A 144,179-nucleotide genomic window follows, 5' to 3' on the forward strand; every position below is an offset into this window, starting at 1 on the left:
CTAGGAGAAATTTTGGTTGGGATGTCCCAGACCTGTCCGATTATTGTTGGTTATAACAGTTATGGGATGTTTGATGCCTTGTCCCGACTTTCCAAGCCCCTGTCCTGGGACAAAGCCTTGGTTGAGCATTTGTTGTGTGACTACTTCATTGGGGCTACACATGATAAGCTTTAACTGGGAAAGTATATCGTGTCCCCAGAGGTTAACGGGCAGCCCTGGGATGATATAAGGTTGGACGTGGCCGGTATTACCTTCACTGTCTGCCCAAGTGAGAAGTTTTGTACTCTGTCTAGGGTTAGTAGACTGACCGATGCCCTTTAGATGGGTGGAGGCAACAGTGGTAGGCCACGAGGCAGGCCAGAAGTGAGAGGCGATGACCGTAGCGTCAGCCCCAGTGTCAATGAGTCCTTCAAAGGGTTTATTGTCTAATTTTAGAGTGAGTAGGGGTCTGTCAGGGGTAATTTGTTGTATCCAGTAGGTATCCGAGGCCCCAAAGGCAGAGTGTAGTCTGGGGTGAGGGAGGTTAGACTTAGTGGAGGAATCTAAGGGAAGTAAAATAAGTTGAGCTATTCTCTGGCCTTGTTGAATAGTAACCGGCCCGTTAGGCGCTGAGGCCAGGAGAGTAATGATCCCCGTGTAATCTTGGTCAATTACTCCCGGGATAATATTAATCCCCGCTAGAGCTGAACTACCGCGCCCAAGGACTAGCCCGAAGGTATTGGGTGGTAGAGGCCCATGGGCATTGGTAGGGAGGAGTTGTATACCTTGATCAGGGGTTAATAATGCCGGGGTGGGGGACAAGAGGTCCAATCCTGCACTGCCTGGGGTGGCTCTGCAGAGAGAGGTAATGGAGACTGGGACTGAGGAACAAACCGTATTGCCCCTGGTTTGTTCTGGGGGCTTGGGGCCAGGGGCTGGCCCCGTTGGGGGTTTCCCGACCTGGGGGGAATTGGGTTACCCATAGCATCTACCTTGGAGTGACAGTCTCTAGCCCAATGTTTGTCACGTTTACAGCGAGGACAGATAGTGGAAGGTGGCTGACGGGGCTGTTTGTCTATAGGGCATTCCCGGACAAAATGACCAGGCTGTTTACAATTGTAACAGGATTTTTGATTGTCCTGTGTGAAGCTTTTTAGTGCGGCTCCAATGGCTAGACCGATGGCGTGAGACGCCCCGACACCAGAACAAAGTTTAATATAGTCTGAGAGGGAGCCATTGCGATGGGGGCGGATGGCGTTTTGGCATGTGGCATTGGCATTTTCAAATGCAAGATGTTTAATAAAGGCGCTATCTGACTCTTCTTTTCCAATTAAGCGCTCGGCAGCCTCAGTTAGGCGGCTGATGAAATCGCAATAGGATTCGTCAGGCCCTTGATGGATTTTGGCCAAGGAGGTGCTGGCGGGCCCTTTGGGTGGGAGTTTACGCCAGGCCTTGAGGCCGGCATTTTGGACCTGAGCTAACAAGCCTGGGGGGAAGGCGGCCTGAGTCTCATTGGTGTTATAGGGCGGTCGGCCGAGAAGGCGATCTCTAGTCCAGGAGCGGGAGGACTGGCTCTGAGTATTTCGTTCAGCCATTTTTCGTGCGTTTTCTGCATACTCTGTGCGCCATAAAACAAAATCACCGCCAGACAGGGCAGCGTGAGCTAAAGTGAACCAATCATTTGGCGTTAGCCAACGGTCGGTGAGGCTTTCCAGCAAGGCTACCGTGAAGGGAGCTACAGGGCCATATGTGTGGACCGCAGCCTTTAAGTCTTTTAAATATTTAATGTTTAAAGGGCGGTAGCGCTGTCTGTCTCTTGGGGGTTCCGTTTCTTCCTCTGAGAGGGGGTTATCTTGTTCCTCAGCCTCATTATCAGACTCCTCCGCGGTATCCTCCTCTTGGGGGTCCTCAGGGGTCTGAGTATCGGGACCTACCTCTGCAGCCTGTCTGCGAGTGACCGGAAAGGCGAGGACAGGTTTTTGTTTAGGAGCTCGTTTTAGGGGTAGACGGGGGGAAAAGGGCAGCCCAGAGAGTGCAGCGAGTTCAGCCTCAAGGGCACGGAGTTCTTTGAGAAGACTAATGTGTTGGCGTTTTTCCTGGAGGGCCTCTCGAAGAGAGGCAATCTGTTGTGTTAGGGAAGCGGCTGTTTGAGTAGGGGGATTGGAGTGAGGAATAGTAGAAGGGGGACCGTGGACGATGGGAGCGAGGAATGGAGGGTGTTGAGGGATGATATAAGGAGGTGGCGGAAGGGTGGAGGAGACGATACAGAGGGGTCCTCCTGATGGTAATGAAGGGCCGCATCCTCAAGGGTAGCCTGGTCCTCGGGAGGGAGGGTTGTGTCTGAATCTTGGGGAAGGTTTTTAAGGCAGGGATAAAGTCTTAATGAGGGATGACTAGGGGGTTCAGCCGAATTTTGGGTAGGGCCTTCCTCGAGACAGGGCTTGGGCTTAGGGTCAGTAATAGGGATATCTATAGACACGGAGTCATTTTCTGACGGGGGACGGGACGATTCCTTTAAGAGGCTCTCCCCCTTTTTTATAACTTCTCTAACATCCGGGTCATGGGAGTGAACCCTGAGGACGTCATTTATGAGATTCCAGTAAGTAAAAGTAGAAACGGGGACCTTTTCAGGCCCAAAGGCTTTATAAAAATCTTGGAACGCATCGCCAGCTTCCAAATCCTAATATCAATCGTTCCTTCTTGGGGGAACCAGGGACAAATATCTGTCAGAAACTCGAAAAATTCACGGAGATCCTTTTTTCTAGCCTTAATTCCACGCACCTTGAGGGAACTCTTTAACCCAGAAATGAACAGTTCATGAGAACTTAATGTCTGACCCATGGTCCCCTTCTCGGCCCTTCAATCAACAAGCGAAACAATCAGATGCCCATCTGGCCGTGACCCTCGGGACTAAATCTGTCTTAGCTAAGGCGCTTCGGTATAAACCCCGAACTGGTGGACCGGAGTCCAGTCGCCGTTATGCCGTATAACAGAAACAGAACCGCAGATTAGGGCCCAAGCAAGCTCCGCGACAAGAAGTCGTGGAACTATCACTCATTCACACATTCATTCGACCGAAGGTAATATTACATCTAAATTTATCCCAAAACATCTATTTTCATCTGTCTGCTTACCTCTATCAGATCAGGCTCACGGATCGGCTTGTACCCGCAGATATCAGGAAACAAGTCAGGCTCACGCGGTAAAATCGCGCGGAGACTCAGCATCGCGTCCGGCCGGACTTAAGGCAGACAGTTTTTCAAAGGGTCTGGGATATTCGGGCCCCACGTTGGGCTCCAGAAATGCCCGACCAGCGGGCATTCAACAGGGACGAAGGAGACACCCTGAAAAGAGAAAATAGGAGGCGCGAAGAAATGGAGGCAAGACAAAGTTCTGATCAAGCCTCAAATTTTTTATTGCAGCTACAAGATTATATGGGTTAGGGTAAACTGGGCGGGGAGTGAATGAGGAAGGAGAGAGCGGAATGAGGAAGGGGCTTTACTTATCAGAGACGTGACCTTCTAAGGGCAAACTGACGGTTCCAGGAATTAGGTCATGTGCTGCCGGATAGCATAGTTTCTCTGAGTCAGGCTCCTACATAACAGAGTTTAAATTTAGTTTTAAATCTTAATGGTTATCCATACTTCATTTGTGAAATTCAAAGTGAAGTTTGTCTTTAAAGATTTTATAAAACTACTCTATTTTAACAGAGATCAAAGAAAATTAGGCTAGTCAAGATACGACTTTTTTTTCAAAAAAGTACTATTTCTTAAGTCTAAGGAGCTCTCAAATATATGCTTATATGTTAATTAATATTAAAAACTGCAGCTTACTCCAATTTAATGTTCATTAGGTTGGCAGTAACACTTCGGATGTGCTTTGTCTATCCAATATAACAATTCTTTTTTCTTTTTCATAATTTTACATGAAATGTGTTTCATTGAATTATTTTGTTATTTTATTATAAATATGAAAATAATTTTGAAAGAATGCCTGAAAGAGGGGAGCAGTAAGTTGTACAACCTGTAAAAACATAACATTAAAACTATAATATATAAATACTTGAGTTGGTGACTAAATGACGAAAATATTGTTTGAAATCATTACAATTGTATACCTGCAAATAAGCAAGACTATCAAAGAAAAATTCTCTTAGTATGAGCAAGCTATGAAGAGACACTAATGAGACATCTGTAAGAGACCTAGAAAAAGAATAAAATGGTGCCCATAATTTTGAAAGAAGATGTGAGTAAATGGAGAGGCCAGCTAGTGTTGCTTAGAGTGGATATGGGGTTTACTGGCCTGTAGAGGAGCCACTAAAAGATTTGTAACAAATTCCTAGGTCCCAGCCACATCACAGTTTCTACTTCCCAAGTACAAGACTGGGTTCCCTTGTCTCAACAGGAGTGTCCTTTGGAGGATATGTAATCATGACTCTGTCATATTGTGTCCACCAAGTGCCTTTGCTTGGCCAAGTATGAGTGGATACCGAACATAATGAACCACAGCAGGTGAAGGGCAATTATGCCACAGGCCAGCCACAGACCCCTCTAAAGGCGATTGGCAAAGACAAACCCTGGGTTTGAATCAGAAGATCCATCATTTACTAATACATTTCCCTCATTATAAAGTGGCTGTCTCCTCCCAAACTACTCCTGAGAGAATATAAACTCCTCAGGGGTGGGTGTCTTTGAAGATTTTGTTCACTGTTGTGTCCCAAGCACCAAAAATAGTGACCGGTGCAAGGTACAAACTTAAAAAATAACTGTGTATTGAGTGAATAAGTCGCCCTTCCCCAGGAGGCTCTAGACCCTTGGGAGCAAGAAACACATGCAATTGGGCTTTGTACATCCAGCACCCAGTTCACTGATCTCTCTTGATTCTATAGAATGTCCCTTAAATTGGGTATGTCTATTGTGTCGTGATTAGATTAGGGTTATAGATGTGGGGAAAGAACATCACAGAAGTATATTGTACTTGCCCATTAATTTTTAGTATTTCCAATGATATTGATATTTTATAATGCAATGTGAACATTTTACATCACATGCAACACACATCAAAACTGATGCCAGTTTTTTATTGTGCTATGCCTAGAAATCCTGGTAGATAATTCTTTTGTTTACCGGAACAATTTAATATATATTCTAGATATATAGGTAGGCTGGAAGCTTAGTCTGGAGGGGGGGTCAAGGCCTAAATTAAATGGTTAGATGAAAACATCTGCTTCTGTTTGAGTCCTTCTGGTTACTAATCCCAGCTACTGCTGGAGAAGAGAAAATGAAAAAGACTCTTTAGAAGACATCTACCCAAGTTTCTTATATCGATGTCATGGGGGATGACACACAGTATAATACTTAGTACATAGTAACTATCATAAATATTTATTGAATGAATGAATAAATAAATTACTAAATGGCCAGGCCACAAAAGCACATTTCCTGGTACCAATGACAGAATATTGGGTTTTGGGGACAAAGGATCTGACCCCTTACATGTGGCAATTTTTCACTTCTAATGCAGGAGTAACCTGCAAAATTACCTTTATAATAGATAGTTGAAAATAAATCACCAGCAAGATCTCATCAAAGATTACATTAGGTATAAAACCTAGCAATTAAGTTTGAGCCACACATAGTTTCTTTTTGCTTTTTTTTGGAACCAAAACGAAGACCCTAGAAAATAATATTTTTATTTCCCTTATTGTGATTAGATCTATGTATCTAACAACCTTAAGTCAAGGCATTTATATTTTTTACAAAATTAAAATGAAGTATATTGTATACAGTGCTGACAAGAATTTTCTTTCACTTGCCAAACTTAACTGTAGTATAAATTCCTGTCAGTATTTTACTTTCATTATTTTTAAGGGTTTCACTTGAAGGAATCTAAGAATGCACATATTACTGAAAAGGCAGTTTTTCTATTTCTGAAATAATTCCTCCTTAAAGAATTCACTGACTTAAAGAAAATTTGGAAAAGGTTTTCTCTTTGAAAAAACTCATATGATTGAAGAGATTTCACCTTCAAAGAGTTTAACTCCAGAGGGAGCCCCCTTTGAGAATTTTAAGCATTGCATGGGAAATGTATTCTTTGAAGATTTTCATGTTAAAAAACAGTTGCATGACTTGGGTATCCTCTTTGAAGTTTTTTTTTTTTAAAAAAAAAACAATATTTAAAGGATTTCCCCCTTTGAATGTTTTCGAGCTACTCAGACTGCTTTTCTGAAAAATGTTACTCTCTTCAAGTGGTTTGCTTTTCTTTTTCTTTTTTTCCCATTATTACCATACTTTTAATCATTTTGTTCTAATAAGAGGAATTGAAGATGTTACTATACCAGGACTCCTCCTACATACTATAAAACTAGGATTGGATTTCCCAGCCTCACCCTGTGTCAGATCAGATTCAGAAGTACTATAAAAATTACTACTATGAAAGCTACCAACATGGACCTGTGACCTAATAGGTTTTATAAGAACTGGTGGTGTCTGGATGAATTACTCAAAAGTGTCGTAAATTGGTTATAGATAATACAGAATACCTCAATGAATAATTTCATCATTGTATGCCTAAATCAGATACAGCTAAAAGAAGAGACAAAGAAACCTTTTGAGATAGACTAAATGAGGTACATCATGACTAATATCAAAGTTGTGTTTGTTTTTTTTCATTTGACTAACTTCTAGTAAGACTCCACTACATGCTAGATGCAAAAGAAGACACAGAACAAATATCAGCCCTACTCTCATGAAGCTTACGGTCTTACAAGGAGGCATAAAATGCCCACAATTAGCTTTAACACAAGGTCTTGTGTTAATAAATGCATTAGTAATAAAAAGCCCTTATTAGAGTTCCAAGCAAGGAAAGGCTGTTTCTGATTAAGGGGATAAAATTGTTCCTCCAGGAAGGAACAACTTAGATAAGCATTACAGCAATGTTTTCAATTGGAGAATAGTAACCCATAATTGAGTGAAGAAATCAGTTTGATGAGACGAGACTAGTGTTTCTTTCAATGAAATAGAATGGTACAGAGTAGAATATAGTACAGTTAAAAATATGAATTTACATCACACAAAATAAGGAAATGTGGAGAGACGTCATCAAAATGGCAGCATGAGGTGAGCCTCTGTTAAGCTCCCCTGAAATTTACAACTAGTCGAACAGCAGTGACTCCACAGCGGACAGGAAATACAAAGAGGCCCACTACTGAATTCACCTAGAGGTGGGCGAATTGAGCGAGCAGGGGAGGAGGGAAGGGAGAAGTGCGGAGATGGAGTCACGTGGGCACGGGACGCAACCTAGCTCAGTGCTCAAAGCTCGCTGCTTCCCGGAACTGTCTCAGCTGTGGGAGAGGGAGGAGCTAGGACAGCTAGGGCTCCGCCTGTGGCCCACGTTGCTGAGGGGGCAGCATATAACACAGCTGAACCCAACGCTCATGGTAGAGACCTCGGAGAGAAGACTGAGGGAGGAGGGCTGAAGACGGTGGTTAAGCCCTCACTGCCGAGCAGACAACAGAAGTCTTAGGCACTGAGACTAGCCGCCCCCTTCCTACCCTCCCAGAGCTCACCCCGCCCCCACCTGCCTAGTGCTAGAAGCGGAGCAGTCGCAGTGTCAGATCAAAGGAACAGAATATTTGCTGTTCTGAGAACTGTGGACCACAGACACGGATTCGCAGCCCAACTGGTTCCGGCAAGGAGGAGGGAGCTGTGGAGGCAGGACAGGCTGTGGTGGTGGTCACCGCCATTGCTCTGGGCCACCTCTCACAACTCACATCGCCCCTGGCCCCACCTATCTGGGCGGATCCCTGCAGGAGTAAACAGAACTGCTGAAACATACAGACTCTGAATCTGGTGCAGGAAGAGCTTTGGAACTCTCAAAAGCATACCCACACGGACACTGTACCCTGTGACCCAAGCGAACTATTAACAGAGGAGAAGCTCGTCTCCCAGGGAATCCCCCCATTGTGTGAGAAACTGGAATAGTGCACAGAAGACATAGCACTACCATGTGAGAGAGAAAAAAAAAGGCTGCAGTTGGAGAGAAAATAAAACATTCTACCAACAAGTACTAGAAAACAAAAGAAAGACCTTTCCTATCAACCTGTTGCAGAAGCCACTCCTGTAGATGTCCAGGAAGAGAAATAATAAATCAATAATTGCCATGAATAACCAAGGCAACAAGACAGCTCAGAAAGAAAGTGAAAAGTCTCCAGAAAAGGAACTTAAAGATATGGAAATATGTGACTTAAATGACAGAGAATTCAAGATTGCAGTTCTGAAAAAACTCAACAACATGCAAGAAAACACAGAAAGGCAGTTTAATGAACTCAGAAACACAATCAAAGAACAACATGAGCATTCTACGAAAGAGATTGAAATTTTAAAAAAAGAACCAAATAGAATTTCTGGAGATTAAGAACTCAATACAAGAAATTAAGAATGAAATAACCAGCTTAGGTAGTAGAGTTGACCAGATGGAGGAAAGAATCAGTGACATAGAAGATAGAAACCTGGATATTACACAGATGGAGGAAGAAAGAGACTTGAGACACAAAAGAAATGAAAGAACACTGCAAGATCTTTCTGACTCCATCAGAAAGAGCAATATAAGAATAATAGGTATACCAGAAGGAGAAGAAAGAGAGAAGGGAACAGAGAATATATTCAAACAAATTGTTGATGAGAACTTCCCAAACTTGTGGACAGAACTGGATCCTCGAATCCAAGAAGCAAATAGAACACCTAATTACCTCAATCCCAACAGGCCTTCTCCAAGGCACATTGTATTGAAGCTGTCTAAAATCAACGACAAAGAAAGAATCCTCAAGGCAGCCAGGGAAAAGAAGATGGTAACCTACAAAGGAAAGCCCATTAGATTATCATCAGATTTTTCAGCAGAAACTCTACAAGCCAGGAGGGAGTGGAACCAAATATTCAAACTGTTGAAAGAGAGAAATTATGAGCCAAGAATAATATATCCAGCAAAGATATCCTTTAGATATGAAGGAGGAATAAAGACCTTTCCAGACATACAGAAGCTGAGGGAATTTTCTAATACACGACCTGCACTACAAGAAATACTAAAGGAGGCTATTCGACCACCATCAACAGGGACTATTGTGGCAACCAAAACATAAAAAAGGGGGAGAGTAAAGGCCTGAAACGGAATATGGGAATGGAGAAAGTAAGTGTGCTGAAAAAAATGGAATATGCTAAATATCAAACTTTCCTTTCCATAAATTTAAGGGTAACCACTCAAAAAAAATTCAAAACTGAAATATATACTGTAATAAAAGAAGAAACAGTAGGAAACATCATAGAATACCACCACACAGAAACAATAGACAACAACAAAATGGCAAAGAAACAATGGAGACACAGCCTTACCAGAAAACTAAAAATAAAACGACAGGAAATCCTCACATAACAATAATCACCGTAAATGTACATCGAATGAACTCACCAATAAAAAGAAACAGAGTAGCAAAATCGATCAAAAAACTAAACCCAACCATATTTTGTCTCCAAGAGACACTTCTCAGCTACAAGGATAAGCATAGACTCAAAGTGAAAGGTTGGAAATTGACACTTCAAGCAAAGGGTATCCAGAAAAATCAGGAGTAGCAATAATGATATCAGATGAAACAGACTTCAGGGTGAAAAAGGTAACTAGAGACAAAGATGGACATTTCGTAATGGTAAAGGGGACTATACAACAAGAAGACATAACAGTCATCAATATTTATGCCCCCAATCAGGGAGCACCGAAATATACCAAACAACTACTAACAGAATTAAAGGGAGAAATTGACCAAAACACAATTATACTAGGGGACTTAAATACATCATTGACAGCTATGGATAGATCATCCAAACAGAAAATAAATAACGAAATAGCAGCCCTAAATGACACATTAGATGAAATGGACATAATTGACATATATAGAGCACTTCATCCTAAAACATCAGACTATGCATTCTTTTCTAGTGTACATGGAACATTCTCAATGATAGACCATATATTGGGACATAAAATCAGCCTCAGCAAATTTAAGAAGATTGAAATCATACCAAGCATATTCTCTGATCACAAGGCTTTGAAATTGGATATCAACTGCAAAAAGAAAGCAGGAAAAACACAAATACATGGAGATTAAACAACATACTTTTAAAGAACGACCGGGTGAAAGAAGAAATTAGAGGACAGAACAAAAGATACATAGAACCAAATGACAATGAAAATATATCCTACCAAAATTTTTGGGATACAGAGAAAGCAGTTTTAACAGGGAAATTTATATCATTACAGGCCTATCTCAAGAAACAAGAAAAATTCCAAATAAATAACCTCATGTTGCACCTTAAAGAAATAGGAAAAGAAGAACAAGTGAAACCCAAGGTCAGCAGAAGAAAGGAAATAAAAAAAATCAGAGCGGAACTCAATGAAATACAGAACAAAAACACAATAGAAAACATTGATGTGACAAAGAGCTTGGTCTTTGAAAAGATTAACAAAAGTGACAAACCCTTGGCTAGACTCACTAAGATAAAAAGAGAGAAGAGACTAATTAACAAAATCAGAAATGAAAAAGGGAAGTTATCACGGACACCACAGAAATACAAAGGATCATCCAAGAATACTATGAAGGACTATATGCCACCAATTCAATAACCTAGAAGAAATGGACAAGTTCTTAGAAACATATAATCTTCCAAGGCTGAATCATGAAGAACTGGAAAATCTAAATAGACTGATCACCAGTAACAAAATTGAATCAGTCATTCAAAACCTTCCCAAAAGCAAAAGTCTGGGACCAGATGGCTTCACTAGTGAATTCTACCAAACCTTCAAAGAGGATCTAATACCAATTTTGCTCAAACTCTTCCAAAAAATTGAAGAAGAGACAGTACTCCCTAACTCATTTTATGAGGCCAACATTACCCTGATACCAAAACCTGGTAAGGACAACACAAAAAAAGAAAACTACAGACCAATATCTCTGATGAATACAGATGCAAAAATCCTAAACAAAATTCTAGCAAATCGACTACAACAATGCATTAAAAAGATTATTCATCACGACCAAGTGGGGTTCATCCCCGGGGTACAAGGATCGTTCAACATCTGCAAATCCATCAATGTGATGCATCATATAAAATAAAGGACAAAAATCATATGATTATATCAATTGATGCAGAAAAAGCATTTGACAAGATACAACATCCATTTATGATTAAAACACTTAATAAAATAGGTATAGAAGGAAAATACCTTAACATAATAAAGGCCATCTATGAGAAGCCCTCAACTAATCTCATAATTAATGGTGGAAAACTGAAGCCCTTTGCTCTATGTTCAGGAACACGACAGGGCTGTCCCCTATCACTTCTGCTTTTCAACATAGTGTTGGAAGTCCTCACCAGAGCAACCAGGCAAGAGAAAGAAATAAAAGGCATCCAAATTGGGAATGAAGAAGTTAAATTATCACTCTTTGCAGATGACATGATGCTATATATAGAAAACCCTAAAGACTCCACCAAAAAGCTATTAGAAACAATCAACGAATACAGTAAAGTTGCTGGCTACAAAATCAACGTACAAAAGTCCATTGCATTCCTATATACTAACAATGAAATCTCAGAAAAAGAAATACAAAAAACAATTCCTTTTGCAATTGCAGCAAAAAGAATAAAATACCTAGGAATAAACTTAACCAAGGATGTGAAGGACCTATATGCTGAAAACTATAAGACATTTTTGAAAGAAATTGAAGAAGACACAAAGAAATGGAAAGACATTCCGTGCTCATGGATTGGAAGAATCAACATAGTTAAAATGGCCATATTACCCAAAGCAATATACAGATTTAATGCAATCCCCATCAAAATCCCAATGGCATTTTTAAAAGAAATAGAACAAAAAATCATCAGATTTGTTTGTAACCACAAAAGACCCTGAATAGCCAAAGCAATCTTAAGAAAAAAGAACAATACTAGAGGTATCACACTCCCTGACTTTAGCTTGTACTACAGGGCAACAATAATAAAAATAGCATGGTATTGGCAGAAAAACAGACACATAGACCAATGGAATAGAATTGAGAACCCAGAAATAGAGCCACATAATATGGACAGACAATTTTTGACAAAGGCACTAGAAATATGCAATGGAGGAAAGACAGCCTCTTCAATAAATGGTGCTGGGAGAATTGCATAGCCATGTCCAAAAGAATGAAACTGGACTGCTATCTGTCACCATGTACCAAAATTAATTCAAAATGGATCAAAGACTTAAGCATAAGACCTGACACAATAAACTGCATAGAAGAAAACATAGGTACTAAATTTATGGACCTTGGGTTCAAAGAGCACAAAGGCAATGGAAGTAAAAGCTAAAATAAACGAATGGGACTATATGAAACTTAAAAGCTGGGGGGTGGGGTGGGAGATGAGGGTAAGGGGGATCAAATATATGGTGATGGAAGGAGAACTGACTCTGGGTGATGAACACACAATGGGATTTATAGATGATGTAATACAGAATTGTACACCTGAAATCTATGTAATTTTACTAACAATTGTCACCCCAATAAATTTAATAAAAAAAAAAAAAAGAAAAGAAACTTAAAAGCTTCTGCACAGCAAAAGAAACCATCAACAAAATAAAGAGGCAACCAACTGAATGGGAGAAGTTTTTTGCATACAGTGCCTCCGATAAGGGGCTAATATCCAAAATATACAAGGAACTCATGCAACTCAACAACAAAAAAACAAACAACCCATTTGAAAAATGGGCAGAGGACCTTAAGAGATATTTTTGTTTGTTTGTTTGTTTTAGTGATTTAATTCCTTAAATTTCTGCACTAATTTTCACATTACAAACATACATAGCAACAGAATACATATATTGACTTTTTTTCCCCCTCCTTCCCATCCAACTCTTGGAATAGTTTCCTTTTTTTCTGTAAGAATTCTTACTTTTTTTTTTTATTAAATTTATTGAGGTGACAATTGTTAGTAAAATTACATAGATTTCAGGTGTACAATTCTGTATTACATCATCTATAAATCCCATTGTGTGTTCATCACCCAGAGTCAGTTCTCCTTCCATCACCCTATATTCGATCCCCCTTACCCTCATCTCCCACCCCCTACCCCCCACCCCCCTTATATGAAAAAATGCTCAACATCACTAATCATCAGAGAAATGCAAATAAAAACCACAATGAGATATCACCTTACCCCAGTCAGAATGGCGATCATCAACAAGACAAATAGTAACAAATGTTGGAGAGGCTGTGGAGAAAAAGGAACCCTCATACACTGTTGGTGGGAATGCAGACTGGTGCAGCCACTATGGAAGGCAGTGTGGAGGTTCCTCAAAAAATTACGAATAGAATTGCCATATGACCCAGCAATCTCTCTACTGGGTATCTACCCAAAAAAATCTGAAAACATTTAGAGATAAAGACACGTATGCTCCAATGTTCATTGCAGCTTTGTTTACGGTGGCCAAGACATGGAAACAACCAAAATGTCCTTCGATAGATGAATGGACATTTCTCCAAAGAGGACATACAAATGGCAAATAGACGTATGAAAAAATGCTCAACATCACTAATCATCAGAGAAATGCAAATAAAAACCACAATGAGATATCACCTCACCCCAGTCAGAATGTCTGTCATCAACAAGACAAATAGTAACAAGTGTTGGAGAGGCTGTGGAGAAAAAGGAACCCTCATACACTGCTGGTGGGAATGCAGACTGGTGCAGCTTTATGGAAGGCAGTGTGGAGGTTCCTCAAAAAATTTCAAATAGAATTACCATATGACCCAGCAATCCCTCTCCTGGGTATCTACCCAAAAAATTTGAAGATATTTATCCATATAGACATGTGTGCTCCAATGTTCATTGCAGCTTTGTTTATGGTGGTCAAGACATGGAAACAACCAAAATGTCCTTCGAATGATGAATGGATAAAGAAGTTGTGGTATATATACACAATGGAATACTATTCGGCGGTAAGAAAAGATGATATGGGAATATTTGTGACAATATGGATGGATTTTGAGATTCTAATGCTAAGCGAAATAAGTCAGACAGAAAAAGCAGAGAACCATATGATTTCACTGATATGTGGTATATAAACCAAAAACAACAAAAGAACAAGACAAACAAATGAGAAACAAAAACTCATAGACACAGATAATAGTGTGGTGGTTACCAGAGGGTAAGGGGGGTGGGGGGTGGGAGATGAGGGTAAGGGGGATCAAATATATGGTGATGGAAGGAGAACTGACTCTGGGTGGTGAACACACAATGGGATTTATAGATGATGTAATACAGAATTGTACACCTGAAATTTATGTAATTTTACTAACAATTGTCACTCCAACAAATTAAAGAAAAATAAGGAAAATTGCTTTCATGAAAATTTTGTTCCATTTAATTTTTATACACACTCGCATGTGTGCACACATATGTGTGTATATTGGGTTAAAATGTAAAATACATTTATTATAGTTGTTCTCAGTAAAACAAGATGAACAAAAACAAAAACCACTTGAAATCCAGTACATTTAAAGATGGAAGAGATTTCGAGGATGACATATTTTTCGCAGAGTTCAAATGTCGGAAACATTGAAGGACAAAGTAGTTCACTCTCTGGAGGACAGAGTTCACTAGAGAAGTGAGATAAGGCTGGAAAAGTAAAAGAGGTGAAGAAAAGAATGAATTTTGGAGGATTTGAAATCCAAGCCAACAACTTCAGATATTGTTCTAAAGTAGATGGGAGCTACTGAAAATTTTTGGACAGGAAAGCAATATCAGGATATACACGAGGAAGATTAATCCATCAGTGATAGATGGCAGGAAGTAGAAATTATAAGTGAGAGATTAGTGTATATTACAATACTGACTGAAAAAGAATGGTGGTCATTATTTCCAAAATAATAAATACATGCACATGAAAATACAAATTTTTAAATATTAACATATAGTAAAGCATCATTACTATAGTCTCAAATAGAGATTTTTTTAGAAAGATATAAGGTTCAAAAAAACTTTCCCTTTGTGTTCCTTCAAATAATAAGAAAAAAATTATAGAATAACAACATCTGCCAATACTATAAAACACTATAAAATTGGGAATAAATTCGTAGACATTTTCTTGTTTTCTTATTATTAGCATTAGGGTTTCTTTTTCCTAATCATTCAAAAATTGTAACTCAAACATTTCTTTTCAAGTTAGATCACTCTTATGTGTAGTGACGCATTTAAAAAGGTAGAATTAATACTACTAAGATGTTTAAAAATGACTATAACTTTTAAAAAAACCCTCAAAGACCAGTATCATATCTTATGCCTCATTATGTGTCAGTCCCTAGCACACTGTCTGATGAATGGTACGTAATTTTGCTATATTTGGTAAATAAAATCAGAGGATTTCCAGTAATATTTGAATTTCAGATAAACAATGAATAATATTTGGTATAAATATGTTCCATTTCAGATAAACAACAAACAATTTTTAGTATAAGTATGCCCCAAATATTGCATGGCATGTATTTTCACTAAAAAAATATTCATTGTTTTTCTGAAATTCAGATTTCACTGAGTGTCCTATATTTTATCTGGTAACCCTAATAGCAGGTGTTCACTAATATTAAATGAATGAATGAGTGCTTATATGTGGGGTTTTTATTATGGTAAGATGTACATGACAGATAATTAAGCATTTAACCACTTTTAAGTGTACAATACAGTGACATTTAGTGCATTCACATTGTTATGCAACTTTTACCACCATCTGTGTTCAGACATGTTTATCATCCCAAACTGAAACTGAATTCCCGTTAAGCAGTAACTCCCCATTCCCCAGTTACCTCAGCCCCTGGTAACCACTATTCTGCTTTCTATTTCTATGAATTTGTGTATTCTAGGTCCCTCATATTAGTGGAATCATACAATAGTTGCCCTTTTGTATCTGGCTCGTTTCACTTAGCATAATGTTTTCAAGGTTCGTCAATGTTTGTAGCATGTTTCAGAATTTCCTTCCTTTTTAAGGCTGAATGTGTGTTTTCTTATTATTAGAGTGCTGGCATACAGACGACTCTGTAATCCTAATATAGCTTTTCAAGCTTTGCTCCAATTCTGCACTTTGCAAAACAGAACTGTGACTCTTTCTGTTGCCCCTCCACAGCCCAATAGCTTTCCATTCCCTGCAAGAAGTATAAGGGCGGGTCAGAAGGCAATAGGACCTGCAGTAGACTCACTCAACAAATGCATTTCCTTCTTCTGTTGCTGATTGCTGCTGCCTTCAGCCATCATCGCTTCCCCACTTTCTGGACTCTGGAGCTTATCAGCCCAAGCTTTCCAGAACCAGCCATCTGTGTCTTCTAGTTTGGCTGAATTTCCTAAACTACTGACACATTGTATGACCATAGATCCCCATCAAAACCTTCTTCCCAACTCTACATGTGCTGGGTGATAGCCCATACAACATGGTTCAGTGAGCAATTACATTAAGTATTTCCTAGCATGAGTTGAATTATTTTTTATTGTTTTGAAAAATTTACAACCACTGACACATTGTTAGCTATTTTGAAAGGATGTTTGGTAAATATATACTTAATTTTATGGTAAAAGTTTTAAAAATCTTTTGAAATATGTTCATATAATAATATTTTGATATATTTAATTTTCAGCTCTATTAAAGCAATTTTTTAACATTTTCTATATATATGAGTTTGTTATTAAGGAACAGTGTAAATATCAAATAATTTAGCTTTGGGCTTCAAAGGGCAAAGAACTAAATTTGAGAGATCAGAGAAAGATAGTGGTTTCCTTTCTTTTTCTATTTGAAAATGCAGTGACATATCCTAAAGTCCCATTTTGTTCTTGGGCAGGATGCATCAACCGTGACACCCCATGCCTTGCCTATCATGATATTCATGGCAGCTTGTAGTAATTTGTTAACAGCTCTCCTCTGTGCTAGGTGATATGCTACATGAGGACTGCCTTTGTTCCCTCTTGTTCCCTTCTCAATTCCCTGGACTTAATACAAATCTATAAATTTGTATTAATACAAATCATATATATATATATATATATATATATATATATATATATATAGCATATATAATAATTGTATTTGTAATAATGTTTATATCTTTTCTTTCTGTCCTCATTATATTTATTTTTCTGAAATCCTTGAGCATATCTATTATAGCTGTTTTAAAGTATCTGCTAAACCCATCATCTCTAGAACTTTTGTTAATTTTCTCTTAATTGATCTCTCTCTTGAATATGAGTCTTGTTTGCATGTCTTGTAATTTTGTATTGAGTTCTGAAATTGCAAATTTTATGTTATGTATTTGTGTTTTGTTGTCTTTCAGTGTTGAATCTTCATTGGTAGGCATTTAAGTTACTTTTGGATCAGTTTGACTCTAACATGATTTGTTTTGTAGGTTGGTCAGGGATGGCCAAGAGAAATCTGAACACTAGTGCAAGTTTAGCCCTACCATTAAGGTGTGACCTTGCTGGGGTCTCTATTGAGTATCTAGAAAGTTCAACAAGGACTCTCCACTATGGATCTTCATGAGCCCTATGTGAACGATGGGCATTGCTCAGCTCACAGCTCCTCATTCTTTGACGAGCTTGAAGAAGTTTCACCCTATGCAAGTGCATCTCCATATTTGCTAATGGACTCTATGGTAACTCTTCCAGATTTCTGGAGCTTTTTTCCTGCTCTTCTTCCTCTTAATTCTCAGCATTCCAAAGTTTAGGGGATTTAGCTTCTCTTAAATCTGATATCTGTCACCTCACTTAATAAGACTGTCATGTTCTGCTTTGCTTAACTCTCTCCTCATGATATTCCAGAAAGTGCCTTCAAGCACAAAGCTGGAGAAATCAATGCTCACTCACCTCATTTTTTTTTCCTTTTCTCAGTCCTGTGCTACTTGTTGTCTAATGTACAAAACCCATTGGTTCTTTATATTTTTTCAAGTTTTCTAGTGTTTTCTATGTTAATGGTAAGAAGGCAAGTCAGGTCCCAATTACTCTTTAATGGCTAAGGACTCTAATGAACAGAACCCAAATTCTTGCCTATGGTTTACTCATCTTGACTATCACTAGTGAAATTTCTGTTTTCCCCTCCATGCACTGCTGCTGTACAATAGTCACCCCTTATCTGCAGTTTCACTTTCCACAGTTTCAATATTCATTGAAAAATTCCAGAAAGAAACAATTCATAAATTTTATATTGTGTGCTGTTCTGAGTAGTGTGATGAACTCTCTCCCTCTCCCTCTCCATCCTGCCCAGGACATGGTTCATCCCTTTGTCCAGCATCTCGATGCTGTACACACTACCCACCTGTTTGTCCCTTAGCAGCCTTCTTGGTTATCAGATCGACTGTTGAGGTATCACAGTGCTTGTGTTCAAGGAACCCTTATAGTAGCCTAATGCTATGTCACCATGCCTATGTCATTCACCTCACATCATCGAACATCATCACAAGAAAAAGGGTGAGGACAGTACAATAACATTTTGAGAGAGAAAGTAATACCGTGTTCACATAACCTTTACTATAGTACATTGTTATAATTATTTTATTATTAGTTATTGTTGTTAATCACTTACTGTGCCTAATTTATAAACTAAAATTTATTGTAAATATGTACATATAGGAAAAAACCTAGTATATACACATTTGGTCTTACTTACGGTTTTGGGCATCTACTGGGGGTTTTGGAACTTATCCTCCTAGGTAAGGGGGGACCACTGTACTGCTGAGAACCCTGATTTCACTGCATAGAAGTATTTAGTTTGATTCACTCCTGAGAGATGGAGATAAAATAGAGCAATCTTAGAAGAAAAAAAGAGAGTGGCCTACTTCCTTTGGCCATTTTTTCTGCTGTAGCTCAAGGACCTTGTCCAACTTCAGCTGGGCCAGATGCTTACTCAGGATCTTATTTCATTAACCATTATTTCCTAACCCAGATGTTATCAATTTCATTCATATTCTTTAAGCTGTTCCTGAACATTTGTATATTTGTGTATTTTCACAATAAAAATTAAGAGTTTTGCTTACATAAGTTTAAGACTTTGGAAGAATGAAGTTCACATTTTATATTTTAGCCATTGTGAACTAACCTTATTCCTATGGGCACATTGTTACCAAAAAAACTATAAGGAAGCACACAAACAAACCAATAAATAAAAACCCACTTACCAATGGATCATCAACTCTGAAGACAAGAAAGGAAGGGCCCCCACCGTAGCTTTTCAAGGAGAGGATGCAAACTGATCCCTCCGTATCTCCTGACTGCCTGGCATATGGAGCATTTAATACATAAACTCTATCCTAAGTCATACCTCTCAGGGATGCATGTTACCTTTTATAAGAGGAACAGGAGAGAAAAGAGTGACTGGATCGCTGACCTTTCACTGTCTTTGAATAAACAACTCAAAGCACAGCTCAGCACTGTCATTTACATATAACAAGGGCACGACATTTTCAAACACCAGAGTACTGTGATAGCACATGTAAATTTTTTGAGAGAGACTGAATAACCAGAAACATATGTGCTTTCAGTGACTGTCGTAAATTCCTGTGGCTGGACTACAAATAAAGCCACCCTTATAACAACTCTGTACCACAAACCATAGGCATCTATTCCTAAAGTTAAGTGCTGACTCTCACATCCTCTTTGGCTGGTCTAGAACATTGTTGGAAAAAAGCTTGTCAGGTTGATCACTGATGGCTAATGCTGAATTAAACAATATCAGGATAATTTTGTGCTTAGGATGCCCCAAAGCTGGGGCACCATAGTGTTTTTTCAATTAAAGTTTTCCAAATGGTCACTATAAAAAGTGTGTTGGGCCAGGTTTAGTAATTTTTTTTGATTTTGCATTATATTGTGATCTGGAGAGATGTGTACGGGAGGGAAAAGTTTTTCTCGAACATCTTAGGGTCCCTGTCTGGGTCTGAAAATTAAACTGATAAAGATGGAGTAATAGGAGAAAAGCATACAAATTGCATTGAAGTTTTACATGTACATGAGAGCCTTCACAAGAGAATGAGGACCTGAAGAAGTGACCAGAGCAGGAAGCCGTTATACATTTTAGACAAAGAAACAACAAATTTGTGAAGAATTGACAAGACAGAGGGGTTTGAGCTGTGGGTAGTAAGTGGTGAAGAAGGAACTAGGAAGATAAAGGAGAGTTTAACAAGATTAGTTTATTTGGTTTCTCAAACCCCAATTCCTGTCTCTCATGGTAAGAATGCTGTCCTTCCACATGGTATAGAGAGTATCTTTTACACAGGAGTTTTATGATCTGTTTCAGGGAAGAAGGGCGAGGAGGTTCGAATGATCTTCCTGCTTCTGCCCTTTTCTCAAAAGCTTTCAGCTTAAGATAGTCAATATGCCAATGTCCCATATTTTGGGATAGCATGTCCTGAACTCCATGAGATAGAAAACATACTTTTGTTAGTAATTATGCATTCAAAAATTGTTCTATGGCCTATGTAGGTGGATATTTTCAGCAGACATAATGGTGTTAGGTTCTAAATAAAGAGGTATTAAACAAGTTGGTACTAAACAGGGATAGTCACTGAGGAAAGGGGGAATGTCCAAATTCATTTGACAAAACTAAAAAGAAAAGATTTCACAATTTGACCTTACTCATTCAGCTATCATGTCTGAAGCTACTCAGACTCTTACAGCTAACAGTATGTTAAATGATAAAAATGCTTAGGGGGCTGAGGAGAAGATATTTGCATATGATATATCTGATAAGAAGTTAATATCCAAAATATATAAAGAACTCATACAACTAAATATCAAAATAATCATAATCATAATAATAGCCCACATAATCCAATTAAAAATGTGCCGAGGACCTAAATAAACATTTCTACAAAGAAGTTTTACAAATGGCAAACAGACACATGAAACGATGTTCAACATCATTAATCGTTATGGAAAATCAAATCAAAACTACAATGACATATCATCTCACACCCGTCAGAATAGCTGTATTATCAATAAATCAAAAAACAGTGCTGGCGACAATGTGGAGAAAAGGGAACCCTTGTGCAGTGTTGGTAGGAATGTAAATTAGTGCAGCCACTATGGAACACAGTGTGGAGTTCCCTCAAAACATTAAAAATAAAACTATCATATGACCCAGGAACTCGACTCTGGATATTTATCCAAAGAAATCTGAAACACTAATTCAAAAAGATGTATGCACTCCTACGTTCACTACAGCATTATTTACGATAGCCAACATATGGAAGCAACCTAACTGTCCATTGACAGATAAATGGATAGCGAAGATATGGTACATGAGGTCTGCCAATTGAGTTCACGAACTTGTTGCAATGATGTTGCTAACCTTTTTTGATGTCAGAGGGATTACTCATTATGATTTTGTACCAATTGGACAAACAGTTAACCAAGTTTACTATTTGGAAGTGCTGAAAAGGCTGTGTGAAAAAATTAGATGACCTGAACTTTTTGCCAACGATTCATGGCTTTTGCATCATGACAATGCACCAGCTCACATGGCACTGTCGGTGAGGGAGTTTTTAGCCAGTCAACAAATAACTGTATTGGAACACCCTCCCTACTCACCTGATCTGGCCTCCAGTGACTTCTTTCTTTACCCGAAGATAAAGGAAATATTGAAAGGAAGACATTTTGATGACATTCAGGACCTCAAGGGTAATAAGACGACAACTCTGATGGCCATTCCAGAAAAAGAGTTCCAAAATTGCTTTGAAGGGTGGACTAGGTGCTGGCTTCAGTGCATAGTTTCCTAAGGGGAGTACTTTGAAGGTGACCGTAGTGATATTCAGCAATAAGGTATGAGGTTGAGGTCAGACAATTAAGTTCACGAACTCATCCTAGAAAAAGTGCTGCATTCCTCATTGCTAAATGAGGTCTGCACCAACGTCATGTGCCACTCTTGCTTTTTAAAAATGTTTAGTCCATGATACCTGTTTTGTCATGTTCACAATTCCACCACCAACTAAACCTGAAAGAACAAAAGATATAAGTAGAGGACAGGAACAGAAAATACTGATACCACCCAAAGTGGTAGGACATAATAATGGCTTTAAGGTACCCGAATAGAAACATATAATACCTTGTAAAATCCCAAATACTCAACATTTTAGAACTATTATCACATTTTTTAGAACTTCATATCAAATATTTACATGATGGTGATAATGGTAAAGCAACCAATGCATTACAAGAAATATCATATGACATTATTTCAATTAATTGAGAGTGTATGCAGTTCCAATTGATGTGCAGAATCTTATTTTTACCCTATTTACATAAATGATAGATGATTTAGTTTATTAACCCAGATCCTATACAGATAAACAGTGGTTAAAAGCTAAATAAAATGGTGATTAATTGTGACTCTTTAGTTGCAAATAACAGAAATAACTTGACCAACTTAAGGAAAAGAAAGAGATAAAGAAATAGACTCAGAAAGAGAGAGACTCAGGGGTAAGACTACCAACGGGTCTTAGGAAGGACTAGAACTAGGAACTGGGAAGCCTAACAATAGCAGGCAGCATAGTCTCTGTCACTAAGTTTAGCTCTCTCTTTGCATCAGCTTCATTCTTTTATCCCTTATTCAAACCAGTTATCTCCACTCTTTAGCTCACGTGGTAGAATATGGTTATTCGTTATTTCTGAGTTAAGATGTTACTTTTCTAATTGCATAAAAAGACTAGCAGAGAGTCTTTTATCTCTAAATTTCTATGTGGGAGAATCTGACTGTCACGCTTTGAGAAGCTACCCATTTCTGGTCTAATCAGTTGTGGCCAAAGGGACTGCACACTCACAGTGCAAATATAGCACCTGAAGCCCATCCATGTGAAGAGAGCTAAGGCGTGAGGGAAGAGGTAGTTCACAGAGAAAGAGGATTTATTTATAGACTAAGCAAATATCCTATAAGTGCCCACGTCAAAATACTTCATACCAGATTCTAGAGTAGAAAGGGGCTCAAAATGTCACCCAAGTCAATCCGCTGCCCAGTGCAGTGATCCATTCTATCTTCTCTCTAATGAATGGATCCAGTCTCTGCTTGAACACTCATAATAGAGAACTGACTAAAGTATGAGGCAACTCATTCCAGTATGAGGCAGTTTTATTGTTAGAAGGTTCATTCTTGGGCTGCTTCTCTATAACTTTAATTAACTTTACTTTGTGGAACGATAAATAATATGCCTAATTCCTCTTTTCAGATGACAGCCCTGTTCTTTTTTTTGGAAGATTACTAACGTGGTTTTCACTGGTTTTCCCCAGGGTAATCATCTCCAGCTCCCTCACATATTTCTTCTCTGATACGGATCCGTCATCCTTCACTGTTTTAATGGTTAGTGTGCTTTCAATTGTCTAAAAAAGATCTTAAGGGAAGGCCCTACGATGAGACAGTATCTGACATTTAGGAGCAGCAATGAAGGCCAGTACATTGGGAAAGAATGAGTGAAGGGGAGAGTCATCAGGGATAAGGACAGAGAAAGGGCAGGGGTCAAGATCACACAGGACTTGTAAGCTTTTGTAAGGACCTTGGCTTTTACTGAGAACGAAATCAGATTCCATTTCAGGATTCTGAGTAGAGGAGTGACTCCCCGGATCCTATGAAAAACAGATGATTGGATAGCAAGAGATGCTGTTTTTCTGTAGGCTTAATGTTTAGGTAGGCTCCTTTTGTGAATTTAGTGGGGCTGCCAGCATCGATCAGAGCTCCGTGCTTCATTTGTGTCCATCGAGAAGGAGAGGATGATTCCTACCATCATCAAATGATGGCAAATTTCACACTGATTGACCCACCCCTGTACCAACCCCTGGGTTCAAGGGAAAGCCTTAGGTCTGGATTACCTGAACCTATCACTGTGAAAGGGGGATGATTACTTTGATTGACTTACCCCTGGAGCTGGGCATGAGGGTCAAACTCAGCCAAATTACATGGCTACTCCACAAAGAGAGAATAGAATGACTGTTGAGCTGCCCACCATAATATTGTCCTTAATTATCTGGTGTAACTATTGTTGTTTTCTTAACTTTTATTCTAACTCAACATAATCTATGGGCAAAATTTGAGTAGAACACAATGAGACTATTACATCCTTTATTGAGTACCTTCATTAAGAATCCTAAGATTTAATTGCTTTGAGTCAGTGCTTCATGATTTCTTTAAAGGATCTATCATCAAACCCTTATATGTATTTATTGCAACTGATTTTTTTTAACCTAAATAAGAAAGTATGCATTTCTTTTCTTGTTGTATTCCTTCTAATATCATTTTGAATGCTGATTCTATCTTCCTAATATATCAGTCATTTGCAAATTCAGTACACATACTTCATTGTAAATATTAAACAAGAACAAAATCATATTCCCTTCCCCTTTCTTAAAAAGATACTTTATTTCTATAATAGAAAATGGATGTACAGATTGAGGGGATCATAGATGGAGGGGACAATGTTCCAACATAGACATCTATTACAAAATAATTAAGAGAATTAACCAAATCTGAACTATTTTCAGCTCTCATTTCTCAGTTTCATTGTCAGTGTTAAGGAACAAATATATTCAAACTACTTTGAAAACTTTAGAAATATTAAAAGATTTTGAAAAGGCTGATGGTTTGTATTTGTTATTTGCTTCCTTTCTTTGTGAAGGTATCAAAAAGAATTTAGGCTGGAAGAGTTACTCTTTCCAGGAATGAGCTTAAAACCTGTATTTTTATTGGCAAATCACTTATCCTCAGTTATCATTTATGTGGCTATTTGCAGAGAGCCACATAAGCTATAATATGGGTTTATAACATATTTATAATATTTCATAGTTTATATGAGGCAAAATGATGTTTTTTGTTTTCCAATTTTTTTTATCTTTTACTTTTCTGTGTATTTTTCTTTACTTTTCTCATTCTCTTCTCTAGTTTAGTTCTTTATGCATGATCATTTTAAAAACTGCTGATCCACTCAAACTATTGTATTCTCTTCCAAGAATAATCCTTATTATATGTACACCATAGGAAGGACAGCCAGGTATGCTGAGCTTTTTTCAGTGAACACGTAGATAAGCAGTCACTTCTGCTGAATACAAAAGAGGTGGTATTTGTGCTAAGACAGTCCTTTCCTCACTGTCATCTAATCCTTTCTTTTTTAAATGTAAAATTTATTTTTATCAAAGTAACCCACGCACAAGCTTAAAAAGTAAATAGCTCTGGAAGATTTATCACAAAATAAACAAAAGCCAAAACCATACTTTTCTGTCTTACTTTTCTTATCCCAAGTACCATGCCCCAGAAACAAGCACTTCTGACTCTTCTCCCTGATTCTCCTGGTATTTACCTCCATGCTTCTGAATACTATGCTCATCTGGGATTTTCTCATGTATCAATTCTACATTTTATCTATTGACTTCCCACTTTGGAATATGAGAATTTGTATTCACACACACACACACACACACACACACACACACGCACATGTCCCTACTTCTCTTCCATCCTCCCACAAAATTGTTTCACAATCTTAATTTTATAAATATTCAGTGCTCACATTATTATGAAGATGTATTTTTTTTTTTTTTTTATAGCTGAGCCACGGAGAGTACTATGATATTTCTCTACAACTTTTTATTTATCTCAGGGTTAATTGAAAAAAATATTTCCATGTACCTTTTATTTTTTTTCCTAAGCACTAAAACTTTGCTATATACTTAGAGGTCCATGTTTTTTCTTGGAGACATCTTTCCTGGAGCCTTGCAATCTCATATTGCAGTGGACCTGAAGGACTGCTGCACAGCCGCATAGTTTCATAACAGTTGGCCGCAGCCTTCTCCTCTTCTTACATGTTGGATCTCGCGTCTCCTGGATCCTGTTTTCTTCTTTACTGATGTATTCCCTCATTGGGAAATACAGCTTCCAGAAGATTTCAAAGAAAAAATGCATAAGAAACAAATTTTTTGACATTTAGTGTATCTAGAAGTATTTTTATTCTATTTTCACACATTATTGATAGTTTGGAAATGAATCCTTTTTCTCAGGAAGCTTTGTGCTATGTCCACCTGGGGAGAGGTAGGCATTGATGATGGAGGTGATGTTGGATCTGCCGGCAGTTTCTGGGTATGGGCCGGGATCATGTCTCGTGAAGCCAAAGAATGGAAACACGGACCAGGGAGAGGCAAAAAGTTTTAAAAAGAGGATAGTTTATTAGAGGCAGGAGAAGAGGTTGCAGCTCCCGAGCGGGAGGGGGTCCCGAATGGGGGTGCCCCATGACTGAGGCAAAAGCTCTTACTTTTATACCTTCCCTTGCCTGCTTGGGGAAGGGGAGCTATTTGAAGAAGAGAACTTGTTTGAAGAAGGGAACTGGCGCCTTCTAATGAAATTCGTCTACCAGGTTTGTTCTGCTTGCCCATCCTAAAGGAATTAGCAAAGTAACCCACTCTTTATTTATCAGATCTGCTCCATTTGTCAGGCCAAAATGAATTTTATGATTAACCTCAAGGCCTTGTTACATTATGTCTTGGAGCGAAGGAGTGATTTCAAAACCTGAAGTTTTAGGATATGATTGTCTTTGTTTATTCCACCAGCTACCTCCCTGTCTACCTAGGGACATGCTAACTCTCCTGTATCATTAACAGGTGAAAAAGAGTATCTTAGGACAGTTTTACCTTGAATTTCTCGTATTATAAGTGTGGCGGAACATTTTTGTTTTTACTTTTCTGTAATGTTTGTTCATATTCTATTAACATGCTTTATCTATTTTTCTATTTGGTTGTTGGCCTTTGACTTTCTATTTGTTGGAACTCTTTATATATTAAAGAAATCAGCTCCTTTTTAATGACAATTGCTAATATTATCCCACAGGATTCAAGGACCTAGAGGGCAATTAGATAGCATCTTTTAACATTAAAAATGCATTTTACCCACAAATTTATAGTATTTATCCAGCAGCTATATTCACACATGTGAAAAGTGACTTAGAAACAAGGATATTCATTGCAGAATTGTTTGTAAATAGCAGATTAGAGGTTACCAAAAGTCCCTCCATGAGATCTAGTTAAATAAATCATGATTTACTTATTTGACAGGATATCATACAGCCATAAGCGTATATAAGAATGAGGCAGCTCTAAACGTACTGGTAAGGAAAGGTCTCTAAGATGTATGTTTTTAAGTTAAGGAATAAGTTGCAGAACGTTGTGTACTATAATTACTACTTTGGAATCAAAAGAAAAACTATATAGTTATACATTAGAACATCTCTGGAAGGATATGCAACAAACTAATAGGATGGGTTGCCTCTGGAACAGAGGACAGTAGCTGGGGAACAGGAGTAAAAAGGATATGAGTTTTCTTTCCGTAACAGCTTTATTGCTATATAATTTACATATTATGAGTTTCACCAGTATTAAGTATATAATTCAATGAATTTTAGTATATTTAGTATATAGTACAACTATCACCACAATCTAGTTTTAGAACATTGCCATCATCCTAAAAAGAAACTGTTCATTTACAGTTCCCCATTGCTACTACCAGCCCTAGGCAAACACTAATCTACTTTTTTCTCTGGGTATTTGCCCTTCCAGTGCATTTTGTATATACTTTTATACCTTTTGAATTTGTTTCTCTATTTTGAATTTAAATCACCTATTCAAAAATACATACTAAAAAATCATCTAATTAATCCTATTATTATTCCCTCTTCTCAAAAGAAGAAACTGCAGAATGAAAAAGTTAAAGTCTTCACTACTATAAGCGGATGAGAGGTGGGGCTAGAAACAAAGTTAGAGTATTATGAACAAGATCCTATTTTGTCTTTTTATTGCATCAGTATTAGATCTCATTTTAGTTTCCCATACACTAAAATTTAGATTTAATCATTGTCCACATAAGTGTAAATCTCTGTAAAAGGTTAAAACATTTACTATGCAGAAAGGAAAGAATAAATCATTATGCTGATAAGAGATATGTGTTTGAAAATAATACTGTATAGGCATTTCACTTTTTATTGCCTTATTTTGTTAGAAATTCATAAATACTAATATATTCTTGTCATATATTACAAAGGTTGGCAATCTGCTAATGTTGAGATTAATAATCTAGCCCATGGTTAACTCATAAACTCATACAAATTTAGATTGGATGGGGATTTAGAAATTTATCTATGACATTTCCCTAGATTTATTCCACTGGATGCCTGCCAATCTAATTACTGTACTGACATGTTTAGCCTTTGTGAAAACCTCTATATAGATTTATTTATTAGAATATTGTTGGTTGTTAAAAATCCAAGAGCCAAATTTGTGATCAACTCCTTTTCAGGTAAATAATAGTTAATAACAAAAATAATAAGGACGATGCTAGCACCCTTTATTGAGTACTGTAGCCTGTCACTGAGCTAGGGAGTTGCTTTACATACATTAAAGCATTTAGACCTCACAAACATCTATGATGAAGGCCCTATTTTTAATTCAGCTTTGATTGTCAGTAAAGGAATTCCCATCATTTTCAGTAAAGGAAATTTTTTCCTAGAGAGGTTAATGAGCATGCCTAATGTCACACAGCTACTACATGAAATAGCTAAATTTGAACCCAGTCTTTAATCAACATGTTTTTGTGATATACATTGTTGCATTAGTTTCATTCTTGACTTCATATTATATTTTTCTGTTTTTTTCCTTATTTCATCTACTACTTTCTGTCTTGACTTATAAACAACCTTAAATCTTTTCTAGAAAGTGATGGGTTTAAATAAGCAAGCATATTGACTATTGTTTGTAGTGTTGTACTTTATCAAGAGAAAAATAAGAGAAATGTGTTTTTGTGAATACTATAATTTCTTTTGCCACCTAAGAACAGGCTTCCCCTCATGGAACAGTTTCTCTTTGCCAAGAGCCAATCAATCGATATTGATTGAATCAGTGTGGGAAATACAGGGAATTATGCTTGAGTTCCTGCCCTTTGGGAGCTTACATATTTAATTGCTGAGTGAAAATAACATGTACGAAACCACAAATATGTGAAAAGTGATTATTAATGGCACTGATAATGGGTCCTTTATGTATTATAAGTCAATGGTTAAAGCAAAGGGAAGGCGTTGTAGAAAATGATATTTTTCAAGGATTGTCAGTTCCTGAGGCAAATCAGGAATTAATAGTTGAGTGCTTTGAAGAGTTCTATAACAAAATATTTGGACAAGATGCTCTTTAAGTTTCGTTCAACTTAAAAATAAGATAATTAAATGAATTATACAGAAACTACCACTTAGTACAGTGAAATTACAATTAGTAAAGGGGTAAGAGGTTTGCCTGAAGGAAAACCCAGAGTGGACACTGAGAATAACTGGAGAGACATAGGGAATATTTTTCATTTCTCAGGATTAGAAGTGGATTTGTGTGTGTGTCAAGATAGGGGGTGAAGTGTGAATGAGAGGAAAGGGAGCCGCTACCCACTGCTTTTCCATAGTGGCTGCCTTTTCAAATTTTGTGTAGAACCTCTGATAAAACACATTAAAGGATAATGTCCAAAATGCTATTAAAATTAAAACTGAGACTGAGTGTCGTGCAGGAGACCCTGCTCGCTGCGCCATTTGTCGTGCGGGGGACCTTGCTCGCTGCGCCATTTGTCGTGCGGGGAGGCCTGCGGAGTCTCTGCTCCTCCTCCCCACATAACGCAGGATATGGTGAGGCCAAAAAGGAACACCCACGGAGCCATAGGTAGGGGAGTCATACCACTATATTCTCTCTGGCGGCACTATACTCTCACTGGAGGCTGGATCCACACTGTCCGCAAACTGCCAACCACACTTGCCAGCCCAGCCGCCATCTTCTTGCTAGGCCCCATTCTTTCTCTCTCTCCTCTCTGCTAGCACAGCCACAGCAGTTATATTAGTGGCCAATGGCTCACTGGTTGCAGCTGACGGCCAACTAGCCACAGCTGATGGCCATCCAATCACATTGATGGCCATTTACTACCTGAGCCAGCACCTGTCTATGTGAGGCCGAGAGCCTGGAAACTGCTTTCTGGGGCTCTGCCCCCACACTGAGACAAAAAGGAAATCGATTTGTGTAGTCCATTTTAATGGTTCTTCCCTCTCTAAACAATGGTGAAGATTCAGTGACCACTCGCATCCCCTTTTCCTTTTGTGCTCCCACATGGCAGATTGTAATCATTGGTAGCATTTGTCTTACCAACTCTTTAAAACATCTCACCTGTGCCCTTTTCAAACCGGGGTATTGTGACTATTTCCTACAGGTGCCCACGAATCTTTAACTGAGGTGAGAATCAGCTTTTCCTCCAATTGGTATGAGCTACACAGGTGGCTGGAAGCAAAGACGTATGTTTCAGTCTGGTGAGATCTACTTGCTTGGGAAAGGGTTGCTTTCAGGAGGCAGTGGTCGTGTTTCATGAGGCAAAGTTGTTTTGTTTTGTTTTGTTTTGTCTTAGAGGATGGGGAGGGTCTGCAAATACAAGATAGCATAGGAGGAAGGTTGTATCTCTTTTCCTTGATCCACGTAGTCGAGGGTAGCCAAGCTGGAACTTGAGACGAAAAGTGGGGCCGCCCTGCAGTCCGCCGCCCACCCTCCGAAGTCCGGGGCAGGGGTGTGGAGCTGTACCCCCCCCCTCCCCCCCCCCGCCCCAGGAGGGCCACCCGGGCTCCCTCAGGTGACCGTACAAAACGAACCCGGGCGCGTGCCCCGCAGGTGCAGGCCCGACCCCGGAGGCGGGGCGCCCCACGCGCCGCAGCACAGAGGCCGCGGCGGAGGAGGCGCCCACTCCCCCTCGTCCTCGCGGCCGCCGCGCGCCTCCCGCACTGGGGCGCCGGCGCGCTCGGCTCTTTCCGCCGAGCGCAGCCCCGTTCGCTCTGGCACCTTCGGCAATTTCCGTCGAGCCCTGGCCGCCATTTTCTCGCCGCTTGTGTGTCTGGCTGGCTGCGTGGCTCGGTTCCTGTGAGCGAAGCTTTGTCCGGTTCGGCGATGGACGGGTAGGTAGCGGGGCTGGCCAGGAGGTGTGTGAGAGGGGAGTGGGCCCCCTGCGGCCCGCGCCGGGGCCGGGCGGCGGTTCCCCAGCCGCCCCTCCCAGGGCCGCGCTGCCGTTACCCACCCCCGCCCCATCGCACACACCCCTCCCGCCGCTCCTCCGGCGGCTCTGCTGGCGAAAACGGGGAGCAAGGGGCTCTGAAGCTGGGGAGGCCCTGGGGGACGGCGGGGGGCGACTCCAGGGGGCAGGGGCGGCGGCGGGGGATGGGGCGAGCGCCCAGAGCGGCTCGCCGGCCCTGCCCCCTCCCGGAGCCATTTCGATCAGTAACCTGGGACCCGGACCCGGGAGAGCGGCGAGTGTGGTGGCCGGAGCGGGAGGCCTCGGGGAAGCCTGCGGGCGAAGGGAACAGGCCGCTTGTGCCCACTGGCTGCCCCTGGCCGCTCGGCCCGCCCAGGGTGGGGATATGCGGGTGGCGGGAGCGGCCGCTGAAGCGAGTGGGAGCCGCCGAGGAGGGGGCGGGGAGGCGTGCGGTGAAGGGAGGGGGAGGGCGATGTCACTCTCCTTTGTTTTCACTGGAGTCTGGTGGTGGGGGCGGGAGGCCGGAAAAACGCCTTTTTGTGGGGCCTGAGAATAGTCAAGGTTCGGCACGAGGGCCCAGAGATTAAATGATCTAAAACACGAAGTGTTTGCGGTCGGCATCAGTCACATGGGCAAAGGCCAACAGTCATGGCAGAAACGAGCACATAGTCAACACAGGGCCATCTTTTTAGATACTTTGACCAGTTTTTGGAAAAACAAAACCGCTACAAAAAACCAGACCCTGCTGCATCTTTGAAAGGCCGAATGGAGATAGAGTGATGCTGAGTGAGGTGAGGCAAATGATGTGGCCCAGGGTCTCCCAAGTACTTGAATGCTCCACATCTGAAGACAGTAATAATTTAACTGTCAGAAAGGAGGCCCCCCCTAGGGCCAAAATCTGGCTTATTCAGCCCGTTTGGGATATTAAGTGTCATTTAAAAAATACATTTATAATCAACAGTATTTGACTAGACAGAAGTGAAAAAGGAGTTTACTTTGATTAAGTATCTGGAGTTTGGTGTTTTTGAAAGATACTGAGTGAAGATCACATAAAAGTTAACAGTAACAAAACTTAAAAATTTATCCTAGAGGTTACCTAAGGGGTTATTTTCCTGAGGAAACAAAAATCCAGAGAAGTGCAGATCCCCCCAGATCAACATGGAAATATTGATGGCAAAACGTAGTAAAATTCATGTTTCTTGATTTCTTTACAGATTGCTAGAGTTGATTTAAGTTTTAAATTATTAACCTAATTGTAGTAGCTTTGTAGAAATGGCATAATGTTTGGGGTTCTGTTCTTTTTGCTATTTAAAGTGTTTCAAAATACTGTAAGTATAGTGAATTTTGTTTCACCTTTGAAAGTCTAGAAAACCAAGTTGACAATAGTACAAAGAAGTGTCACTGACCTGCTGTGTATTTTTTTTTATCTGCATTATGAGTGGAAGATTTATGAATGATGAACTACCCTAAAAAGTTTCGAACAATAACCATTATAATAACAGGAGGTTGAAACTTTTTTTTTCTTCTTCTTCTTCACAGAATTGTCACCGAGGTTGCAGTTGGTGTGAAGGTAGGAAAAGATTGAAATGAATGGAAACTGGATTGGTGAATCTCTTATTAACATCATTAATGGAACTTTTCATATAGCTTTTGAAAACTGTAATACACCTAACAAAACGCAAGTGTAAAGTGTTTTCATTTTTAAAGTTGAATTATATACGGTAGTTTAGAACTTAAATAGACAACCATATGTTTTTCTAGAAAGGTAGTCTGTGAGAATAACATTTTAAAGCAGGGGTGAATAGTGTTCAAGGAATTAAAAATACTCTTAGGTGTGGCTTCTTGTGAATATAAAACAATACCCCAGTTGTCTGAGGGGAAATTAAGGTTTTAAATGGGCAGATAAGTGATTTGATGTAAATCATAAAATTTTACTTCTAAGCTAAGCTTTTCATTTTTTTGTCTTATGAAAACTAAGATAGTTTTGCCAATATTAAGCCACTTTTGAAATCAGTTACCCTGATCCTTAAAACAATAAACAAACTTGTTCAGGCAATTAGCTTCAAATTTTAGTCAGCAGACTGGTTTGTCGTTCTATTAAAGGAAGATAGGCCTTAAGATAGAGATCGTTTGGAATCTTTCCTCATAATCACTTTTTGGCCAGGAGAACTACTCATTCTTTAAACCTTAGTTCAAATGAGTAGGCCTTTCATTTCCTTGAATTCTAGAACATTTTAACATCATGATGTATTACAATTTTGTGTTTGTAAGCCTATCTGCCCTGTTAGGGCATGATTTTTGCCTTATATATTTTCCAAGCTTGGCACAACATCTTCCAAGCCTAGTACATCAGGTCCTCAAATAACGTTGTTTTGTTATAACTCTTGTTTATATCAGTTAGTCTTTGGCAAAATTGGTTTCGTTATGTATGTTGTTTTGCTTAAAGTTGCAGACCTGTCAATGATGTTAAATGAGGGCTTACTGTACTCAGATAACCTGTGGGATGCAATGATACTTTTCCCCTTTCAAGTGTGTAAGTAGTCTTGAGAGGCTGTGTGCTTTGTCCAGTGATGCTGACTGTTCAGAACATATTTTAGAATTTTAAAATTTCATCTATAGTGGTGTGATAGTCTTTAGAATACTTTTGGAGATATTTTGTGTTTTCTGTCCTCTGCCTTACAGTGAACCAAATACTTGTCCATGCTTTAATACATAAACTTACTTGTCAAGTTCATATTACGTAGATTGGGGGTAAGTTAATATTATTTGGCAGTGATGTTTTCTAAGTTGATTTGAAATGAGGAATAGCTCAAGAGTGCAAGATGTAGATATTGTAGTTACTATCCAAACAAATATCCTCTGAAAGTGAATTTTGTACAAGAATAAATGATACATATCTGAGTTGTCCCCTACTAATGGATGAGGAGAGAAAGAACTAGACAAGACCCAGAATGAGAAGGCAGAGAGAAATGAGACTCTTCTAGAAGAGTGTGTAAATAGGGTTTATTGGTTTCACCAGTTTTCTGTATTAGTAGTTTGAGGAGAAAATGATATAAAAATAATTGCGAACCATTTTTACCCCATTGTTTAATATAAAAGAAGAACGTTATATTTTATATAATTTTCTAGGATGGTGGTTAAGAATTTTTGTTTTGCTGTCAGACCTATGTACAAGTAAAGATTTCATACATTTTTAAAAAATCAAAGTAATATGCGTGGTTAAAAATTCAGTGCGAAGTATTTCTCACTGATTCCCAGTCCTATTTCTTAGGTGTAGGTAGGTAATTATGTTAAAATATGTCTGGTGCATTTATTCCTGAAATTATTAGTTTACATTTACCACACAGAAGTGTCCTTGTTTATTTACTCAAATGGACTCATGCCATGTGTGCTGGCCCATACCTTGCCTTGGGGAAAAAAAAAACAGCTTTATTAAGATATTTGATATAAGCTACAGGTATTTAAGTATACAGTGTTTCACATATGCATACACTTTGAAACCATTACCAAAATCAGTATAATGAACATCTATCACCCTCAAAAGTATCATTTTTTCCTTTTGTAATCCCTCCCATCTGCCTTCTTTCTCCAAGCAACCACTGATCTGCTTTCTGTCACTATAGATTAGTTTGCATTTTTTTTAGAGTTTTAAATAAATGGAATTATACAATATGTACCCTTTTTTGGTCTGGTTTATTTCATTCCACTTAATTATTTTGAGATTCACCTATGTTGTATATCAGTCCATTTTTGTTACTTACATTGTATGGGTAAACAACACCTTGTTTACTCATTCAACTCTTGATGGACATTTGGGATGTTTCCAGTTTTGGGCTCTTATAAATAAAGCTGCTGTGAACATTCTTGTGCAAGTCTTTGTGTGAACATATGCTTTCAAGTCTCTTGGGGAAATACCTATGATTGGAATGGCTGGAACATATGGTAGGCATATCTTTAGCTTTTTAAGGAACTGCAAACTGTTTTCCAAAGTGGTTGTACCATATTACATAGCCACCAGCAGGGTATGAGATTTCCAGTCCACCCACATCCTCTCCAATGCATGTTGTTACCTGTCTTTTTTGACATTCTTGTGAGTATGAGGTGGTAATCTTAAATGGTTTTAATTTGCGTTTCTCTAATGTCTGACGTAGAACGTCTTCATTTGCTTCTTGGCAGATATATATTTTCTTGGGTGAATTGTCTGTTTAAATCTCTTGCCCACTTTTTTAATTGGGTTATTTATTACCAAGTTTTGAGAAGTCTTCAATCTGGTTACAAGTCTTTTATCAGAATATTTTCTGTCACTTTTGTTTTCATTCTCAACAGTGTCGAAGAGCCGCAGTTTTAAAATCTGAAGTTCAGTTTACCAGTTTTCTTGTATGGATCACCTTTTTGGTGTCATTTCTAAACCATCTTTGCCTAACCCAGGGTCACAAAGATTTTCTCCCTTTTTTCTAATAAAAATGGAAAGTTTTTGGTTTTGCATTTGAGTTTTTGAGTTAATTTTTAAAATACGGTACAAAGTATGAATCAACTTTTTGATTTTGGTTGTGGACATCTACTTTTCCAGCACGATGTGTTGAAAAGATTATTCTTTTCTCCATTGAATTGCCTTAGCACCTTTGTCAAAAATCAATTATGTATGTATGTATGTATGATTCTATTTCTGTACTGTATTCTTTTCCACTAACCCATTTTTATTTGTTTATTATTTTGTTTATCTCAAAGCCAAAAACATACTGTTTTAATTACTGATGTTTTATGTTAAGTCGTGAAATCAAGTAGAACTTTGTTCTTTTTCAAAGTTGTTTTGACTCTTCTGGGTTCTTTACATTTTCATGACCCAGTTTCTATTAAAAAAGCCTGCTGGGATTTTATTGGAATTAATTTGAATCTATAGAGCAATTGGTGGAAAATTGATAAATTAACAGCGTCAAGTTTTCTCACCCAGGAACACATATCTCTCCAGTTACTTAGATCTCTAATTTCTCTCAGCAATGTTTTGAGTTTTCAATGTACAGATTTTGTATATTTTTTGTCAGATTTATCCCTATTTAGTTATTTTTTGTGCTGTTAAATATTTACAAAATTCAATTTCTAGTTATATTAGAAATACAAATTATTTTTGCATATTGCTCTTGCATTGCACATCTTTGCCAAACTCACTTTATTAGATCTAATAGCATTTTTTGTAGACACCATTAGATTTTTACATAGACCGTTTATCTTTTTCTTATCTGTATGGCATTTTTTCTTGCCTGTGGTATCTAGTTACAATGTTGAATAAAAATAATGAGAACAGGTGTCCTTACTTTGTTGTTAATATTAGCGTGAGCAACCTAAATGATACTATTTCTTAAATGTTTGGTACAGTTCACCTGTGAAGCTGTGTGGTGTTTGTTTTCTTTGGGAGGGTTTAAACTACATGTTTCAATTTATTTAATAGATACAGGACTATTCAGGTTATCTATTTCTTCTTGAGTGAGCTTTGGTAATTTTTCTTTTCTAGAATTAGTCCATTTCAACTAAGTTGCTGAATTTAGTTGTGTAGAGTTGTTCATGATAGTACTTTCTAATCCTTTTGATATGTGTAGAATTTGTAGTGATGTCACCTCTCTCGTTCTTGATATTGGTAATTTGTGTCTTCTCTTTTTCCTTATCAGTGTGCTAGAGGTTTATTAATCTTATTAATGTAAATCCCAAAATCAGCCTTTGGTTTTATTAAGTCTTCTCTGGTTTTTTGTTTCCTGTTGATTTCTGCTGTTTTTTCCTTCTGCTTTGTATTTAGTTTGCTTTTTTTTGTACTTAGTTTGACATTGAAGCTGATATTGACATACCTTTTCTAATAGAGGTTTAGTGCTGTGTATTTCTATTTTAAGGCATCCCTCAAATTTTGACATATTTCCATTCAGTTCAAAATACATTCTAATATTTTTTATTTCTTTGACCTATGGGTCATTCAGAAGTATGTTATTTAATTTCCAAATATTTGGGTTTTCCCGTATATCTTCCTGTTATTTCTAATTTAATTCCATGTGATTAGAGGACATATTTGTAAGACTTCAGTCTTTGTAAACTTGTTGAGACTTATTTTATGGTCCAAATATATATTCTGTTAGTTTTAATTGCACTTAATATGGATGCAAATTCTGCTGTTGAGTGGTATATTCTATAAATGTCGATTAATTCATGTTTACTGATAGTATTGTTCAAGTGATCTCTACCCTTCCTGATTTTCTGTCTATTCTATCACTTAGAAAATTCTGTCTATTTTATCACTTAGAAAATTCTGTCTATTCTATCACTTTGTTTCAAGAGAGTAAGCTTGGGGTGATCATGGACGCGACCTTATTTGTTTTCTAACTCTTGGGAATCACTGAAATCTATACTGTGCATTTGTCTATTTTTCCTTTAGAGTTCTACCACTTTTTGCTTTGTGTTTTTCAAGTTTTATTATTAGTACACAAATGTTTAGGATTACTATATCCTCTTGATACATTCATTGGCCCTTTTATTCTTATGCAGTGACCATTTTTATGTCTGGTAATATTCTTTTTTTTTAAAATGCTTTTTCTGATATCAGTACAGCTATCTTAGCTTTCTTTCAAATACAGTTCACATGGTATATCTTTTTCCATTTTTTTACTTTCAACCTTTTTGTGTCCTTAAAGTGTGTTTCTTATAGACAGTATAAAGTGGTGAGTTGATTTTTAAATCCAGTCTTGCACCATCTTCTTTTGGTTAAGCCTGTACACATTTAATATTATTACTGATATGGTTAATTTAAAAACTACCACTTTGCTGCTTGTTTTCTATTTGTCCCTTGTGTTTTTTGTTCCTTTTTTTCTTTCTGCTTTATTTTGGATTTTTAAATTTCATTTTATCTCGTTAGCTGATTAGCTTTTAACTCTGTTTTGTTATGTTGGTGGCTGTTTTAGGATTTATAGCATACAGTTCTAACTTACCACAGCCTTTTCTCAAGGAGTGTTTGTGCCTCTTTACATGTAATATGTGAATATTAGAATACTACTGCCCTTTTGGTGTTTGTGCTATTGTTATCTTAACATTTTACTCCTACATATCTTTTAAATCCTACTACATTCTTTTTGTTTGTTTAGACAACCAATTATCTTTTTAAAAGTTTAAAATAAAAATATCTTCTACATTACCCATATTCTAGTTATATACATGTATGTGCATTGAATACTGGTGGGATTCTCTGCAGATTCTGGAGTTCTCTCTGTGCAGTTCTTTCTTCTCTGGTACTCGGCCATACAAACTTTAGTTGCTTTGGTTTCTGGACTCTGGCTCTTTCTCAACTCAGGGAGTTTTTGAAGTTTGAAGTTTTGAAGTTTTTGAAGTTTGGCCCGGTTTTCCCATCTGAGCTGTGCCATGGCCTGGACTTTGTTTCAAGAGAGTAAGCTGGGGTGATCATGGACTCGACCTCATTTGTTTTCTGACTCTTGGGAATCATTGTTTATCATTGTCTGGTGTCCAGCAGTCTTGAAAACCATTGTTCTATATATTTTATGTGATTTCTCTTCTCTTCTCTTCTCTTCTCTTCTCTTCTCTTCTCTTCTCTTCTCTCTTCTCTCTTCTCTCTTCTCTCTTCTTCCTTCCTTCCTTCTTCTGTTAACAGTCCACATAATACCATCTTGGCTGGAAGCAGAACTCCACTTTTTTTCTTTAAATTACATAATATGCTGCAGTTAAAGATTTAACTCATTCTTTGTTATATGGATGCACCACAATTTAGTTCCTACACTGATGGACATTTTGGTTTGACTCTGTTAGCACTTTAAAAGTGTGGAAATATTTAAAATAGAAGTAATGCTGTGTCATTGAAGTTTACAGTTAAAAATTTATGAAAACCACAATGCCAAAAGGCATTTGTTTTCCACAACTGTGTTTGGGAGTGTCTGTTTTTCCATACCCTTGCCAGTTCGGGTTTTATAAAAATGGAATATCAGCTAATTTTATGCTTAAGGTGGTTTTTTTATATTTTGAAGGGTGAGATTTTAAAAATCTGACTTTATTTTCCTGTGAACTGCATCTTTGTATATGTGACCTATTTTAATGATCTTAATTTCTTGTGTTATAACTGTATGAAAAGAAAATTGATTCATGTGTGTTGTAGTTACTTTTTTTAGAGTATTATTTTTTGACTTTCGTATAGTTTTGGGCATATTAATATATTAAGTGCTATAATTTCATTTTGCCTATAGGATATGTTTAAATCTCACTTTTCATTGCCTTTATAAATTTGCTGTAGTTGATTCTCATTGATTTTTGTGTAGTTCAATGAGACTGTAAAACAAGAAAGGAATTTTATGAATTTTTAATTTTGAAGTTTGTTGCATTTCTTTAAAATTTTTTTACATCCTTTGTAATTTGTAATTGATTTCAGGGGTTTCATTTCTATACTCTTAACCATTTTGCCAGTGTGAAATCCTTGCAAAATAATGGGCCTATTGTTTGGGAAAACAGAAATGTATGAAATGAATGCAGAATAATAAATGATGGTACGCAATATGGTAAAATGTTAACTTCTTGGATGCAGATTTTAAGTATGGGGAAATTTGTAGCCATTCTCTTTTTAGTTAGTTAACTAAATGAAGCCTTTATGTAATTGGACAATTAATAAAGGACCTATTTGTTAAAATAAGTTGTTAGCTTTTCTTCAAGTTGGGTTTCAATAGTACTGTGAAAGCACTAGTTATAAAAATGCTAAATGTATAGTTTATGTTGTGATAATGGCTGTTGAATTCACCATCATTGGCTTTCTTAGATCATTACAATGAAATAATGCTAAAACTAACTTTTTTGTAATAGTTGAAGGTAACTGGATGTGCTAGTTACTAAAAACTTGGGTTTTTAGATTTAGATTTTTCTTAAAATGCTACATAATGCTTGCTATGGTATTTATATTAGGGTTTCAAATTACACACATTTATAGTGTGTCCACTTAATGACAGAACTTTCTTAGAAACTGGTGATTCAAAAACACTGAGACAATAGATGCTCCTTGAGGGCACAGACTTTGTTTTATTGTTCCTCTGTCACCAACTGTACAAGATGTGATCAAACAATATGGTGAATGTTTAAATAAAAAAACATTGCAGTAAAAGACACATTGCCATTAATCCGCCTCAAAATACCCCGCCTCGCTTTGAACACACTTATCCCATTGTTGCCACTTTCTGAAGCAGTTCTGGAAGTCCTCTTTCATGAGTGTCTTTAGTTGTGCTTTCATGGCTGCCTCGATGTCCAGAATCAATTCGAAACATTTACCTTTCATGGTCATTTTGACTTTGGGGAAGAGCCAAAAGTTGCACAGTACCAGATCCAGTGAATAAGGTGGATGAGGACATACCATAATGTTTTTATTTGACAGAAATTGCCATGTACGGGAAGGGATGTGTGACATGGAGCCTTTCCATTGTGATGACAAAATACGGTGAATGCTGCTGCCGAGTGCCATCCAATGGAAAGGCAGGGATCTTCAATACAGAAAGCGACACATGAACCTTAGTAACAGTGTGTGACAAGTTTCAGCTTTTTCGATGCAGTCGGGTGTGAGCTAGGGTTGAGAGAAGGTGTGTTTTAAAGTGTGCGGTAAATCCTCCATAATGACAACACTCCATGTCACACATTGCTTCTGGTATACGGCAGTTTCTGTCAAATAAAAACATTATGGTATGTCTTCACCACCTTGTTCATCAGATCTGGTACTGTGCGACTTCTGGCTCTTCCCCAGATTCAAAATGATTCAGGACATCAAGGCAGCCACGACAGTGCAACTAAAGACATGAAAGAGGACTTCCAGAACTGTTTCATTAGAAAGTGGCAAGAACAATGGGTAAGTGTGTTTGAAGTGAGGGAGAGTATTTTGAGGGGGATTAATGGCAATGTGTCTTTTACTGTCATACATTTTTTAATTTATTTAAACATTCACTATGTTTGATCACCTCATATGTCAAGATTTGAGTTTAGAAGCAGAATTGTTGGGTTATAGGTTGTGTCTATTTTCATGTGGATTGGGTATTGGCATGTTGCTTTCCTAAGTGGTTGTGCTAATTTATACTCCATTCTTAGTGTATGAGAATTCCTGTTTCTCCACATTTTCTCTGATAATTGGCATTGTTGGAACTTTTTAATGGTTGTACACATGTTGTACGTGTGAGTGGTATCTTGTTTTAATTTGAATTCCTTGAGTATTAACGATGTGTTTTCTTAGTTGGCCATTCATGTTTCTTCTTTTAAATTTCTGTTCATATAGTCTGTCCACTTTCTTCGTAATGTAATTTTTATCTTTTTCTTATTGGTTTCTAGAAGTTTTTATATACTGTAGATACTAAAGCTTTGTTAGTTATGCATGCTGCATATAACTTCTTCCTGTCTTAGACTTTTTTTTACATTGATGAATAGAAGTTGGAAATTTTAACATCACATTTAGGTCTCCGTTTTTAAGAAATCTTTTTTTTTTAACTGAAGAGGTTTTATAGTCTTGTGGATTTTATTTTGAAAGTTTAAAATTTTGATTTTCACATTTAGAGCCTAAGTTAATTTGGAACTTAATTTTTGTGTAGTGTATGATAAAGGTTTAATGATTTTCCCCTATGCATAACAAATTTAGTACCAGCTCCATTGAATAGTTAATGTCTTTTCCATTGATCTGCAGTGTCACCTGTCAGGTTTTCCTATATATTTCTGGGCTATCTTTTCTGTTTCATTGTTTAATTCCTGTATGAGTACCACATTGTCTTAATTTAGTGTAACATCACAGTAAGTCTTCTTGTGTGAATTTCACAACTTTGTTGTTCAGTATTGTCTTGACATTTACTGTATGCTGTATGTCTTTTAAGATCAGTTGCTTAAGTTCCTTGAAGACTGGGTTTTGATTATAATTGCACTAAATTTCTAAGTTAATTGAGGGAACATTATATTTGCATTATTATTAATAAGATAACATTTGAACTCAGGCAGCGAACTATAATATTTCTTTGGAGAATTTTCCCTTTTCTTCCCCTTGATATATTTTCTAATTATAAAAGAAATGCTTAATGCAGAAAACTGAACGCTTAATGCAAAAAGAAAAATAAATCACCAGTATTTTAGCAAAGCTAATCAGGGTGAATGTGCCTCCCATCATTCTGCCATGTGTATATATATGTAGATATATATGTAGGGGAGTGAAAGAGGGATACTTCTTTGACAAATAGTTCTTCCAAAGTTACTGGTTTATTCCGTTATTCAGTATTTTTCTAGAAAATTACCTGTTTTACATAGTTTCAGATGTCTCAAAGTTAGTACAGCATTTAACAAATTTTTTTATTAATATGGACCATTTGTATTTTCCTTTTCTTTCTCTTTTCAGAGACGTTATTTTAATGGTGTTTTTAAAGAAACAGACTGCATTTTTTTGTTACATAATTTACCAGTTTCTGTTTTTATCTTTGTGCCCACACTAGATTTTTTGTTTCTTGTCCACTTTTAAATTAGATCCTGAACTCGTTTATTTTCTTGTTAAAAATGCATTCAAGATAAAGAAAGATCAATTGGTACCTTTGGCAACAGGTTTTAACTTTTAAGAGTTCTCTTTCTTTTTATTGAGGTAAATAGTGTTAATTTCAGGTGCACAACATAATGATTTGAGGTGTGTGTGTGTGTGTGTGTGTGTGTGTGTGTGTGTGATTACCAGAGCAGGTTTAGTTAACATCCATCACTATACATAATTAGAATTCTTATTTAGGACTTTTCAGATATACTCTCTTAACTTTCAAACATACAGTACAGTATTATTAACTCATAGTCACTATGCTGTATGTTACATTCCCCAAGACTCATTTAACTTATAATGGCAAGTTTGTACCTTTCAACTACCTTCACCCATTTTGCCCATCCTGCCTTCCCCTCCATCCCCTGTCTCTGGCCACTACCAATCTGTCCTGTTTTTATGAATTCTGTTTTTTAAAATATCCACATAAAAGTTACATAACAGTATTTGTCTTTTTCGTTCTGACTTATTTTGCTTTGTGTAATGCCCTCAAGGCCCATCCCTGTTGTCACAATGGCAGAATTTCCTTTTTGTGGCTGAGTAATATTCCATTGTATTTGTGTACTGCGTTTTCTTTATTCATTTTCTGTCGAAGGACACAGGTTATCTTCATATCTTGGCTATTGTAAATAATGCTGTAGTGAACCTGGGGGTGCAGATATCTTTTTGAGATAGTGTTTTTATTTTCTTCAGATAAATACCCAGAAATGGGATTGCTGGATCATAAAATTGTACTTAAAAAGTTTTTTTTTGTTGTGTTTTTTTTCTTTGAAGCAACCACCTACTGTTTTCCATTGTGGATACATCAATTTACATTTCTACCAACAGCACACAAGGCTTCCCTTTTCTCCACATCCTTACCAACACTTAATTTCTTCACTTTGTGATAGTAGTCATCCTAATAACCATTCTAACAGGTGTGAAGTGATACCTCATTAAGGTTTTGATTGGCATTTCTCTAATGATTAGCGACGTACACTCTAATGAACATACGTGTTCATTAGCGATGAACACTTTTTTTTTTTTTTTTACTTATTGGCCATCTGTATGTCTTTGTAAAAATGTCTATTCACGTCCTTTGTCCTTTTTTTTAAAGTCAGATTGTTTTTTTCCTTTGTTGTATGAGTTCTTTATATATTTTGGGTATTAGTTTCTTACCAAATGTATGATTTGCAAATATTTTCTTCTTTTCCTTAGGTTGCTTTTCATCTTATTTATGGTTTCCTTTGCCATACAGGAGTTTTTTAGTTTGATGTAGTCCTAATTGTTTATATTTGCTTTTGTTGCCTTTGCTTTTGGTGTCAAATCCAAAAAATTCAGTACCAACATCAATGCCAAGGAGCTTACCACCTACTTTTTTCTTAGGAGTTTTATGGATTCAGGTCTTAATTTAAATCTTTAATCCACTGTGAGTTGGTTTTTGTGTATGGTATAAGATAGCAGTCTAGTTTCGTTCTTTTTGCATGTGGCTGTCTAGTTTTCTCAACACCATTTATTGAAGTTACTGTCTATTGTATTTTCTTAACCTTCTTTGTTGTAAATTAATTGACCGTAGAGGCATGGGTTTATTTCTGAACTCTATTCTGTTCCATTGACCTATGTGTCTGTTTTAATGCCAGTACCATGCTATTTTGATTATTGTAACTTTGCACTATATTTTATTTTATTATTGTTTTTAAGGAGGGCACAGCTCACAGAGGCCCATGCGGGGCTCGAACTGGCAACCTTGGTGTTATTAGCATCACGTTCTAACCAACTGAGCTAACCAGCCACCCCTGTACTATATTTTAAACGGAATGTAGTGCCTCCATCTTTGTTCTTTCTCAAGATTGCATTGGCTATTTGGATTTTTTTATGGTTCCATACAAATTTTAGGATTGTTTTTTTCTGTTTTTATGAAAAATGCGATTGGAATTTTGATAGGGATTGCATTGAATCAGTCGATCACTTTGGGTAGTGTGGATGTTTTAACGGTATTCTTCTAATCCATGAGCATGGAACATATTTACGTTTATTTGTGTCTTCAATTTTTTTAATCAATGTCTTTCATTTTTAAAACTATTGTAAAGCTTTCAAGGCATACGGTAGTGTGTGAATGGTATAATAATACAGTTGACCTTTGAACTAGTGGATTTGAACTGTGCAAGTCCACTTGTATGCGAAATTTTTTTCTGTAAATACCTGCACTGTTTTTGGTCCATGGTTGGGAGTCTGCAAATATAAAGGGCTGACTGTATACATTGATCTACACCATTTTATATAGGGAACTAGAGACTCTGCAGATGTTGGTATTGGTGGAGGATCCTGGAACCAACCCTCTGTGGATACTGAGGGACAACTTACGTGTTTGAGGTGTCAAAAGTTTTACATGGATTTTTGGCTGCGTAGGGGGTTCGTGTCCCAACCCCTGATTGTTCACACGTCAACTGTACAAGTGTCAACTGTACACTTCTTTTTCTTTCCTGGTGGAGAATATGAAAGGAAATTTCAGAGATCATAATCATTCCCAAATAACCTCAGTATGTATAATATCTCTAACAGATACAGTCTCTCGAAGATAACACTGATACCATTTTATTAAACCTAATAAAATTTAAAATAATTTCTTCATGTTATCTAATCTCCAGCAGCGGTCAAAATTTCCCAGTTCCCTAAAAAATGTCTTACTTTTTTCCCTTTTGAATCAGGAACCAAGGAAAGGGAATATGTTGATTAATGTCTTTTGAGTCTCTATATCTATACATCAACTTACCTTCTCCCCCTTTCTTGATTTTCTTTGTTAGGGAAACTGGGTCATCTAGCTTTTAGTTTTCAGAAAAATTGCACTTTCTTGTTTTTGCTGATTATACCTCTGTGTTGTCATTTCAAATGTTCCTCGTATCCTCTGTATTTCCTGTAAACTTGCAGTTTGATGAGTCTTGATCAGATTCTGGCTTAATTTTTAGCAAGAATATTTTGTAGATGTATGTTTTGTATGAATATTAAAGATAAAGACTCGTAAATATTTGGAAAGAATTGTATGAAATTTAAGGATAATAAATTTTGGACTGGGGAGAACTTCGCTTTTACATTTTCTATTTTTGGGGGGGCTGAGTTTTTTAAATTTATATTTGGAATTGATAATAGTGAATGTTATCAATATTGTTGCGTATGCTTATATGCTCCATTTTCTCCTCCTGCTACCCTGCTGTGTAGTGACTGCCATGAATATGTTTTTTTCTTTATGATTTTGTCGTCTATGTGACAAAAATATGTTCTATAGGTGGGTTTTTTTGTTTTGTTTTATGAAAATAGTATACCCATATGTTTAACTTGACTTCTGTTTTAATTTGGTAGTATTTCTAATAGCCATATTTTTGTGTATAGTTGTATAATACTCATTTCTATGTAGTATTCTGTAAAAATACCCTGATCTGGGTTGTGTAGTTTTTGATTTTAAAAACATGCTACTCTGAACACATTTGTTCTTATTTCTTTGTGCATTGTATGCAAGAGTTTTGGAAAGTATATATCAAAAGAGGGTATGTTAAACTTTACAAAGTGTGATACATAGGATATTGTTTGAATTTATGTTCTTACTAATAGTGCACAAGTGTTCTTGCTATTTCAGATCCTCATCAGCACTTGTTAAATTTCTTAATTTTGTCAGTCTAGTGTGTAGTATCTTCTTTGGTTTTTCTATTTCTCCTATTATTAATTAGGTGTTACATCTTTTTTTTTTCCCCTGTACAACGTGTTTGTGGCCATTAGTGTTTCTTCTTTTGTGAAATTCTATGAAAAGCCTATTTGTATTTTTGACTAATAAAAATTTGGATTAAACTGATTTTGCAGTTATTATATAATTACTGATTCTCTGTTGGTTGTGTTGCTAATATTCTCTCCTAGTTTGTAGCTTGCTTTATCACTTCTTTGTGCTGTCTTTTGATGAATAAAAGTTGTTAGTATTAACATGTAGGGTTTTAATATGGCCACAAGTTCCCTTTGCCAGTCTAGTGAAAAGTATGTGTTCCCATTCTTTATCCACCCATTTTAACTTTTCCCTTGTTCTTCTGGATGTCTTTCATAGTAATTTTTGCAAATCAGTGCTTAATAATGGATTTTAAGTTCTCATCTGTTGTTGGGATACAGTTTTTCTTTGTAGAGATTTTTGTGGCCACTTTGTAGTAGAATTTATCATTACTTTTCTTCTATGGTTATATTTCTTGTGTTTTAATTTAAAAAGTCCTTACTCAGGTCATAAAGATGTTTCTTCTAAAAATGTTTAAAGTTTTGCCTTTTGCATTTGTAATACATGAGGAAATTATTTTTTGTATGTGTATTGGGTGGGGATTCAATTTCATTTATTTGTTCTTCTAGAAATAACCAATTAAATTAAAATTTGCAGTGCCATTTTTGCATATTACAGGTATGTATTTTAGGGTAAAGGCTAAGCTATAACAAAATGCAGAATGTAGTGGCATAAATAGACCAGAAGTTTATTTCTCATAAACAAAAAGTCCTGCTGATGTAAGGAAGTGGTGTCAGTCTGCTCCATGAGGTTTTTCACTGGGCCAAGTTTCTTAAATCTGTTGCTTCATTATTCCCTAAGTTTTTGCTTTGGTCTGTATGGTCTGATGAGGTATAGCAGAGCTGTACAGTTTTTTCCTTGATTATTTTTTCCTTGATTGTTCTTACCTGACGGTTGTCTATTTTGTTGTCTTGTTTACAAAAATGAACTTTTGGTTTTGTTGATCCTCTTCAGTGTATCATTGCTACCTGTGCTCTGTATTTTTATGGGTTTCTGAGTTAGTGAACTCACAACTTCTAGTATGTAGGTAGCACTCGGGCCACTTGTTTAGCTCCTTGGCAGCACCTCTGTTCAGTGACACCAGAAATACTCACATGAGTGAGTACCTCCCTTTTTCTCTGATAGTCTAATTTTCCTCAGGAAGTTGATATTTACATCCTTGACCCATGTTTTTCTGTCATGGTTCTCTGTTCTCCAGAGGAGAAAATCTTTGGGCAGCCCTCAGTCTTGAATCATAGCACAGCCCAGGGATTCTGGTCAGTGTTAGCCTTTAGTTTTTGTTTGCCTTTCTGGTACATCCAGCAGCTCTTCCACCTGGGAGTGATAGATGGTAGTTGTATTGGACTAATGTACATTAGTGAGTAGAAAAAAATTAGAAATTTCTATCACTGGAATGAATGCCAGATGTCGTTTAAACCGTACTTTTTATTTTAAACACCTCTCTCTGATTGACATATAGATTGTATTTTCCTATATTACCATTTTCCTAAATTTTTTTTTTTTTTTTGACTGGTACTACCAACCAGATTTATTCTTTTTTCCCTTTAAATTTTTTTTTTCATTTTAATTTTATTGGGGAATATTGGGGACCAGTGTGTTTCTCCAGGGCCCATCAGCTCCAAGTTGTTGTGGAGGGTGCAGCTCAGCTCCAAGTCCAATTGCCATTTCAATCTTTAGTTGCAGGGAAAAGTCCATGTGGGAATTGAACCGGCAACTTTGTTGTTAAGAGCTTGCACTCTAACCAACTGAGCCATCTGGCCGCCCCTCCTGAGCCCCTCCTGAAGCTTAGCGGCAACTCATTTTCTTCAGTGTAGTTGTGGAGGGCGCAGCTCACTGGCCCATGTGGGAATCGAACCAGCAATCCTCTTGTGCAGAGCTCCTGCTCTAACCAACTGAGTCATCAGGCTGACCCCCTAATTGTTTTTGTGGCATGCTAGTTTCTGGTGAATGGTCATTGTTATTATACAGGAAGAAAGGTTTCTGTGGTCAAATTGACCAGGGACATTAGTGCCCATCTTAGCACTTAATTTTTCCCTTAATTGAATCTAAGATCAATTGACATTTATCTTAGATGAATTAAATTAAAAAGTACATACTTAGTAGAGACTGTGATTCCAAGTTTAAGTGCTACTAATTTAATTTGTTACAACAACCATTACTGCAGAATAGCCACCAATCACTGTTCCAGTGAGTCATTTGATTTTATACCTGTTCCAAGTTAGGCAGCTATGGTATGTTGAGGTATTTCAAATAAAATTGTTTCATCAGTTAACATGGAAATATTAACATTATCAGTACTGCAAAATCACTTCTGGACATAATAGTGATAAGCTTTGTACTCAGTGGAAAGGCAAATATAATTGCTTTTTTATAAAAAATAATGTAATAACATTTATAAAAATATTCAGTAATTTTTGTGAAAACATCTCTGAATTGTAAATAACCTGTTATTCTTCTGACTGTTATAAAGGCTGTTAAACCTACTCTCCTAGCAGCAGGTCATTTGAGGTGAAAAGACCATTGATACAAAATTAAATGAATTAACAAAATTTTGCCATTCCTAAAGATGACGTTGCAGGAAGGAGGAAGCAAGTGTCCTGCTTACCCACATCAGAATTACAGGCTTTCTTTTAAGCTTCAGTAGACCTAATATTCCCCACCCCTCATTTCCAGAATTACTTTTGAATCCACTGAGGTGGAAGGATTTTGATTAACAAGTAAGCAAACATCTGAAGAGTAAACGACAAATGTATATTTGAAAAGAGGTCAAATATACTTTTGAAAACTAGAGAAGTCGAAGTGTTATTTTGAGAACCAAAGGGAGTTAATAGTTATCAGCATTTATTCACTTAGTCAACAATTATTCATGGACCCTATGCTGGTTTACACTTGGGAATATTACAGTGAACACTACTGATGTGAGCCAGGCTCTTTGCCTGCTAATCACAGTCCATGTATAGCCACACCTCACTTTATTATGCTTTGCAGGTACTGCATTTATTACAAATTAAAGGTTTGTAACAACCCTGAGTTTAGCAGGTTTTTCTGCACTATTTTTCCAACATTTGTTCACTTCATGTGTTCGTGTCACATTCTGGTAATTTCTCACAGTTTCAGACCTTTTTATTATATTTGTTATGGTAATCTGTGAACAGTGATTTTTGATGTTATTATTTTAATTGTATTGGAGTGCCACTAACTGCACCCATATAAGGTGGCGAACTTAATTGATAAATGTGTGTGTTCTGACTGCTCCACCAACCTGCTGTGCCCCCATCTCTCTTCTCTTCTTGGGCCTCCCTATTCCCTGAGATACAGCAACATTGAAATTAGGCCAGTTCATAACCTTACCGGGTCCTCTAAGTGTTTCAGTGAAAGGAAGAGTCAATTGATGTGGCAAACTTCATTGTCTTATATTGAGAAATTGCCACAGCACCGCAGCCTTCAAACCATCACCCGGTTCCTTTAGCAGCCATCAACATTGAGGCAAGACCCTCACCAGCAATAAGAGTGACTTTCTGAAGGCTCATATGATGGTTAGCATTTTTTAGCAATAAAATATTTTTAAATTAAAGGTATGTACGTTGTGTTTTTTTAGACATTATGCTATTGCACACTTAATAGACTACAGTATAGCATAAACATTTATATGCACTGGGAAATGAAAAAAAAATTTGTGTGACTCATTTTATTGCCATAGTCCTTTACTGTGATGGTCTGGAACTGAATCACAATGCCTTTGAGGGATGCCTGCATTACCTCGTTTAATTCCAAGGACTGATATAGAAGTTACCCTATTTTACAAATGAGGAAGTTAAGGCTTAGAATAGATAAGTACTTTACCAGTTACATAGTTAGTAGGTGGAAGCTAAACTACAGAACCTTTTTTCTTAATTTTCTAATGCCATACCTGTCATAAAAATGAAGAAATATAGGTTAATCCATCATATCAACAGAGTACAAATGAAAAAAGTCACATTATATTGCTAGATGAAGGAAAAAAGCATTTGACAGAATACAACACCCATTCATGATAAAACTCTTAGTAAACTAGGAATAGAGGGGAATTTCTTAGTAAAGAACATCTACAACAAAAACTATAGCTATTATAAAAGCGTACTTAATGTTTGAGAAACTCAAGTTTGTCACTAAGATCAGGTAGAAGGCAAGGACGTCTCCTCATCACTTCTTTTTAGCATCCTCCTGGCAGTCGTTGCTAGTACAGTAAGGCAAGAAAAGGAAGTAGTGGGTGTGTAGACTGAGAAGGAAGGCATAAAACCATTCACAGATGACATGAGAGACTGTAGAAAAGCTGCAACAAGTGACAAAATCTGGATTTAATAAGTGATTACTGCAAGGTTGCGGGATACAAGGTTAACGTACAAAGACCAGTTGCTTTCCTATACTGTAACAGTAAGCAAGTGTGATTTGAAATTAAAAATATACCATTTATATTAGACCCAAAATATCGAAATACTTAGGTATAAATCTCACATAATATGTACAAGATCTACATGAGGAAAACTACAAAACCCCGATGAATGAAAGTTCCCAGCTTGATCTACAGGTTCAGTGCAATCCCAATCAAAATTTCAGCAAGTTACTTTCAACAAAGTGATTCTAAATTTATATGGCAAAAGACCCAGAATAGTCAACACAGTATGAAGGAGAATAAAATTGGAGGACTACCAAACTTACTGTGACTTCCGATGAAGTTATAGTAATCAAACAGTGTGGTCTTGGTGAAAGAATAGACAAATAGACCAACAAAACAGAATAGAGGACCCAGACTAGAGCCCCCGGTAAATGGTAAATATAGTCAGTCAACTTATCTTTGACAAAGGAGCAAAGACAATACAATGAAGCAGAGATAGTGTCTTCAACAGATGGTGTTAGAATGACTGGATATCCACATGCAAAAGAATGAAATGAGACACAGACATTGCATCTGTCACAAAAATTAACTCAAAATGGATCATAGACCTACATAAATGTAAATGCAAAACTGTAAAACTCTTAGAACATAACAGGAGAAAGTGTAGATGACCTTGGGTGTGATAATGGCTTCTAGATAAGACACCAAACAATCCATGACGGAAATAATTGGTAAGCTGGATTTCATTAAACTCAGAAAGTTCTGTTCTGTGAAAGACAATATCGAGAGAATTGGAAGACAAGTCAGACTGGGAGATAACCAAAGTATACAAAGAACTCCAATAGAGTGGGACATTATCCAAAATTCACAAAGAACTCTAAAAACTCATCAATAAGAAAACCTTATTTAAAATGGGCCAAAGATCTTAACAGACACCTAACCAAAGAAGATATACAGATGGCAAATAAGCATATATAAAGATGTTTCACATCATGTGTCATCAAGAAAATCCAAATTAAAACAATGTGATACCACTATACACCTTTCAAAATAGCCAAAACCTGGAACACTGGCAACCATAAATGCTGACTAGAATGTGGAGCAATAGGAATTCTCATATTACTGGTAGGAATGCAAAATGGTACAGCCATTTTGGAAAACAGTTTAAGCATTTCTTACAAAACTTAACTCTTCCATACTACCCATCATTTGTGTTCTTTGGTATTCACCCAGAGGAGTTGAAAACTTATATACACACAAAACCTGCACATGGATGTTTTTATAGGAGCTTTATTCACAACTGGCAAAAACAAGAAAGGAATCAAGATGTCTTTTAGTAGGTGAATGGTTAAATACTGTGGTACATCCATACAGTGGAAGATTTTCCAGCGTTGAAACAAAATGAGCTATGCACGGGGAACCTAAATGCATATTACTAGGTAAAAGAAGCCAATCTGCGAAGGCTACCTACTGTATGATTCCAGCTATAACATTCTGGAAAGGACAAAACTATTGCGGCGTTGAAAAGATCAATGGTTGCCAGGGGTTTGGGTGGGGGGCATGTATAGGCAGAGCACAGGATTTTTTTTAGGGTAGTGAAAAACTGATATAGTGATGGATACATGTCATTGTACGTTTGTCCAAAACTATTGAATGTACATCGAGAGTGAACCCTTAGATAGACTATGGATTTTGAGTGATTATGTGTCAATGTAGGTTTACCTTCATAATAAATATATCACTCTAGTGGGGGAGTTTGGTAGTGGGGGAGGCTATGCATGTGTGGAGGGTACAGGGTTTATAGGAAATCTGTTTCAATTTTATTTTAAACCTAAAACTGATTAAGAAAAGTGAAAAAAAACAACTAGGAAACATTGATTGTAAACCAACAATGTATATCATTGGTTCTTAAACTTCTTGTATCAGAAACATCTGGAGGGCTTACTAAAACTGGATCCTATCCTCAGTTTTTTGTTCAGTAGGTGTGGGGTAAATCTGAGAACATGGATTGCTCACAAATTTCCAGGTCTAATGCTGGTCTAGGGACCATACTTTGAGAATTTCAGGGTTTAGTTCTGTTCATCATGTTCTTATAAAACTACGCCATGCTGAATCTTCCATACCTTGACAAGAAATTAGACATGCATACGTAGTATTAATGTGGCTTAATACTATATTTTAATTTTTCTCATGCATTTCTCTGAGCCTTTGATGAGTAGAAAGCTTGTAAAACAATTATGGAGATGATTTATGAATATTTGTTTACAATTTTGATATTTGTTACAATACAACTCATGAGTTTAATAAACACATATATCGTTTGTGGTTAACTTGAGTTGTTTTGGACTTTCTCAAATGCTTTGATAAATTATCTCCTTTATACACTTTTTCATTTTGATGGTTGCATTCAACTCCATTGTACTTTTAGTTGTTTAAGTCAGCTATCATTGATTTAGCTATTTTAAATATTAATACGTACTCTCATATGTAAAACGAGCTACTTAAAATAGGCAAAACAGTTTAATTAATCTACTCATATTTTTGTAAGTACACACATTTTAAAAATAGCTAAGACAACACTGGCTTGTTTGAACAGCTGTGCAATTCTGAAAATATACGAATTTATGTTTATGATTCAGTCTCTGTTTATATTGGAAGGAAAAAAAATGATTACATAGATTTTGCTTTGCTTTCAGTGTTCTAGTCACTGAAGTATATACTTAATACATTTTAATGATGATGATGATGATGAGTTGTCCAACTCACCATTGTGGAGTTCTGATTTTCCAAAGACTTTCACAGGATGTGAGAAAGTCCAGCATGCTATGGCGTTAGAGTGTTTATAAAAAATTGATGTAGTTCTCCAAAGCTTTTGATTATGGAACCAAGTCATTTTTTATTTATTTATTGTCTCTTGGACTTGGGTGAAAGGAAGAAAGGAAACTGTTGGCTTTGTGGAAAGGGGAGTGAGATTCATACTAAAATTTTTATTTTAGAGATTAAAATTTTTAACTATTCTCAGTAGTGAAACACCTGACATTTTTGTTTTTCAATGGTTATTTGAAAAGTTATAGGTAAGTGACAGATTTTCAGATTAATATTTTAAAATCAAAGATGTCTTATGTTAATTTTTTTTTTTTATAGAGAGGATCTGACGAACTACTCTCAGGTAGTGTTCTCAGTAGTCCAAATTCTAATATGAGCAGCGTGGTGGTTACAGGTAAGTGTTATCATTCTGGAGTTATTTGCCATTTTATGGGACAGCATGTTAGAAGACTATAATCTAGTCTCTTTTACCAGAATAGCCTTTATTTTTAAAAGCTTTCTGTTTAAACATTTTATGTTGTGGCTGCTTGCTCACTGATCTTGAAGGCATTCACAAGGCAGGTAGAAATAGAGAACGAAGATTTACTAAAGTAAGAGAAAGGTCTGCTGGAAACTACTGCAATCTACGGCATCCAGTGTTTGGTCTTAAGGTCTATATTTTCTAACCAGGATATAAATCAGTTTGGCCTGTAGTGGAATTTTCTGTTGAGTTGGGCTTTGTTCTTTGGGGGCGGGGGGGGGGGGGGGGACAGTTCAGCTGGTTATCACAACCTTTGCATGTGTTATGTAGATTTAAGTTTGGAGCTAAGAGTGGATCCTATGCAGATGCAAAACCTCTCCCAAGTCACAGGGCCAGCACTGGGCTGAAGTAAATAGAAACATTGAAACTGGCCTGCATAGTAAATGTACAGCAAGCAGAATCATCAAGGCCTGGTGGAAAGGAAGCAGATAAAGAAAGGCTTTCAAAAAGTCTCAAGCTAAATTACACTTGTTAAATCAGATTACACCAGAGATCCAAATCTCAAAATAGAAGATTTAGTGCCACCATTACAATCCCCTGTCTTAACATTTTAGAGGAAATTTAACTACTAGAGTATATTATGTCAAGTGAAAAAACCTGAAAATGGTGACTTCTGTGGGCAAGTAACTACTGTGTTTCCCCGAAAATAAGACCTACCCCAAAAATAAGCCCAGTTAAGATCTTCAGCCAGATGGACACATTTAGTACATTATGATAATGTTCCAGAAGAAGATGACATAACTGTATTTGAATAAATGCAGATTGTTGCACATGGAAAAAATAAGACATCCCCTGAAAATATGCCCTAAATGCGTCTTTTGGAGCAAAAATTAAGGCCCAGTCTTATTTTCAGGGAAGTACGGTAAGTCTGCTTTTTTTAAATCACAAAAATAAAAGCCTTGTTTTTATCTCACCTTTTTTTCACTTTTGATTTTAGTTTTTGTTTGCGTGTTAAAAAACAGTTTTAATTCTCTATTTCACAAACCCAAAAGCCCAAACTGTAAATAGAAACCAAAAGATTCAGTTACATAGTTGTTTTTATTGTATGCTTTCAACCCTTTTTCTTTGCTGTAACAATATTTTAAATCTTTGAGTTGATTTCCTTTATATTATCTGCTTGGAAATTTAAGATGATTTATTTAATCTTCATAATTACTTTTTTTCTTAAGTTATGTCTGAAATAATAATGTTGGTTGTAATATTTGTAAACAAATATACTGTTTTTAGACCTTAGTTTTATGGCTGATGGATCAAAATTTGAATCTGATGATGATCGAATGAGTTTGCCTTACAACCTTACATTTTATATTTTTAACCTAATAACCAAAGTTCTTCTTTTCTAAAACCTTCACTAAATTATTTGCTTTAGGAGTTAAATGTATTGGGCAATAAAAGGATTGTCAAAGACTGAAAGCATATTAATTTCCTTCAGGTATCCATTGCTTGTTTATGTAGGCATTCCTCATTTCATTGCACATTGCTTTATTGTGCTTCACAGATGTTGTGTATTTTTATAAATTGAAGGCAAGACCCTCCACCAGCAAAAAGATTATGATTCATTTTATTGTGATACTTACGTTATTGTGATACTCGCTTTATTGTGTTGGTCTCTAAACCCACATTATCTCTGAGGTATGCTTGTATGTATACCTCACTGTATACATACTACACATCCCTGACAGTACAGTTAAGTAAAAATTGTAATGAAGTACTTACCAAATATAGTCACAATAATGTAAAGATAAATTTTCCACACAAATCACTTTGTCCACACAGTATAACTCTTTAAGTGTACATAAATATTCATCATGACAAACCATATATGAGAACGTAAAGTGATTCTCAATGAATTTCAAATAATTGAAAGCTCATATAGTTTCTGATCATAGTGGGATTTACTAGGAATTAAAAACAGTAAGAAATCTAGGAAATTACCAAATATTGAGAAATTGAACTACATGGTTCTGAACAACACATGGCTGAAGGTATAAAGGCATATTTCTGACTGAATGAAAATGAAAAATACATAGCAAAATTTTTTGGATGCAGTCCAGGAAATGCATAGGGGGAAAATAGGTCTATATTTATATTAGATAACTATCTATATTAGAAAATACCTGTATTAGAAGGTTTAAAATCTTATCAAGAAAAGAAATAAAACATAAATTACCAACATTGGGAATGAAAGTGGAGATATCACTACAGTGTAATAAGAAAATAAGGCACTGTTATAAACAGTAGTAATGCCAAAAAATTCAACAAATGAGATGAAATAGACAAATTTCTTTACAAATCAGATTTACTAAAACTGCTATAATTGGTTATTCCATAATATAGATTAGCTCTGTATCTATGATAAAAGTTGAATTTTTAATAAAAAAATATTTCCAGAAAGATTACTCTAGACATAGGTGGTTTCACTGTTGTAATTTTGTGAAACTTCAAAGTAAGAAGTAACTGCCATCTTCAGGGTATGTTTTTAGAAAATAGTTTATAAAGCTACTTTACTTTATAAAGCTACTATAACTGATAATGCCTAACATATACGAAATCAAGATTTCAGACTAATATTTTTCATTAACCTAAATGCTGACATCCTTAACAAATGTTAGCAAATCACATCCAGGAGTATAGAAAAGATAATTTATGATGACTAATTGAGACATACCCCAGGATTGTAAGGGTTAAAATTAGAAAATGAACTCCGTGTTATTTATCGCAATAATAGAATAGAGGAAAAACAAACCCATCATGTTAATAGAAGCAGAAAAAGCATTTGAGAAAAACTACATGATGAAAATGATTTTCATGATGAAAATCAGAATAATATCAAAAGAAGGGAAGTTGCACAAGGTAGGTAAGGAACATGTTCTGAGAATCTACAACAAATTCCATTTTAATGGTAAAATACTGAATGTTTTCTTATTAACAAGAATGAAGTAAGGGTATCTGTTTTCATAATTTTTCCAGCTTTTTTGCTTATATTAAGGCAAGTAAAATAAAAACCATAAAGATTGGAAAGGAAGAAGTAAAATTGTCTTACAGATAATCAACATGACTTAAAAATTTTATTTTTAGTTTTTCAGTTACAGTTGACAGTCAATATTATATTACTTTTAGGTGTACAACACAGTGGTTAGACATTTATTTATAACTTACGTGGTGAACCCCCGATCAGTCTTGTACCCATCTGACATCATATATAGTTATTACAATACTATTGACTATATTCCCTGAGCTGTACTTTGCATCCCTGTGACTATTTTGTAACTGCCAATTTGTACTTCTTAACCCCTACATTTGTATCACCTAGCTCCTCAACCTGCCACCCATCTGGCAACCAGTTTGTACTCTGTGTCTATGAGTGTTTCTGTTTTGTTAGTTTATTTTGTCTTTTTGATTCCAGATATAAGTGAAATCATATGGTATTGTTCTCTACATGACCTATTTCACTTAGCATAATATCCTCTAGGTCCACCCATGTTGTCACAAATACCGTGTTTCCCCGAAAATAAGACCTAGCCGGACAATCAGCTCTAATGCGTCTTTTGGAGCAAAAATTAATATAAGAACCCAGTGTTATATGGTATTATATTACATTATTTTATATCCGGTCTTATAGTAAAAGTAGACCGGGTCTTATATTAATTTTTGCTCTAAAAGACACATTAGAGCAGATTGTCCTGTTGAATCTTATTTTCGGGGAAACAGGATAATGATCGAAAACTTCTCTAACCAGACGAAGCAAATTGATACACAAGCCTAGAAAGTGCAGAGTCCTAAAGAAGATGAACCCAAAGAAGCCCACACCACGATACATCATAATTAAAATGCCAAAGGTTAAAGACAAGGAATCTTAAAAGCAGCAAGAGAAAGTCAACTAGTTACCTACAGGGGTGCTCTCATAAAACTGTCAGCTGGATTCCTCAACAGAAATTTTGAAGGCCAGGAGGAATTGGCATGAAATATTAAAAATGATGAAAAGCAAGGACCTACGATCAAGATTATTCTACCCAGCAAAACTATCATTTAGCATTGAAGGGTAAAGAGCCTCCTAGACAAGAAAAGGCTAAAGGAGTTCATGAGCACCAAACCAGTATCACATTTAAAAAAAAATTTTTTTTTAACGGGACTTTATTGGGGAACAGTATGTACTTCCAGGACTTTTTTTCCAAGTCAAGTTGTTGTCCTTTCAGTCTTAGTTGTGGAGGGCGCAGCTCAGCTCCAGGTCCAGCTGCCATTGCTAGTTGCAGGGGGTACAGCCCACCCTCCCTTGCGGGAGTCGAACCAGCATCCTTGTGGTTGGGAGGACCTGCTTCAACCAGCTGAGCCATCCGTGAGCTCAGCTGCAGCTCAGCTCAAGGTGCTGTGTTCAATCTTAGTTGCAGGGGCGGAGCCCACCATCACTTGCGGGACTCGAGGAATTGAACTGGCAACCTTGTGGTTGAGAGCCCGCTGGCCCATGTAGGAATCGAACCGGCAGCCTTCAGAGTTAGGAGCGCAGAGCTCCAACTGCCTGAGCCACCGGGCCGGCCCCAGTATCACAGATTTTAAAGGGACTTCTTTAAGAAGAAGAAAAGAGATTAAAAATATGAATAATAAAATGGCAATAAGTACATATCAATCAACAATTAAATGTAAAATGGATTAAACACTCCAATAAACGACATAGGGTGGCTGAGTGGATAATAAAATAAAACCCTTACATATGCTACCTAGAAGAGACTCACTTCAGATGAAAAGACACAGAATGAAAATAAAGGTCTGGAAAAAATATTTCATGAAATTAAATAAAGTTGGGGTAGCAATACATAACCAGACAAAGTAGCCTTTAACACAAAAGTTACAATGAGATACAAAAAGATCCAGTAATCCCACTTCTGGGTATTTATCCAAAGAAACTCAGCACAGAACTTCTAAGGGACATGGGCATCCATATGTGTTCATTGCAGCTTTATTTATAATAGCCATGATATGGAAGCAACCTAAGTGTCCATTAGTAGATGAGTAGATGAAGAAGTGGTACATCTACACAATGGAATATTATTTAGCCTCCCCAAAAAGAATGAAATCTTGCCATCTGCAAAACGTGGGTGAAACTAGAGGGTATTCTGCTGAATGAAGTAAGTCAAAGAAAAACAAATGTATGATTTCACTTATATGTGGAATCTAAAGAACAAAATAAATGAGCAAACAAAATAGAAACAAATTCATAGATATGGAGAACATTTTGAAGGTTACCAGATGGGAGGGGGGTTAGGGGATGTGTGAAAAGGGAGAAGGGATAAAAAGTACTAATTGGTAGTTACAAAATAGTCATGAGGATGTAAAGTATAGCATAAGGAATATAGTCAATATTTTGATAACCATGTGTAGTGTCAGATGGATACTAGATTTATTGGGGTGATCACTTTGTAAGTTATGTAAATGTCTAATCACTATGTTGTACACCTGAAACTAATATTGTATGTCAACTGTAACTGAAAAATAATGTTATTAAAAAATAAAATGGATCGATACATTGTGATATAGTCTCACAGTGTATTACTAGTAACAAAGGAATGACCTATTTCATTCAATAACATGAGTGAGTATTAGTAAACACCATATGAAGCAAAGCAGTCAGACACAAAAGTGTACATATTGTGTGGTTCCATTTCTCTAAAGTTAAAGAGCAGATCAATTTTAGTATAGAAACCAAAGCAGTAGTTGCTTGTCGTGGTTGGAGATTAACAGAAAGGAAATACAAGGGGATTTTTTGGGATGATGGATGTGTTCTATATCAATTGATAAAATTGTAAAAGAAATCCAAAACTTGTTTGAAATAGTAGGCTACCCCTAGGAATCATCATCTACTTACAGTTTTTGCTGGACCGTAAAATATGCAAAGGGGACTGACTAAAGGTGAGTCCTCATAGGCTATGGTCTAGATATATAGCATTTGATACACTAAGGAGCTTGGATTTTACCAGATTTACATTTTATAAAGGACTTTTATTCCATTTGTACTTTGTAAAGGGTGGAGGGGCGTTAGTACTATACATAGGGAGGACAGTTAAAAAAATTTTAAAACTCTAGAGTCATCGATGTCTTGAATTTTAGGGTCTCAGAAGTAGAACGTGGAGGAAGTGATATATCAAGAAATTATAATATTGAGTTATTTGGAACTAGACTGGTTTGGGAGAAACGTATTAAGAGTTTTGTTAGAATCGCTGAGTTGATGGATGATATAGTCCCATTAACAAAGGAAAAATAGAAAAGGAGATTTCTTTTTGCTGAAAAGGAAGAATAATACGTTACTGCATTTTTAAAAGTATGTTTAGGAATGATACTTAATGTACTTTAGGACTAAAGAGTGAGTCCATTTTCTTTGTAGTGATGGAATAAAATTCCTTCAAATCTGTTTTAACACAAGAAGTTTACATGCATTCCATTTATTTTACCTTTATGCACAGAAGAAACATTTAGTTTCAAGATTATTTTTTTTTCCTAACAGAAAGGTGAGCGAGTCTCTATATGTTCACACAGACTCCAGTTTCAATACTGTTGCTTATATTAGGTTGGTGCAAAAGTAATTGAAACCTTTTAAACCGCAGTTACTTTTGCACTAACCTAATACTGTAAAAGACTTTAAAAACTAGTGATTATACTTGCCTGGAAAAATATACTATTGCTGTCGAGATGTCTCAAAAAGAGCTTTTACAGATATAATTACAAAAACACTTTTATGGTTAGCAGATTTGAACAGGATTTCATTCTTCTAACTTTATCCAAAATGTTTCTTTTAATTGACTTTACTATAGAATTCTGTTTCCAACAGCATCTATCTCAACAGCCTTTCCCTGTCCAGAAGTTTTTTGTACACCTATTTTTTATGTCAAAGAAAATAATTTTAGAAGTCAGAAAGTTTAATGTTATTAGAAACTGTGTCTTGGGAAATATCTAATAATTCAGTGCATTAAGACTTATTTTGTAATAAACTACTTCCTTTAGAAATAAGTGAAACATTTCAAAATACAGGATTTTGAATCATTTCTTTAGAGCTGTGGAAATGGAATATCCCTTTAAGTTAAGTATACATGTTTCTACCTGTACTACATATTGTTATAATAGCAGGGTTTGTTATTGCTAAAAGGGTGACTTTTGCCTTATTTGTGAAATAACTGACATCATTTCATAAATTCTGGTATGTGTAGTCAGAACTCTTTGAGGTGTTCATTTTAATTCTCACATGCAGACAGTTTTGATATGGTGTCATTTCATTTTGTTGTAATAGTTTGAGAGTATTCCTGTACACTGATTTAAGTTTGAGTGTTTATGAGGATTCTAACATATCTTGCATATATGAGTTAATGAGCCTTCCTCTAATTTAGTCTAGCTTTCTATGTTTTTCTAGCTCATGCATTAGGTACTTACAGCAATTAGGCTATACAACTCCTTGGAAATGCAGTTAAATAAACCTAGTAAACTTTTTGCGTGGTGGCTGTTGGAGTTAACTAAACAGCTAGCAGAATAACAGAAGTACTGTCTATCTGTATACAACTGCATTTATGGTCAACGCATTAGAATTTGTTTTCCATATAGGAGTGCAAAGAGTATGAGCTTTCATTTTTCTTAGCTCTGCTTCTTTTTATTTATTTTTAACACCAGCTTCTATAACACTGCGTTACCCCAATGTTTAAAACAGCTTGGAATTAAACTGTTTTGCCTCTCATATCATTTTTGATAAAGGAAGTTACCAGTGCTTTTATAAATACTAGATTCTGAAAGACATGAAGAATGAGAATTACATTTTTTAAAATAGTTTTCATTGGACAGACGAAGTGTAATAAAGTTTTGTAATGTTGCACTTCAGGTTGGTAGCAGTTGAAAGAATAGAATTAAAATATTGGTGAATGAGTGGGACTAAAGTAATATTTACAAATTCAGTGAGAACACGAATTTTGAAATCCACATACTGGAGTAAACTTACATGAGCAAGTAAAGGAAAGACCTTGGGACCGAAACAGCTTGGGGAATGCCAACCATTTTGGGGATTGAATGAGTAAACAGGGGGCTCAAAGCAGGTATCAGATGAGTCGGTAGGAAGACAACTAGAGATGAATCGTTGGGTTCTGTGAGGACAGAAAGACTTGATTATGCTGAGAATCTTCACAGTTCTTCAGCCACGGGCAGGATTTAACAAATTACCCATGATCATGATGAGACCCGTTTCCTGTGAGAATTACAGGTTAAAGCTAGTAGAGAACAAAGGTCAGTCAAAGAGGAAAGAGATGGATTGGGACTGATCAAAAATGAAGATACTCACTTTCGAATTGAGGTAGAAAACCACTTTGAGTTTGTAAGAGAAGTATTCAAATAGAAACAGTTTTTACATTTTATTTGTCTTGAATTTGAGTAGAATGTCCTCCCTAAGCAGAAGGCTTTCAGAAGCTAAATATTATACGGGAAATGGTATAATTAAAGATTTCTAGAATATATATACCACTTATAAGCATAAGCAGAAAGCATTACTACATCTGTTGTTGCATAAATTTTAAAAATGATAATTTTTGGTTTTACATACCCAAACCAAAAGTTTCCACATTTACCTGAGGACTAGAAGGGAAGAAATCACGGAAAGAAATCCAAATTATTGTATTTTGTCTTCTGAAGAATCATAGATCTGTAACCCAGAGAGACCCAAACTTCCTTTTCTGGTAGAGGAATAAATGGCCTAGATAATTCATAAGCTGAGGGCCATACTTTTTCTTCTGCCCTCCTTTCCAGGCCTGGGGTCTTTATTTGAAAGCAGGCTTAGTTTTATGATTAAAAAAGTCATTTTCCAGTTTCATATTCTCATCATATCATTTTTTCAAATGAAGATTTTCATAATATTTAGCACTAAAATAAGAACTTTAGTAGCCACACTCTGAAGCTATTAACTGAGGGAGTATCAGGTAGCGTGAAGAGAGTGTAAGTTTTGTTAGTTACTTGGTCTTTGGAAGAAAAAGACAGATCTTCTCTTGGCCACCACATGAGGTCGGACTTTTAAGTTCGAGAATTAATGCTAGAAAAAGTACTACATACCTCATTGCTGAGTATCACTACGATCACCTTCGAAGTACTCCCCTTGGGAAGCTATGCACCAACGCCAGTGCCTAGTCCACCTTCAAAGCAATTGTGGAACTCTTTCTGGAATGGTCATTAGAACTGTTGTTGTATTACTCTTGACGTCCTTAATGTCATCAAAATGTCTTCCTTTCAATATTTCCTTTATCTTTGGGTAAAAACAGAAGTCATTGGGGGCCAGATCAGGTGAGTAGGGAGGGTGTTCCAATACAGTTATTTGTTTACTGGCTCAAAACTCCCTCACAGACAGTGTCATGTGAGCTGGGGCATTGTCATGATACAAGAGCCATGAATTGTTGGCGAAAAGTTGAGGTCCTCTTACTTGTTCATGCAGCCTTTCCAGCATTTCCAACTAGTAAACTTGGTTAACTGTCCAGTTGGTACAAATTCACAATGAATAATCCCTCTATCAATAAAAGGTTAGCAATATCGTTGCAACAAGTTTGCGAACTTAATTGTCAGACCTCCTGTGTAGGGTGAAATTTGTCTTTGGGATCCTCCTAGTGCATTGGGTTAAAAGCACAGGCTGTGGGAGTAATACTCCAAGTTTTAATTCTTTTTGTACCATTTTCTCTCTTTACCACTAGTTAATATGAATATTAAATATAGATGTATTACAGAATTTTACACTTGAAAGCTATGTAGCTTGACTAACAATTGTCACCCAATAAATTTTAATTAAAAAAATGTTGATGTAAAGGAAAAGTACCATCTTGTTTATATTTCTCAAAAAAAAAAAAAGGGGAAAAAGCAAAACCTAGGTTATTTGTTTTCTTTTGGACTGCCAAAAATATCACATCTTCCTATATTATTCAGCTGTTTTACTTCTCACCATCCACTGTCTAGGAATTAATTCAAAACAAACTGTTCTCTTAATAATAGGATTAGGAACCTTTTGCTTTTGGGGAATCATGTTTTACAAATCATTTGAAAAAAGAAGGTTATTTTTCCCCCCTGTAGGTACAGTATTATATGGTATCTTCATTGTATTTTTTTCTTGTCCTTTTGCCAGAAGTAAAAGGGCAGACTAAGTTAGGAAAAACTTAAGTTTGCTGTTTGAGTTTCCTGATGCCGTAATCTCTAACTCCTGAGGCTTTAGGTTGGATTCTGAAGTATTTGTTGTTATTCAAAGAAATGAATGAACAGCAAAAACTATCAGGATTCTATATTGCTTTGCCAAGAAATATTCTTCTCTTACATGAAAAGAATATGCATTTGTATGCCAATTATGATTTAATATATATATTTATGTATATATGTATATATACATATATAGATTCCCCGCTTAACTTACTTTTTCAGTTAACAGACCCGATGATGATTTTGTTAAATAAGATGCCACAAAATACAAAATTTTGCCTCTTTCTGATAAGTTCAAGTGTTGTGCACGCACAAATCTTCCTTAGTTATGAAAGGATGCGTGCAGAGCATACTATAGTTTTGCATATTCCTGGAAAGGTGAGAGCTTGCTAGCAAGACTTCTTTGGTAGTATATTCAGTAGCCAAAATACTATCCATAAACTTGAGGGAAACTCTTAGAGTAAAATATGTTTTAAGTATTGTTTGACAAGTAAATTATTAAGTGAGTTCACACATTGTGTCTTAAAGATACCTTCTCTGATCATACAGCCACACCATCTTCCAGTCCTCTGCTAAGTCAGTTTTAATTGATCACATCACTGTTTTACTTTCTTCACAGCACTTAATCACTGTAAGAAATTATCTGGTTTATGTTATTAGTTAGCCTACCTCTCCTACTAGACCGTAGGAGAGCATCAGAGATCTTACTGAACTTTCTTGTTCACTGCTACACCCCAGAGCCCAAAACAGTGTCAGGCACATTCTTAATATTCAGTAACTGTTTAAATTATCAATGTGTGAATGAATTTTGAAGATGTTAGAGATCAAGATGATCTTAGAATTTTATAGATACTGTTGGGTATCAGTGATATATATAGTTTATAGATACTGTTAGGTATCAGTGATATATATAGTTATAGATAGTGAATGTTTTGGGGAATACCATAAAGTACCTAAAACTATATACAAAATAGATAATGCATGTATATTTCTCAATTTGTAAGGATCCTTCATTTTAGTTAGTCTTAGAAATATTCTTGAGTCCAGAGAAGATAAAAAACCACCAGTATGGATAATGGATACACTGCCAAGTTCTGCAAACAATTTTCCAGTAAAACCTATTTTATTATATCTTTAGTAAGGTTCTTATTTTTGGTGAAGTTATGGACTAAAGACAGGTAACTAATTTGTTGATTTAACTATATAAGTTTACTTTAAAGCTGAGAGTGTAACAGAATAAGTCCTTGAGTGATTTCTAGTATATAGATGTTGATAGCAAGAAAATACTTAGGTAGATTAGGTAATATTAAATTGGTAGCAGCACGTTGTAGGTAAACATACTGTGGATTGATTGTAATCATTTTACAGCATTACCCTCTTTGATCCCACTTTTGAATGTGTTTCCCAAACTGAACAATTTATAATTTCTCAAGTAAAATTATAATCTTAATTTTTGCTAGGTCAAATTTTTCACATTTTAAAAAATTTCTGTTTGTGTAATCTAAGACAAATTGCAAGATAAAGTATGTTAACAGTTGGACAATTTCTTTATGAAATTGCACTTTAATGTTCTGCTTTATCAGTTACTATTCTTTACATATACTGCTCAGAAACATTTACCCAGTGGTAATTTTAATTAATCGGTAACTTAATTTCATATTTAGTAATAATTGGTGGATAACGTTTTCTCTTTTCTTCTGAAACCTCAGTTTTTTAATTTTTGGAATTATTCAAGTATATTTAGCTGTGTTTTTTATTTCTTTTAATAAACACTGCTTTTTAATGCAGATAAGGAAAAGTAATATAAGAAAGATTGTTTTTTCATGTCTTCCAGCTAATGGTAATGATAGTAAAAAATTTAAAGGAGAAGATAAAATGGATGGTGCTCCTTCTCGTGTACTTCATATTCGAAAATTACCTGGTGAAGTGACAGAAACTGAAGTTATTGCTTTAGGCTTACCTTTTGGAAAGGTGACCAACATCCTTATGCTGAAAGGAAAAAATCAGGTATGCTTCTTTCAGGACTTATAAAATGTTAAGCCCCAACCTAACCAGCAGGTATGAATTGGCTATCTTATAATAAAAGGGTAGAATGTCACTCTTTTCTAAAAGAAGTCTTATTCTGACTGTTCCTGGTAGTTGTGTGTGGGAAACTAATGCTGAGGAACTAAAATGAATGTCTCACTATAGTTTTCAGATTTTGCCTGTTGAATTTACTGTATGATTCTAATTGAACAATTGTAATGAGACTGTGGAAAATACAAATGAAGTACTATTAGGTTGGTGGAAAAGTAATTGTGGTTTTTGCAGTTATTTTTAACCTTTTAAACCACAGTTACTTCTGTATCAACCTAATACATTTTTTATTGTGGGTCTGCTGTTTGTAATATCGGTAATCAATAGAAGCAATAGTAGCATCTCATCCTTTGAAAGTATTCCATGGAAATATTTACATGATAACATTAAAAGAAAATAATCATTAATTTGAGATATTCTTCATTGAATAGATATACCAGTAGCAGTAAGACCCAGGTATATTAAAAATCAAATTTTGTTTAAAATTTCTAATACTATTTGGAAGAATTTAACATTCTTTTAAATATAGTTGTTACTAATGAGCTGACATTTTTAACATGTTGCGTACAGATCACAAGAATCTTCACGAGGGATTTAAACCCCGCCGTATGCAACGTGTTAACTTTTTTCTTTATAATGCTTTAATAGAGAAATTATATTTCTCTATTAAATTATACCGCTTTAAAAATGACAGATCTCATATTCGGTAGGTTAGGAGTGGTAAAATTCTGATGCTAGAAAACATTTAGATTTAATTTTCTCTGGCTTTTGTTGGGGGAAATACATTTGTGGTGTAGGGAAAATCAGAGGTGGAAGGCAGAAGCACCATGTACTCAAGAGCTGTCTTCTTAGGTTAGCTTTAATTGTATACCTAACTTTCAATAAAGGATTTTATTTACTTGTTTACTTATTAGAGCATCTAAATGTAACTTGAAAGATTATATTCTAGATACTGATTTTCTAATTAGCTGAATAGATTACACAGATATTAAAGTTTATTTGAATTTAATTCATAGTGTTAAAATTTTTGCTATTTAAATTTTCAGGCATTTTTGGAACTAGCAACAGAAGAAGCAGCTATTACTATGGTTAATTACTATTCTGCTGTGACACCTCATCTTCGTAACCAACCAATTTATATCCAGTACTCCAATCACAAAGAACTGAAAACAGATAATACATTAAATCAAGTGAGTATGAATAGGTACATAAATGAAGTGGCCTAGAACATACTAAGAATCTCATAAATATATTAACAGAAAATATAATTTTTAACCATTCCGAGGGTGTTTCTATGGACATTTCTTTATTTTTAAGACATTTTCTTGCAGTACACCCTTACGTTAAATATTATGTTCATTTACAAAAATTATGTGTGATCTCTTCATATTTTTAGTTAGTACTGGATGAATTCGTTAAATATTTTTTCAGTGTTTCTAAGGTCCTGGTCAAATGTTCTTGTTTTTTGTTTATTATTAAGTTAAAATGTTTGTATAGAAACTGTTTAGGAGGCAGAAGTTGTTAGTATAAGCTATTTATACAACTCTTCTGCTTGGACTTTAAGGTATGAAGTTCAATGCCTCTGGCTATTTGACTTTTTATAAGTCTTAATTTCTTATGGAAAAAATTCCTAGTTAAGATTTGTTAATGGTTTTCCGGGGCGGGGGTGTTGGGGAAATGTAAGAATTGAGAATATATGAATGTATAGATCTTTTAAAAATGTAATGTAGAAGATATTAACTATTTAATTATATATTTTAAAAATAGTATAAGACTGGTTTTAGACCTAAATGCATGGACTTCAGTAATGATCTAAAAACCAGAGCTCTTTTAATACAGTTTTATAGCTAATTACATTTTTCTGTTTCATTAAAATCTAAACTGTCTCTGGCTCTTCGTCTTACAGAAAATTTAATGAAAAATAATTCCCATAGATTTTTAACCTTCATAAAAAAGTGACTTAAGATCATTTATTAAAACTATTAAGTTTATGAAAAATAAGCATATAAAACTTTTTGACTAAAAGACTAAAATTTCAGCTGTTTTTGTTTTCTTTTTTTAAAATTTGGTAATAATTTTTATTCCTTTTGAACCAGAAGTATTTCTAAGAGTTTAACTTGAGGAAATACATCACAAGAAAATATTCTCTAATCTTTTTACTTATAATTTAAAATGGTTTTTAATATCCCAGTCTCATAAATTAGTATTTTCAGTAATTTGTGAATACATCTTTATTTTAAAAGATTCAAATGAAAGGAACATGTAAAGAATAAAGATAAGGCAGCAATAGATAGATGTATATAGGAGAGGGAGGTTTGTCATTATAAATAGAATAACCAGTGAAAGCTCCACCAAGAAGTGACATTTGAGTAACAGACTTGAAAGTGGTTAGGGAATAAGGCACGCACTCCAGTCTGGGTTTTTTCAGACACAGGGTAACAGTGTAAACTACTTCTGTTGGAAAAAAATTTGTGCAGCCATATTTCTAATTTTCAAAAGCTCTTTAAACTTTGATTGTCCTTTTTTGCATTCCTACTGGATATGTTTTATGACTTCAGAATTCTTTAAGGATACTAATTAATGGTATTTTTAAAATACTTCATTATACTCTAAATTATGTCTTATTTTCTTCATTGTTGGCTGTTATGTTTATCTTGCTTTCTCTTCCTCTTCTCACCCCCAGTTGTCAGTTCAAATTTCAGAATGGACAATTAGGTTTTATTGACTGTCATGCTTTCCTGTAAAGTAATGGAGAATTGGATACTAAGCTGGGATCCCCTCAGATGCCAAAGAGGTCTTTATTCTGGGCCAACAAAACTCTCTTTAGAATTTCTGGTTCCTTCAAGGAAGCATTTTGTTGTTAATTTTGGTTTTGTGGTTTTTTTAATGGTAAAGGAAAGAGATGGTAGGGGGAGGCGGGGAGTAGAAGTTAAGCTGTTTGACTTTCTGTTAACCCCTTTCACTGTCTTCCTCCTGTGAACCTGCCAATTTCTAATCTCATTTCTGTGGCTGCAACCAGTCCAAACTCTGTTTGCTATGTGTTCACTATGTCTTCTCTCCATTTGGTTCCATTCATTTTCTGTGTAGCAGGAAATTGACAAAAAGTATTCTTAGCTAATTATGACCTCCTCTCTTTAGTGTTTGTATTTATTCCATTTTGTATTCATTTAATAGGCATTTTAATAGGGTTTCATAATAGAAGAGAAACAAATGAATATGTATCATCCATGAATTCTTCCAGAATCCTTCCTCAAATCACCAAGTCCTATCAATTCCCTCTCCTTAATATCTGCTTAGTTTCCTTCATCTTTCTTGCTACTTTCATTAGCTCACACACAGCCATCTCTTGGCCAAAGTAGAACACATACTATACAGTTCCATCTACATAACTAGGAGAAAGCATGAGTGTGGCTTCTGTAGTTAGATAATGTTCTGTTTTTCATTTAGATAGTCATTTCACAGATATGTCCAACTTTAGGATATTTTGAGTTGTATACACTTAGGATTTCTGTTTTCTGTGTATATGTAATGTTTCAATAAAGAGTTTAATTACAATCTGTGTTGCCAAGCCAACTCTGCTTCATAAATTAAAATTTATGAAGTGTTTGTTAATGATAAGGGAGACCATAATTAAGCTAAAAAAAGGACGATAGAGAACAGTAAATAGTACTGGAAAAAATGTATGGAATGAATATGTACTTATATGCTTGTATGGAATGGACATATGCATATGTATTTGTATATGTAGATTGCATTTTTGGAAAGCATACCAGGATAATTGGTGAGGTGTTGGTAGGAGAAAGTAGAGAGGTGACAGGGTTGCAGAGGAAACTTTTAACCTTGTATCATTTGGATAGTGTACCATTGATCATGTGATTCCCATTTTAAAAAGACATTCCATTATTTGAAATAGCAGATGTTAGTATTTTCCTTAGTTGTGATTTTCCATGCTTGTTGTAATTTCATATCTGAAAAGGGACATGTTCTCTAATGAAAACAGTAATATTGCAGTGAGCTACTTTAAAACTTTATTTAAATGTGTATTGGGTTAAATACAGCAGGTCCTTGAATAACATCATAACGAAGAGATGCCATAAGAATTTAACTCCTGTTTATATCAGCCTATGGTAAAATTGGTTTCATTACATCATTTTGCTTAAAGTTGTAGAACATATTGATGACATTAAGTGAGTACTTAACTGTATATTGAAACACTTAACATTGCTCTAGAAATCTTTTTATCCGTGTCTTTCTTTATAACTATATTCTCCATATAGTGTAAATATCTTTATTGTATTAAATATTATGTGTTTCAAAATGTTGGATTTGAATTAGTCACTTTAGCTAACAAATTTATAGGTCATCTTATTGTTTAATTAGCATTTAAATTTTGGGGTTTGACTAGACGAATACATGATCTCTGAGTCCCAAGCGAATACAACCCGTTGTTATATTGTATTTCAGTGAAATGATCATTTTCTCAGCCTATTGAGATACAATTGACATACAGCGTTGTTTCAGTTTAAGGTGTACAGCTGTTAATTTGATATATATTGCAGTGTTACGTAGCATTTCCAAAATAAATGTAACACTTCTCAAATTTGTGTGTCATCTTTGATGAGGGGCCATGCTAATCTCTCATTCCAATTTTAGTACGTGCGCCACTGAAGTGAGCACTGACCATTCTTGTTTATTCTCATAAGTGTCCTAATTCTTTTGTGTTCTTCCTTTTCATTCATCACTGCTGTTTATATTCTTATTCATCTGCCAATACAGCTTTTTTAAACGTTAAAGCATATAGAGGTATTTATCATTGTTACATTTAATAATTATTTCCTTTTATATAGATTTGTTTTTGACTCTAGATAAAGTAGAAATTATTTTCTTATCAGTGAATCTGTTACAGTATTTAGGAATAGCATAATACCATGTTTCCCCGAAAATAAGACCTAGCCAATCAGCTCTAATGCATCTTTTGGAGCAAAAATCAATATAAGACCCGGTATTATATTATGTTATATTATACCTGGTATTATATTATACCCGGTCTTATAGTAAAATAAGACCGGGTTTTATATTAATTTTTGCTCCAAAAGACACATTAGAGCTGATTGTCCGGCTAGATATTATTTTTGGGGAAACGGTAGTAATGAAGGCAGTCTTTTAGAGCATTTAACGTGATTTAGTAGACAGATTTCCTTAAAATACTGTATTGCTTTTTTTTTAAAGATTTTGTTGGGGAAGGGGAGCAGGACTTTATTAGGGAACAGTGTGTACTTCCAGAATTTTTTTCCAAGTCAAGTTGTCCTTTCAGTCTTAGTTGTGGAGGGCACAGTTCAGCTCCAGGTCCAGTTACCGTTGTTAGTTGCAGGGGGCGCAGCCCACCATCCCTTGTGGGAGTTGAACCGGCAACCTTGTGGTTTGGAGGACGTGCTCCAACCAACTGAGCCATTCAGGAGCTCAGCGGCAGCTCAGCTCAAGGTGCCGTATTCAATCTTAATTGCATGGGTCATAGCCCACCGTCCCTTGCGGGAGTTGAGGAGTCGAACTGGCAACCTGTGGTTGAGAGCCTACTGGCCCATGTGGGAATCGAACCGGAAGCCTTCGGCGTTAGGAGCATGGAGCTCCAACCGCCTGAGCCACCGGGCTGGCCCTGTATTGCTTCCATATGTATGTTTTTTCACATTTTAAAATCTTAAATCAAGATGTATGTTGCAATAGTTGATGTCATTGTTTAATTAGCAGTATCTTATTAGTCATATATAAAATAATAGTGCATTTATAGTTGATTGTGTTTTAGATACTATAACGTATGGAGAATACCCTTTATATTTTATCTTGAAGTATATCTGAGAATGTAATGGCTTTATACTGTAGTGTACATCAGTTTCTCTTCTAAAAATTTTGCTGTCAGAAGTTACACTAGTATGAAAAAAGAATTTGTTATTCTGGATATTCTTTTAAGATTGTATTAGAAATAATAAGCTGTATGGGAGTTCTTTCAGATAATCGAGTAATCCACTTCTTAAGGTTTGTCATGTGCCCTTTGTATAGACTGAATAATGTTAGATTGAAGTTTGATTATTCTCTTCAAATTCCTGCCATGTAATTAGAAAATGTAGTTGCATCATGTTCTTTTGAAAATAAATTACATTGCGTATCTTTGTTTGTTCACCATTAGTCCCAAACTCTAGATAATGTTTTCTAGTAAATACTCGAATATTTGAATTATAAATAGACAATACCTAGCAGGTGCTCAAAGTATTTATTGAGTGTTAAATTTTGTTTTAATTTATATGTGTTTTAGAAAAGAAATGAGGTGATAGTGTATGTAACATGTAGCAAAATATAAGTGAAAATACTGGGTGTGTTTCTAAAGTACTTATCTATCAATTTTCAGCGTGCTCAAGCAGTTCTTCAAGCTGTGACAGCTGTCCAGACAGCAAATACTCCTCTTAGTGGCACCACAGTTAGTGAGAGTGCAGTGACTCCAGCCCAGAGTCCAGTGCTTAGAATAATTATTGACAATATGTACTACCCTGTAACACTTGATGTTCTTCACCAAGTAAGTTTTATTTAAGTTTCATGTTAACCTATAAATTGGAGAAATAACAGTAGATAATGTTTTGATTTTAATGTTTTAACAGATATTTTCTAAATTTGGTGCTGTATTGAAGATAATCACATTTACAAAAAATAACCAGTTTCAAGCTCTCCTCCAGTATGGTGATCCAGTAAATGCTCAACAAGCAAAACTAGTAAGTCTAGAGCTCTTTTTGAGATAGTGATATTTTTGTGTATCTTAGTGATACACACACACACACAAAAAAAAAAAAACACAAACAAACAAACAAAAAACAACGTTATTAATACTGATGTAACTTAGCAATGCCATGTAGCATTATACATGGCACAGATTGGTATCACTAAGATAATATTAGAAAAGCTTAGAATTTGTGATAAAAAATATGTTTATTTTTAAGGATAGTCATATCTATAGTTATCTGCAACATAGCCTTATATTATTGCATTTTTGTTTGATTTAGGTCAAAGTTTTATGCTCTTGAGGATATAGCAGGATTGTGTTGTGCATGCACACCTGTATAAGACTTTTAAGTGTTTTCCGGTGGGGGTTTCAAAGTAATTAATTTAGCTATCAAGATAGTTTCAGTGAAATATATCAGTACATATGTGGTTCAAATGCTGCGATAGGCTTTCAGTTTATTTAAAGACTATACCCAATAATCTTTTTAAAGATTTTTTTTTTTTTTAAAGACAGGTTTCTGAATAGGTTCCTAGTCTACTTTTCATTCATAATTATATTTTAATTGTAAAAAACTATTAAAAGAAGTAAAGTCTTCCTTGTCATGGCTGTCATTGAAAACTGCATACCACAGTTTTGTTTTTTAAATGCTTTAATCATCTGTTTGTGTATCTTAATTTAAATCTACTTTGCTCTACCTCTTTAACTTCTTGTGCCATATTATCATTGTTGTTACATTATTAAACCATTAAAGCAATGGTTTTGTCTTACCCTTGTCTTACCTCTTTTTCTCCCTTTCACTCTTTCCCTTTCAGACTAATTATGGTCTGTAATACTCAAATGCTTCCTCCAGATCAAGATAACTTGTCTGGAACTCAGACTATTTTTGATTGTTGCTTTATTGCATTTTCATCTTCAGAATTTCATTTGGGGAGCAAACATAGCTTTGGGTAGCAGAAAAACTATACCAGTAATATTAGCATAATTGGACTAGTTTGCCAAGTGTTAATGCATTTTTTCTGACTACTACTCTATGTTGTAAACTGAACAGGAATTTTTCCTGTATTACAAGGGGGTGCTGAGATTTAAAGAGATAAATTCCTTATCATAATGCATACTCCGTAATGTGGATATTTTTTATGTCTACTTTTCTGTAGTATGTTGCTGTTTACTTGTTCCCAAGTTACACGATCTCATCTTACTATATTTTTCCCTTCCAGGCATAAATTAACAATTAGAATTTTTTTCTCCAAAAATATTTTTTTCTTAGTATTTCCCAGCCCTCCAATTTTGAAGATATTTGGTATTTAGAGTTACCAAAATCAATGTATGAGGTTTGATCAATAGCAGACAGTCTAGAAGCCATGATTTCTATGTCATTTTCACAGCCTCAAACATATTTAAATATAGTGCAGTTTTCTTAATGTAGATTTTCTTTTCTTTTTTTTTTTGGCCATTCTTTTCTGATCAAGAAAGAATATCTGGTAAAGGAGAAATGAAATCGAATTTGATTAGGAATTATACTGCATTTGCGTTATAATTTAATGGGGAAAGGAGTTTATATGTGTATCTTGTCTGGAGTAATCTGTAGTTACATTTAATCTCGTTATAAAATATACCTCAATTACGGTAAGTATTTGAGGTTTTCATTTACGCAATCTTTTCTGCACAGATAATAAGCATCAAACTATAGCTTATGCTATATTTTCTCTGATCTCTCAGGCTTACAACCTGCTATTCAATTTGCTAATATTGTTTTCTCATCATCTCTCTATGCCCAGCTTCTTTTATACCTTTTTCAAGTATCAGTGTAGAAATCTCTTCTTAGATCATCTGTAACCATTCATCTAGATTAGATCCCTTCCTTTCTTAGTTCTCAATACCATACATCATATTTGTAATTACTTTAATTATTTATATTTATAAGTAATTGTAAATATGATGTATGATATTTTTTCTGTTGGACTGTAAGTTATATAAGAGTGGGTAGCATGTCTGCTTTGCTCTCTTCTGTAGTCCTAGAACGTAGCACAATATATGGCATATTATAGGTATTGGGATTTTTTTCCTCCCATGTCACAACTTTCCCGGCACCTGATGTGTCACAGGTCTCTTCCCGCCTTTCTCAATATATTATAAAGTCAGTTGGTTCTAAACTTTGTAATTTAGTTGTCACATTTTTATGCTTGTTAAAACAATGGAGGTCATGTAAAAATTAGAGGCAAAGAATAAGAGTTTGGGAAGAAAATCTCAAGCCTACTTCTCTACTTCTAGTGATAATTTTTCGAATGAATGAGAGATGAAAAAATGTCTCTTAAACACTGGGAATTCATTTAACAGGCAAAGTGTACCTTCAGGTTTGCGGGGGAAGAGAATTTATGGACCATACTTTAAAAAGTATGGTCCATAGCCCACCTATGTTTTTGTCATATAGATTGCTTATTTTAAAATAAGCTTAGGCCATCATGAACTAACAAATCATAATCTTTGGAGTTGGGAGCCCAGTACTCTGGGGTGGGTTGGTTGGCTGGTTGGGGTTTTTTTGTTTTGTTTTGTTCGTTTTTGAAAGCTGTGGGAACCATTGCTAGTAAATGCAGCTTGAGTGACAGAGCCAAACTCTTTCCATATACTAGTTATTATTATTGGCAGTTACTTTCAGTAAATAGGAATTTTTTTCCCCCTAGCATTTTGCTACAGAATAACAACTCAGCAAAAAAGCAGATTAACAATGGAGATTTGTTAGTGACGGTTGGAGGGAAAAGTACTGCAACAATCTCATGAATTTGTATATGTTTCAGAACAGTCTTTTTAAAAACCTCTTTAGTCAATATCAAAAGGTAATGTGTATATTGAGAGTTGACATGTACAGTGATAATCACAAGTCATAGTAACAATCATAATTATTAAATAAGAAGTAAATATTTTAAGTGGTCCTCACAGTTATTAAAGAAAACGCCCTAATGCCTTTTTTGAAAATCTTGTTTATTGGCAAGCAGTGTACTGAGCAAAAAAATAAGCCTTACCATGACTATCTAGTTCAGTTGCCATATTTTCGAGAAATAGTATTACCAGATACATCAGAAATATCCTAGTCTTTTTTAATAGTGAGTAACCTATTATGATGTGATCTGCTTTGCGCCCAGACTTTAAAATTATTTGTATTATACAGTCCTAAAATTATAACACACATGAGTAGAAAACAGCTCTTTTTGTTTGTATGTTACTAAAAACAGCTTTTCAGGAGCATTACCCATTAGGAATATCTATAGTTGGCACTGAATAGTGCTAGTGTCTTTTGGAAGTCCTTTAAAATGATCATTTTATTTTAGCGTACAAGTGGATTGTTTCTCATTAATGATTCCTTCTAGGAAATTGTATTTCATTAATTATTTAATAGTAACAATAAACATGAGGTAAAATATTTGCAGCAGTAAGATCATGCTATTCATTCCTTCGTACCTAATACTCATTGCTTTTTGCAGAGTCTGTGAGAGACCTAATGAAATGATCCTTTTCTATTTTCTTAGGCAGAGATTCAATTCTCCTTGACATCTGCCTAATTGTACATCTTTTTAGTATTTACAATCTATACAATCTATGCATTCCTCATGCGTATGGTTGCAGGATTTAAGATGAAACTAATGATTTCAGGATGTTTTAGGAAAATCCTCCATTATCTAGTAGTCTGGAGTGGTTTTATATTGGTAACTAATTAGTTTGAAGTGTTTTATTAGTATGATGAAACTTTATGTACTTGATTTGGTAAATTTTTTGTGACTAGCTAAAGGTAGATATTTAAAGAGTTTGGAGCCTAAGATTTCCCTGAGCATCTGCTAAGTCAGTGACCCCCGGCAATCTTCTCAGAAAAGTAAGAGACATAGATAAATAGTAAACAGCAGTGAAATAAAATGGAAATAGTTTTATTGTGACTTTCCCTGTTTTTAATTCATATGTAGTGTTTCATTATGATGTTTATGCATTCTATGTCTAACATCTTTCCTAAGTTTTACTATGTTTTAGCCATAATTCTTAATATTTACTATGAAAATGTTTTTCCTGATTATTTTTGTTTGTTCTCAACTTTCCCTGTGAGTAGACACGTTTGAGCGGTCTTTCTGCATATTGACTTGAGCTTTTCCAGTCAGAATTCTGTGCTCCAGCAAGATCACTGCAATCCTGATTGCTGAACACAAGACTGATTTGTGTGCTACTCTTATTTCTTGGAATTTTGCAAACACATGAGGTGCTCAAAATGGTTACCACCAGTGTCCAAGCATTTCTGATGACAGCCAACTACTGCTAGAGCAATGTTGACCAAAGTGTCCACTTGTATACATTTTCTTTTGGCACCCCGGGTATACAGTAAAGGTTTATTCTAATGAAAAATTAACAATAAATTTCCCTATTCTCTAGTTTGTTCCAGGTTTACATCTAGCTGGAGTAGATACGGTGGTTATATAGGAACAGGAAAAAAAATACAATAATCATAACAGCAGCATAGTTCTTCATAATTCATGATGTACCTTCGTATATATAATCTCTTATTTAATCCACATAATCCGTGAGGAAGCATGGCAGTCATTATCATCTCTGGTTTTCAGATTAAGAAAGACTGAGAGTCAGAGAGGTTAAGTAATTTGCTCAAGATGATCTAATTGAGTGTAGACTTAAACTCTAGAGCTGGCACTCTTCTACTCCAGAACTACTGGGATGTCGTTGTATTTGCTAATTCAACAAATTATTCTTACTCGGTTAGACACTTCAGGCTAAAGGAAGATAATGGCTTTTGCCCATTTCATGGGAATTGCTGTTCATCATAGTGATATTTATTTGGCTTGAAGTGCCTCAAACAGAAATTACATTATAAAACTATACCAATTCTTATAAGTATTGCCACACAGCCGAAAAATATATAGTAAAATTATCGTGTAGGCTATTATGGTACTACTTTGGAAGGACTACTAACTAGTGACCCTTGTTAGTCTTTTAAAATTAAATTATTTGCAGTTTTTTTTAATTAAAAGTATTATCACATGTGCTTAACTGGTTGTATTTTAGATTTAAGTGGCGCTTTGTATTTCAAGAAGATAGTATTTTTGAAAACTAATACATGTACAGCTGGCATAGCAAAGAATGATGTATGACATTTAATCCCTTTCCTGGTGACTTTTATGTGCAGGTTTTCATTGTTGAGTTTTATTGTCAAAGTCCTACCTTTTGTAAACTTTAGTTCCTTAATATTGATGATATACTTTACTCATTTTTACAGGCCCTAGATGGTCAGAATATTTATAATGCTTGCTGTACTCTAAGGATTGATTTTTCCAAACTTGTGAATTTGAATGTAAAATACAACAATGATAAAAGTAGGGATTATACTCGACCTGACCTTCCATCTGGGGATGGACAACCTGCATTGGACCCAGCTATTGCTGCAGCATTTGCCAAGGAGACATCCCTCTTAGGTATGACTTTTATTGTCTATACCACTTTTCTCCCATGTTGCCAAATGAGAAAATGACTGTTAAACCACCAGTAAGTATGATTCCCCCATTTTGGAATTTAAGAAATTGAGTTACGTTTTCTTTTTCTCAGGTAAGAAGGCTTATGAATTCTGTTGGGGAAAACCTAAATTGTTCTTCCTCAGTTATATTAAAATTGTATCAGTTCAGTCTTTCACTATGCTCATCTTTCTCACTTTCCCAAATAAAAGAAGCAAAACTCTAGTGAAATAGTGTTGAGTTCTTAATAAAATATTTACACTTTAAACTTGATGTCACACTGTCTACGTCGAAGTCTAAGTCTAGATCCCTTGTGCATATTCTTTAGAGCTAATCTGATTGTTTTAAAACTGCATAGAAACACGTTAACAGACAAAAAATATAATGGGAGTAAGGAGTATTATGGCCTCTCTTTAAAAAAAAAACAATTTAAACGAGAATTTTCTATAAAATTTATTTTGGTATTTATTTGATTTTGTCTTAATCATTTCTATTTCACCTTGTACTACAATGAATTTGACCCACTTAACAAAAAAATACAAAATGTGCAGCTAATAGTTAATGGAATCAAGATGAAGAAAAAATGGGGAAAATGTTATTTTGTAAATAAAATGAGTGAAATGATTTATAACATAAGATAAAATTTTGCAGTTTCTTTTATTGGATGTGGATGGGAAATTCTTGATTTCTGACATTTGTAAGTTTATATTCAGAGTTTCTGTCCATGTGGAACTCAAGATGAATGAGTCCCAAACTAGCTTTTACAGTTTAGTTTATGTCTGTCAAAAAAAAAAAAGGAAAAGCATTATAATCGAGTAATTCTTGAAATAGACATTTATTTGCTATGGATATGTAACATTTGTGCTCTCCATTTGTAAATATGTAGTAATATAAGTGATGCATATATGAACAGAGACACTAATGCACAAGAGAAGCAATTGATATTTGAAATTAATTCTGGTGACTTCAGACAAAACTGACCCTTTATTCTGATTTTCTTTTACATCTACAAAAGCTATAGCTGTTCATCATGACTATAATAGATGCTTTAGGTTTATAACATTCTTTCCTGACAGTCTCTATCACTTTATATTCCTAGTTTAATAATAACTTATAAGGTAAGTTATTCTTAACTTACCTTATAAGTTAATATTGACAATTTCATGGTGTGCTGTTTTTAAAGGTAAAGTCGAGTGGGACCGTATGAGTTATACAAGGCCTTTTCTTATAATTATTACTATAGATTCTTAAATTCTTTACTGATAGAAATTGTATTATTTTATTGAAGAGAAAAGAATCAACATTTATTAAATAGTTTCTAAGTCCTAGGCATTCCGCTAGGGACTTGGCAGATACATTATTTAATCCTTAAGATACCCAACAAAGTAGAAGATAACATCAATATTTTATATATAGTTTTCTGAGAAGTTAAAAAATTCAACTCATTAAAGAAATAAGGGTAAAATACCAAGAAACTTCAGGTACCATCAAACACAGGAGCTTTGTGCCTTTGCCCATTGGGGTAAGGTTAGATGTATTTGTATTTGATTTCTGGGTGGAGCGTCACAGTTAAAAGTCACCTGGTTTTTTTTCTCCTAGGGAATTCATCACCACCTTCCTTGCAATCTCATGTCCTTGGTGAATTTTTTTAAAAAGTAATAATTAAAAGTCTCATAAAAAATTGTGAAACCTTGGCATAACTAGTTTCTATCTTACTCTGTGCCTTTATTTTTTTCCAGTTCTACATTTTTGCATAAAAAGCATATGCGTAAAGTTGCTCAGTTCTTAATAAATTGTCCAGTTTCTTTCCAGCTCTGTGTTGAATATTTTAATGTAATGTATTTTTGTTTCTTCATTCTGCCTAATACGTAAAAAGAAAACATTTTGTGACGGGTGAAAATGTGTGAAATCACCTTCCTTTACTAAATAACTTCATCATTTACCCGTTTTAATAAGTTTTGCATCTTGTTATATATAACTGGGCTTTTTATTTTATCCTAAAAAAGTTTTTGAAAGTAGGAGAATTTATAAGTTTTACAAATCAAATAATGGACTCGAGTAGTTTGGATAATTTACAAGAGATAACCACTGTTAGAGTTTGGTATATATGTTTTTTCCTATGTAAATACAAAATTAAAATCACTGTATTTGCATTTTTGTGTTATATTGTAATTGTCATTTTACTAAGATTTTTTGGGGGGAATGGTAATTTTAATAGCTGAATAGTGTGATAGTGGATATATCATACTTTTTTAGAAAGTAACTTTGTTGGACATTTAGTCTGCTTCCATATTTTTTATTCATATGAGTGGCATGTGAAAAACACCCTGTACACAACAATGTTTTTCTATCTCAAACTATTTCCTTAGGCTAGATTCCTAGAATTAGAATTATTAGTTTATTGGGTCAAAGAAAATGTTTTAAGTTTTCTGATTCTTACTGCAAATTTCTTTCTAGACGGTGATAATTTAAACATGAATGGTACATAAGGCTGGCTATTCCACTTTTCCCCTCTAACAGCGTTGAATATTCTTTTTTAATTTGTTAGGATCTTCATTTGATACGACTGTCAGATTCTTATTTTAGTTTTTATTTTGTGATCTACTTTATAATTTTTAAGTTCTTATTAGGTATTTATAAGTCTCTGAATTGGTTGTCAGGATTCTTCATGTTATATATTTTGTTGGGATGTTCAATACATGTAAAATAGGTATTAAGTATCATGTTTACATTTGATATGAGCTGATGTTTCATCTTTATTCACACATTTTAGACTGGCCAGTTTATGGAAAAGTATTTTTAAGTACAGTAGTACCTCGGTTTTCGAATGTCTCCGTTGACGAACATTTCGGTTTACGAACTCCGTAAACCCGGATCTAAATGCTTCGGTTCTCCAACACACCTCGGAAGTTGAACATGTTACGTGGCTTCCGCTGAGTGCAAGATCCTGAGGCCTAGCTGTCAGCTGTTTTCGAACGTTTCAGAACTCGAACAGTCTTCCGGAATGGATTACATTCGAAAACAGAGGTACCACTGTAATTCATCTCAATGTAAAAGTATCCATTTATAGGACATTTCTGTAACTTTTTTGATACGTGTGGTGGATATTTTGATCTTCATCAGGAACCACTTACTGTTTTGCTCTTTAAAGTATTCTTCAAACACCCCTTGTCGCTGCCATTGAATATTGTTTTAGTGAGCTCATGTCTTCTGGGATGGTAACTAAATAAATCTTTGTACGTTTATTTGCTTCCAGTGATACTTAGTCAGGTGACTTTAAAGTACAACCAAACTAGTCTTGATCAAATCCATTTCCTGCTGTTTTCTCCCTCCACCCCCGACCTCCACCCCCCAGTTCCACTGACTTACTGAAGAAACCCAGTTGTTCTTTTTTAAAGTCCCACAGTCTGGATTGGTCTCACTGTTTCCTTGTAGTGTCACTTTAATTTTTTTTTTCCATCCACTGCATCTTTTACGTAAACTAGCATTTAGGTCCAAAAGCTTGATTAGATTCAGATTCTGTTGTTTATATTTGTTTAAGCAGAATACTTTATAGGTGTTCCTTGTGCTTCGTATTGTATCTCAGTAGGAAGCATAAAACATCTGGTTTTCCTGATTTTAGTGATGCTTTTAGATTGATTGTGGGTTCAGGTAGTAACATTCTGATCCTTCCATTATATTTCTGTACTAATAGTTTTAGTATCCACTAACGATTGCTGCCTTAATTTATTTCACATGGGGGGTGCAGCTGTTGCTTTTTCCCTCCCTAATGTACACATTCCTTCTACATTAGTTGAAAATCTTTATAAAGTAGAATTTCTTTATTTTCTTTTTTTAATTAGTTTATTGGGCAACAATGGTTAGTAAAGTTACATAGGTTTCAGGTGTACAGTTCTGTAATACATCATCTATACATCACATTGTGTAAAGTAGAATTTCTTTCATCAACTAGGGCTATTTACCTAGTAAAGCAGATTTTGCAGGACAGTTAATTCTTGTATTTATTTGCTAATTTAGTGGATGGTGTTGCTATCCAGCTTTCGTTTTTTAGTTAATTATTTAAACTAGTTCATGAATGGGTACAGCCTACATTCTTCCCAACTTCTGCTTTCATCTTTAGAGACTGTTGGTTGCTTCTGGTTTCTGGTAGTCCGAGTGGTTAGCCTAGCGGTGATGAGTTTTATTTATGTAATAATTGTTTTTTTGGGGTTTTTTTTTGTCTTGCCCAATGGCCCCCAAAAAGGAAACGGGTGGGTGAGTAAAGAACTAAACTGATTAAAATTAAGATGCTTTTTTCCCCTCGAAAACAAATTTATCCCCATAAAATAACCAGGAAGATTAGAATTTTCTCAGTACCAATACACCACATAAATCACTTCTCTGTTATAGCTAGTTATGAGAAAAAAATAACCTCCAGATAAGAATGTGAATTATTTACTCAATCAAAGGATTAACATTTCTCAAGTGTTCTTTTTCTTGTACCCGTGTACATACTATCTCTGCCTGTTTATTTTTTTTTTGCTTATGATTCTGTAAGATGTACAGTAAAAACATCTTTTATGAAATACTGCTATTACAGTGGAGTGATGAGGGGAAAACTTTTACTAAGCCAGACTGATTGGAAATTAATTAGTATTATTGCAGTGAGCTAATAGTGCAGTACTTGTATATTTTCTTAAAATATATTTGAATGATGCCTATGTTTTTCCTTTTGCGTGTGTATTTTTTGTTTTTAGGAAATAAGATATATTCTTTCATTGTTGTCTTTTAGATATTTTTAATAAATTTGGGCTATTCAAGGTTTCAGTGTTCTCCAAACATGAATGCTTTTTGGAAATTCCTGTATGTTTCTTACTGAATCATTCAGTAGCTCCAGAGGTTAAGGAGAACAAAATTATTACTTGATATTTTCATGAGTTTGTAAGGCTACTTTCAGTTAATTACTTTAATGTTGGCAATTAAATAGACTTTTCTAAAAAGAATGCTGATTAAAAAAATATATTAAACACATATAGCAGTTCCTAAGGAGTGGGGTCTTTTGGATAATTGGTATTGATTAGGGATTAGCTGTTTTTTATACCACCATTTGCTCTCCCTATAAAAATTTGGCTCCACTCTAAATGCTTAGATACATCTTTTGGGGTTAGTTTAAAATGAGTTAGATTCCACTGCTATTGCTTAGAGTTCTTCATGTTATATATTTTGTGGGAAATACTATGTTTTAGAATGGGTATGGATACTAATAATAGCTAACCATTTATTGAATGTGTTATGTGCCAGGCATTGTTCTTAGCCCTTTATTTTTGAGTTCTCACATCATCCTTAAATGAAGTTACCCTTATTGCCCCCATTTTACCGATTTAGAAACTGAGACACAAAGAGATTAGCAGTTTGCTCAGATTTCCATAATTAGTGAGTGGCTGTGACAGCACTCAGAGCCAGACAGTACTCGGAGACAGTACTGGCTCCAAAGTCCACGCTCCTAACTAATAAACGATAGAATAAAATGTACTATAGGTTAGCTGGACTTTTTAGCCTGCTTTCTTTTTCTCTGTGGAGTTAATATAGAATAATGTCATACATGTAGTAAATATGTAAGTCCTGTACTTTTTTCCATATACTAAGATATATTCTATTGCCATGACGATTTTTTTGTTGCCAAGTCCATTTAGTATTTAATCTGTTTATGATTATAGAACCAAAAGTGAGTCTTGTTCTTATCTCCATTCAAAATTGCAACCAAATAGGAATACATATGTATAACATATATGGTATATATGTATATACCATATATGTTTTATACATAGATATAATATTGGGTTGGTGCAAAAGTAGTTGCGGTTTTTGCAGTTATGTTTAACCCTTTAAACCGCAATTACTTTCGCACCAACCTAATACATAGATATAATACATATATAGTATATATGACATGCAAGCGAAAATATAGTAAACTGAATTTATATTTTCAGGTTTTCACAAAATATATGTTAAAACTTACCCAAATCTTAATTTTGCAAAACTCTATAATATTCCATTAATAAGGCTAATTATAGCGAAAAAGAATTATGACCATGAAGTCAAACCAAATAACTCATCAGTTGCAGACTATCCTGCAAGTAAAAACAAAGCTATCCTTCAAGAAAGACCAAAATATTTATAAATACACAAACATCCTAGAAATAGTTCTCAGAAATATTAAATAACATAGATTTTCAAAGTGTATCACCAAATGCTGTAATATCAAAATACAAAAAAATGTGATTAAAACAATATTTTATCATGTTGAACATAAATCAGAAATTTTTGGTGAGAAGTCATATGAACATACCCTGTACTAATTCACTGTCCGGTAAGTTTGGTTTTCTCATTTTATTTGTTTTAACGGCTAAGCAGTAAGAAGTTATAGTTGGGAGATGTCTACTTCTTCATATGTGCATTTTTTAAAAGTGATGTTGAGTACTTTGGATTATTGAACTATCTTTCATTTTGCTGTGGCTGAATTTTAAAAATACTAATTTTTAAGTCTTTAAAATCTCTTTAGAAAAGAAGTTGCAAGAGTTGAGGTAGTTTCTCTCAGTAGGTAAAATTTTGTAAGTTCTGAATCTCGAACTAACTTGAAGCAATAACGTTTAGAGAATTTGTTTAACTCTTTAGTCCATTGTAAGTAATATTTAAGTGTTTAAATCTGGAATTATTTGTATTCAGAGCAAAAGAAGTATGTTTGTGTGATGGGTCACAGATGTTATACAAACATTTCTGACTCACCAGCATTCTCAAATGGAATAAGCTTATTACTTAGACTAAAACGTTATCCATAGGTCACCTTTTAACTATTCAGGACAGGATTTTCATATAGTTTTTAATGGATGATCACATTGTCTTTGCTTGAACTGAACTTTTACATTCACCCATTTTTATTGTTTTCAGCTGTAGTGTTAAGAAATTTCTTATTTTTATTAATCCTATATTTACCTTCTCCTTTTCCATGAGAAATATTTGAAGACTTCTGTTCATCCAAATGTTCATATTTTTAAGGCTAACCAGCTTGAATTCTGTGGTAATAGACTCCATCCTTTGGGTACAGAACATAGGTTTAAATAAAATCAGACTGTATATTTTATTTTGGAAAATTTTTGTGATTTTTTTTTTTTAAGATTTGACAGTTTTATATATACGATATGGCTAAAATAAAAGCCTTCTAAAGTATATTACTGCTGCTTCTGCAATTAGTAGAAGAAAAATTATATATGTTTGTGACTATAGTATAACATGTTTCTTTATCTGAAGGAGGTAAAAATTATGCAGTTTTTACTAGTTCTTGAAAGATACACCAAGAAAACAATTAATACATATAAGAAATTTAATTTAGATTGTTTTCTTGATTTTTTTCCCCTGAGTTTTCCCTAACTTCACATTTCTATTTCCTTTTAGTTTCTCTATATATTTTTCCTGTTGATTTTGATTTTAATTTAAAAGTGGCATTCTCTCTGAATCTACCTTTCCTATTTGCTCCACTTGCTAGATTTTTTGATAGCCTTCTTAAATAATGAGTATGTGTATTTCACGTCCCTAACAGGATTCTTCCTCACCTCAGTGGCATCCTGGTTTATTCATTTATTGCTTTATTCAACAGTCATTTTAGCGTTGTGCTAGGCACTACAGAGACCTAAGAATAATAAGGTAATTGTCTAAGGTAATTGTGAATCTAAAGTAGAAACATGAAATGAGAATGAAAACAAATGAAAAAATTAAACAAAGTAACAATATGACATCTTATTGATAAGATTCCTTATGAAGAATTAAACTTGTGGAGGAGTCAACTAGACAGTAGGAAATCCAGCCTAAGACTTGGAACAAGCATTCCGTGGGTTGTGAATTTGGAGGCCAGAGGTGTGATATTTAAAATTTGGTTTAAGATTCCCAAAGTATAAGAGGAAAAGGGTTAAAGACTTGAAATGGAAACTAAACAGTACACGTTTATACTGTGGGTAAAATAGGCACGAAATTGAGGGATAAAATAAAAGGGATTAAAATTAGAAGTGCCTATTCACTTGTTTCCATAAGATTGTTTACAAGAGTATGTATAAATCAAATTATAATGGATTGAGGGTGTCAGTATAAGAAAGTATTCAGTCTTCCAAGAACTGCTATATAGAAAGAAAGGAGAAATTGGATGGTAGTTTAGGAGTAAAGGAGGGCCGAAGGGGAAATGTTTATAGTGAGGAAATATGCATAATCACTAAGAGTATGGACTTCAAATCCAAATATCCTGAGTTCAAAATCTGACTCGACTTCACTGTCTTGGTTTCCACATGTGGAAACCACATGGATATATCCACATGGATATAATCATAGCAACCCCTGACTATTGTGAGGATTAAATGTTAATGTTCAATGACCTTTGTACAATGCCTGGCATATAATGAATGCTCATTTCATATTAGCTAGTAATTGTTTTTAAGGCTAGCTTCAGTTTTAGAATTAATTATAATGAATTGGACCAAGAGTATAGTGGAAATGTTGGAGTCTAGAAAAATACAGAGATACTTTTTAGGATCATTGTGAGAACTGGAAGGGATTTTTATCAAGCTCACATGGAAATGGAGGGGCAGAGCTGGAACCACAAATAAAATCACTGGCTTTATAGTCCATCTTCTTTTCACCATTCTTTATCTTTATGAAGGAAAGGAAAAGGAGGGACAGATGAAAGAAGAGAGGACTTGAAATTGATTGAAAAAATTGAGGGAATTCCTATCTCAGTCTTACAAGCTGCTTGCTGAACATGATGAGGTTGAGAGTGGGATACAGGACTTAAATCAGTGGGAAATTTAGGGAACTTGAGAATAGACTAGGAAATCTAGTGTTGCATAACAGACTGTTTGTGGAATCAGTTTCGGTGTGTGTGTGTGTGTGCACGCGTGCGTGCTTCACTCTTAGTACTTCACAAACCCAGATGAAAGCATAGTGAGAATATAAGGTTGAATTATCCAAGCCTGGCATTGTAGAGCACTCCCGGATTAGTAAGAAGTAAGCTAGAACACTGACTACATAGTAAAATCAAGCCAAGGGAGGATAGAAAGGGGCCTCCTCATCACCATGAAGGCCAAAAGTGGTGCAGTGGTTGTATGGGAGAAGGAAAATTAGGAAATTGGAAGAATGAAGTCAGAAAGAGGGATTTAAATGTTAGAAATGAATGGCTGAAAAATGGGACGGGGGAGGGAGGAAAAAAAGGTGTAGTAAGAGAACTTCAATGTGGGAAACAGTTCAAGACGACTCTTGTAGATAAGTAGGAGGAGATACAAAATATTTTAATAAACATGTTCGTAAGGGTTAAATGTATAGAGAAAATGCTAAGGATTAGGAGCTTTGTGAGATTAATTTTGATAACTAATTCTAATTAGTTTGTCAGTGAAGTTTTTCTGGCCAGGTAGGCCTTGAGAATTATTGCTTCTTGCCTGTTAGAATTGAAAATGAAACCAGAAATTAATTTTTTTCTGTGCCTGTGTAAAAGCCAGTAAAATGGCTTTGATGGATTTTTTAAAAATAGCTTTTATTGCTAAACAGGAATTTGAGGATTGACAATGAACTTTTTTCTTCATGGGTAGGGGTGTGTGTGTGTGTGTGTGTGTGTGTGTGTGTGTGTGCATGCACGTGTGTACGCCCATGCGCCATCAACTGTATGCCATTAAGACCGAGGAACTTAACAGAATTTTAAGTTACTTTTTCTACTAAAATATCTTAAAGGCAGGGAAATAGGAATGATTTGACAATGCAATGCCTACACCCGGAGTTTCTGCCAGTGTTAAATAATTGTGTTGTTGTCAACTTTAGTTGGATGATATTCAGCCAAAGCTATGTGAAACTATGGAAAAACAATGTTTTAAGAAAAGAGGGAGGGAGTCACTTTCTAAGAGTATGCAAAAACAAAGGTGAGTGCATGTGTAGGAGTTAGGAATGTATCTTTATGTTATACTTGACATCGGCATCAAATGGTGGTACCAACTGAATGTTAAATGGAAACAGTCTATAAAGAGGAGTGAGAGCTATGGTATTTAACATGGAGAAGTGAGTAATGCCGTAGAATACTTGGTTAAAGAATCCACACTGGTAGATCCAAAAAGGCATTAAAGACTACTATGCATGAATACTAAACATAAGCTTCTCTTTTAAAACTAGATCCTTATTTCTGGGATTTACTTTAAAAATAAAATTGGTGAATGGGTGAAAGAAGATTGGCCATGAGCTAATAATTGTTTAACCAGTGTAATGGGTACATGGGGTTCATTGTTCTAGTCTCTTTATTTTTGTATATCTTGGAAATTTTCCAAAATAGAAAGTAAATTCTAAAAAAGAAAAGTGGAGAAGTAAAAAGGGGGATTCCAAAACATGATGTGGGCAAAAAGGTATAAAATAAAACTCATCCAGAGCAAGACTGTAAATGAGAAACATACTGTTCCACTGGAGCACTCAGAAAGAAGAGATGAAAAAAAATTGAAAAGTATTAAGTCAAAAAAAAAAGTATAGAGGTTAAGGAATTGTGAATTTTAAAGAACCTTCAGACTGACAATGAAAGGTCATAGTAGTTTCTAAAGTAAAAAGCTAAAAACTTGGCTAAAAGAAAGGTTTCTGAAACCAAAACAGCACACCTCTATGACATACACAAGAAGGCTGGAAAGAGAAAAGAAGAAATAAAACGTCAGCTTATGGGATAACAGTGCTAAGGGCCAGTTCTACCCAGGTATGTCATTTGTTTCCTTTATCATGAGAAGGGGATAAAGAAAACATGTTTATTTCTTTAGTGAACTAATATTTATTGAGAAATAAGCTGGTATGTAAGAATTTAAGGGATGGAAAGTTTCTGAGTTCATTGGTAATTGAAAAGTGGATAAAAGATGCTGAGACACAGGGAATTCTGTCTAGAATAAATGAGTGAAGTATCTTAAAGATGATAAAACAATAAGATTGGAAAGTAGAACAGTAGAAATAAGGAAATACTAAAACTGGTAGGCAAAGCGTAAGAAAATACTGAACAAGCCTGTGATAGAGTGACGTTTTCTTATTCTGCTGGGGTAGTGTTGTATTTGAGAAACTTATGTTCGTTATAACTAAAGTGTGGAATTAAGGCAAACAAATTTTGGTAACATTTTCTGTAGGCCCTTTGAATTAAATCATGTTCAGGGTGAACTGTCCGTAGGAACTGATGGACTTATTAGTTTCATAAGCTGTAATTTTGCTTGTTTGATTTCAAGTGTGAGTTTACGAAGAAGATAGATAGCACTTATATAAAAAAGTGTGAGTTACTATTATGTTGAGGATGATTTTTTAAATATATTAGGCTTCTCGCTATAAACCACAGAAGTGAATTTTTCAAGTCTCTTACTTGGTAATATATTCTTTATGCTTTTGTTTGCTTTTTCATAGGAAATGGAATATTTTATATTTAAATTTTTAAGAATACAGGTATGTATTAGTTCTAATAATTTAATGATTTCACTGAAACCACTTATTTTTCTTTAAGTACTGTATACCAGCAAACATTTTCCTAAATATTACAAAAATTAATTTTCAGGAACCATTTGGAAGGGTCAGCCCTAAGCCATGCAGCCATCGTGCTTAAATTGGTTTTTGTAAACGACTTGTGTGTATTTCGTAAAATATGCTTTATTTTAAAATTAGGGCTTCCTGTTGCAGCTGTTCCAGGAGCTCTGAGTCCTTTGGCTATTCCAAATGCAGCAGCGGCTGCTGCCGCGGCTGCTGCTGGCCGAGTGGGCATGCCTGGAGTCTCAGCTGGTGGCAATACAGTCCTGTTGGTTAGCAATTTAAATGAGGAGGTTAGTAAAGTAATTTTTAATATTTATTCTTTAGCTCCATTTCATTTGTGAAAGTTTTTCATGTTTATTTCATTTTGCACTTGCCTTTTTATGTACATTCATTAGTCAAAGAATTTTTTGTATGTTTCTACTTCTGGATAAAATCTGTGTACTTGTTTAAGTAATACTTTATTTCCTTAGACGATCATATCAATCTATATATATTTTTAACCTAACTACCTATTTTTCCTAAGAAAAATATGGTGAAGTACCGTAGTTTGGCTTTTTATCCTTTTGTTGTTCTCAAAGGCAAATGTAATCTAATTTGCAGATTTAACTGTAAAACAGTTTTGCTCTTTGCCTTTTCTAATTATTTGCTTGTTCATTTCATGCTTATGTGTCATTGCATTTTTTTAAATCTTATTTTATGTGAATTACTCTAATACATTTTTCTTTGAAGGTTCTTCCAAAGATCTTGACGAGGCACTCTTCCAGTCTTTCTTAGTAATTTTTTCTTTGCAGTTATTAGTCATTGTCTTCTAAAAATATTTTTCAACTTTATCCCCCCCTTTTTGTTAAATAAAATTTATTGTTGAGTTTTTTTTAGTTGTACATTTTATGTCTGGTATATTTTATTTTGATTGCTATGAAAGCTGGTATGAAATGTCGGAAGCTCAATGTATCAGTTTACGGTGTCTAATTTGAATATTTGTTTCATTTTTAATTGGCCTCTGTTAATACGAACATTAAGCTTATTTTATCATTTAATACTATTGTCATTCATAGTTCTGCATGCTAAAATGTTTGAATCAGAGTGCCTTTGTTTTTCTTTTAAGAATTTTGCCTGCATTTCATAACCAGCCATGCTTATGCAATTAAAGTTCAAAGTTTAAAATTCCTATGCATGCTTTCCTTCCCCATGTTGAGATGAAATGCTGTAATTTACTCTTTGATATAGATGTACTTTACCCATATTTGTCTTGGATGACTACATTTTACTCAGTTTTTCTTGTACAGTACATAAACCAACCATTTTCTGACCAAATTCCTGCATTTCCTATGTACTGACCTATATTTTATTTTTTTTTTTGTTCCCCAATTCCTTATTTTTTTCTTCTGCATTGCTGTTTCCCTTCCCCATTTCATCCTTTTCCCTGTGTGTTCACCTTCCCCTTCCTTGTCTTTTCCCAAATGCCCGTTCCCTTCCCTGTCTTATCCTTTATTTTCCTTGTCCTTGTCTTCATTCCCTGTCACCATTCCCTATGTTCATGCTTCTGTGCTTGAACAAATGTTCCTCGGACCAACTTGCCCCAATTAACCGCCTTGAACCATGATCCATGACCACCTCACCATTCTGCGGGAACCACCCTTCGTTATGGATGATCTGTTCATCTCCGCTCTTCCTCGACTCTTCTCTCTTCTTGTCTTACGCTGCTTGCTCTTCTCTCCTTCTAAAGATGGTTACGCCCCAAAGTCTGTTTACCCTCTTCGGTATGTTATTGTTAGCACTATACTTTTATTATTGATTTGATTTTTGTTTCACCTTAATTCTTATTTAGCTAGCACTTTGGCTTAAAGTTGAATAGTAAATCTTTTGCTATTTTTCTTTGCTATTTAAAACTCTCCATAGACACAAAATTTGTTTTAATGCATGCTGATTTATTTTGCATGGTCTTTAATTTAATATCATTCACATAGCTTTGAGGGTTTATCAAAAATTATTCTTTTCAAAATTCACTGTTCAAAATCTTGATCTTTCTTTATTCATTTGTAAGAATGTTGGTGTCTGGGTGTTTCATTAATATGTCAGAAAGATGATCTTTAGCTGACTTGCACATCAGATTAATTCCATTTTTGGATTACTCTCTGTGGCTCCAAAAAAGGTGTTTATGGAGATGTGCAGCGTGTGAAGATTTTGTACAATAAGAAAGACAGTGCTCTAATCCAGATGGCTGATGGAAACCAATCACAACTTGGTAAGATTAAACCATGTGTTACCTATACATCTTCAAATTGATTTTAAATATGTAATGTAAATCTGTGAGTAAAAACAAAACCCTTTCATGTTAGTAAGAAACCTTTTTTTTTAATAGCGAGGGCTCAAAATGTCAGTTTTCATATTTTAATGTAAATAGTTGTATATGATGAACATATTTGTATTTTTCTGCTATCCTTTTGCAGTTTCTCATGGTCAGTCTAATGGAAAGGGGTTTGGGCTCCAAAATTGCAATAATTTTATGTAAGAATTATGGCATTGATGTTATAAAAAGATCTTTGGTGTTTCATTCCTGGTTACTTCCTGTAATGGAAGTGAACTGTTCGTATAATCCATGAATCCTGATTAATGCCATGTTATTTTAATTCTAATGTGATTTGTAAGTATTTGGGCTAAATTTAGTAATGGAAAGAGTCCACATGGAAAAAGTATTTTAAAAATGCCGGGTTCGCATGTGCCAAATGCACCATTAATCCCTTTTTAAAATGCCTTTTGGAATCTTAAAATGTACTTTAGTCAAGTTACACTTACATTATTTAGATAAATAATTGGTGATTTTAGTGAATACCTCATTTGACTTCATACACAAACTCAGATTACGTAAATCTGGAATATAACTGCATACTCATAGAGTGATTGACTGTAAATATCAGTATGTTCTTAGCTTGTAAATTTGTTAATTGAGATTCAGGAATGATGGTGTTTCAGACTGATGGTATTCACATTGTTAATTTTGAAATTTGCCATTTTTGATGTAAGGACTAGTGTATTTTTGGTATCATATCCAAAGAGACTCACAAACAACACGATGTACTGGACATTTTACCTTTGGAGTAATAAGTTTGAATTTCAGTGTTTCTTGTTAGCTATTGTGGTAGCTCAGACAGTGTATAAAACTTACGTCTGGGTTTCCATTTTTTAAAATGGAGATATCTGTCTTTAAGAACAGACGTAAAAGAGCTGATCATGTCATAGATGCTTAGTAAATCTTTTTTTCTTCTGCGTGTGTACATACACTTCTGTAGTCTGATGAGGGTAGTCATTGCCATTGTTTTTAATGTACATTGTAAGTAGCATTTTACAGTGCTTCATAGTTAACAAAGCATTCTCAAATATTTCATATTTCCCCTAATCATTATGTGAGCTATGGGTGGCATTACCCTCATAAATAAGATACACACAATCATTATGATTGAGAAGTACCTCAGGTAGAATTAAGCCAAATTCTTCTGAATAGTTTTTGGTTTTGTTTTATGTAAGGACTATTTTAAATAATATTTTTAATTTTTATCACATTGATTTGCTTGGGCTGCCATAACAAAATACCACAGACTGAGTGGCTTAAACAGCAGAAATTTATATTCTCACAGTTCTGGAGGCTGGTAGATCAAAATGCCCGCAGATTTAGTTTCTGGTAAGGGCTTTTTTCCTGGCTTGCTGGCGAATGCCACTCCCTGTGTCCTCACTGGCCTTTCTTCTGTGTTTTCTGGTATCTCTTCCTCTTTTTTTAAGGACACTGTCTAACTGGATTAGAGCCTTACCCTTATGACCTCATTTAACTTTACCTTCTCAAAGGCTGATCTCCAAATAGTCACAAGGGCGGTGGGGGGTCAGTGGGGAGGTAGGGAGGTAGGTAGAGCTTCAACATAGAATACAATTCAGTGCCTAACAATACTTATATTTGTAAAAAGCCCTAATTTTTATAAGATCTTTTCACTAAAGCTTTGACTTACTAATAGTATGATTTATAGTTTTTGGACTATATGTAGTGGCAAATAATTTATTATTTCTCATTGCTGCTAAGGTAGATTTTGTTACCCAAGAAGTTATTTTAATGGGAATTTAAAATCACGTAAAGCTAAAGGATAAAGTACTATACAAATTAGATCTGTTACCGTGAAAGCAATGTTTTGACAGAAAGTTTTAATTTTAAGAATAATGGTATAAACTCAAGGGAGATAATAAAAACAATACTAGAAATTCATAATTATAGGTGGTTGAGAGAAAAAAAAACAGCTAGTTGGGTCATTTGAAAAGACTAATAAAATAGACAAGTGGATGTCGAGATTAATTTTTTTAAAATGGAAGAGGTAACACGAATATTTTGAATTATAAAGGATACTGAGTATTGATATAGTTCCATTTCCACATTACATGAACTCACCCTATATCTGTAAATTTTTGGTATCTTTTAGCTTTTCATTGTTAATGGCTTCTTCAAAGATGGATTAGGAAAAGTTAAAAAATTGTATTCAACCAAAAATTCCATTTCTACTGTGCAGTATTTACTTTTCTCTCCTTTATCATTGGTTGCTTTGTCCATTTATACCATTATTTTCTTGGAACAGTAGATTTCAAGATATGAGTCCCATTATTTAAACTTGATTCATTTTAAATTAGTAATTCAAACAATCTGCTTCATTTTGTTTAATCATTACGTGTACCTCAATTTTTGACAAATATTTTTTTCTTTAAAAACCATGGTATTCTAAATACCTCTCCTCCTCCCCCCCACCCACCCCCCGAGCCCCCATCTACTTCAGATCACTTCATATCCTTTTGTCAAGAGTTAGTTGACTAGAATCTCATTACCTGGCCACTTCCTCAGATAGCTGTTTGGTTATTTTGCTCAATTTTATTTTTATTTTACTTTTTTTTTTTAAGGAGGGCACAGTGGCCCATGCGGGGATCGACCCGGCAACCTTGGTGTTATTAACATCACGCTGTAACCAACTGAGCTAACCGGACGCCCATATTTTGCTCAATTTTAATCCCATTTCTCTATCCATTTCCTGTTTATTACTATGCCTAGGACCTTTTATTATTTTCTTATTCCTGCCCATCAGTGTCTCAAAGCTCTGTTCTTTGTTCAGTCTTTTCATAACTTCAAAGCTGCACTAAGACTGCTTTCTTAGGATAGCCTTAAGTCTACTTCTTAATACCACTTTATTCCCCAAACTCATTCCTTGAAACACATTTTGTGTGAGGTAATAGCACTTTATCATAAGCAAAGTTCTGTTCACTTAAAACAATAGAATTATAGAACTTATAAAATTCTTTTAAATTCAAGTAAGTTTTATGAAAGAAGTATATGTACCATCACTATCAATAATTTAGTTGATTTTATAAGTGTAAGCATAAATTTATATGTATATGTGAAATACAGTGTAAGAAACTAGTGAGAAAATTCAGGCCTGAGATGATTTTTTTCTGTTAGTCTCAGTTGAAAATCTAAGAAAAAAACTTACAAATATATAAGACTGTAGTAAAACAGAAAGAGTAAACTTGTTTTTACAAATTAAGGAAGTAGAAAGTGAAATGGGAATTTACTTTTGATTCTTTTATGAATGGTACCTTATACTTTTATAGCATTTTCCTTTTCAGACCTATTATTTTAACTGGTTTATTCTATACAAGTAAGTGTGATTTAAATTCTTCATATCTCCTATATCAGATTGTGTATTCTAATCAAATTCAAAACATTTTGAGAATAGGGATTCTGTTCTTAGTTACCCACTTTCCCACATTGCCTTTACCTCTCTGTTATTAATATTCTTAATACTTTTAGTAGTTAAAATCAGACTTTGAATTTAGTTAAAAGTATATGACTTATAAAATGGTCTTTTTAGTGGTTGTAAATAGTGAATAAAACATAAAACATATAACTGTTCTCTAATCTCAATCCAAAGTTCTCTTCACTTAGTTTTGATAATAACCCAGTTGATATTTCAAGAAGTAGCTACATAATGTTTTGTTGTGTTTAGGCACTGTGCTGTGTGTTGGAGAGAGACTGTGATTCCTGCCCTCCCTGTACCTTACAGTCTGAAGGAAGATATAGATTCAAATGTGATGCATTTAAAAAGAAGTAAAGAGTATTGCATGGGGAATATCTAGTGAGGCTTTGAACCTTTGCAGAGGATGGAGAAAGGCCTTCCTGAGGAAGTAACAGTGAAGGATGAATAGATTAAAAGCGATAGTGAAAGAGACGGGGAATTGTTACAGATAGAACAGCATGCACACGGGCTAAGGGGAAGACAAACTGGCATTTAGTTTAAGGAAGTAAGTTTTGTACACCTGGAACAGAAAGTGCAAGGAGCACAGTGCTCAGGTACCGTAAGTTCCATGAGGACTGAATGGTTCCTGCCTTACCATTTGAGTCTTACCACTTATTCTGAGCTCTCACAGAGGTTGGTATTGTACATCAATACATACCTGTTCTAAGAGGTGGGAGAGATGTGTTAGGATCACACTGGGAAAGGTATAAGCAGTGTTCAAGAATGAGTTTAGACTTTACCCCTGTGGGTTTTAAATAGGTAATGATGTGATTAGATTTGCAATATACAGAGGTCTTCCAACTGCTCTGTATAAGAATGGATTGGAGAAAAGTAAAGAAAAATACAACAGGAAGACAAATTAGTAAATGGATTGAGTTAATCCAGATCAAAAATAGTGGCAATGAAAAGTGGAGAAATGGAGAAAAGATGAATTTGAGAGATGATTAGGGGGAAGAATATCGTAGGATGTGGCAATAGGATGTGGAGCATAAGGAAGGAAAGGTTATGAATGAGGGCTGAGTTTCCTCCTTAGGCGTCTGAGTGTCTGATGTATCAGAGTTGTGAAGCAAGAAAGATTCATCATCTAGATCTTCGTTCTGTGAAAGAGCTTGTTTTGCCAGAATGCCTTGTCTAGTACAAGTGAATTAAGTCTTGTTACCAGTAGTTATTAGAAACTCCTGACTGACTATAAAATCAGAGAAGTCAGATTTTTAAAGTAATCTGAAATACGTATTTTTGCTTTGAACTTGGTTAAAACTTTCTAAATAGGCATTCTTTTATTTTTTTATAGCCATGAACCATCTTAATGGACAGAAAATGTATGGAAAAATTATTCGTGTTACTCTATCTAAACATCAGACTGTACAACTACCTCGAGAAGGACTTGATGATCAAGGGCTTACAAAGGATTTTGGTAATTCCCCACTGCATCGTTTTAAGAAACCTGGATCCAAAAATTTTCAGAACATTTTTCCTCCTTCTGCAACCCTTCACCTATCCAATATCCCGTAAGTATTAAAGCTGAAGTTTATTAAAGATATACATTTTAGAACTAAAATATAAAATTTATTATTAATCTTTACTCTTTGTTTCCATCCAATTTTCCTAGTCCTTCAGTAGCAGAAGAGGATCTACGAACACTGTTTGCTAACACTGGGGGCACTGTGAAAGCATTTAAGTTTTTTCAGTAAGCAAGCTTTCTTGTCTTTAAATTAGTCACTGGATAGAAATAAAAGTTCTCTTCAAGTAGTATTCTTTTTGTTTATAGAAATTTTTGATTCTGAAATGGACAAAATTCAAGTATTTAAGCCTTTCCTAATTTTTATGAAGTATCTAATTTTATAATTTTGTTTCAGAAGAGATCACAAAATGGCTCTTCTTCAGATGGCAACAGTGGAAGAAGCTATCCAGGCCTTGATTGATCTTCATAATTATAACCTTGGTGAAAACCATCATCTGAGAGTGTCTTTCTCCAAGTCAACAATTTAAAAAAGGGGAGATGAAGATAGGAGGTGAATCACATTGTTTGGTGTCATCACCTATTGACTGTTCAGAATAGTCGGGACCAGAGTTTGATTTTTTTCCTTGTTTCTTTGTTTTTTGTTGTTTTTTTCATGCTGTTATCATTCCTTGGTTCTAAAATGAAATGGCATATGTAAAGGCAGAGTTATTAACTGCTGTATTTCATCTGTTCTATAGGGAAGCCATTTTTATTGTCTGTTTAAAATTTCAGGTTAATTTTCTTTTTCAACTTAGTTGACATACGTGCCTTAAAAGGAAAACTAGTGTTGCTATTGTGCATTTACTAGAAAAAAGGAATTGGTTGTCTAGGGCACATTGTTACATGGGAATTACAATATGTTTAGGCAGGGGTGTGTAAAAAGGTTAAGTTTTTGTTTCTCCTGCTTGGAATTTATTTTGAATTATTGGCTTGTCACATTTCTTTCTATTTAGTCAAATAAGATACAGGATATTGGAAGAATAAAGCAGCATTTTTTTAGTTTTTACTACCTTAGGCTTTATTGCTTTAAAAAAAAACACATTGGCCTTTGTATCTCACCATTCTGGTCTAGATTCAGTTATGAATGTAGGCATTAGTTAAAATTAACAAGATGCAGAGTATTAATTTCTTAAGACAACAAAGTGATTTCTGTAAGTTTGAGCCCTATGTGGAAAGCATTGTGGAATCTTAACCTTTTTGTACACACTCTTGTGGGACGTATCATATAAATGTCAGCACTAAGTAATGTCTTGTTTGTGGCTGAATATTTTTCGTAGATGTTTTTGGAGTTGACATGACTTATGTGCATTTAAATATATATTGCCATCCTTAGTTTGTAATTAAGATTTGGAATATGGTTGTGGATTTCTGAGCATGTGAAGACTGGTCTAGCTAGTTCAGGAACTGGTGCATGTATTTTTCAAAGATAAAGAAAGTGTACTGCAAAAATTTGCAGGAAGATTAATTTTGTGGCAGTTTTCTAAAACTGACAACCAGGTGGGACCAAAGTTTATGTGCCTTTAGTCTTAATTTACCTTGCATTGTAATATTCAGTTTTAATAAATCTTCAAAATATTTTGTATTTAGGAATAGATCTGACTTTAATAAAAACATGGCTCAGAATCTACAGGTCAAATTAATTTGAACAGTTCTTGTCAATCTGAATTGTTGATTCTGTTTAAATGACCAATACTTTTTTGAAATTGATGTACTTAGTTTCAAGATTCATAGATTCTGTTATCTATGTAGACAGAATGGTCATGTATATTTTCTATTAGTTGAGTTTTTACATCTTTAGAAATGTAAAATTCAGTATAGTTTGAAAGCGGCACAATTAAAAATTAATTTTCTAACAAAGTTGGGAGGTTTGATGGTTGTTTAATTTCCTTTTGTGTGTACTCTGCTTACCTCTGTAGCATGCTCAATAAACACTTCTGTAGCTCTGTATTCACCTTCTGTCTTTCTCTGCTGCCTTTTCTCTCTCCTCTTTGTTTTCACTCCACTGTGCTTCTGAATTCATGTTTATTCTCTGCCAGGGTGGGAAAGGAGTAATAATATTACAATTCCATGGCTTTGTTCCATAAATAAACCGAGATGCTGTGAAAATATACCAGCGGGTTTTTTTTAATTTAAAAGATGGTGACTGCTTCCCAAGGAGGACACAGAATTAACATTTCCCACCCTGTTATAATCTGCTTTAAAGACAGAACTTTTATTGTAGCTCGTTAATTCTCTCTATCTCTTTTGTTGTTGTTGTTTTTCTAGATTTATGCAGTAATAGATCTTTTGGATTTGCCATGCTCTCTTGCTGCAGTTTCATCTTTCATCTTTTGTGTCTGCTAAAGATCTACTAATCTTAGTCAACCATTGCTAGTTTTAACAAACATACTTGATATTATTGGGAAGAAACATGTCCTCTTGCTTTTGCTTTGGGTGGGAAGACATACATACAGGTATTTAAAAATGTAAGGGTAATCGGTGATGCTATGACTTACTTTTTAAAGGATTCTGATTAGGGTGCTATTTGTATTACTCAAAATATTTTAGGTCACTTTTTTGAGACAGGTATATTGGTGTCAAGTTTGTTCTGACAGGTTCTGTTCCTTAGGTTTGTTCTGTTATAAAATAACGGACAATGCAAACTGTGTAAGTATCTATTCAGAAGGAGTAGAGAGGTCCCTACCCCCTTCATCCGGGATCAGAGAAATGGGTACAGAATTATTTAGTGAAATTGAGATTGCATAGGTGTTTATCTGTTTCACCTAACTATAAGAAGTTTGATTGTAGAAATTCTTAATTTTTATAGTTACTCTCCTAAATATATTTATTCCCTTTAAGTTAATCTTTTTTTTTCTTCAGAGTTTGCAAATAAAAATAAAGGTTGAAGAGTGTCAGATTACTCACATTAAGGACAAAAATGCTCAAATATGCAGAAAAAAAACAAAAACATAATGAACACCTGTGCACTTACTACTTTTTCCACCTAACACTTTTCATACTTTATAAGATAAGGATGTTTGGACATTGATACTCCCTTTATCAAATCTCATAATATTTAACCCGTTTTAAGGGTTTTTTAAATTAATTTCTTTTCAATAAATAGTTGTTTGAGTCTCAGGTTTCTCCTGAAGATGTAAAAGGTAAAAAAGGAGCTACTGTTAGTATTTCAAAGTTAAGTGTAAGATTCTTAAACACAAACATCTTTTCTAGTTTCACATTGTACCCACCCTTCATGCAACTTCCTCCCATTTCAATGGACAAAGTATTTGGCATCTTTGTTTTTATCCCCTTATTTGGTGATAGTGTTGTGTAGGATTTTTAGTGAAGGAATTTTAACTTTTCATTATGAAAGGTTTCAAACCCGCACAAAATAGCAGACTAACAAACCCCCACATTCAGCTTGAGTTACCAACTTACAACTTTTCTTGTTTCCTCCACCCACTTCTCATCTCCCGTATTACTGCAAATCCCAGACATATGTTATCATCAGACTTCTTGGCGTGTTTTCCTTACATGATTATAGTCGCTCCTGTGGGCAGGCCTAGCTTGTCAGCAGTACAGTTTCTTCAGATCCTAGAACCTTGCAATTCAGAATGTAGTCCCAAGACTAGCCGCAGTTAGTAACACCCGGGAACTTATGAGAAGCTGTCTCTGGTACCATCTCTGACCTGTTGAATCCACATTTTGACAGGATTGGCGGGTGAGATCCATGTGGACAGGAAAGTTTGAGAAGCACACTGGTAAACCTTTTTCAATTCTATGAAAATCAGCTTAAAAGTTATTTTTTCCTAAGTGAAAATTACTGGTAATTTTAAGTTCAAACATGTATTGTTTACAACACTAAAATAATTGTAGAACTGAAAAGGATCATATATATAAACTCTACAAATGTATATAGTTTCTAAGTTCTTGTTTTAAATATGAACAGTCCTAGAGAGATCAAATGAATAGTTTAGCAACATATTTATAGTGATTTACCTGTAATTAGAATACAGCTCCCTGGGTCTCCAGTCCAGTCCTCCAATGTCTTATACTAAATAAGGGAAAGAGAGGCTTGCTGTTATTCATAATTAAAACTGTAATACACAAGTTAATAGGTAATAACAAATCAATGATTTTTTATTTAGTACTAAACATCAAATTTAGCCTGACGGGGAAAGTTTACCTTACAAGCGAATTGATTTTTTAAATGACTATAAATGAACACTCTTAAGCCCTGATTCTATCATATAATAAAGTGATGCCCTTGGGTCATTTTAGTAAATAGCTTTCCTATGCACTGCACAGTGAACATTTCTTCAATCCCTTTCCCCACTCCACTTGCATAGCACAGTTATTATAGTTGAAATACTTGAGCTTTGCTGTGTGATGATGGATACTCTCTCTGAGTTAGCCATAGTATGCCCTCATGGGCTATGACCCATATCCTTAGGAGAATTTTAATTTCTTGTATCTAGCGGTTTTCTCTATTCTGCTTAACACCCTCATTGCTTTCTCTAAACCTTGTTACTGCTTAAGCTGTCCATCACTTAGGCTGTTTATTTCTCTTTTAATTCCGTCTTCAGTTAAGTGCCTTGCTGCTGTGACATTTTTATAACCATAATCAACCAATTAGATTTTTCTTTTTACTTCTGGTTAATGAACAGACAAATGAAAGTGCATTGTATTTAATATTCAGATGTTTTACTATTTTGTCTGGTTCAGCTTAAAATCCTTTTACCTTTTTGTCTTTTAATTTTTTGTTTTTTAACTTTTGGGATTGTAACAACTCCAGCTGGCTGAAATCACTAGTAGAACTCTTCAGAAATCTGAGGCATTCGTGTGTTTATCACCAGCGTGGTCAACTGTAGTGGAAGGGGGGATTTGTCATATAATTGGGTGTTCAAGAGCTCCTTTAAGGAGACTTGTAAAATTCTAAACGGTGATTCCAATTCATTAAGTCATGATTCCTAGAAATTAAAGTGCATATGTTCAAAGGAATAATTAATATTTTAAAGAAATGTAAGTAAAAGAGCTCTAAGGGGAGTACAGTAACATTGCTGTAGTTTCTTTACTAAATTTGGAATTTTATAATGTAAAGTATAAATATAGTATATTACAAATGTCTTTTATTTTAGAAGAAGCATAGGCATTGACATTAGACTAAACTGTTGAAACCCACTGAGTTACCTAGTAGCTTATCTTAACCAGTAAGACTTTTAAAGGCGTTTATTTTCTCATCTGTAGAATGGAAATAGCATCTGCCTCATGTTCACGCTGAGGAGTACGTGAAACACAGTTCTATTCCATTAATACAATTTCTTTTCCCTTGCTTGGGGAAGAGCATTGGCATTCCATATATGGAGGTTCCTTCCCCTAAATAGGTATTTAGACCTCTTATTCAAAAGATACTTTTTGGGTACTTGCTGTATGCGTTGTGGGGAATACTAAGATAAACAGTGCAGTTGGTTCTTGTATAACACTTAATTTGAGAATGCACATGAGAATCATTGATGAAAGCAGAAAACTGCACCCAGCTAAACTGGGCTGTGTAGAAACAGAATTACACCCATGTACACACTTCAAACATCTGTCGGCTACTTCAGTTCTCCACATGTGTTAGCCAAACTTACCACATCTGGAGTTAACTTCCTGTCCAATTTTGGATAACTCTTCTAAACACAGTAACTCATAAGATGCAATACTTCCAACAAGCAGACATCAGGTCTTTGCAAGGTATTTTATAGCAGTATTAATTTCTTAACCATTTTACATGTAAAACTGCTGACATTTTTTTTGTTTGTTTTTGTGTCACTGATGCAGTTCTTCAGTGTTGTGCCCCAACCCCATTTTTTCCCGTAAACCTAGTGGGTTTTACTGTGTATTTTGCATAGTGGGACAGTTTCTGTAAATGTTTATATTGTGTTATAGAACTGTCTGTTCACTTCCAAGGAAATTCTAGTCTAATTCACATTATGACAGACTATATAGCAAGATGTGATATTGGACATCAGAAAACAGGGTTTGAGTTTGGGCGTCAGTTACTGATCAGTGTAGCTTGAACAAGGCATGTTAGCCTGTTTCGCATCAACACCCTTTGTGTCTTAACGGTCATTTTTAGTTTCAAACAACATTATTTATGTAAGCACTTTATAAACTGCTGTACGTACATAACTGAGAATGTCTAGAATGTAGGTACAAATTCACCTTTTGGACCAATTTTAAGGAGGTAATTACAGTTTTTCTGAGTGAATGGAGATAGTTTTCAACCTCAAAGCCCATGTTCTTTTTTCTCTACACCACAATAACACAATGTACATAAGTTATTTTTATCAATTTATTCCCTTGACTTTATTTTTGTTTTTAAATAATTATTTGCCAATATTTATAAAATTAACTACAAGAGAAATGAAGATGTAGATTTGTTTAAAAGATTATCACTATGAAACATCCAGTGTAAATGCTTTCAAATGAAATACTAGCCCCTAACACTATGGATTTCTATCAACTAGAATCTTAATTTTCACAAGGTTTATATTTTATTTGTTAATTATCTACTTTTAACCTCTTGAGAATTCATTCTTTCATCTAACAAATAATGTCACAGGCTAACTACGTGCCGGTTTAGATACTGTGAAACAGCAAAGAAAACAGTTCCTATCGTGGGTTTTCTGTCTGGTGTGAGATCAGTAAAGAAGCAACTATTTGATAAGTTTTATGGGGAAACAACTGGGTGCTGGTGTTACAGGATACTCAACTGCATCAGTTAGGAAAGGATTCTTGGAGGTAGAGCCAGCTGGGGTCGAGGGAGGGATGAGAAAGGGAATTGTAGACAGAATGTTTAAAAAACTGAAACCTGCATCAAGATTATGGCACCTTGGAGAACAAAATTCAGCATGGCTAGGTCATAGATGATGAGACAAGGAAAGGCTGGAGAGATGTATTTGGATAGGAAGAGGCCAGGTTATTGGCCATGCGAAAGCAGCTGGACTCCAAACAGCTACTGGTAAAACATTTAAGAGAGGAGGGAACGGGGTTGACATGACATACACTGGTAATTTACCCTGTTCATTAAATAAATAATCATTTTAAATACAAAGGATTTTTCTAATTCTAAAAAAATACACAAATTTTAAGCTTGTTTAAACTTATCTAACATCTAAGAACCCCCAAATAAAACTTGATGTAAAAGTAAGTTGGGTTGAATGCCATTAAAAGGAAGACCCGTACTGTAAGCCTGTCTTATCCTCTGACAATACGAAACCCATGGCCATGCTGCTTTATATAAGGGTTAGACAAAGCCATGGGAACAAACATACTGCATGGTTTTGAATTGTCCTTTTTTATAGTAGTTAAAAAAATTTTCGTATTAAAACAAACATGTACATATCAAAAGAACACAAAACTTTTAAGTTATGTGATTTAAGATGAAATTGCAAAGCCACTGTGCTCTTTAGGGCCCTTTTAAGCTGTGCTTCAAGACTCCTTAGGAAGACAAGTTCACTCACTCTCCAGTGCTGTTAAGGTTGCCATTTTGACTTGAGAATTCTGAGAATCCCTACTCTTAAGTAGTAGAGAAATAAAAAATCTGAAATGTCAATTTTGTTGAGTCAAAATCAACGTAGATAAACAAAGACCCCTTTATAAGAATGTAATAACCATGGTTTTTAAACTGAAGTTTCACAGTAATTTTAAATATTACTTGCTAATAAAAACGTGTTAACCATAATTTACCATTTAGCTACTTCCAGTAGAATTATACTTGCAAAGCATTTCATGAGTTTATAGCCACACACAAAACCAGTTTAATGATTGAAAATTCAACCTACTTTACTACCTGTGCCTCTATATTTGCTACTTCAGCTTATCATTTTGTATACAAAAGTCATGTAATTTAATGAAAATTATTTGAAGTCAAGTAGACAGGATGTCTATGGGAATATTGAGCTTTATTATAAATGGAATTTACTATTCATTTCCTTTCTGATCACTGAATCACTGTGCTTGATGTAGAACTTGAGAGGTTTCTTACCTATATGTTCTCTCTCCCTCACGTATATTCTTTTTCTGTGTTTCTCCTTTATTTTTTATTGTTCCAAACCAGGATGATGTATGGAGTTGACATCCAGGTCAAATCCCAGTTTAGAATCTCCAATACTATCACATTTTTTGACCCATACTTTAAAAGAATTGTTACTGAGCAGATGTGATTTAGTTTAATAGTGTTTGACCTAAAGAGATCAAAGAACTGTCATTCATTCTATGTATAATGTATTTACTGCATAAATTTCAGACCATCTTTGTCTAACACATGGTCTAATAAATGCAAAATAATTTACAAAATTAACTCATATTTTGTTTTCATTTGGCATCTCACTATTTTTACTAAATTCTAAATCTGACCGTGATATACAGTTACTAGTATACTAGTACACAGGAGTTTCTTTTTCCAAGACTAGTTAGAATCTGCTTGTTGGGGTTGGAGAGCTGAAGTCTGTGGTTCCTTATAGATTAGTTGAAGCAGTGGTAGGAAATGTTACAATTTATAAAACGAGTCAGAAAGCAGCAGCAAAGTGACAGGATTTCTGAAAGAACACAAACATAGGTGTGTCCTTTGCTATCTAGACTCAACAACCAACACTTCATGCAGAGATCTGGAATCACAGGTGAACCCTTTTCTTTCCCTGTCTTTCTTTTTTTTGGGGGTGGGGGTGGGGGGTGGTTAGGGAAGCTTGTACTCTCTAAAAACCTAAATCTATATAGTTTTACTTGATATGATAAAGACATGATCAAAATCAACCGTAGACCTAATTTAGCTTTGTTAGATTTGCAGTACCAGAAGAAGACATACTCCTGTAATTTGTACAACCAACACTAAAAGCCAACTATCCGTATTGTGTCCCTCAGTTGAAGATGAAGGAAAGATCTTTGTTGAATATTATCCTTCTTGGTCCCGGTCACTTACCTATATAACATCCCTGACGGTATTTTACATTAACATTTCTTCTGTCCTTTAGATGTAAATCTTGTACATTTTTATCATAAGATCTACATGCACTTTTGCATTAGGGAACCAGAACATTCTCTCAGCTGTGCTCCATCTTTCTCCTACAGGGTGAGCAGGAGAACATGTTTTCTTTTTTCAGATAATGGGGAGTTTAGTAAAGCTTCAGGAAATGGTACACATGTTGGAGCAGGGGTAACAGGAAACATATCTGATGTCCAGTAGGTCTGGATTTATAGTTGTGGTCTTGTAGCAAGTAATAGCATTTAAAGACTATGCTAGTAATGCTTACATATACTGAACTGGAGGTGCATTTGTACATTCAATTCCTGTAGCAACAGTGTGCGTGAGGCAAATGTTTTTATACTAGGGCCAATGAGGCTCAGTAGATGTTACTACCAGAGTCCCATGTTTTAAACACTAATCCTCCCATTACCTTCTAGCCTGCAGCCTGTTAGTGATAATGCTATTATAAACCTCCATAGACATGCAGTTTTCTTTTGCCATATTGTTATCCTGTCTCACTGCCCTGCCTACCTCAAGCTCTAGGGTTCAGAGCCAAGTAAACACAAAACTAAGCTCCCTTTCCAGTGAGAGCATTATCAGGGACCAGGTGAGGGAACTCTTTGCTGTTGAGTCTCTTAAGGTGGGTATTTGTTTTCATTGATAACAGGGTACTAAGGCCTCCACACAGTTTCTTGATACAGAGACCTCCATTTCCACCAAGAACTTATTTTTGGATTGGCTTCCACAATTACAGATCAGAGCTCTGATTTTCCAGGGCCTTTGCTGACACCAGCTTACAGAACAGGCCTCCATTCAACTTTCATCACTTTCTTGGGTTTCAGCACATTAATAATAGCTAGTAATTAAGAATTGCTATGTGTAGGCTCTACACAAAAGATGTACTTTACATAATCTCCCACGTCCCAGGTTCGGTAAGTGGTGAAGCTGGAAATGGAGCTTAAGAACTCTGTCTCTAGACTCTCGGCTCTATCTGCTGCGCCTATGCTTTTTGTAACAGTGAGTCCCTTAAGTCCACTCCTTGATCCCTGCTCAGAAGGTAAGTTTCTCATTTGTCATCCACCGTGTACTCATCTTTTCCGCGCTTTCGTTTCTGAGCCAGCTTCCCACTGCCACTCCCCTTTCCCTTCGTACTGGGCTTGTGGAACCTCACTCCTCCATCGTAAACAGTCCTCCCGGTGTTCCTAGAATGTGTTTCCTCCTTAACTAAAACCTGATTCTTCTCATTTCATGTGTCCCGCGTGATGAGAAAGTAGGGCATGCTCTTGTCTCGGAACTGCTCTTCTCTATCCCTTACTTCCAGGTAAACACTACTACAGTGACACTTGTGCACCCGACTGTGCCTCCTGCCGCTTTCATCTCTACAACATAACAGCCTCCTGCTCACTCCTTCACATTTATTGAAGACTTTACACCTGGCTTTTTTTCTCTTGTGACCTAAGTACTGACATGTCCTGATTGATTTCCTGTCCATGCTTATGACACATGGGATATATTTAGGAGAGTCTCTCTCCTTCCCATGATGATATCTGATCTTCGTATCTTCCAGAACTGTTTTACCTCTGAAAATTTGAACTTCAACAAACATCTTGGGAATTTTTGTCTTTTCCTCTGCTATATCCCCAAGCACCTAAAACAGTATATTTGGCATATAGTAAATGCTTAATAAATACCTGTTAGATTCATGAAACAACATTAAATTTATCAATCTCTTAGTATATCTAGTTTTTGAAAACAAAGAGCCTGTGTTCCTTGATTCTTCCTAATTCTACCTGCTACTCTAAAACCAAGAACTGTCATCTGAACCACTCACTAAAATCTTTATTTCCTTTATACCTGTAATACTTTTGCCACATCTGCCCAACTAATCCCAACCCAGATCAACATCAAAATCTATATTTGCTTGAATTGCTAAGTACAGATGAACAAAATCTTACACTTGCGGATTGGCTCAACTCATCTAAGTTATTTTTAAATCATTGTAAGGATCAAGGTCAATTCCCTTTTCCTATTTCCATATATATATATATATATATATATATATATATATATTTCCAAATTTACCACTAGCAAACAGGTCACAGAAGAACATAACGTTTGTCCTCCTTTCTGTAATGTTCTTAATTCTTTCCTAGCCTGCTGATGGGCACTTAAATTATTGAATTGTGTTCCTGGAACCCTTCCCTGATTTCTCAACCCAGACTTGGTCATTTGTCTCCACTAACGAACTGTATATCTGTATCACTGCACTTGCCAAATCTGTTCAAACAAAACTTGCTAAAATGACCCACAATCTAGGGAAGAAAACAAAACAACTATATTGCCATGATTGTAATAGAGCTGTGTAATATAACTGTGCTATGAGAGCACATGGGAAGGATAAACTAATGCCACAGAGGAAGTGCTAATTAGAGTATTGAAGGGTAACTATTTGCCAGGAGAAATCGTTATGGTGGGCATCTTAGGTACAGATCAATGGAAAGACATTACGTTCATGAATAAATATTGATGAAATATAGTATTGGAGGTGGGATGGCGAGAAATAAGACTAGAAAAGTTGGTAAGTTGTCATGCTGAGTATTTTAGTCTTCCCTATGAATAGAAATTGTATTTAAACAATGGCTTTATGTGGTGAGATCTGTATTAGCGAACGTAGTAATGAGGATGAATTGTAGTGAAGAGAACCTGCAAGCCAAATGTAACACTTGCTGTGAACTCAGGCAATGGAAATGGAGAGCATTTGAAAAATATTTCAGAGATGGGCTGGGGAACTAAATAAGTGAAGGAAAAGAAAGTTGATAACCAGAGGGTTATGCTATTTGTATTAAAAATGTAGGAAAAGAAGCACTTGGAGTATGGTTTTAGAGCATCAGTTTCTTAAAGAACCATTGGAACATCCACTTACATTGTAAAAGCATATATGGAACCCAGAGAAAAGGTGGGAGTGGAGATAATATCCAGGGAGCCCATGGCCATACCATATAGATGGTAGTTTACGCAATAGGAGTGGGTAGAAATTTTTATATCATGTTCTCTCAAGTCTATCCAAATAGACTGTGTGTGTGCTCATTGAGGCTGGGATTGAGTCAAATGTCGTATCCTCCTAAAAGCCCAAAAGAGGAAATCCATACTTTCAACACAAATGGGTATCTGATTAAGAACTTTCCCCCCTTCTTTGTTGTTTTATCTTTGAAGCACTTTTCTTTCTTTGCTTACACACTGTTCAGCACAGAATAGTTTAAGAAGTAATTTCTGGGAAGGTGTATAATATGATGAAATTCCACTGCAGGGAAAAATGTGAATGGTCCATGGAACTTACTAGATAAATCCAGACAAAGTTTCACTTCAGAAGTGTTTCTGGACAGAAACTTTTTTTAAAAAGTAATGTTAATGCAGTATTGTCACTTTCTATTGTTCTGCTGTGAAGCTTCAATATTTGCTAATCAGTAAGTCAACAACATACAAATAGGCCTATGTATTGTATGATTTTCACCAAATGTACAAAAAAGGGTTAGAAATCAATACGTATTCTTTAATTATATAAATGACTTATAATATCAGGAGAAGCACACAATTCTATATCAACACACATACTCTGTGTAGATAGGCTGAATTTATATGTGTTGATATTTCTTAAAATTTTATTCCTTTAGTTATGGCGCTTTTTTTTTTTTCTTTATATTTCCTCTACCTGGCTTAGTAGGGTTTTTTTCTTCTCCCTCCCCTTGTTCCATTAGAAATCTCAGAGTTAAATAAGCAATTTTCTAAGATGTCCTTGTCAGGTAACATTATGGAAATTATTTGAATATCATTGCTAAGCCAGGTGAGCCATTTAAAAATGTAAATAATTTGCAATACCATGAATCTAGCTGATGAAGAGCAACTGAAATGCTGATTGATTTATTAGAATCTTTTCCTGATTAGTAATTGCTTCAAAATCTCTTTTCTGTGGTTCAGCTTATCATTTTTGTGCTGGTTCTTTATATCTGTATAACTATCAAGTCTAATAAGCATTTCACATCATTAGTTTCTCCATATTTTTCAAACCATTAAAAGGGGGCCAGTAGCTATATATTTCTTACAGCTATTGACTGCTTATAGTGCTTATTTGATAGTAATGATCTGATTTATAAAACACTTGAAAGCTTTGCATTGCTCCTCCTCAGCATGATGTTTTTCCCAGAGTATCATATTTTAAAACCTATCTTATGGCACCAAAACAATATTCAGTTACAAACTTTTAGATTTTCATCCATTCTTTAAAATTACTTTAAAATAAAATATGTAATCATGACCTTGAAGAATTGAAACTTGAGCTTTATTTGAAATTCACAAATGTGATTATAATTTCAAGAAGCACTGCCTTAAAGTTGTCTTATTGCTGTAATGAAGCTGCTAGAAATTTCATTTATTCTCAGGTTCAATCTCGGGAAACCTATTTTTATCATAGGAAATCAGTAAGTGCTAAAATACTGCTTTGACTGGGTTCAAATTTATTCATGTAACTCTTGAGAAATGCCAATCAGTCAATCACAGAAGTTTCATTGCTTATTATATTTTTTAGTATAAATTTCAATTTAGCGTTCTTTGAGACTAATACTCTGTATATTGGTACTTTTACCATGTGTGTATCTTCATGTATTTAACTATAGATAAACCAGGAATTTTGCCAAATCCTACATATCAGATTTTGGTTGTGTGGTATTAATAAAAGGATTCGAGTACAATATGTATTAACTCAAAAGTATGTGACTATGGCTGACTTTCAGCCGTCCATTTAACAGAGATAAGAGATAGTACTATGTGCCATATAAGTATATTTTCCATTTTGGAATTAATTTGACTATCAAGTTATTTTGATAGTTGTGATTATCACAACAGCCATAATTTACTAATGTGGCTGTGATACAATACTTAAGTAAAGTCTAATACTTGTTGGATTTTTGAAAATGTTAGGACAAATCATTCACCAAAATAAGAACAAAAGCATCTCTCTTAAAACTGTTCACTAGTAGCTCAAAATCTTATGTACTGTTTTGTTAACAGAAAAAAAAAATCCCTTTGTGGTAACAAAAACTCTTCATTTCTATTAATTTCTGATACTGTAAGTACTTTAAAAAAAAAAAAAAGACCATAATTATCTAAACAATTTACCGTGTTTCCCCGAAAATAAGACCTAGCCAGACCATCAGCTCTAATGCGTCTTTTGGAGCAAAAATTAATATAAGACCCGGTCTTATATTATATTACATAAAACCCGGTCTTACATTATGTAAGACCGAGTCTTATATTAATTTTTGCTCCAAAAGACGCATTAGAGCTGATGGTCCGGCTAGGTCTTTTGGGGGAACGCGGTATGTGCCAGTATCTGTTACTATTAGAGTACATAATTCTTAAATGGATGAAACTAACATGTTTCAAAAATCAGAGGATATATACCAAAATTGCAAACAAAATAGGATTTCTCTTTGTGTATTGATCTAAATGTTAAGTTGCGCCTAGAAGCATGTGTACTTTATTTGTTAAATTCTAAACCTTTACTGATGACCTTATGAAGTATAGGTTAGTTTCACTCCATTTATATTTGATCTGGCAAGAATTTGTGAGGCCTATAAAGACCATTTATTTGAAATAATACAATACAAGATCCTACCTAGAATAAAATTTCAGAGCACTTTTTCCCCCTGGATACTTTTATTAAACTAAGCTTTTTTCCCCAATTGATCAGGCAAGATATAGTTCAAAAATGATTACTTAAACTTTAAATAAGTTCTTAATAAAAATAAATATTTATTTAGACTCTTAATTTGTTTATACTGAAGTCTATACAAACTGAAGACTTTGTAGCCTCTGATTTACTACATTTATTTAGTTCAATTGTTTTTCTTTTTTTTTCATCTAGAGAATATTTATCATGAAAAATTCGGTTTTAAAAAACTGAAGCTTAGTATATAAGAAAAAACATTAAAAGTCTAGGAGAGTTGCCACTGATTTAAATCTGACTTTGAATAAACAATTTATTCATTTAGAAGAAAATTTTCTCATGAACAGAATTACTATAATTATTTGATACAATTGCAGATAAACTAAAATATTCCTTCTTGGAAAAATAGAAAATGCTGCACATTTTAAAAAATGTTGACAATGAATAATGCTTTTAATGGTAAAGTAATTGACTATATGATCTCTAGGAAGAAAAAGAACTAAAAATATTAAGTGGAAGAAAATAATTACAGTATAGTGGGAAAAACACTGATCTAGATTAGAAGAGCTGAGTTCCGAAAATAAGGAACTAGCTTAAGGACTGAACAACAGTGTTTTTATCTTGAAAATCATGGTTGGCCTAAAAGATGTCTCTAGGACTTTTAAGACCTAACATCTATGATTTAAGATCATAGACTTAGAATATATTAAGTATAAAATGATGATGGAGAGCTCCTTGGAGTATTATTGCTGTTGCTATAAAGAGTGCATTAGATGGGACCCAAATGGCAAATCTGTCCAAAACTTACTGTAAATATCAGTTGTTTAGTGGTGTGTTTAGCCTACTCTGTTAGTGCAGCCTTATAATCAGACATCTCCATTCACGCACCTGGGCTTAGGCTCACAACTATCAGATTGAGGCCATAATAAAGTTGGGATTTCTAGTCTCACTTGGTCTTCAGTGCCTCCTATCAGTCATTTTAATTTACCTTGATGAACTGCTCCCCTTCTCAGCACATGTAACTGAATCCCCTACCTGAGAAACATGCACACACAAACATATGGCCCTAATGCATGCATGCATGTGCTGTTTCACTTAATAAACAATCCTATAATACCACTCCCCTCTCCCTATCCCAACTTTATAATCAAAATAGAAATCAAGTGAAAGCTCTCAGCTCATCCCTGCCAACATAACTATCACATAAGCTCTTCGCAGTCTCAGAAAACATGTTCATCCTATTCAAGAATAATTCCTCTCAATGGTCATCGTCCTGCCCTATGAAGAAGAGAAAATGCCCTATGAAGAACCACCTCTCCCCTCTGTCTCTAAATTGTCCATTTGGATTTCAAACTCTTCTTAAAAATAGAAGATGGGGAAACACTTCCAAACTCATTTTACAAGGCCAACATTACCCTGATACCAAAACTAGACAAGGACACTACAACAAAAGAAAATTACAGGCCAATATTCCTGATGAACATAAATGCAAAATTCCTCAACAGAATATTAGCAAACCAAATTCAACAATACATTAAAAGGATCATACACCACGATAAAGTGAGATTTATTCCAGGGATGCAAGGATGTTTCAACATCAGCAAATCAATGTGATACACCACATTAACAAAACGAGGGATAAAAGTTATATGATCCTAAGAGATGTAGAAAAAGCATTTGATAAAATTCAACATCTAATTATGAGAAAAAACTCAATAAATTGGGTATAGAGGGAATGTACCTCAATGTTAAAAGGTTATATATGTCAAACCCACAGCTAACATTATACTCAATGGTGAAATGCTGAAAGCTTTCACTTCAAGATCAGGAACACGATAAGGATGATCCCTTATTCATCATGGTACTGGAAGTCTTAGCCAAACCAACTAGACAAGAAAAAGAAAAGTCATCCAAATCAGAAAGGAAGAAGTAAAACTGTCTCTATTTGCAGATGACATATTATATATAGAAAAATCCTAAAAAATTTACCAAAAAACTTAGAATAAACAAATTCAATAAAGAATATAAAATCAATATTTAAAAATCAGTTGCATTTCTATACCTAAGAACTATTAGAGAAGTGAAGAAAATAACCCCACTTACAATTGTGTCCAAAGTATAAAGTCCCCAGGAACAAATTTAGCCAAGGAGGTGAAAGATTTGTACACTGAAAACTGTAAGACATTGATGAAAGAAAGACACAAATACATGGTAAGATATTTTGTGTTCATGGGTTGGAATAAATTATTATATTGAAATGTTTATACTATCCAAATCCATCTATAGATTCAATACAATCCCCATCAAAATACCTGTAGCATTTTTTCACAGAAAGAGAGAAAACAATCTTACAATTTGTATGAAACCACAAAGGACTGCTAGCCCGAGCAATCTTTAGAAAAAACACAAAACTGGAAGCATCACACTTCCTGATGTCAAACTATTAGGTTGGTGCAAAAGTAATTGCGGTTTTTGCAATTACAACCTTTTAAACCATAATTACTTTTGCACCAACCTAATATATTACAAAGCTGGAGTAATAAAAACTGTGGTATTGCATAAAAACACATAGATCAATGGAAGAGAATGTAGAGCCCAGAAATAAAACTACATCTTTATAGTCAATTTATGTCAAAGGAGTCAAGAATATACAATGGGGAAAGATAGTCTCTTCAATAAATGGTGTTGGGAAAACATGCAAAAGAATGAAACTAGACCCTATCTTGCACTATACACAAAAATCATCTCAAAGTGTATTAAAGACTTAAATTTAAGACCTAAAACCATAAAACTAGAAGAAGGGGGATAAGCTCCTTGGCAATGAAAAACAAAAACAAACAGGACTACATCAAATTGAAAAGCTCTGTACAGCAAAGGAAACCATCAACAAGATAAAAAGGCAACCTACAGAATAGGAGAAAGAATTTGCAAATCTTATGTATGGTAAGGGGTTAATATCCAAAATATATAAAGAACTCATATAACTCGATGGTAAAAAAAAAAAAAAGAAAGAAAAATCAATGGGCAGAGAAACTGAATAGACATTTTTCAAAGGACACATACAGTTGGCCAACAGACACATGAAAAGGTGCTCAACATCACTAATCATCAGGGAAATGCAAATCAAAACCACAATGAGATATTGCCTCAAACCTGTTAGAATGGCTACCATCAACAAGAGAAAAGTGTTGGTGAAGATGTGAAGGAAAAGGAAAACTTGTGCATTTTTGGTAGAAATGTAAATTGGTGCAACCACTATGAAAAAATGTATGGAGGTTCCTCAAAAAAGTAAAAACTAGAACTATTATATAACGCAGTAATCCCACTTCTGGGTATACAAAGGAAATGAAAACAGGTTATTGAAAAGATATTTGCACTCCCATGTTCATTGCAGCATTATTCACAAAAGCCATATGGAAACAACCTTAATGTCTGTCAACAGATAAATATGAGATTTTATATATATATATATATATATATATATATATATATATATATATATATATATATATATGTATGCATATTATTTATGTAAATTACATGTATATATGAAAGAATGAAATGGAATATTATTCAGCCATGAGAAAGAAGGAAATCCTGCCATCTGTGACAACATGAGTGCACCTTGAGGGCATTATGCTAAGTGAAATAGGTCAAAGAAAGATAAATAATGCATAGTATCACATATAGAATTTTAAAAAATCAAATTCAGAAACAGAGTAAAAATGGTTGCCATGTTTGTTGGGCTGGCGATGGGGGAAATAGAAAAGTTTGTAAAGGGATACAAACTTTCAACTATAAGATGAATAAGTTCTGAGGTTCTAATGTGAAACGGTGACATATTGATAACACTTGTATAATTATTATTTTTCTGCAAAAAAAATTAGGTGATGGATATGTTAATTAACTAGATTTGGGGGATTCTCTCACAATGTATGAATATAATATATATCAAATCACCACAATGTACACTTCAAATATCTTACAATTTTGTCAATTCCTCAATAAACCTGAAATTAAAAAACTTAAAAATCTTCATTGAATTGAATTGGGGGGGAGGTATGATCCTGTGATATCACTTCCTACTCACAACCCAAGTTTATAATCAAAATAGAAATTCAGTCTCTCCCTATCAACATTACCATCACATGTGCCCTTTTCTTCAGTCTCGGAGAATGAGCCTATTCTAGTCAAAATTTCTCTTAATGCCCCTCTTCCTGTCCTTTTAGAAACTCCTACATGAATTACTCTGTCTTCTCTATCTATAAATTGTCCCTTAGGATTTTGTCTCAGCCTATAAACAAACATATTCAAATTGATAAAATAATCCCTCACACACAGACATATGCACCTCTTTGGTCTATGCCCCTTTCTAACTATAATGTTATCTCCCCTTTACATTCACACTGTTTACAGGTGTAATCTACACTCACTATTTCTCATGACTTATTGCTTTTTCAGTCAACTGCTGTCTGACTTCTGTTACCAACATCCCACAGAAACTTCTCTTACCAAATCATTAATGACTTAACTGCCAAATTTACTAAGGAAGTAGTTTACAGATGTCACTGCATTTAATCCTCTAACATCCTATCGAGTGTATATTCTTATCCCAGTTTTGCAGATGATGAACTTCACTTCCAGGTAATTCCTCCAGCCTCAGAAGTTAGCCTAGTGGGATCAGTTTGGGTCACATGCCAATGTGTGAGATAATCACTATGGCTCGAGTATAGAATGTCTCTGATTGGATAAGTTGGGGTCATGTGCCTTCCTCTGAACCAATCCCAGTAGCTAGGGTGTTGATTCTTTGATTGGCCAAGACTGAATCACTTGCTTCAGCCCCTGAAGTTCTTAGCACATAAGAATAGAGAAATAGCGCTTTCCCAAAGGACATTCTACCGCCTTTACATCTGTTGTGATTTTTTTATGCTACAAATTTTTTTGGTATCAAAAAACTATTTTCTTCCCCCTTTTTATAGTAAATTTTCTATAAAAAATAATCTTCCTTAATTCCAAACATGTATGAAATTTGTACTATGTCTTAGATATTGCACTAGATCCTAAGGGCACAGTATACAAACAAGACATACATAGCCTTTACTACCTGTAGTAAGACAGAAAAAGTCGAGAACCATATGATTTTACTGGTATATGGGATATAAAACTGAAAGCAACAAAGGAACAAGACAAACAAATAAAGAAACAAAAACTCATAGACACAGATAATAATTTAGTGGTTACCAGAGGGTAAGGGGAATAGAGGAGGTGGTAGATGAAGGTAAACGGGATCAAATATATGGTGATGGAAGGAGAACTGACTCTGGGTGGTGAACACACAATGTGAAATGTAGATGATGTATTACAGAATTGTACACCTGAAACCTATGTAACTTTACTAATCATTGTCCCCCCCAATAAACTTTAATGGAAAAAAAAGAAAATGAAAGTCATTTATATATTTATATAACTATGATCTTCAGTATTTTTTGTTCATGTACCTTCTAAAAGTACTTTGAAAATGTACCCCTTAAAGTATTTTAAGTTGACATCTAAAATTTCTTGTTATAAATTTGAATAATTATAAGATTTAATTTCCAAAATATTATAAATGTTACTTTAAAATAAAACTCATGGAACTCAAAACTCATAATTTTTTGATACCCACCATCTTCCATCTAATATCTATTGTAAAAGCTTTTCTTTGACATCAAAATTTTACATATGTACCTGTACTTCTTTACTTTTAATTTTCATTCCTCTTTTTCCAAATATTTGTATCCCACTGATTGCTTCAAATTAGTTTTTCGTTTGCCTTTGTGCTCATGATCACTCTGAAATCCATTTCCTTCGTTATCTCTTTCTAAAGTTTCCTTTTTCATATTTCTTTCCTTGCAATGTTCCCCACCCTCCAAAGTGGTTTCTTTCCTTTAGAAAAATACTACTCAGTTTAATATATTTTTCTTTTCTTAATCCTAGACCTTTGACTCCTATTATGAGGCACACGTGTCAATGGGCATAGATAAGAAAGCACAAGGAAATCCTAAGACACTATATAAATGCAAGGCAGGTTTTTTACCCCCAAGTAAAAAAGATGGGAAGCCATCTTTTTAGAGGAGGCACCACTGTGATCATTTCCAAATGGTAGCCACTTTCTGTGATATGTATTAAAACTCACGTGGGGGATCTTCAACTATATGTATAATATATCTTTGGTTATACCTGTTTGGGAAGATTCCCTTGCCATTGTTCAATTCACACTCATTTTTTCCAGGCCAAACCACACTCTGATTTTACTAAACTGTTAATTCATCATTATCTAGTTCTCAAACCTGAAGAAAATGAGCAGAGTGCCTAGGTGACATCATCTTAGAATTCTCATCTGCCTCCTTTCTTCTGATTCCACCCCAGAAAGCGTCAAATTTCTCTTTCTAGAAGTCACACCAAAATTCTCTCCTCAGTTTGAATGGCAGAAAACCTACCTTTTGGCCTCAATCCATTGAGTTAGTGAGAGAAAGGCCTGACACATCATGACTCACAGCTGCTTTCATCCCCTGTAAAGCGGGACCCCTCGTGGATGTTTTGCTGTCACAATGCACTCCCTCAGTTATCCCAGTGATGGACTGCATGAGTCTTCTTCCCATCTCCATCTACCATCCTCCCTAGTAACCATGCTATAATAAAATGCCAATGATATTTTGAAACATTAGTTGATATTTCATCCTGGAATATCGTATTTATTATATTTTTACTTTCTCCCACTTGGACAAATAATACATTTTTTCCTCGAGAAGAATAGATAAGAGAATCAAATACTTAGCATTTCTTAAAACTGAGGTTCAAAGATAAAATAATAGATTTGGAAGAAGAAGTTATTTGTCAAAGCCAGCTTTTTCTTGTCCCCAATACTTTATCTTGGAAGAAATACTTAAAGGGAAAACAAAGAAATTAGCACGTTTACAAGGGCTGAGGAGGAATTATATATCCTGCCCCCCAAAGTAGGTTGAGACTTGGGGAGAAGTGATCAAACCTCAATAAATTTGTAGATCCAAGAGTAGAGAAGGCCTGTCCTCTATTCCCTAGGAAAGCCTAGGATAGGCGCCAGCAAATTCTGATTGTCCCATGAGCCAGCTGCCTGTTTTTGTAAATACATGCCTGTTCATTTATATGTTGTTTGTAGCTGCTTTTATGTTAAAATGACTGAGTTGAACAGTTGCAACAGGGACTTTATGGCTTGCATAGACTAAAATACTTACTATCTGGCCCTTTACAGAAAACATTTACCAACCCTTGGCTTTGGGCACTGGCAAATTCCAGTTCCCCAAGTAGAAGTTTGGAATATTGTACAGCGTAGAAGAAATGCCTAGTGTGCTGAGATGGATGGGCTTAAAACAACCAGCATGGCACATAACAGTTAACTTACTTCCCATAAACTCAAAATGGCAAAAAGCTGGAGAAAAGTCTAAGTCGGTCCTAGTGACTTTTTTGCAATTTGTGCAGCATGGAAGCAGCACAATGATTACTGTACAAAAACAACCAAGAATGCCATCAGGGCCTGAAAGAGCCAGCACAAATAAGAACAAAGGAATGCCCTATCAGCATCCTTTAGGATTCAATGGCCAAGGACTCAAAAGGATGACTGATGTCATGTCAAAACAGATGCCAGTCTGGACCACAGACCTGGTGCCAATGAATAACCTCCCTTCAATGAACTGCAGAAACTAGGAGGTGGAGACCCTATGCCTATTTCTTTGTTCATTCATCCATTCAGCAGATACACATAGAGCACCTATTATCTTTCTATTATTGGTTTGTGCACAGCCAACACTGAATTAAAACAACGCTGCTATTTCCCAAAATATCACCAGATGAGCTGTCAGTTCTATCACCAGACAAATTTATTAGAACTTGCTGCAGTAAGAGAGAACACAACCTTAATGGAGTTTTAGGTACGTATGTCTCAGAAAGGAGAACTGAAAAGTAAACTTAAGTAAACTTTTGAGTTTGGGGTCTGAGCTCAAGTAGCTTAAGGTGGGTCTTTCAAAGTGGAGACCTGAATGGAATTGAACAGAGATTGTGACATAATATTTCAGGACTGACAAACAGAGGAGTGAGCTTGGAAGTGAGTCTTGCTAAGGAAACGGGTTAATAAGCAAACTGTTTGTTCAGGTGAGCTGGTCATTGTCTTTGATAAATTTTTCTGAGGGAATTTCCTGAAGTAAACAGCAGTGTTATTCATGGGCTTACAGCTTTGCCTTTTCTGGGAATAGGTTTTCTGTAACAAACAACTAAGTTACGCTGATATAGGTGGTCTACAGTCATCTAAGTCGGCTTGCCACAGGTGGTCTTAAAGCTCAATAAGTCTTATGAAGCTTCCATTTTAGTGGGAGAAGATAGACAATAAACAAGTCACACACACACACACACACACACACACACACACACGAGGTCAGACAATTAAGTTTGCGAACTCATCCTAAAAAAAGTGCTACACACCTCATTGCTGAATATCACTACGGTCACCTTCGAAGTACTCCCCTTGGGAAGCTATGCACTGACGCCAGGTCTAGCCTACCCTTCAAAGCAATTTTGGAACTCTTTTTCTGGAACGGCCATCGGAGCTGTCGTCCTATTACCTTTGATGTCCTGAATGTCATCAAAATATCTTCCTTTCAATTTTTTCTTTATCTAGTTATTTGTTTACTGGCTAAAAATTCCCTCACAGACAGTGCCATGTGAGCTGGTGCATTGTGGTGATGCAAGAGCCATGAGTTGTAGGTGAAAAGTTCAGGTTATCTAACTTTTTCATGCAGCCTTTTCAGCACTTCCAAATAGTATAGTTGGTTAACTGGTTGTCCACTTGGTACAAATCCATAATGAATAATCCTCTGATACCAAAAAAGGTTAGCAACATCGTTGCAACAAGTTCTCGAACTTAATTGTCACATATATGTATCTACATGTGTGTATATATACATATATACGTGTGTGTATGTGTATTATAAATTATATATCCAAACAAATTTATATATTTGATATATATATATAAACTAGACTATATATATATATATATATATATATATATATATATATATATATATCAAGTAGTGACAAGTGCAATGGAGAAAAAAATAAAGCAGAACAAGGTAGAGAGAGATTGGAATAGGTCTGAGGATGCTATTTTATATAATGTGATTAGGAGACACTTCATTGATAAGGGGGTGTTTGAGAGCTACAAAGACCAGGACAGGAACTGCTTGAGCGTATCTTCTGCTTAGAAATAGGGACCCAATAATGAGTTCCATAAAAGAAAAACAGTGTTGTATTTCTTTCTCAGCTGAGTTGACAGACTGAAATTTGTACATTCTCTACCAATAACATAGGCAATCTGCCTTTTCTCTTTTTCCTTCCCTTCCTACTTTAGATTCCCCATCCTGCCTCCACTGTTGATGTCTATTCTGTGTAGATCACACGTGCCCCAGGCCTGCTGCTGGAAAAGCAGCTCTGGGCTTACAGATCCTCATGTTTCTCTTCCACGTTTCATAATCTTTACTCTCCTCTTCCACCTCCTGAACTTTCCGCACGCTTTTTGTTCGGGAAACACTGCTCTCTCCCAGGGCAGAAGTAGCCTCCTTGCCTGTGTGGATCACTGAATGAGGCAGCGGAAACCATGGCACACTGGAGAGAAGAGTAAACAGGGGCATAGATCAGTGAAAGAATTTCGCTAGCATACAACATTAAGGCTGCAACAAGCAGTGAGCTTTCCTGACACCTAGCTCCAATCTGTTGAACAAAGAAGACTCTTTCAAGCCATAGGTGGAATGTGCTACCTCTCTCTGAGAGCTGCTTATTATGACTTTTACATTGTCTGGGTTATCTCAGACTCTCAGGTATGGACTTTTTATTTAAAATGTTTATACCTTACACTCATGTAGTTCATTGCTGTTTGCAATGCATTTCTACACTCACTTGGGCTTTACAGAAAACACTCTGGGGAATCTGGAGGAAGGGAATGATGACAAAGATGATAATAGTAGCTAACTTTTAATGGACCGCTAACCATGGGCCCTTGTCTGTTCTGGCAATTTATATATGTCATCATTTCAGTCTCACAAAATCCCCTATGATTATTACATTCTTGCTTTACTGGTTAGGAAATTAAGAAAGAAGTAATTCATCCCAGATATGTTAGCTGCATGCATGCAATTGAGTATGGAATTAAACTTGGAAGGTTCAATCTGAAGCCTGCACATTCATCACTCCACTGTAAGTCTCCATAGTGTCTCTATTTTACAGGTATGGAAGCAAAGGTTCCACCACTGCTGTGCAATGTTGGAGTTATAAATAGAATACCTAATTTAATAATCTTTCCACCTCCTAAAATATCCCTTTTTTTTAAAGCAGCACTTTTTGGCTAAGTTCAAAATGGAAGCCCTAGGAATCTGCTTTAACTTAGGGACTAGGATAAAAGTGGACTTAGAATGAAGGTAATTTTTCACTATTAAAGACAGTGTAAGATGTTCCAGACTTCACTTTCCAGCCCCTTTCATCTTCCTACAGCCTTTTGTAATGGGTCCCTGCTCATGGAAACCACTGTGTTATATGAGCACAGTTTAAGGGCTGGAAGTCCACTGAAGATGGGCCAATCTCCATGCAGTCTTGCAAGATATTTAAAAACTCCCTTCTTACAGGCTGAACATGAATGATAATGTTTCTCTTTCAGGACTGCCTGTTCTATGACATTTAAAATCCTTGTTTTTTGCAGTTTCTCTTTTCCTGTCAGGTAAACAGTTTGAATCTAGAAATTTAAGCAAAAAGGCTGTGATTGGATCTATTTAATGGATTTATTTGGGCATTAGCTACAGTTGGAAATAAACAGCTTCTCAGTGAACAACAATATTTTTAGGATTATCTAGCCTATTCTCTTGAATATTCTGTTGCTCACCATGCTCTGTGAGTACATACAGGCATCTCAATTTATTGTGCTTCACAGATGTTGTGTTTTTTGCAAATTGAAGGCAAGACCCGCCAGCAGCAAAAAGATGACTACTTGAAAGGTCCAAGATGGTGGATTAGGTAAATGCTATGCCTACTGCCTCCCAGGATCACAATAAAATTACAAATAAATTATATAACAATCAACCTCAATAATCATCTCAAGACTAGCTGAACAGAACTTCTATAACTCGGGATCTGGGGAAGAGGCCGCATTGAGATTGGTAGAAGATGTGAAATGGGCTGACTCCAAACCCACAGATAGTGATTGAACACTGGAAGGGACACCGCCTTGGTGGAGGTCCTCCCAAAGGAGGGAAAGGTCCCAGCACCATCTTGGGCTCCCCAGCCCTGGGGTCTTGTGCCAGGAGGAGGAATTCCACAAACACCAATGGACAGATCTTCCAGACAGAAAATCAACACGGAAACAGAGGTCTTAAATGACACTAGACCAGATGGATTTAATTGATATTTTTAGAGCATTTCACTTCAGAGCAGCTGAATATACATTATTTTCAAGTACATATTGAACATTTTCCAAGAATGACCACATTTTAGACCACAAAACAAGTCTCAATAAATTTATGAAGACTGAAATCATATGAAGGGTTAGATCATATGAAACTAGAAATCAATTACAAGAAAAAAACTGAAAAGCACACAAACACATGGAGGCAAAATAACATGCTACTAAATATTGAATGGATCATCAATGAAATAAAGGAAGAAATTAAAAGATACCCTGAGACAAACAACAATGAAACACAATGACCTAAAATCTGTGGGACGCAGCAAAAGCAGTCCTAAGAGGAAAATTAATAGCAATGCAGGCCTACCTTAAGACAGCAGAAAAATGTCAAATAATCAGCCTAACTTTACACCTAAGGGATCTAGGAAAAGAACAGCAAACAACGCCCAAATTGATTACAAGGAAGGAAGTAATAAAGATCAGAGTAGAAATAAATGAAATGGAGGCTAAAACAAACAAACAAACAAACAAAAAAACAAAAAAGACAAGAAAATGATCCACAAAACCAAGAGCTGATTTTCTGAAAAGATAAACACAATGGACAAAACTTCTACGAGGCTCATCAAGACAAAAAGAGAGAGGACCCAGATAAATAAAAACAGAAATGAAAGAGGAGTAGTGACAGCCGACAGAACAGAAATACAAAAACTTTTAAGAAAATACCATGAGCCAACTATACTCCAACAAATTGGACAATCTGGAAAAAATGGATACATTTCTAGAAGCATATAATCTTCCAAGGCTGAATCAAAAAGAAAATCTGAATGGACCAGTTATCGCCAACAAAATTGGATCAATAATCAACAAGCTCCCAACAAACAGAAGTCCTGGACCAGATGGCTTCACAGGTGAATTTTACCAAGCATTCAAATAAGAAATAAGAAATAACACCTATCCTTCTCAAACTATTTCAAAAAATTCAAGAGGATGGAAGGCTCCCAAGCTCATTTGACGAGTCTATCATTACCCTGATTCCAAAACCAGACAAAAACATTACAAAAAATGAAAACTATAGGCCAATATCCATGATGAACATAAGTGCAAAAATCCACAACAAAACATTAGCAAACCAAATTCAGCATTACATTAAAAAGATCATACACCATGATCAAATGGGATTCATTCTTCATATACAAGTTTGGTTCAAGACCTGCAAATCAATTAACATGACACACCACATAAACAAAATGAAAAATAAAAATCATATGGTCATATCTATAGATGCATATAAAGCATTTGACAAAATCCAGCATCGATGTATGACAAAAGCTCTCAGCAAAGTGGGAATGGAGGGAACGTATTGCAACATAATAAAGGCCATATAGGACAAACCCATAGCTAATATCATTCTTAATGGGAAAAAGCTAAAAGCATTCTCTTAAGATCAGTAACAAGAAAAGGATGCCCACTTTCACCACTTGTATTAAACATAGTTGTGGAAGTCCTCGCCACAGCAATCAGACAAGAAAAAGAAATTAAAGACATCCAAATAGGAAAGGAAGAAGTAAAACTGTCATTATTTGCAGATGACATGATACTATATACAGAGAATCCTAATGACTTCATTAAAAAACTATCAGAACTGGTTAATGAATTTAGTAAAGTAGCAGGATATAAACGTAATATTCAGGAATCAGTTGCATTTTTATACATTAATAACGAACTATCAGAAAAAAAATGAAGAAAACAATCCCATTTACAATTGCATCAAAAAAAGGAATAAATTTAACCAAGGAAGTAAAAGACCTGTCTTCAGAAAATTATGACATTGAAGAGAGAAAATAAAGAACACGAATAAATGGAAACATATACCAGGCTAATGGATAGGAAGAATTAATAGAGTTAAAGTGTTCATACTACCCAAAGCAATCCATAGATTCAGTGTTATCTCTATCAAAATACCAATGACATTTTTCACAGAACTAGCACAAATAATCTTAGAATTTATATGTAACCATAGAGATCCCGAATAGCCACAGCAATCCTGAGAAAGAAGAAGAAAATGGTGGTATCATGCTACCTTGATATCAAACCGTACTATCAGGCCATAGTAATCAAAACACCATGGTATTGGTATAAAAACAGACACGTACGAGAGCCCAGAAATAAATCCATCCATATATGGTCATTTAATCTACAACAAAGGAAGCAAGAATTTAAACTGGGGTAGAGATAGTCTATTCAATAAATGGTATTGGGAAAACTGGACATATACATGCAAAAAAAATAAAATGGACCACTTTCTTATACCATATACAAGAATAAACTCAAAATGGATGAAAGATCTAAAACCATAAAACTCCTAGAAGAAAATATAGGAAGTAAACTGTCAAACATTACCCTTAGAATATTTTTTACTGATGTAGCTCCTTGGGTAAGGGAAATTATAGAAATAATAAGCAAATGGGACTATATCAACTAAAAAGTTTTTTTCACAGCAAAGGAAACCAACAAAACAAAAAAACATACTACTGAAAGGGAGAAGATATTTGCCAATGATACATCTGATAATGGGTTAATATCCAGAGTTTATTAAAAAACTCATACAACTCAACACATTCACACACACACACACACACACACACACACACACACACACACACACACACACACACACACACACAACAATCCAATTAAAAATAGGTGGAGGACCTCAACAGACATTTCTCCAAAGAGGACATGCAGATAGCCAATAGACATATCAAAAAATGCTCAATGTCACTAAGCATCAGAGGAATGCAAATAAAAACCACAATGAGATACCACCTCACTCTTGTCGGAATGGCCATCATCAATAAATCAACAAGTGTTGAAGCGAATGTTGAGAAAAGGGAACCCCTTGTGCACTGTCAGTGGGATGGCAAATTGGTGCAGCTACTGAAGTTTCCTTAAAAAATTAAAAATAGAATTACATTATGACCCAGCAATTCCCGTCAGGGGTATTATACAAAGAAATCTAACACTAATTCGAAAAAATATATGCTCCCCATGTTTACTGCAGCACTATTCACAATAGCCAAGATATGGAAACAACTGAAATGTCCATCAATAGATGATTGGATGAAGAAATTTCGGTACATTTATACAATGGAGTGTTACTCTGCTATAAAAAAGAATGAAAGTTTACCATTTGAAACAATGTGGATAGACCTAGAAGATATGCTAAGTGGAATAAGTCAGACTAAGAAAGACAAATATTATGATCTCACTGATATGAGGTCTGACAATTAAGTTCGTGAACTCATCCTAAAAAAAGTGCCACATACCTCATTGCTGAATATCACTACAGTCACCTTCAAAGTACTCCCCTTGGGAAGCTATGCACCAATGCCAGCATCTAGTCCACTCTTCAAAGCAATTTTGGAACTCTTTTTCTGGAATGGCCATCAGAGGTGTTATTGTATTACCTTTGATATCCTGAATCATCAAAATGTCTTCCTTTCAATATTTCCTTTATCTTTGGGGAAAGAAAGAAGTCATTGGGGGCCAGATCATGTGAGTAGGGAGGATGTTTCAATACAGTTATTTGTTGACTGGTTAAAAGTTCCCTCACAGACAGTGCCATGTGAGCTGGTGCATTGTCGTGTTACAAGAGCCACGAATCATTGGCGAAAAGTTCAGGTCATTTTCGTCTAACTTTTTCATGCAGACTTTTCAGCACTTCCAAATAGTAAACTTGGTTAACTGTTTGTACAGTTGGTACAAAGTCAAAATGAATAATCCCTCTGATATTAAAAAGGTTAGCAACATTGTTTTGACTCTTGATTTGGACTGACAGAACTCTTTTGGTTGTGGAAAATTTCTGACTTTCATTGTGCACTTTGACGCTTTGTTTCAGGGTCGGATTGATACACCCATGTTTCATCACAAGTGATAACATGGTCCAAAACATCGTCTTGCCTCTTCAAAAGGTCTTGGCAAACTTTGACTCTCCTTTGCTTTTGTTCATCGGCAAGCTCCTTTGGGACCATGTTTGCACACACCTTTTTCATGCTTAGATTTTCAGGTAAGATTTTCCTAACTGTTTCTCTATTGACGTTTACTTGGCCTGCTATGCTTCTCACAGTCAACCAACAACTTTGACGCAGAATTTGCCAAATTTTTGCAATGTTTTCGTCAGTTCTGCTCTTTACTGGCCACCCTGACCTCTCCTCTTCAGTGACGCATTATCTCCCCTCAGAAAAACATTTAATCCATTTGTACACTGCTGTTTTCTTCATGGCATTATCCCCATAAACTTGGACTAACATGTCCCTGATTTCACTTCCACTCTTTCCAAGTTTAACAAGAAATGTAATGTTTGTTCGTTGCTCTCATTCAAGCTCAGATATTCTTGCGACGGCACACAGAAACACACAACAATAATGAATGCTACTCAGCAAGACACCACCACACATTCACATGAACACAACTGTGAGACACTGATACACCAAGGTTATAAAACCTCACTGAGCAGTTTGTACAGTGCTGCCAATGTAAGTGCACGGTGGTAAGTTCATGAGCTTAATTGTCAGACCATGTATGTGGAATCTAAAGAACAGACTAGATGAATAAATAGAACAGAAATAGACTCATAGATACAGAGAACAAACTGATAGCTACTAGATGGGAGGGGGGTTAGGGGGATGGGTGAGAAAGCCGAAGGAATTAGGAAGTACAAATTGGTAGACATAAAATAGTCACAGGGATATGAAATATAATGTGGGGAATGTAGTCAATAATCTTGTAAAAACTATATAACGTGTCAGATTTGTACTAGACTTATCAGGGGGATCACTTCATAAATTATATAAATGCCTAACAACTGTGCTGTACACCCAAAACTAATATAAAATAATATTGAATGTCAACTATAATTAAATATATATATATATTTACAAGTTGTAAAGTACAACATAGGGAATACAGTCAGTGGTATTGTAATAGCTATGTATGGTGTCAGAGGGGCAGTAGACTTATTGGGGTTATCAATTTGCGAGATGTATAAATGTCTAATCATGTTGTTTTGTACACCTAAACTAATAAATAAAAATAAAAAATAAATAAAAATCCATCTAAATAATGCTCACAAAAGAAAAAAAAAAGAAAAGATGACGATTTCCTTTATTGTGATATTCACTTTATTATGGTGGTCTGGAACTCAACCCACAATATCTCGGAGTTCTGCTTGTATAGCTAAATGCATCACCCTGAGCAGCTACATGGAGTGAATACAAAGTAGGTAGAATAAATTCTGTATATAATTCCAGTCCCTTCATGTTCTTTCTCTGTTGAGTCCTGCTTACAGGTGGAAGTGCTACATTTTCCCATTTTCAGCTTCAAAGATTTTTTTCCGGACAGTTGGTGATTAATCTTTATAACCCCCTTTAGAGCTGTTTGCATTCTCTCTCTTTTATGGGTGAAGAAATCGAGGTAGAAAAGCCAGGAAGTTAAGACATTTGCCAAAAGCTAAGAGGGTGTTTTAATGGAAGCTGAGATGAAGATGAGGCCAGATCTTCACCTCAAATTCTGTGCTCACAGTTCTGCTCCATGAAAAATACGTGCCATTTAAATATTTACATTTTGCTAACAGTAGCAGAAATAATGCCAACAAATGTTAATTAAGCAGCCACAAGATGATTAAAACACTGGTACTCCTCCCCAGTGAGAGAAAATCTATTAACATTTCCTTATTGACTCTCAGAAGCCTCACTGTGATCTGTCTCCATGAGCTGAAACAAAACAAAATTTCTGATCAAAGGAATTTGTCCCAACGGGGCTCAACTAAGTCAGAAGATACTCTTCACATGGCTAAGTAGGGAATGGATGCTTACTTAATAGCAGTCAGAAATGGCAGTATGACTCACAGAAAGGGATTTGGTGTCAAAATTAGTAACCCTCTAGGGGTCAGTTGCCAACTAGGGCCACCCCTTATCTGTATCCACTGTTTCTGGAACAACGGGTGATCTCTGCTTACTCCTTCAATGGAAGAGGTCTCCACAGCTCCTAGTAGTCTTGCATTCCTTGCCTGTAGTCAAAAGATGCCAGGTGAACTTGTGTGTGTTTGGAGGTGGGGATGGGGGACGGAGGTGTGGGGGCGGGGTGTGATGGGAGGGTCAGCTTTATCTTCCCTCAATGAGCAAATTCTTTCTCTGCAAAGTTGGGGACCGGCTTCAGCACCTCCTCTGAGCACAGAGGCTTGGCTGGGTACACTCCGATTCCAGTCCTACTGCACATACTACTGAATGGGAGAAGATATTTGCCAATGATACATCTGATAATGGGTTAATATCCAGAATTTATTAAAAAACTCATACAACTCAACACACACACACACACACACACACACACACACACACACACACACAGATGGTTTCTCCAGCCCCTTTCTTTGTATTCCTACAGGTTAATACAGGCATCTTTGCTTTTCTGCTCCCTGCTGCCATCCCTGGCAAAGGAACTGCAGGGACTCTTCCTTTTTTCTTCACAGCAACTCTGTGAACCCGGCTGGATGAGGGCCCCCTTTTCCTCAACTCTTGGTGCTCCCTCTTTCTTTTTATTCACTAGAGTCTCTCCTTTGTGGTCTTGCCACTGCCCTTGAGAATTCAAGTGTGTGCTTGGTAGACAGGTGGCTCCCAGTTGGCAGGTTAAGAGCTGACTCACAGGCTGGCTTTCTAGCAACGCCTGAGGCCCACAGATCTGTGATTAAAGGCAGGGTTTTTTTTTTTAAACAAAAAATTTCAGTTACAAACAAGAATCTATAGGAAGAAGAATCTCAAAAAAACAAAACCCACCTCATTCATTCAGTCTGAAAACAGTCTTATGGATGTTGGGGTTAAAAAGCCACGATGCCAGCACTGAAAGAACTCAGGCGATAATGGAAGAGACATAAGGTAGTCAGTGCTCAAGATGCAGAAGGTAAGTGCTTGACAGATATATCTATAAGAGGCATCAAAATCAGAGTGTTGGGTTCGGGAAGGCTGCCTGGAGGAAGTGATGTTTGTCGATGTAAGAAATGTCCAAACCTGTAGGGAATTTTAATGAGTTTATTTAAGCCAAATTGATGACAATTGCTGGGAAACAAAATCTCAATGGATTAAGAAAATGTTCTGGAGAATGGCAGTTTTGCAGCTTATTTTTTACACATTATAATCAAAGGAGGAGACCTAAGGAGGGTTACATTAAATCCATTGGTGGTAGATTAAGGTGGTGGGAGAAAGCAAAGCAGGGAAATCTCTGGGATTGGATAAAAAGTAAAAGGGAGAGACACATACTTCTTTTACATTGATGGGTACAGGATAGTTGATAATTAACATTTATAGCACATAGAGATGGTATTGGGGAATAAGATAATAATGAAGGGTTCTGTAGTCCCTGCTCTGGTGTGGTGGGCTGTGCCCTAGGGGTCCAGAAAAAGGGATTACTCTGACATTCCAAAGGGTATTTTATCTTAGATGCAAAAAGACAAAAGACAGGCTCACTTAAGGTAAAGGTTGACCTTTGTCAAGGAAGCTACAGGCCTAGGACTTGACTACCAGCCATGACCCACTTTAAGGAATTGTTATGTTCAGACCATCCTATGTAGTTACTTTCGGTCTCTGAGTTTGTAGGGCCTGCCATGCTGGCCTCCCCGGAGCTTGTCAGGTTTAGTATGTGGCCCCTTTTTCATCCACATGCTCAAGTTGAGTTTTGAAGGATAAACGATGACTGTGTAGATAAGATTGTACTTAGGAGGAGATTACATATATTGGGTACGACAGTAAATACAAGTGGACAGCTTACAGCAATTAAGTAGAAATAATATACAGGACTCTGGTGCCTTGGAAAGGAAGTGGGGTTGGTAATGAGAAAGATGGAAACATTAGGAGCAGCTGTCAGATTTCTCCTATGAGTGTGTCAATGGATGAAGGTGACAATAATTAAGATGGGAAGGCAGGGGACTGGGCTTGTTGGGGAGGAAATGAGTTTGTTTTTAGACATGTCGTCTTTGAGGTGCTTGTATGTTGTCCAAGTGAGGATGACTTCCTACTTGCCTGCATGTTTCACAGAGCCCTCTGCAAACACAAAGCAATATGCACATTGCCAAGGCCTTAGCAGGGCAGTTTCCCACAAGCAGGGCATCTCAGCATCTTCTGAGAAGCAAGTTCCTCTTGGATGTGTACACTTTTAGAAATAGAAGTATCCTGAAAGAATAATACATAGCCATTGTACAGATTTGTCTAAACTTAGCAGCAAGCTTTGGGCACCATAAGACAATGACTGCTCTAGGGAGGATGAAAAATTCCAAACAAGGGTTCCGTGGCCCCTAACACAGAAGGCTAGGGATGAGGAGGTCCTCTCTGCACTAAGTCTAAGCCCACTTTATTCATATACCATAATTTGTCGTGCATAATGCATTCCCGTGTATAATGTGCACCCACAATTTTGGCCCAAACTTTTAGGGAAAAAATATTTCATTTTAATTTTTCAATTCACATTTTTATTTGTTTACATTTTTTTGAGAATATACAAAATTTATTCTAATTTTACAAAAATAACATTGATTAATGTAATTATGAACTTCTTTTTTAGCTTTTCAAAAAATTTATTGGGGTGACAATTGTTAGTAAAATTACATAGATTTCAGGTGTACAATTCTGTATTACATCATCTATATATCCCATTGTGTGTTCACCACCCAGAGTCAGTTCTCCTTCCATCACCATATATTTGATCCCCCTTACCCTCATCTCCCACCCCCCACTCCCTTACCCTCTGGTAACCACTAAACTATTGTCTGTGTCTATGAGTTTTTGTTTCTCATTTGTTTGTCTTGTTCTTTTGTTGTTTTTGGTTTATATACCACATATCAGTGAAATCATATGGTTCTCTGCTTTTTCTGTCTGACTTATTTCGCTTAGCATTATACTCTCAAGATCCATCCATGTTGTCACAAATGTTCCTATATCATCTTTTCTTACCGCCAAATAGTATTCCATTGTGTATATATACCACAACTTCTTTATCCATTCATCTATCGAAGGACATTTTGGTTGTTTCCATGTCTTGGCCACCGTAAACAAAGCTGCAATGAACATTGGAGCACACGTGTCTTTATGTATAAATGTTTTCAGATTTTTTTGGTAGATACCCAGGAGAAGAATTGCTGGGTCATATGGTAATTCTATTCGTAATTTTTTGAGAAACCTCCACGCTGCCTTCCATAACGGCTGCACCAGTCTGCATTCCCACCAACAGTGTATGAGGGTTCCTTTTCTCCACAGCCTCTCCAACACTTGTTACTATTTGTCTTGTTGATGATAGCCACTCTGACTGGGGTGAGGTGATATCTCATTGTGGTTTTGATTTGCATTTCTCAGATGATTAGTGATGTTGAGCATTTTTTCATATGTCTGCCATTTGTATGTCCTCTATGGAGAAATGTCTCTTCAGGTCCTCTGCCCATTTTTCAATTGGGTTGTTTGTTTTTTTGTTGTTGAGTTGCATGAGTTCCTTGAATATTTTGGATATTAGCCCCCTATCGGAGGCACAGTTTGCAAAAATCTTCTCCCATTCGGTTGGTTGCCTCTTTATTTTGTCAATGGTTTCTTTTGCTGTGCAGAAGCTTTTAAGTTTCATATAGTCCCATTTGTTTATTTTAGCTTTTACTTCCCTTGCCTTTGGAGTCAAATTCATAAAATGCTCTTTGAACCCAAGGTCCATAAGTTTAGTACCTATGTTTTCTTCTATGCAGTTTATTGTGTCAGGTCTTATGCTTAAGTCTTTGATCCATTTTGAATTAATTTTGGTACATGGTGACAGATAGCAGTCCAGTTTCATTCTTTTGCACGTGGCTATCCAATTCTCCCAGCACCATTTATTGAAGAGGCTGTCTTTTCTCCATTGTATGTTTTTGCTTCTTTGTCAAAAATTATCTGTCCATATTTATGTGGTTTTATTTCTGGGTTCTCAATTCTATTCCATTGGTCTATGTGTCTGTATTTCTGCCAATACCATGCTGTTTTGATTATTGTAGCCCTGTAGTACAAGCTAAAGTCAGGGAGTGTGATACCTCCAGCATTGTTCTTTTTTCTTAAGATTGCTTTGGCTATTTGGGGTCTTTTGTGGTTCCAAACAAATCTGATGATTTTTTGTTCTATTTCATTAAAAAATGCCATTGGGATTTTGATGGGGATTGCGTTAAATCTGTATATTGCTTTTGGTAATATGGCCATTTTAATTATGTTGATTCTTCCAATCCATGAGCACAGAATATCTTTCCATTTCTTTGTGTCTTCTTCAATTCCTTTCAAAAATGTCTTACAGTTTTCAGCATGTAGGTTTTTCACATCCTTGGTTAAGTTTATTCCTAGGTATTTTATTCTTTTTGCTACAATTGCAAAAGGAATTGTTTTTTGTATTTCTTTTTCAGAGATTTCATTGTTAGTATATAGGAACGTAATGGACTTTTGTACGTTGATTTTGTAGCCGGCAACTTTACTGTATTTGTTGACTGTTTCTAATAGCTTTTTGGTGGAGTCTTTAGGGTTTTCTATATATAGCATCATGTCATCTGCAAAGAGTGATAATTTAACTTCTTCATTCCCAATTTGGATGCCTTTTATTTCTTTCTCTTGCCTGATTGCTCTGGCAAAGACTTCCAACACTATGTTGAAAAGCAGAGGTGATAGGGGACAGCCCTGTCGTGTTCCTGAACGTAGAGCAAAGGGCTTCAGTTTTTCACCATTAATTATGAGATTAGCTGAGGGCTTGTCATATATGGCCTTTATTATGTTAAGGTATTTTCCTTCTATACCTATTTTATTAAGTGTTTTAATCATAAATGGATGTTGTATCTTGTCAAATGCTTTTTCTGCATCAATTGATATAATCATATGATTTTTGTCCTTTATTTTGTTTATGTGATGTATCACATTGATGGATTTGCGGATGTTGAACCATCTTTGTGCCCCTGGGATGAACTCCATTTGGTTGTGATGAATAATCTTTTTAATGCATTGTTGTATTCGATTTGCTAGAATTTTGTTTAGGATTTTTACATCTGTATTCATCAGAGATATTGGTCTGTAGTTTTCTTTTTTGTGTTGTCCTTACCAGGTTTTGGTATCAGGGCAATTTTGGCCTCAAAAAATGAGTTAGGGAGTACTGTCTCTTCTTCAATTTTTTTGGAAGAGTTTGAGAAAGATTGGTATTAGATCCTCTTTGAGGTTTGGTAGAATTCACTAGTGAAGCCATCTGCTCCAGGACTTTTGCTTTTGGATGACTGATTCAATTTTCTTACTAGATATTGGTCTGTTTAGATTTTCCAGATCTTCATGGTTCAGCCTTGGAAGGCTATATATTTCTAAGAACTTGTCCATTTCTTTTAGGTTATTGAATTTGGTGGCATATAGTCCTTCATAGTATTCTTGGGTGATCCCTTGTATTTCTGTGGTGTCCGTGATAACTTCTCCTTTTACATTTCTGATTTTGCTAATCAGTGTCTTCTCTCTTTTTATCTTAGTAAGTCTAGCCAAGGGTTTGTCAATTTTGTTAATCTTTTCAAAGAACCAGCTCTTTGTCACATTAATTTTTTCTATTGTCTTTTTGTTCTCTATTTCATTTAGTTTTGCTCTAATTTTTGTTATTTCCTTTCTTCTGCTGACCTGCTGACCTTGGGTTTTACTTGTTCTTATTTTTCTAGTTCCTTAAGGTGTAACATGAGGTTATTTATTTGGGAGTTTTCTTGTTTCTTGAGATAGGCCTGTAATGAGATAAATTTCCCTCTTAAAACTGCTTTCGCTGCATCCCCAAAATTTTGGTAGGATGTATTTTCATTGTCATTTGTTTCTATGTATCTTTTGATCTCTCCTCTAATTTCTTCTTTGACCCAGTCCTTCTTTAAAAGTATGTTGTTTAATGTCCATGTATTTGTGTTTTTCCTGCTTTCTTTTTGCAGTTGATATCCAATTTCAAAGCCTTGTGATCAGAGAATATGCTTGGTATGATTTCAATCTTAAATTTGCTGAGGATGATTTTGTGTCCTTATATATGGTGTATCGTTGAGAATGTTCCATGTACACTAGAAAGGAATGTATAGTCTGATGTTGTTAGGATGAAGTGCTCTATAAATGTCAATTATGTCCATTTCATCTAATGTGTCATTTAGGGCTGCTATTTCGTTATTTATTTTCTGTTTGGATGATCTATCCATAGCTGTCAATGATGTATTTAAGTCCCCTAGTACAACTGTGTTTTGGTCAATTTCTCCCTTTAGTTCTGTTAGTAGTTGCTTGGTATATTTCGGTGCTCCCTGATTGGGGGGCATAAATATTGATGACTGTTATATCTTCTTCTTGTATAGTCCCCTTTACCATTATGAAATGTCCATCTTTGTCTCTTGTTATGTTTTTCACCCTGAAGTCTGTTTCATCTGATATCATTATGGCTACACCTGATTTTCTTTGGATACAATTTGCTTCGAGTGTCAATTTCCACCCTTTCTCTTTGAGTCTATGCTTGTCCTTGTAGCTGAGAAGTGTCTCTTGGAGACAAAATATGGTTGGGTTTAGTTTTTTGATCCAATCTGCTACTCTGTGCCTTTTTATTGGTGAGATCAGTCTACATTTAGGGTGATTATTGATATGTGAGGATTTCCTGTCGTTCTATCTTTAGTTTTCTGGTAAGGCTGTGTCTCCATTGTTTCTTTGCCTTTTTGTTGTTGTCTAGTTTTTCTGTGTGGTGGTAGTCTGGGATGTTTCCCTTTGTTTCTTCTTTTATTACAGTATATATTTCAGTTCTGGTTGTTGTTGGTTTTTTTTTGTTTTTGTTTTTGTTTTTGTTTTTGAGTGGTTACCGTTAAGTTTATGTAAAAGAAAGTTTGATTTTTAGAGTATCCCATTTTCTTCAGCACGCTAACTTTCTCCATTCCCATATTCCGGTTCAGGCCTTTACTCTCCCCCTATTTATGTTTTGGTTGCCACAATAGTCCATGTTGATGGTGGTCGAATAGCCTCCTTTAGTATTTCTTGTAGTGCAGGTCGTGTATTAGAAAATTCCCTCATCTTCTGTATGCCTGGAAAGGTCTTTATTCCTCCTTCATATCTAAAGGATATCTTTGCTGGATATATTATTCTTGGCTCATAATTTCTCTCTTTCAATAGTTTGAACATTTGGTTCCACTCCCTCCTGGCTTGTAGAGTTTATGCTGAAAAATCTGATGAGAATCTAATGGGCTTTCTTTCCTTTGTAGGTTTGTAGTTTACCGTCTTCTTTTCCCTGGCTGCCTTGAGGATTTTTTCTTTGTCATAGATTTTAGACAGCTTCAATACAATGTGCCTTGGAGAAGGCCTGTTGGGATTGAGGTAATTAGGTGTTCTATTTGCTTCTTGGATTCGACGATCCAGTTCTGTCCACAAATTTGGGAAGTTCTCATTGACAATTTCTTTGAATGTATTCTCTGTTCCCTTCTCTCTTTCTTCTCCTTCTGGTATGCCCATTATTCTTATATTGCTCTTTCTGATGGAGTCAGAAAGTTCTTGTAGAGTTCTTTCATTTCTTTTAAGTCTCAAGTCTCTTTCTTCTTTCATCCGTGTCATTTCCAGGTTTCTATCTTCGATGTCACTGATTCTTTCCTCCATCTGGTCAACTCTACTGCCTAAGCTTGCTATTTCATTCTTAATTTCTTCTATTGAGTTCTTACTCTCCAGAAATTCTATTTGGTTCTTTTTGAAATTTCAATCTCTTTTGTAAAATGCTCATGTTGTTCTTTGATTCTGTTTCTGAGTTCATTAAACTGCTTTTCTGTGTTTTCTTGCATGTCGTTGAGTTTTTTCAGAACTGCAATCTTGAATTCTCTGTCATTTAAGAGAATGTCATTTAAGATCCTTTTCTGGAGACTTTTCACTTTCTTTCTGAGCTGTCTTGTTGCCTTGGTTATTCATGGCAATTACTGATTTGTTATTTCTCTTCCTAGACATCTACAGGAGTGCCTTTGCAACAGGTTGATAGGAAGAGGTCTTTCTTTTGTTTTCCATTACTTGTTGGTAGAATGTTTTATTTTTTCTCCGGCTGCAGCCCTTTTTTTTTCTCTCACATGGTAGTGCTATGTTTTCTCTGCACTATTCCAGCTTCTCACACAATGGGGGGATTCCCTGGGAGTCATGCTTCTCCACTGTTAATAGTTCACCTGCGTCACAGGGCGCAGTGTCCCGGTGGGTATGCGGAGAGCTTTTGATGTTCCAAAGCTCTTCCAGCTCCTGATTCAGAGCCTGTATGTTTCAGCAGTTCTGTTTACTCCTGCAGAGATCCGCCCAGATAGGTGGGGCCAGGAGCGGGGTGAGTTGTGAGAGGTGGCCCAGAGCAATGGCGGCGACCACCACCACAGCCGGTCCTGCTTCCACAGCTCCCTCCTGTTTGCCAGAACTAGTTGGGCTGCGAATCTGTTGTCTGTGGTCCACAGTTCTCAGAACAGCAAATATTCTATTCTTTTGGTCTGACACTGTTACCGTTCCGCTTCAAGCACTGGGCAGGTGGGGGCGGGGTGAGCTCTGGGAGGGTAGGGAGGGGGCGGCTAGTCTCAGTGCCTAAGGCTTCCGTTCTCTGCTCGGCAGTGAGGGCTTAACCACCATTTTTAGCCTTTTTCCCTCAGTCTTAGCTCTGCCGTCTCTGCCGTGAGCGTTGGGTTCAGCCGTGTTATATGCTGCCCCCTCAGCCCTGTAGGCCATAAGCGGAGCCCTAGCAGTCCGAGTTCTTCCCTCTCCCGCAGCTGTGGTAGTTCTGGGATGCAGCGAGCTCGGAGCACTGAGCTAGGTCTGTGTCCTGTGCCCCCGTGGCTCCGTCTCAGCACTTCTCCCTTCCCTCCTCCCCCGCTCACGCGATTCGCCCACCTCTAAGTGAATTCAGTAGTGAGCCTCTTCGTCTTGCCTGTCTGCTGTGCAGGCAGTCCTTTGTGGAGTTATAGTTGTTCAATTAGTTGTAAATTTCAGGGTAGATTTACAGAGGCTCACCTCACGCCGCTATTTTGATGATGTCTCTTGTTTGTTTACATTTAAGTACTTGTTTTTTGTATTATAAAGGAATTTTAGCATTTGCTTTTTAACATGTTATGGTACAAGAAATTTTATGTAACAAATAATTACAAAACAGAAGAACAGCTACAAGGTACAAGAAATTTTATGTACTGTTAACAAATTTATGCTATTTTTTGTATTCTAAACGGCCAAGAATTCTTCGTTGTTGCAATTTTGTCATAAGTAAGTTCATTCCAGGGTATTATTTTGCGTACAGATATCGTTATTGATTTCTAGACTTACACTTTTAACTCATAATCATAAATAAAAGAATTAAAAACATTTATATAGATACAGAATTAGTACTACCCATGTATAATGCTCATCCTTTTTTTTTCCCCTCACAAATTTGGGCAAAAATTGTGCAGATTGTACATGGCAAATTACGGTATTAATAAGAATCTTAAAAGCACATACTTACTGAACCATGTCATGAATAGATAACTTTACTTGGGAAAAGAGACCCTTCTTCCCCTCAGTGCTTAGTGTCAGAAATCCTCAGTAGCCTGGGATCTCCTTTATCCTCCTGGACAAGGTCAGGGAGAAATGGAATCAGAATCTGAATAACTAGGACAATCTCCCTTGACATTTCCCCTTATAGTCAACTCGATAAAATAGAGAAATTCAGCCTTTATGGAGTATCTCTTCTGCACCAGGCACTCTGTTAAGTATTATGACTCAGATTCAGGAATAGGAAATTACAAAGTATGGTCTCAACCTTCAGGTAACTTATGGCCTAGAAGAGGAAATCCATCTTTAAAGGAAACATTATGATATAAATTCTTGACTTGTTCTACTGACAGTTTTATCTCTCAGAAGTTTAAGAAAGCAATGAGAGGAACCGATGCTTTGGGTCTACTTGTGAGAGACATACAGGAAAGAGTCATTAAACTCACGTGATATTTTCCTCTCAAAGAAAATTATCATTAGCAGAAAATTTTGTTAGACATGAGTCCTGAGAGAGGGAAAAGTTCAAGTGTCCTAGTGTGGAGGGATTGCCTCCCAGATTGCTCTCCAAACTTACAGGTACAACCTTCAAATGGTACTTAGTGTTTTGGAGGAAATGAGAAGTCCTCAAGAGGTACCCTCAAACTGAAGATGTTGGTCTTGATTTAAAAAAAATAAAAACAAAAACAAAATATGAGGGGAAAGAAGGGTAAGTTTTTCAAACTACAAGCAGATGAGTTGCCGGCTGGATTTGCTTTTAGAAAAATATTTACAAATAGTTAGAAAAGGAAGCACAATTAACATGAATCAACCTTATTAATTAAGAGTAAATCATGCCAAACTCACCCCACTTCCCTTTGCGGTATGGCCATCACACTGATGTGTCATGAAAACACAGTAGACATTGTATATCCAATTTATGTGGGAATGCCACATGTGGTTTTAGAGCCACAATTTGAAAGATATTGTAAGAACATTAAACATTCTCAGAACATAGCCTTTTAAAGCCCTTCCTTTAGATGTAATTAAATTCCCATGTATTTGCAGTGTCCTAGTACCCAATCAACCAAAGCCATCGTGTAGCCCAGGAGGCTATTAGAGAGAGCCCAGTGGTTACATTTTAGTTATTTATTCACTTTATCTCATGCTATACTCTCTCTCAACTCTTCAATGTTTCCATTAATCTATTAGCCTGTCTTCAGACTGTTTGCTTTAACTTGCCTTTCTCAGACCCAGGGACTTGATTAAGGAAAATATCTATGCAATTCATCAAAGCCAGAGGAAAAGCAGTCTTTCAAGTTTCAAATATAATGTCACCTTTTGCTTTGCCTCCATATTTGTTAACTAGGTCAAGTGGTGCACAAGGGCCCCTGAGGGTATCGATTTGACCTTGATTTGGGCCTGGCTGCCTTGAGAAAATCACCTGGATTCTGAACATAGATTACTTTTGATTTTGGTGACAATAGATCAACGGTTTTCCATTTTTTTCTGCTGTGACTCATAAAACAGATGGTCTTTGTATGTGCAGTATACTCTTATGGACATACCCAGGTCATAGGGTACAGCAAAGACCAGGTGGGGTACAGTTTACATGCAAATCCTGGCAGCCTAGTTCTTAGTCCACTTTTTCCTTTTTCACTCAAGAACATATTGAGTTGTGAATGAAATTCATATTATAGTGATATAATCTTGACTATCATCTAATGTTTATGAAAAATCCAATTGTCCCTATACCTTTGTATTTATTAAAGGTGGCAAATTACTTACAACATCTCACAATTGACTGTACCACACAAGTGCATTGTAACTCCAGTACTAGAACTGGACTAGATATAGTGACGCAGCCAGACTTAAACATCAACATAAATTACTTACACTGGGGGAGAATATAGTTTCTGAGGATATTTGTGCTTCTAATAAGTGAGCATGTTCCCAGCAGACTGGTGAAAATGTGTTTGTCTTCTGTGTTTCAATGAATTGTTTTTGACATTAAAAAACAAAAAAACAAAAACCCTTTATTTATAAGTTTTGTCTACTTTAACTACCCAATCCCTTTGCTCCCCCTTTTCCCTTTTCCCTATCAAAATCTGTACTCATCAAAAAGTCTGACATATCAAATAACACAATAGCATAAATTAAGTGTATTTTGTTTTACACAGAAAAGGCATATTGTTTGTATTTTTTTGCTTTATTTCAATTGTAGAGTTAAAAGTGCTTTTAGTGGTTATAATTTCAGTACATACCCTGAAATCAGACAGTTTGAGGCTTCAGTCTGGAGGTAAGATGAGGTACCCCTTTTTTAAATTTATTGGGGTGAAAATTGTTAGTAAAATAACATAGATTTCAGGTGTACAATGAGGTACCCCTTTTTGAAATCATAGAAAATAAGAGCTGCCAAGAATATTATAAATTAAATAATAAAGCCAAAAAACAAACAAACAAACAAACAAAAAACCCAAGGCTTTATATAAATGATAACCCATATATAGACATAAGATCTCTCCTCAGTAATTTTTTTATAATTCTATCTATACCCTTCCTGAATTATTTAAGTACATGCGGTAAGCAACTAATCAGGGTTTTGTTTTTTAATTAAAAATGAGGGCTTGATACTGGGGGAAATCTCCTATTGACTAATCAAAGCATGTAAGCACTTAAATTCAGTTTAAAACATACCTATACTCCGGTTAGGTATTTGCTACATTTCAGTTTCTTTAATTTGAAAAGTCAAATTAGGTTAATAACCACAATTTAAAATAAAAGATTCTAAAAAATATCACAGACATTTGTGAAGAAGGTAAACAAGACATAGAAATTAAGGGAGTAAGTATCAAAGTTTCCTGTCTGGTGTGTTACTCTGAAATCTGCAGGCCTGCATCACTTTTGAGGATTCATTTTACATAAATGATGGGACAGTTTCACTGGCAGCGTTTCTAATGTGTGAAATGCTACTCTCTCTTAAATGTACCTACGGACACCTTCCCTGTGCTTCAGCATTACAATTATGGAAAACCCAGAAGAGACCTGGTTTCTGTTCTCATGGTGCCAGGACGTGCTTCCTAAAACCCAAACTCATTCGTTACCTCTGTCTTACTGCTCTGGCTGCTATATAGCAAACATCACAGACTGGGGGTGTGTGTGTGTATGGGGTGGGGTGGGGGTGCTGAAACAACAGACATTTACTTTTCATAGTTCTGGAGGCTGGAAGGCTGGGGTCAGTTTGGTTTGCGATCTGGTGAGAGCCCACTTCCTGGTTTGCAGATGCTGTCTTCTTGCTGTGTCAGAGAGAGGAAGCTCTTGTGTCTCTTCGTCTTCTTACAAAGGCATGAATCCCATTATAGGGACTCCATCCTCATGACCTCATCCAAGTCTGATTACATCCCAAAGGCTCCTCCTTCTAACACCATCATACTGGGGGGTGGGGAGGGGTAGGGTTTCAACATAGGAATTTGGTGGGCGCGTCACAAACACTCAATCCTTGAATTAGCAAACTTTTCACACTCTGCTCCCTGACTCCCCACTGCCTCCCAACACGTCGGTCATCCCTCACCTTACAAGACACCCCTCATCTATTCCAAAACACCCGCTGTGTGTTTTCTGATGCCTTTTTATACATTAGGTTCCATTGGCCTGGAACCCCTTCCTTAACTTGTCTACCTGAATAATTCTTAGTCTTTTGAAACAGCAAAGATAGCCTCTCTCCTCTACCCCCTTTTATCCTTGACTTTTCCTCATTCTGTTAGCTACGACATTTATTCTCAGGAATAAATTGTCTCAGGCATTATTGTCTCAGGAAAAGCAGAAAACAAACAAAAAGAAAGTGCACCCTTGCCTTTGGATTTTTAAAAGCCTTAGTTTGGCCCTCAGGGGAAGACAGGGCATAGATTTGAGAAAATAATAAAGCATAAAAGCAGTTTTTTCCCCAGCACCAGACATGAATTCTCTCCTATGTGGGGAGGAAGGAGTTGGAGCAGAAATGAGAAATGAGTAAGCAGCAGGGGAGGGTCCCAGACGAAGAGAAGATGGCAGCTTTTTCAGAGAGATGTGTGATTGACAGCATAAAAGGCTATATCCTTGAGGGGAGCAGTACCCAGATAGGTAATGGCATGTGGTCCACCTCAGCAGACAGGTCTAAAGCTCTTCCAGGATTCTCCAGTCTATGGGACTATGGCATCTCAAAATGATCTCATGAAGGAAAGTGCCATAGGATTTTAGCACCTTAGTTCCCCAAAGTGCAGCAACAACAGCAGGAGGGATTTGGCACATTGGAAGTGGCCTTTTACTGGATGTGTGGGATGCGCTGGGTGTGGCTTGCATGGACCAGTCCTTTGGAGCAGGTAGGAAGATGGCTGTCGCTGTAGATGCCAACCACCTTTCCCCTCCACACACGTATTACCTAGGTACTATGAACATCCCCAGGAAGTGACTGCAACCCCAAACTGACTGAGATGAAGATTCCACCATCTGGCAGAACGGACACATAAGACAGAAATTTAGTTGAATTAAAGAAAAAAAAATGCTTTGCACATCAGAATTTGCAGACAGATTCCAACCCATACAAATCTTTAAGAAAGGTCTTTGACATCATCTTATAAACCTTCTGATAAATCTCCTTGGGAAAGTAAAAGGCTCTTTCTTTTTATAAAAGAATAAAAAATTCCTTCTTCATAAGTTTATTGTAAGGATTAATGATAGCTTGTTTGTAAAAGACACAACACAGCACCTAACTTGTTGACAGCCCTCACTAACCACTGGACTGTATCTACTTGGTCTGGCTCACCTTTGTTTGCATGATGCCTGGCAGAATGGGGACATTTACATATGAATTAAACTATGTTCTATGATGTCATTAATAAAAAAGGTTGGTCCATATAAAATATACATATTTATGATTATGTACCTCTCCCTATATTTGTAGAGTGGCATGT

The 144,179-nt window shown here is 35.7% G+C and overlaps 1 protein-coding gene and 1 pseudogene across 4 annotated transcripts; one reads left to right on the forward strand and one right to left on the reverse strand.

The window, feature by feature from the left end:
* Positions 1-30,861: 30,861 nt before the first annotated feature.
* Positions 30,862-99,490, forward strand: PTBP2 (polypyrimidine tract binding protein 2). Of its 4 annotated transcripts, none has more exons than XM_019747019.2 (14): positions 30,862-31,012; positions 32,626-32,656; positions 53,950-54,025; positions 66,177-66,349; positions 67,465-67,608; positions 72,819-72,983; positions 73,066-73,176; positions 78,451-78,646; positions 90,359-90,513; positions 91,950-91,983; positions 92,376-92,468; positions 97,334-97,550; positions 97,652-97,729; positions 97,899-99,490. In XM_019747019.2, exons 1-14 carry the CDS (start codon positions 31,005-31,007, stop codon positions 98,029-98,031), a joined length of 1,614 nt encoding a protein of 537 aa, XP_019602578.1. In that variant the 5' UTR covers positions 30,862-31,004; the 3' UTR covers positions 98,032-99,490. The 4 variants fall into 4 exon arrangements, with proteins under 4 accessions (XP_019602578.1, XP_019602579.1, XP_019602580.1 ...); XM_019747020.2 differs by having other exon boundaries at positions 30,881-31,012; positions 97,902-99,490; XM_019747021.2 differs by having other exon boundaries at positions 30,881-31,012; positions 90,374-90,513.
* Positions 70,996-71,095, reverse strand: LOC141568713 (U6 spliceosomal RNA; annotated as a pseudogene).
* Positions 99,491-144,179: the final 44,689 nt, after the last annotated feature.

The sequence above is a fragment of the Rhinolophus sinicus genome, linkage group LG14 (assembly GCF_036562045.2).
Source record: "Rhinolophus sinicus isolate RSC01 linkage group LG14, ASM3656204v1, whole genome shotgun sequence".
Taxonomy (NCBI): domain Eukaryota; kingdom Metazoa; phylum Chordata; class Mammalia; order Chiroptera; family Rhinolophidae; genus Rhinolophus; species Rhinolophus sinicus.

Bases quoted from the DNA above. Each gene is read 5' to 3' on its own strand.
- PTBP2 (XM_019747019.2), top strand. The intron at 72,984-73,065 runs GTAAGTTTTATT...ATGTTTTAACAG, and splicing joins CACTTGATGTTCTTCACCAA to ATATTTTCTAAATTTGGTGC. The intron at 97,730-97,898 runs GTAAGCAAGCTT...ATTTTGTTTCAG, and splicing joins AAAGCATTTAAGTTTTTTCA to AAGAGATCACAAAATGGCTC.